The following is a 144,179-nucleotide window of genomic DNA, read 5'->3' on the forward strand; positions in this document are numbered from 1 at the left end:
TAGTGCATGCCTGAAACATTTTAATGAAAAACTTTTCCAGAACAATCTGGACTATGTATCTGGATTACAAACAAGTTTACACACACACACACACACACACACACACACACACACACACACACACACACACACACAAGCACACACAAAATAGTCATGATGTTTTGATAGGGCTTGTAGACAACTGGCACAACTAGGGTGGGCAGTTTTTTTTTTTTTGCTGTTCTCAAATTGTGCAATAAACAAGTTAATATTCTTAAGAGGCGATTATCTGTTTGCATGGTTAATGGCCCTTTCAACTGCCGCTTGATGAGAATTAATGAGAGGATTTCTCTCCTGATACGCTCCAAGAGGGGAGCAGACTCCATCTTAACTAGTCTGTGTTTATTTATTTATTTACTGCTCCCAGTGACATCTGCTGGTGGTCGGCCCGACATCGGACCACACATGCAAAGCGCAGAACCAAGTGACGCTGCGTGCTCCGGGGTCACCGCCATTTCCCACAGGGAGGCAAAAAAAGGAACGTCAACACCTTCCGCTTTCCTGAGTCTGCCGATAAAAAAGAGCTCAAAACAAAATAAAGCACACAAAACTGCAGGTTAATGGGAAAGAAGGGGAGTGTCTGTGGGGGGGGGAGAGAGAGAGAGAGAGAGATGTAATGATGTAATGCTGTATTCTTTCCCTCCTGGTGGTACAGGGAAGTGATCGCAGCACTGTCGCTTTGAAGAGCTGGCTACAGTACATGTGCATCTGTCAAGCAATTTACACAAGAAGCAAGTGGGGCCTCCTTGTCTTTTATTGCATGGGTGGGGGATTTGGGGGGGGGAGGGGGGCCCCCCACTTTGATCTCCCAACTTTGGAATTTCCAATCAGCCATGCCACATTGGACTTTTCAGCAGACCGCCCAGCCCTTTGGGAGTGCTCAGCAACACACATGCTCTTCTCTATCACACTCACCCGCCGTCCCCTAGCTGGTCACAAGGAGGCGCTGCCACAGCAGGACCTCCTGGCCTTACCTGCAGTGGGACGGCTCCGGCTGTAAACCTGACCCAGCGATCTGCAGGCTGCAGGGCACATACGGAGCTCCTTTGGAGACTGAGCCACTCGGGAATGTTTCCTGCACAGTGACCGGGGGTAACAGGGTGCTGGGTCTGCAGGCCAGCTCTCAGAACAGCCACTGTGCGCTTTTTTCCACTCAAATACTGCAATAAACCATTCGCCAGCTCCTGGGAGCTGATTCTTCCCCTGCATGGTTAATGAACCTTTCAATGTGCCCTTGATGATGAACTGATAAAGGGATTTCCATTTTGATGCATGCAAGAACGGGACATAATGTTTTGAAGGTTGTATTTTGTTTTATTTTTCCCCCAATAAAATCTATTGGCTCTCTACCAGATTTTAGCCTATGATGAGATTATGCATGGAAGATCATACTGTACAGAGGACAGCATGTCCAAGCTGAAGAGACTTATTTCAGTGTCTAAAGAAGGATTCAAAGACCATATGGTCCAGAGAGAGCCACAGCTCAGATAAGCTCAAAGCAACAGGTATGTAATGTTTCCTCTTGTATTTTTTGTAGGATTTTGAAACTGAGCTGGTACATTACAGCAAAGTCCGACATATTTAATATAAATATAAATATTTAACATTTAGAAATGATATAGCTGAAGTCTTTAAGCTAAATCATCCACAGTAGCTTTCTAATGATTCTAGTTCTAATGATGTGCCCATCATTTTTCCCAAATATAATGTCTTGTGACATCACAATAAGCATTCATTTTGACTCACAATACATGAAAGATAAATGTCACAATACCATGATATGAGTCTTACTCATTCACTGTGCAAGCAGCAGCTATTTTCAGTGTCCGCCTATGAGCCGGCACCTGCAGCGGCCGTCTACAGGTAGACATCGCTTTATTTTAGGCAGACAGCTTCAAGCGTTGGAGGGGAGAGACAGAGAGAACAGAGGGTCTTCTGTGAGTAAACCAATGTTGGCGACACGTGAGATGGTTTGACAGACGAGTAAACAACAATTTCCATTCGCACTCCAGTCCGGCGTTCTGACGAAAGCTGGCTGCGATGCCGGTATTAATCTCTTTGAAGGTTTCAACCGTAATAATTAGGCAGCCTGACAGCATTGTATTTGTTTTGTTCATAAATGACTCTTAACAAATTATGCCACTTAAACCAGATGGCGATGGCTGTCAGGTAGACGGCATGAGAAGGGAAGCCTTGGATTAGCACTACACAGTGTTATGAATGAGGGGCAATCAATCGGGCCAAACCTCTCAGATTTAATTGCTGTTGAGGGTATTGATCCATCCATCTCTCTCTCTCTCTCTCTCTCTCTTTCTCTCTCTCTCTCTCTCTCTCTCTCTCTGAAGGATCCCGTCAACATGGCTTTTGTGTGACTTAAACTCTTCTCTCTGTTAATTTTGTGTTCGTTCTCAAAGAGGCTTCGCACAGGCTTTGCGTTGGGTCACGACCCGGAATTCACAAAGGAAAGGTCGTTTTTAATTCTAGACTTTAAATGCTAGATATCACGCCTGCTCATCTCTCAGCTGGAAGCTGGAAGTGAAACCACGAGACAAATGCTGAAGCTAATGACTTAGGTACACCTGCACATGCATATGCTCATGTTTATGCGCACACACACGCATTTGTGTGCAGGTGCACACGCGCGTGCACCCAAACACACACACACACACACACGTGTGCAGACACGCAGGCAGGTGTAGGCACACCTACACAAATGCTCACTTACACTGACACACACAATTACCGCTCATTGCTGTAAAAAAGAAAAAATCTGTTTTTTCACTGCTATTTATTACTGATCTCAGAAGGTCATTGCCGGTTATCCCACAATCTGTTGGCGGGCTTTGGGAAGATGGATGCTTCTCCCATTTGCACCCTATTTTTAAAGGTCTTCTCATGCGTAAAAAAGACAAAAAAGATTCACAGATGGCTGAGCATGAGTGTGAACGCCGCAAAGTTCAACATTTCGAATGTGGCCGTGAATCTGAATGAGGCCAGAGTGGGCGCACAGAGCCGTGGCGATACTCTGCATGCGGGACGCTTCCGTATGACCCTGCAGCTGCAAAAACTCCAAAAACTCACCTGCACATGCGGGCTGCTGGTAAGATGGAAGCATATCAAGTTACCATGGAGAAGGTCACACCAATCAACCAATGAGAGCGTCTTGCCTTTCGTTATAGTTATAATACTGCATGTTATGCTACTGTTCAAAAGTATAATGCCATTTTATTTTTAATATTTATTTATTTTAATATTATTAACACAACACTTCTTTTATATGTCCAGCAGAGCCCTTCAAAGAGTGTTCTCAGAGCTTACAGGTTACTTATTATTCATTGCATAAATTCATCTGGATGTTTCTGAGGCTTTTCAGACCGAGCGCCTTGCTCAAGGGTATATCAAGTAACAGCAGTGCCTGAAAGAATGGGCCTGGACATGCTGTGTCAATGCCTACAACAACAACCTTAGGCAATGACCATATCTAAGTCTCTCGGTCTCTTCACAGCATACAGACTATAACACACGTCTGCCCAGTCAGTGCAGCTAAAAAATGGCACAACCAGAGTGCTTAAAGAGAGCTATTTATTGGCATGCCGAACTAAAAAAGGTTCTCTGTGCTTGTGACTGCCAAAACATTGATAGAGTTCTGAAAGTGAACAGGGTGTTTGGGTGCAGGGTTTCCAACAGCAACGTCGGCATCCCAGGGAGCGGTCTAAACTTTGCCCCCTGTGTTTTGGTCCCTGTCCAGTCCCGGCACAAGTTTTACCAAACCTAGACACAGCGTGGCACTCCAACAATGCCGCCACCTATCCTTGCCAAATGCTCGCTCTTTGTGGGCGGGGTTAGACTGCGCTATCAGTTGATGACTGGATTCAACCAATTAGAGCACTTTGTCCGTCAGCAAGCGGGCACTCCGATTGGCTGGAGGAGAGTGAGTTGATGCGATGCAGCGGTAACCTGGCCGCCCGTTGGGGGGTTAATGAAGCCTCGCTCTCCCGCCGCTCCTCACCCCCTCCCCGCCTGTTTACGCGGCTCCAGCCTGCTCACCATCTGCGCCCAGCCCACCCTGTCTCCACAGACCCGTATGAGCCGGTGACATATGGCCCGGGCGAGCTAACAGACTCCTCTCACCTCCCCTGGCAGCACAGACTGCTTCCAAGCCCGGCCATCTTGCGGTGTTGAAGATTTCTTCCCTCTTCCCCCGACACCTCCGACAGCAAGCGCCATGACGAACCAGCACACCCCCACCGGACGCGACACCAGTCAATCACAGATCTCTGTTACCCACAATCCATCACTTTCTCCATCGCTGTTCAGGCGAGTTTGGGTTTTGTTTTTCCATTTTATTTTTTTTTTCTTTTGAGTGTCTGAAATGATTCAGCCCAGATTTGACCCCACACCCTTGTGGTGACGCATTGAGTGGTTAGTGTTGCTGTAACTGGGCTCGGGTTCAGCAGTAGGAGGAAATGCCTCAGGTTTTACTCAGAAATGTCATCTGTCTGATTTTTTTGGTCCATATTTCTGACTGCCCTGCCACCTGTTAAGTGCATTAGTTATAACTCTATCTGAGGTTTCTATCTGAGGTAAAAAAATTCTTTCAATGTCTCACCTAAAAGTAACTGAACCGTAACAACAAGTGATTCAAATAATAGTTCAAGGACATATTTTCTTGTTTTTTGCTTAACACAAAAGAAAATTTATGTATTTATGTATATCTTACAAATTACATTTTATATTAAGCACAATAAAAGAAAATGTGTCCCAGAACTATTACTTTAATTTATTACTTTAGCACACTGTAATGCTATTTACATAATGTGTATCCTTGGAGCAGAAAGTAAACACTAACACATTTAGTCATTAACTGGAAAGAAAAGGGACCCAAAATGTCCATATTTGCTCAGACTCCCATGAGAGAGGTGTATTTACATACAGAGGCAGATAAGGATCTGTAACAGTGAGCAGATCGATGTTCTTTAATTACAAGCTCCTGAAGTTCCTTATCTTCCCCAGGTTTGCTTTGCGTCTGGAGGCTGCCTTCTTCATTAATTCTGTCTCACGACCAGAACGCTTCTCCAGCGACTGTTTGTACCAAAAGGCAGACAAAATGGCAGATGACTTTTAAAAGTAAGTAAAGCACACCCACAAGCAATATTTTCATTGGTTATCAAAACCAGACGGCAAGCAGCAGCACTTTGCTTTTCAGATTTCTGATGAGCTTAACCACGGATGTTTTCTTTTGCCTGCTGTTCAGTCATTTCCTGTTTCATGTTTCATGTGTTAATGGTCTCCCATCATTTGACATTTTGTTCACAAATGTGCTCTGTGAAGTTTTGGGTTTAGTGAGTCGACCCACACTGTAGCCTGTGGCTAAAAGGCATCCCAAAACATTTAATGAATATTTTTATTCACACACTGACCCTGATAAATAACAAAGTGATGATGAAATGAAGGGCCAAAGAAGGGAGGCAGTTTTGTACATAAGTAGAAAATGGCTGTTCTCTCAGCCATCAGAAAACAGCTGAGCTGTGAATGTGAACTAGCTTCTATCTGCCTGCTGTTCCATTTATCCATGTTTCCTGTATAACTTTAAACACTTCTGTCTTTTGATACCATTTGTTATCAAGCGTGGGCTTGCTTGTAACCAAATGTAGTTAATTCATGAGTGTACCTGCCCTGGGTCTGGCCATGACGGGTAGCTTGCGGCTAACCTGGGCGTGATGGATCACATGACACATTCATGAGCATTGAAACACTCACTGTCCCTGTTAAATAAGCACAGGAAAGGAGAGGAAAACAAAGACGAAGCAGAGAGGTCTGTGAGGGTGGAGGGAAGGTGCTTTGTCCTCAACTCGCTGTTTTTAAGCCGTCAGAAAGAGCTGAGCTGTGAAGGTGAACCTCCAGTGAGGCGTGGAATTCTGATGGAGATCCAGGGTCAGGCTCACTCACAGCCGCATCCGAGAGCTCTACATGCTAAGCGGAAACACAGCCAGCCACTGATAGCTCTGCATCTGTGTGTGTGTGTGTGTGTGTGTGTGCATACGTGTGTGCATGCGTGCGAACGTGCAGGCGTGCGTGTGTGTGTGTGTCTGTGTGTGTATGGGCGTGAGAGAAAGAGAGAGAAAGTGTGCACACGCGTGTGTGTGTGTGTGTGTGTGTGTGTGTATGTATTCGCATACATTCCAGTGTGTGTCTGTGCTAATTTGCTTTGAAATTATGTTAAGTCACTTCTGCACACTTAATGAATTACCTAATGGACTTCTGCAGTTCTTTAAATTGTAGATCTCCTTCGATCACTGTAGTGATTATGAAATTATTACTCATATATTTTCTCTATTAAATATTTCATATACTGTTGGTATTTTTTCTTAGGTTTGTTATAGGAGCACACACGTGCACACACACACATGCATGACACATTTCTTAGCTGTATTTATTTATTTGTTTATTTTATTTATTTTTATTATGCAGACATTAACATTTTATTACTATTATTGTTTTTTATCATCAGCTGTTCATCTAAGCCATCCATGTTCCTCTAAGCTGCTGGAAGCCAAAGGGTGCCGGGAACATCTTTTCTCTGTCTCGTTGAATGTGTGAACGAAGAGAAATGTTTGAAAGGAATGTTCGTATTTTAAATTGTATTGAGACACTCCCTTTGAGGAAAAAAGGGCCTCATTGTTCATCACTGTCGGTGCCAAACAGTTTTACAAGTGGAACAAACCAGCTTCGCATGTGAATAACTCAAGATGAATGAGAACAGTACCAGGAAGAGGCAGGTATAGTCACCTTAATGCCTGACAAACCACAGCACATTAGTCTCAGGCATACTGCTTCCTGATGACAACTTCCCACAATGCAAAGGGGCAACACTAGAGGCACCCACTGAATCTGAGGACCATGACATCTCTGTCCCTCTCACACCTCTTTACCTAACCTATCCCTTCATATCTTTCTTTCTCCAGCTCGCCTTTTCCAGAATCAGCCTTTCAATATATGTGCGCTGTAGCATGGTGGAAATTATTCACGTGCATGTGTGTGTGTGTGTGTGTGTGTGTGTGTCTGCCTGTTTGTGTGTCTGCCTATGTGTGTGCGCCTGTGTGTGTGTCTGTATGTGTGTGTGTGTGTGTGTGTGCCTGCCTGTGTGTGTATGTGTGTGCGTGTGTGAGTGTGTGTGTGTGTGTGTATCCAGTACTGATTTTGACTCAGCATCTTCATTACATTATTAACTGCTGGAGGGAATGTTTGTGGAAATGCTCTAGCAATCAGGATTATGTTAATGAAATCTGCACAATGGCAAGCATTCAGCATTTAGCAAAGGGAAAGAAGTCATAATGCTAAATAATTAATCCCAATTATTTTTCTGTGCCTAGTATTTCCCATTGATTTTTCTTCATTAGCCTCAGAATGGCAAGGAAAAAAGCCCTGGTTTTAAGTATTTGACATTAATGCAATATGCAAGATGAAGAATATTAAGAATATTAATATTAATTTGAATGTGATTTACTGTAGTTTATTTCTTCAGCATTGTTTTACTGTTTCATTTTTCCATCTTAAATATGAACTAGTACCAGGGCAGTTCTTGTTTTCTCTAAAGATCAGTCAGGGCTCTCTTAATAGTACGGTAATGTAGTACACGGAATTACTCACTCTGTCGTCCAGGTTACCGGGAACAGAAACGACTGACGATGGAAATTCAGTGCAAACCAGGGTCACTTTCAGTTCCAGGAATCCCTGCCTGGTGTCTCTGCACACAGTGCAGTGTGCAGTCTGTCCACACAGCACACCACAGTCATGGATTTGACCTTTTTCTCCTCTGTAAGAACCAGTGCAGCACAATCCAAGAGGCATTGCAACCAGAGGAAAGAGAATAAGTGTTCCTTGCTTTACGGCCAGAAACCAGGTTGGATCATTATTCTCTTTTCCACAGAAAAGCTGGAACCAGAGTAGCTCATTATACCTCTTTCCCACTATAGATCTAGGACCTGGCTGGCTCTCCATTACAGAAAAATTCACTCCAATGAAAGTTTACCTTCACAGTCTAGCTCTTAATGATGGCTTTAAAAAAGTAAGATGGAAAAATAATTTTCTGTATCCAGCCACTTCAACCTTTGCGCCATGAATTGATGTACTATGTGTAAGTGAAAGAGATTGAGTAATAACATATCAGTGCAGCTGTATTCAAATCAGTTCAGTGCCTGTAAATGATTCAAGAGCAGAGGTTTTTAGCCAAATGAATCTTTAACCATGTCCTTGTTCAACACAGACACAAATTTATGAGTGAAGCAACAGACAGCCACCTGTCAGCTTTCTGTTCACACGTAAACAAAGATAAATAAAATAACAATTTAGACAGAATGTCTTAACGCAGAATAAATCAAGTTTTTTTTTTCTCTCTTATTGTCATATTATAAAAACATGGACAATTTGACTGGATCTTCCAGCTGAGTAAAACGCATGTCACTGCTGGGAAAATCACACCTAAGAACCACAATGATCAGGAGAAATGTTTCACCAGGAACTGGAACAGCAACGACGCCTAGTTCAGGACTTCTGGCCTGAAACCTGCGGGGTGATTAAAGAGGACCTGTATGTGACAGGATATGAGGAGTGAGCTGGGGCTGCCTGGTTTGATGAGGCACGCTCTGCATCCCCACAAGGTCGCCTTTAATCGGCACAAATTTCCAACGCAATTACAGCAGGGGAAAAAAGAGACAAACTGGTGCTCTTCTCGCCAGTGAAGAACCCGAGGTGACGAGCGCACCCCAGGAAGAAGGGGGATGATTAAAGCGCTCTATTATACTCTGCAGAAGGGCGTAGCGGCGGATGGCGATTAGCATGCGAGCAGAGGGAGGAAGGGCTGTGTTTCTGTCTGATGGAAACAGGTGTGCAGGGCCTGAACCCCAAACACAAACGCTTGGGAGGGAAACGGCCTGTCCAGGAGCATACAGGCACATAGGCCAACCACAGGCCACACTCCATCCATACACACACACACACACACACACACACACACACACACACACACACACACACACCTTAGTAAGGCTTTCTATTTCTTCCTATTTATTTCTAAAACACTGTGCACCTTGTGCCTTAGAATCAGAACATTCCCACAATTCCGTGCTGACATGTTACCAAAGGCCAACATATTTTAGGACTTTCTTTTTATTTTCACTTGGCACCACCCACAGACAGGGTGACTGACAGGCCTTCATTTTCACACACTGCCCATCTATGTGTGGGGTTAAGCTCCGCCCAGGCCGCTGAGCGCGGGTCAGACCCTCCCGACCGCCGTGCGCTCGTTTCCGATTCGCTCCCCGCCTCTCTTTGCTTTCTCTGTTGCTACTTTGTTTTGCTTCAATTAGGCCGCCGCTCCAGAAAAACGCAATCTTAAACATCTCCACACACAGACCCCTGGGGGGGGGGGCTGTGACGGACAGCTCCCCCCCCAGAATCCCGATTCCTTATTGACGCAGATGATGTCCTCCTCGGAGTAGAGGGAGCAGATTAGCTGGAGATGGCAGAGGCCGAGGAGGATCACACACACAGACAGCCCGGGTAGCCCAGGCCTTTGAGTGGCAACTACGAGGGAGAGGGAGACAGGGGAGGTGTGAGTTGAAAAAGAAAAATTACATTAAATTTCAAATCCGACCAGAATAGTCACACACGCAACACGCTCATTGTCACTGAGGAATTTGACACCCACTCACCAGCCTGCAATATACAAACTTTACTGGATTTTTTTTTTTGTCGTTGTTCATATTGTTTCCTTTTTACTTTCCATATCTTTAATTCATTGTGTTTGTGTCTGGGTTGTGTGAGTGTGTGTATGTGTCTGTGTTGTGCGTGTGTGTGTGTGTGTGTGTATGTGTGTGTCTGTGTCTGTGTGTGTGTGTGTGTGTGTGTGTGTGTGTGTGTGTGTTTGTGTGTGTGTGTGTGTCTGGGTTGTGTGTGTGTGTGTGTGTGTGTGTGTGTGTATGTGTGTGTGTCTGTGTTGTGTGTGTGTGTGTGTGTGTGTGTGTGTGTGTGTGTGTGTGCATGCTTTTGTGTGTGTTGTAGCGGGTGTTACAAGTACAGAAAACAAGAAAACAGAGAATCGGAGGGAAAGTGCTGGAAAGACGAAAGCAATTATAAAATGATTGTCGATCTTCCTCAGCCATAATTGAATCTAAACATGCTGACAAAAGGAGGAAAAAACAGCCACTAATCAAGCCTAGGAATTTTAAAAAAAGAAAAATAAAGAATAAAGGTTGTGTTTCCATGGAGACTGGCCACATTCAACAAGTAGGCATGGAAATACTTCTGTGTTGCGCTGCCATTTTAACAGGGGAAAGAACCTTAAAATGGAACAGGAAAAAATGTCTTATGTCAATATGTAAAGGACAATATGTTTGTTTTTAAACTAGAATTTAATAAGATTTAATGAGAACATTCAAGAATGCATTGTGTTGTCAACAGTGTGTTCAAAATGACAACCCTATACTATTCAAATATTTTCAATATAATATTTATAAAAGCAAAAAAAAAACATTCAAGAAAAGAACAAAGCATCACTGCTGAATTCTGGTGCAAGCGCCAAGATGAAATCTCTCTACAATTTGCAATTTTCTCTCTACAAATTACAGTCAATACGTCATTTTGATTGAATGCAGACAGACAAAAACAGGATTTTACTGAAAAACGAAATGTCTAATTATGCAATGAAATGCAATGAAACTGTTTGAGAAGCATCAAAAGTGAATTTACCCATGTGGGAAAATTGAACATTTAAAGTTATATTGAACTGAATTGAATCGCACTGAACTAAACTGAACTGCACTGAGACATCAAAGCTGATGCCTCAGTAAATTAGTTTTGCTAAGAAGCAGAAAGAAAAATCATAAATGCTACCCTAAAACTTGTGCAGAGGTGGATTTAAAGGCAGGGGACCTGTCTTTTCTCAGTGGACCCTTGGAAAATGGAAAACCAGTTTGGCCCTGTCTGCTGCTCAAAATCAAAGTTATCCATAAGCTCACAGGGCATGTGACTGTGTGTATATGTGAGTATGTGTGGATACACATGTGTGTGCGTGTATGTGTGCATACATAATGCTTGCGTGTATGCAGGTGTGCCTGCTTTCATGTGTACATGTGTGAATGCGTGTGTGTGTGCATGGGGGTGTGTATATGTGTGTTTGTGTGGGGGGGGGGGGGTGTATATGTGTGTGTGTGTGGTTGTGTGTGCATGTGTGTATGTGGGGGGATGGGGGTGTGTTTATGTGTGCGTGTGTTTGTGTGTGGTTGTGTGTGCATGTGTGTGTGTGTGTATGGGGATGGGGTGTGTATATGTGTGCGTGTGTTTGTGTGTGGTTGTGTGTGCATGTGTGTGTGTGGAGATGGGGGTGTGTATATGTGTGCGTGTGTTTGTGTGTGGTTGTGTGAGTGTGTGTGTGTGTGTGGGGGGGGGGGGGGATGGGGGTGTGTTTATGTGTGCGTGTGTTTGTGTGTGGTTGTGTGTGCATGTGTGTGTGTGTGTATGGGGATGGGGTGTGTATATGTGTGCGTGTGTTTGTGTGTGGTTGTGTGTGCATGTGTGTGTGTGGGGATGGGGGTGTGTATATGTGTGCGTGTGTTTGTGTGTGGTTGTGTGAGTGTGCGTGTGTGTGTGTGTGTGGGGATGGGGGTGTGTATATGTGTGCGTGTGTTTGTGTGTGGTTGTGTGAGTGTGTGTGTGTGTGTGTGTGTGTGTGTGTGGGGATGGGGAGGAGCATGTGTTCACGTGTGTCTGCATGTCTGCCCTTGGCAGACAGGAACACAGATGCTGACATAGACACTCAACAGTGTCCATGGCCATCTTGTCACTTGTCCTCCACTTGATTGACACCGCTGTCGTTGTGCGTGCCTTTGATGCTTCCAGTCACAGTGCACAGTGACAAAAAGATAGTGGTTCATCTATTTATAAAAATTCTGTTTATTTGCCCTTAAGTTCACTATTTAAGGTCTGAGAGTGTGGGCTGTGGCTGGGAGAGTCCCATCCTTCAGTTTCCAAGGCGAGAGTTTGGGGTCTTCCCCAATCCAATGAAGGCTTCAGCTTCCTACTCAATGATGCAGGGTGGTCCGATGATGCGGGATGAAAGCTGTTTGTGGGAATCTTTGCATAGCTTGGGGGTTAGGCGATGTTTGCACTTGCTACCCTGAAAGCATGAGAGAGAGAGAGAGAGAGAGAGAGAGAGACAAAGAGCAGCAGTGGAGAGTGTGAGGCAGAAGGGGTGGAGGATGGCAGGGCAATTAAGCGCAGTATACAGTGGCTTTACAAGAGCAACTGATGCTACATGTGACTCCATTTAAAACATCTGGACGCCATACGTCTTAAGAACACAGCCGAGGAGCCGAGGCGAGGAAGGAGCGATAATCAGAGCGACGGAGCGGGAGGAACAGCAGGTAGTATTTTCTTGAGGGAGCGTCGCGGCTCCGCTCCGCCGGCGGACGTCTTAATAACGTCACAGGGTGTTAATTGTTTTATTCGTGTCAGCAAGATTGTCTCCGCTCGTTGGGCCCCTTCCAGAACAGCTACCATCAGCCAAATTGGCTGCTGCAGAGAGTGAGGGATATATATTCTTATTAAAAAGGAGAAGAAGGAGGAAAAAAAGCAGGGGACTGCAAGTCCATTCCATTTCGGAAATGTGCTGAACGCAGCGAAATGTTACAGCCTTCCTCGGTCATGCCCGTCTGGAGGATGAGGACGTTTCCCTGCAGTGGGCCAGCACAGCTGAGGGGGCCTTCAGAGGGAGAGAGAGACATTCTGGGGAGTAGCTGAACCGGAAAACCAGACGCGTGCTCCCAGCCTTCCCCATAAAATGCCGCACGGATGTACCTGCCGGCGTGATCTGGCGGCGGGGACCAGGAAGACAGGGTGCCGGAGCCAAATGAAAAGGGGGATTAAGGGGAAAATTGGTCATTATGGCTGCGTCTCACGGAGAAGGGACGGCAAAGTCATTCTGCGCTGGGACCCTTTCGAGGGAGGTGAACAGGACGTGGCTTCGTCCCCTGCCAGGGAAGCGAAGGAACAGTAAATCTTCCTGAAATTTCAGCAGAATGGTGCTGTCCTCGGTGTCAGTCCTTGTAGGGTTCCCAGCGCTGCTAAATCAATGTTTTGGGGCATAATGTTGTACGTCTGATCTTAAATCCTCTTGATGGGCCGGTGACATTCTACAATAGGCCAACTTTAGCCCATCTAGTCACTGTAGAGTTCAGCAAAACTACAGAATTGCAAACATACAAAATTGCATAACTGCAGATTGCCTTCAAGAGAGACCTAAAGGCTGCTGTATATTCAGCCGATACCCCATGTTGTCATGATGCACTGCCTGGGAAGGGCCCTGATAGCACTGAAATACACTCAAATCGCTTTAAAATTTCAAATTTGCCCACCTCCTACCACCTCCACCAGCCAAAAAGCAGTTGATTTTGTCCAGATGAAGGCCTACCCCTCTCCAGTCCAGGAAAAAAAAAAGAGAAAGTGGTTTTGTAATCCGTGCCTATGGTGATCACAGTTTGTAAGTCTCACATGGGTTCTGCTGGAGAATTGAATTTTTTTTTTTTTTCTTAAGAAGCTCTTAAGAAACAGAGCAAACACCAAGCACACAGAACAATCCACCGGCTGCTCGAATCCCACAGCTCACGCCCGTCTGGGAGGGTCTGTGGGCTAGCTGCTGAGCCGACTGCTCACATGGGGAATTTCAGTGCCATGATGCTACAGCGGTTGTGTAGGAGACACTACAGGTTACAATGGCATTCTATAGTTTAACCCTCCTGTTAGTGTGAAGACACTAAAATTTCATGAAACAAGCTCAAAATGCATTCCGAATTTTACATTATCAGCTCTCGTTAGGGTGGCGGTGTAGCATAGCGGTTAAGGAGCAGAACTCGTAACCGACAGGTTGCTGGTTCAATCCCCGCTAGGACACTGCTGCTGTACCCTTGGGCAGGGTACTTAATCCATAATTGCCTCAGTAAATATCCAGCTGTATAAATGGATAACATTGTAAAGAACTGTAACCTATGTAAGTTGGTTAAAAGTGTCTGCCGAATTAATAAATGTAAATGTCTTTACTAAAGCCAGCAAAATATGTGATAAAAACATGATTAGGTAGAAGCCTCTGTGTTCCAACTCAAATGACAGAGGAAAATACAGCCAATCTATGGAGGTAGGGAGAATATGAGGCCACAGTAATTAGGACATATCTTTGATTACATGTGATAGTGTAAAACCTGAATTGTTTTAAAAATATTCTACTATTTGCCATGATTGGGTAGAACCTCCAGCAGGTGAAGGTCATGCCATAAATGAGTTGTTCTGAATTGATTAAGTCTAATTGAGCTATTAATTGAATCTCCACCATCTGCTCTTAGTTAATAATTATTTGTCACAGACTTCTGGGAAGTTGGAAGTTTGTTTTACCAGTTATGAAGAAGGACCATTATCTTGATATCGAAGAAAAAAATAGGTAGGTAATTTGTTTTCCAATATAAACTTCTATCATGTCTGTTCTTTTCAAATACCTTGATCAAACATGTTATTTTTCTTTTTTTTTTTTTTGGGGGGGGGGGGGGGGGTATGATTTTAAATAATTATCTCTGATTGAGCAGTTAACTGCATGCTTACCCGGATGTGAAGCCACTCCACGTCAACCTGTTCTTAGTCACCTGTTTTGAGTTATACGTGGATAGAGGGTTTTGTGCTGCAACACATGTGAAGGCTTTTCTGTAAGTTTTATGTACTCACTTGGGCTGCTTAAACAAATTATCAGTGCAGAGGGCCATTTAGCGTTTTCATCCAAAGAAAGAACTTGTTAAACAGGAGTAGATCAACTAACTGACTACCCACTTAAGCTTGATGCAGACAAATGTCCCAAATTTGTTCAATGCACACACATATGGTAACTAAAATGACCCAATTTTATCTTTCTGTCACCTTCTTTAGGACCTCTGCCTCTCTCTCCTGCCGTGTAGGTTATTAGCAGTACATTGGTTATGATTGCTGGCATGTGTCTTGCTGGCACGGCCCACTGCATTGTATCAGAGACATGAACTGAAGTGGCCATTATCCGTAATTAGTCCTGTGGTAAAGGGCGGTGGTAGACAGCCGAATTAAAAATGATGGTACCGACCCTGGCTGCGCGCAACCTTTGTTTATTTACGGAACTCCTCAGAAGACTGTGAGGGAAAGCGCGGCGCGGTCACTGCGCCACGGCGAAGCCAGCGCTGTTTTCCCGGTGTTTAAAGATGACGCCGGGCCTCCGCCTTGGGCGCATGAGGCCGGCTCATTACGGTACCTGCAGGTAGCCCACCGTGCGAACGCGCCACGCATCATTACACAGTCTCAGTTCTCTGTGCGCGTTACTCCTCCCCCCGTGACTTCCGTTACTGTAAAGGTAGTAGACGCTAATTGCACTGAACGGACAGTCTCTGTTTGGGCTATTTCATATGATACTGTAACATTATGTGGTGCTTGTCTTTGATGTTGGATAACTATAATACCAGGACAGGGATCGGTGTGGGGCGGGAGCGTTGAGGCACTGGGAATTGTGTAGATTCAAAGAAGTATGGTAGAGCAGGGGTGTCCAAACCTCTCCTGGAGGGCCACTTGTCTTGCATGTTTTAGATCTCTCCCTGCTCCAACACAGCTGATTCAAATGATCAATTCGTTACGAACTCCTGATGCTACTGAATAACAAACTGATCATTTGAATCAGCTGTGTTGGAGCAGGGAGAGATCTAAAACATGCAAGACAAGTGGCCCTCCAGGAGAGGTTTGGACACCCCTGTGGTACAGTGATTATTGGGGGAAAAAATCTATTCAACCATAACCGTCTCAACCGTTTCAAGGGTCTTTCTCTTTCACAAACGTAATAAAAAGCGCATCTTAAAGGCATTCTTAAAGGCTTTTTTAATGTTTACTGATATTATAGTCGGGATACTAAAGAGTATAATGGAATATGTTGGAGTAAAACTACCAGTAATGTAAAGCATAACTTATAACATGATATGTACAGTAGCAGTGGAGAGACGCAAAATGCTTGTCACCGTGTCGTTCCCTTTCTCGCCAGAGGAGGGCGTTCAGGTTCCCCCTCGGTGAAGTTGCCGTTAAAGAGACGGGCGTGATATTGTACCCACTCAACCGCCTGCTGCACTTCTGTGTTATTTGGAACTACGAGACGGTGAGAGACAAGTGGAGGAGAAAGAGCACCGCATTTCTTCTACCAGAGTTATTTCCTTAAGAACGCTGTAGTACCGAGCGAATCTCTTGTTCTTTCTGGTCGTCTGACTAGTTTCATCTCCGCTGACAGTGGAATGCAAACTCCCAGTCAAGATACTGTGGGCTCGTTTAAAGCGTTTGGAACACCTTTATGCAGAGGAGGTTCCGTTAATTGACGCTATCATCTATTAAAATTTATTGAGGGGGGAAAAAAATAAGAAAAAAAAAGAAAGAAAAGGGGCACCTACGCAGTATGGCATTATGGATGGATGGAATAAAACCGGAACGTTCCGTGCTGGTTCTCTAAACTTTCTCATGATTGTTATTTTGGATTTACATTAGTTGTTCGTTTCGGGAAATATCTGGGGTGTTTGGCGTTCTTCATTCAAATTATACCTATAAAAATAACGGTAGCCCTTCTTTCATGGAAATTATTCGAATGGATCCTGGTGAGAAATCGGGATTTTCCCCCCGCACTTCATTAAGACAAGTGAGGCATGATACACGGCTGGACTGAGGGATTTAACGGCGGATACGCGGTTGCAGGAGTCGCGCAGCGGCGGGCAGGTGTGCTTCGGGGTTCGGCGGCTGCGCGAGGTGCTCGGTAGAGGAACAGAACGGAGAGCACGAGTCATGCGGGCTCGGGAGGCACGCGCTAGAATGCTCTAAACCTGTGGACCCGAGCCGACAAGTACGCGGATATGGGTACGTTATGTTATGTATGAATTGCAGCTGTATGTATGCATGCACTCTTTTTGTTATATGAAAACCTAGGCGGGTAGAGTTTGAGATTGTGCCAGAGTTATTGGGTAAATGCTCAGTTTGATCTCACCGGGAAAAATGCATTACTCAACTTGTTGTTGCAGTGATCCATCAGATCGTTTGTAAGCAGGCTTCTTCATTTGCTTATTTAATTGTTATTTTTACTTTATAATTACTGTAGTGTATTGCATATATCTGTAGGTGCGAGTCCTCCGTATCCGTCGGACTGCATAATGAGTTGGGTTGTGTGTGTTTTTTTCCATCTTGGTGGTTATGCAGTAAAGGCAGTATTTGGGAAAAAAAAATCATGCACATTACTGATACCGACATGCAGAGCCAATTTTGCTTTCAGTTATTGAAAGCGCAGCTGGCGTTTAATGTCCAAACACCTCCGTCGGCAAGCGCAGTCTGGCGTTATCGGTGACATTTTGGGTCGCAGTCCGCTCTTCTTTGAATGGCATGCAGAACAGAATGGAGCGGAACCATTGACTGGGACAGGAATGCTAATCAGGGTTAATGCTGGAAGCTGGGCAACTTTTCCAAGTGTGGCCTTGCATAATTATCCATCGGATGGGGGTCTGTTGGGGTGTCGCGAAATGGGAAAATGTGCTGGCGAGAAACAGGCGCGCGCGCACGCTCGCACGCAGACACACGCGCGCGCATGCACACAATCTTTGCTGTTTTACATGCTGTTAATTTTGACGTATCTGCTCACAGCAATTGCCCCCGTTTAGGTGTCTTTTAGTCAGAGAATTAGAGGCCAGTGACAAGCATTTCGATGCGACTTGGCAACTCTGCGAGGTTTGATGAGTGAATTTAGGAACAAGAAGTGGTGTGTGTGTGTGTGTGTGTGTGTGTGTGTGTGGTTGCGTGCGCTCGTGTGTGTGTGTGTGTGTGTTTTCCCCTAGCATATACAGTTAGTTCGTAGGTGTAACCATTTCAAATGTTAAGTGAGCTTGTGGGTGTGGGATGTGTCTGTGTGAAATGTATATGCATCTTTGGCGTTGCATCTGTTCGCCCACAATAATAGTAAAATCTATATTGACAATTTCGCATACACAAATTACGTAACAAAGTAGTGTTCATTTCAGATGTGGCGATTAATCGCAGTGTTACACGGCGTATCGATTTATTCGACTGAAAAGCCTATCATTGTGATTTAAAAATTGCAGAGGACTTCAGCTCGAATGGACCGCACGTTCTAGAATGCTGGCATCGTTATAATGCGAAAGCTGTCTGCTATAGGGCTTTAGGTCACCAGCCGAATTAATGAGAGCTGATAACAAAAGCAAAATTGGTGTTTGCACAGTCGACCCCTTCATTTTTTTTATAGTAGGCTACTTGTTTCAGACGTTGCCTGCAGCGTGTGGTGCGCAATTACTGTGTGAGGGGAAAGGTTTGCAACAGTTATCGGAAATGTTTGCTACTACTGTAGGTTTGATATTCTACCTGGATTATGTATCACTCACTTCTACGGTGCACTGAATTATGTGCGAATTCTGTGACGCATGGTTTTGACAAGGATCCTGCCTTTAAATCATTGTTCTTTAAGAGTCTAGGTCCGTGGCATTCCCACTGAACCGCCGCTTACGCTAAAAGATAGGGTGCAGTATTGCCCACGAAGATATTACTGTAATTGATTAGCCTATACGCTAACCCGTAGTGGAGAGCGCATTTTACAGATATGTGACCGTCCTTACTGCACTACATTCGTAGCTGGAGGTTCTGTCGAGATTTATCGCTTTTGAAAAGATTAAGCATGTGTGCGTGACTCTGCGGCAGTGTGAGGTGTTCTGGATTTTGCGGAAAAAATGACAGACAGCCAAGCAATAAGAGGACGCATTTCGATGTATGAGGGACCCCCCCCCCCGATTCACACGCGCGCACACACACACACTTGTCCGTGTCGTAAGCCATGTGTTGCTTTAAACAAGATTTCTCCCCATTTACTTTATGATTTGTCCCACTAACATTTAAAGCCACCATTTGGGCAGCTGAACATAACTGTGATTATGCAAGCAGATTGATATCCCGACAAGAGTAAAAAAAACTCAGATCAGTAAGGTTAAATATGATTTGCAAAAGCATATATGATAAGGAGAATTCCAGTTCAACTTATAAACCAATTAAAATGCATCACTTGATGATGTTGATGGTGAAAAAAAAAATGAATGACAGTATTAGGTGAATCTATCTGTTTTCCTTTCTGTCTCTGTCTGTCCATCTGTCAAAAACCAAAACAGTTCAAAATAAGTCATGCAGCCCAGTGAATTCAGGAAATCAGCCATTTCAGGACAGCACTGAGCCGGTACAATTAGTCCATATAAATTAGTTATCCCTGATGGAACCCGGGAAAGCTGTATAGTGCAATAAATTAGCAAAAGGCCTTTCATGGCAAATTGTCCAGCATCCCTCTTGGGGGAGTTTATTTGCAGCACTGTGCGACGGTAGATTGAACCCGAGGTCAGGATATCAGTGGCGTGGAAGTGGCAGAAAGCAAAAGGCAAACCATGGAATGCAGCTTCTGTTACGGGGAAACTCTCCCAGAGAGCAGAGCTCAGGAAACTTTAGCACAGTGAATCTGATCAGCTGTATGAAGGTGTGTCACCCCACTCAGCATCTGGAAAAGTTAAATATGGCCCAGGAGCAAAGTGCAACCACGTATTCTTAAAAAAAATGGGGATATATATATATATATATATATATATATATATATATATATATATATATATATATATATAATATCAAAGCTATATGTGAACTGAAGTGCTGTTATTATATTGCAGCAACCCAGAGGCCAATGAAAAGGCTAAAAATGGAATTATATTTCACTGGACAGTCAGCTGGGTGCCGGGAAGGTGATACTGCTGCTATCGAGCCTTATTGAGTATGTTAAATCCAGCATTACTCTGCAGCAGGTAGCATGTCTGAGCTTCTGTTACACTAGCACTACACAGCGTCAGCCTTACTCATCCATTCAGTTGCAGGTGGAGTGTCACATTTAACCGCGCGGCGGATTGGAGGCGGAGTTCAAACTGCAAACGGCAGGTCTGTGCACTCGTTAGAATCTGAGTCATAGCCAGGGCCATTTCAGACGCACTCCACACGGCGGGTCTGAGGCACGGAGCACGTACAGGGAGTCTTCTTTACAAATGCGGACTCTCCTCTTGGTAAATGCATTCAAATGCCAGGTTGCTAGGAGAACGTCACAGAATGGACTATGGTATGAGACTAAAGAAATCGACCTGGCCATTCACTTTCACTGTGTTTGAGAGGGCAGGTTGGTCTTCAACACTCTGATGGTGTCTGCTTCTACAAAAAAAATCCAGGTACGCCCTTCTACCAATTAATAACCCTCCTTTTGAAAGAAAACACTGTCTACTGTTAGTGTGAAAATTACCTTTAATTGATTTCCACCTTTGCCCTCTTGTTCTGCTGACAGAATTCATCTTGAAATAGTTTTTGTAATCCACATTTTTAATCCCTTTTATAAAATTAAAACCTCTACTCATAGACGGCACTGTATAATGTTAATATGGCCTCCTTTGATTTATACTCATTTATTTTTTGCTATGCATATCCCAGCATCCTATTCACATTTTTACTGCTTTCACACAATGGCCAAATGCAGATAGGTCTGGGTCAGCTATTACATCTAGATCCTTTCATAGTGTGAATGTGTCTCTTTTATGATAGGTTAAGTTATATATAATGGTGTCTGCTGGCTTTTACCATTCCCATCAATCCACTGCACAATGAACTGGTTATGAGGTAGGTAGAGAGTTAAAACTATGAATCACATGAATTTGTTTCAATTCAGGCATGGCGTGGTTATGGCCCGTGTCCCTCTGGCATAGATTCTGTGGCACTAGCCTTGCTTGGAAAGTCCTTCAGCTATGTCGTCACACAGTGATGGAAATAAATGCTTTGATTTTATGTGTTTTCCCATTTATGCTGCCCTGTTTTGGAGTCACGCATTGTGTGTTAGGGTCGCCTCTGCACCTGCGCAGGAGTTGTGAAGTGAGATGACTGTAACCCTCCGAAACACCCCGTCACAGCCAATGGCTCTGTGTTTTGCACTGCAAGTCACCCAGCACACGAGAGTGAAGCGGGCGCCAATTGGAGGATAGGCACTGTTCCAGTAATGACGTCAGAGCAAATCACAGATGCCTGGTGATCTCAGGCTGCCTGGGATGGGTGAAACGGGGAAGCCCTAGCTGAACACCTGTCCCCTGGCAGAACTAAGCCAATTCATTTGGCTACTGCTGGCAGAAAAAACAGCCAGTTGCGGGTCCATAGCTGCAGGGCTCAGCCTGCAGTCAAGATGATAGCATTACTGATTGAACCACTCAGAAGCCTCCAATTAATACCTTCTAAGAAGAGGAGGCTGTACTGAAACATCATTCTCAGTGTGGATATTGGCAGTTGTTATTTATCACCCATCTGAAATTGGCATTGGCCCAGATGTTTGTCCATTGGTTCACTCCTCATAATTGCTGACTGAATTAAACATAATTACTATTATTGTTGTTGTTGTTACACAGGTGTTGCATTTTATGTTACATTTCCCAACACTACAGTAGAATAAAATTATGCCTTTCCACAGTATGTTTCATTGCAGGTATGGATAAATTCGTAGAAACTCAAAAAAGTCTTACAAAAAAGACTGGAAAAAACATTTGCTAAAACTGTCCAGACTGGGGGGAGGAAGCAGGTAGGTTTAGAGTGAATTAAAGCCTTGTTATTGGTTCCAGTTCAGATAATATGAAATAATCCACGGTTTGGGGGGGATTAAACGAACAAGATAACCCGCCTCTTGTGCGCAGAGGAGTCACGGAGGGCTTGATATGGGATTAGAAGTTCTTTCAGGTAAAGCTGGAGGAAGATTGTCTAACACCTTCTAAGTCTAGACTCTGGAGTAATATGATGCAATCAATCTGGTACTTCAGCAGCATCCAGTAAAGTGACACTCAGTATGGTCCAATCTTTTTTATTTATTTTTTTATGTACCTGCTATACCTGTCTGCGGTTGTTGTGGCGCTGTTAGGTCATCATTTTGGCTCCCTGACATTGGCATTGTAATAGCCCCATTTTGATAAAAAGAGATGTTGGAATCGATTTTCCAGAGCTGTTCCTGAGAGCGTGGAGGGACTGCATTTTGGCTGAAGTTCACACGCGGGAAACACCTGTCCTCTGACAAGGCGTCGCCCGGGGGTTCTCCCGGCTATCTGTAACACGCGTCTGCTCTTACTCTGCTGGCGGTAACAGAGCCACATGTGTGAAGTGTTGGCGTTGGTGCGTGATCTCCGTCCTCCCTTGGCTTCGTGCTAGAGGTGTCGTCAGAGCCCCAACAGCCCTTCCAGAAAGCTCATACATCACATTATTGGCATTTAGTAGAGGCTCTTATCCAGAGCGACTTACATCGGTGACAGTTTTTATGTTATTTATTTTACTGTGTTATCCATTTCTTGAGGTGGATATTTTACTGAGGCAATTGTGGGTTAAGTAACTTGCCCAAGGTCACAGCAGCAATGCCCCAGGGAATCGAACTGGCAACCTTTTGGTTACCAGTCGTGCTCCTCAACGACTGTGCTACACTGCCGCCACCACTGTGCTCATCACAGTGCCCAGGACATGCTTTATGCTGTCCAGCTCAGTACAGTGTGTCTTTCAGGCGAGCTCTCCAGCAGCTAGGCGTCGCATGCGCGGTAAGCCCTGTGACATTTCGCATGGAAACCATTCAAGTGTAGCCAAGTGTGAAAGGCCTTGAATTGAAACTTCTACAGAGAGATTCAGAGTTTGTTTGGGGGAGGAGGGAGGGAAAGAGATGGAGGCTGTATCTCCTGTTCTGTTTTTTTTTTTTTTTGTTTGGATTGGCTTGGTTTGGACGTGACCCTTGTAGAGTATGTGTTGGGGGGGGCAAGGGTGATGTAGAAGCAGGCGCTCTCCACAGCTCCCCATCTCTGCACCATCACAGCCCTTCGCCCCCTCACAGAGGCTTTCCACAGCAGCACAACACCCCCCCCCCCCCCCCCCACCCCACCTCATCCGTCTCCACAGGCACCCAGGCTATGCAAAAAAATGCACAGCACTGCAGTCTAAGCTCAAAAATTTGCGAAAAAGGACTGCATTTTGATTGGAGATTAAGAGAACTACGTGCCATGTCTAAGAGTTGGGGAGTGGTGGGGGGCTGGCAGGGGTGGGGGGGGGGACAGTCTCACGTGCCCACGCTATTCTGGGATTGAATGCAATGCCGTTGCAGCACTGAGTGAGGGATGCTGGGTCTCTTTCAAAGCAGAACCTGGTGACACCTAAAATGAAGGGAGGCAGAGAGAGAGAGGGAGAGGAAGAGACTGATATCTCATGCTCGCCTCTCCCTGCAGGCTTAAACTGAACGCTCCTTTTACCTCCATCAGATCTCTTAGCAGTGCTTGATGCCTCCTATGCATGAATCACTTGTTTATTGCTTTAGTGTATTTTTTATTGTGAAAATGTGGTTGTTTTGTGTCAGGAAGAAATCCCAGTTGTGGGTAAGTCTTTACTGTTGTTACTGTATTGCAGTATTCATCATCGAGCATCTCACTGCCTCTGCCTCGTAGACCTTATTATTTTTTCTGAAAGATTCATCTTAATGTCCCGAGCCAGTGGACCCATTTCAGAACTTAAGTGTGCCCGTACCAGACTTTATTTCCAGATGGGAATAGTTAAGTGTCACAGTTAAACTCCATTAGATAAATACCCTAAACTACCCTAAACTCATGTTTACACTTAAGGTTGTTTTACTGAAATATTTACACATACTTCCAAAGAGGAACAGAACTTTTTAAACCCAAAAAAGTCAAGATACCCATTTGGGAATTTTTGCGTGCAGTTCACAAATTTTCCATTTTAGCAGTAGGCCTAAAATGTAAAATGTCCTGTCCAATTCTGATATTTTTCATGCCTTTTGAAATGGCCGCAACACCCAAGCAAGGAGCTGTCTTTTTATAGTATGTCAATCCTGAAAGGACCGTACCTTTTTCTTATTGTTATCCATTATTATTATCTTTGAGATCATTGTAGCTGTGGGATAGTGTTTGTTTGCAGTAGTTCTTGTTTTTATAATTTGTTGTTATTGTATGGGGTAATGACATGTGTTACATTTTACTGGATAATAGTTCAGATTGTAACCACCTGATTCAAAGGTGCAAGGAGTCTGCAAACCACCCCGCCCACACAGAGCATCCTCTGTTCTCTAAGTGTCATTACAGTTTGCAGTTCCTTACATCCAGAACACACGAGCCGTAACAAACAGCCAGGAGTCTGTAAACATGGGGTGTCTCTCAACTCAAAGGGTCTCGGCGATGCTTTAAAGGAGGCACATCCCTCCGGATGCTTTTGAAAGTGAAGCGTGAAAGAGCTGTGCCGTGAAATGAGGTGTCGTGTGATCCGTCATGTGGGGATTCACTAAAACGAAGAGGAAGCCTCAGAGCCACCGGCCAGCATCCGCTGCACAGGACTCTTCACTGTCGTTTGGGAAAGAGTGGCTTCAGAGTGAGAGTTAGGAAAGAGAGAAGGTTCTGGCTCAGTGCTCATGCGTTTTGATATCTGACACATCAGGAAAGATGAGTGCAGGAAGAGGCTTGCTGGCAGTACCTCAGATTCATCAGAGAAAGAAAAGGCTGCTGAATTTGTGCCAGTGAGACAGGTTGCTTCCTGTCAGCTGTGTCATACCAATATTTCCATAAGATGGGGAGGCAAAAAAGGGAAAACTTTGAATGAAAAAAGAAAGGCTTTTCAGAAGTCTTGAGGACGCTTAATTTACCCCCAAATTGCTGTGAGCATCCCACGGATCCTTCCATCTGCAAACAGCGAAAGATAAACAAGGAAAAAATAATAATAAAATAAAATCACACGCACCCATATGGGGATGGCATATGCTTGGCACCAGACAAAATAGCACGTTAGGTAACATATGCCGTGTATTGCTGTGCCTCTACACTTGGTCAAAGAATTAATTGTGACAAAACAATACCACAGATTAAAGAAGTAAAGGTAGGAGTCGTGTTTTGCTTGCGGCTGATTTAAGCCAAAGGGCTCCTCAAAGATAATTTATTCTGTTCTCGCTCTTTCCCTCTCTCTGTCTCCCCCCCCCCTTCCTCTCCATCTCTCTCATACCCTTTCACTCTCTCAGAACTGCAGTCCTCAGTTCAACACCCCCCCAAAAAAACGGGATCAAATACTATATCCTTCGTCTTTGTTGCTGGTGATTGAGGAGCAGAAAGTAAGAGTGCCTGGGAGAAGCAAAGCACAAGGGGCGGGGGCGGGGGGGGGGGGGGGGGGGGGGGGAATTCAGCTGTTTCTATGGATTTATGTAGATGATCTGAAATGCATGCCTTCAAACTCCATGACTGCCTGTGTGTGAGTGCAGTGATTTTCCACTGTTTTGTGGAGGAGGAGTTACATGCCGGAGAAAATAACTCAGCTTCTCCTTAGCAGAAGGACACGATCCGAAACTCATTAAAAACATTTTTACATATTGTCTGGAAATGCCAGGTTTGCTTCATTATGTGGTCTGTCTCAATTACATGACCCAGAAGCCCATTCATGTGAACCTTAATTAGAAAGTCTCATTGCTGGTCACAGAAACTTGAAGGATACCAGTAATTACAGGACAAAATAGCAAAATATAAACAGCAGAAGTTTTTGAAAGTGGTCTTATAATTTGCCCAGTGTTGTCATGAAAATGGTGTCAAAAGTGTATATATATAATTTTTTTGAAATCTGTTTTTGTTTTGTTTTATTTTTTCCATGGCTTGTTTCAGCCATATAATTGAAGTGTATTGAAATTGTGATTAGTTTTTCTACAGAGCTGACTTGTTTATTTCCTTGGGGTTTCGTGGAGCCGAGTTTCTCTATTCCTGCTCGGAAAGCTGGCGGTGAGTCAGTCAGAAGCCGTGAGTGCTCGTTCCTGGTTGAACGTGAAGCGCGAGATTGGAACCGATACGCCCCGGGATTTGCCCGTGTAAACATTGTCTTCTGAATTTTAATTTGAAGCGTGATCCTCACTCTGTGGGTCCTCTTTTATGAAGTGAATATCAACCCATCCTGTAGCACGGTGCTCAGTCAGACTCTGAGTTTGGCTGATGGGGTATGGTTGAGGAAACCTCAAAACAAGAGATTCACTTCCAATGAACGTAGAGGGTATGCCCCAAATACACCCCCAAAAACATTGATTTCTCTTTGAATTCAGCTAGTTTTTTAATGCCTTCTCTCCTTTGTAGCCCTATTTTGGAATAACCAGTTGGATATGTCACTTGAATCATGGCAGTAACCACTGTATTCATGCGCGAGTGTGAGGCTATAGTGAATACAATGGTCCATTTCACTAACATGTCAAAGGGGACTGTTTTTCACACTGTAAGTTGCCCAGCCCACCACAGTGAGCTTGGCGCCAATTAGAGTATGGGCCTGGCTTCACTGGCGTTATCCAAGCAACCTGCAGCTGGCTGAGGAGTCATACGGTGCCTGAGAGTGGTGAGATGAGCAGCCCCTGCCAACATATCCACCCCTATCCCCGGCAGGATGAAGCCAGTTTGTTCAGCCACTGTGAGGTCTTAGCTGGGTGATGACATGGCAAGGGCCGGCCTGCACGTGCTCAAAGCTGCTCCAGAGTAACTCTTCCAGTTTTGACTGTGAGCTCACTCGACAAATGCATATAAGTTAAAGTAAAAATGAAGTATTTTCAGTCTTCTATGATTCTTTGTCTGCAAAAAACACACAGAAATCCATAACCCTGCAGAGAGTAACAGATAAATCATGGATGCTGGTACTTTTCCTGCCCAGAAGTCTGAGTGAATGTGGATTTCTGTGCAATGACTCATTGCAGCACACACATGCTATTGAGAAGGAGAACTCCTGGAAGCCAAAGAAGTTGGCTTCCGAAAGCGAGTATTCAAATAATTAAACTCTGCATGGAAGGGTATCGAAAGTATAGCACCATGTCTTCACTGGCAATGGGAGACAGACTTCCTGAAACCCGATCTGAGAAAATCACAATGCTTTGCTGTGGGCAGGAAATCTATTTGATTGGTTCACACAGCACACAGTATCTCCGCCTCACACTCCCATCATTCATTGTGTTGGGTCAGCAAGGATAGCAGCTGGATCTGAGTAGCAAAGACCCACCTCTTCAGACTGCATCCTGCTTCTCTATCTAACCATTGTGGCAATTAAATCTTGCCTTTTTTTGCACAGCACTTCAGTGGTAGTGTAGTCTATACATTGATGCTAGCTGCTGTTGAGGTTTTGCTTATTGTAGCACTTGGTGTGTATTTTCAGATTGGCACCAGTTATTAGAGCACTTTGTGACGCATTGACATTTAGTGACATCTGCTCTGTTGTCCCCTGTATGAGCTTTTGCTCATATGGCCTGATTATATGTGCTTATGAATGTCTGCTGTGTAAGTCGCTCCAGATGAGGGCTTTTGCTAAGCGAGTCGACGCTGTTCATCAGCGCGTCAGTGATGACACGCGGCAGCCCTGCCTGTGGAGGGGGTGATGGAGACTCCGGTGAGGCTCATTCTCTTTTACACCCCATTACTCACTCAGCAGACACCCTTATGCTGAGCGACTTATGCACACTCTGTTTGGACAGGTGGCTATATTACTAAAGCATTTTGGGGTTGATTAAGGGCACACCCGGAGTGCCCCACCTCGCAGTCAAACCCTCAGCTTTTGGGTTACGAGCCCTGACCCTGACCCAGTGTCACAGTGCTGCCTGTTCTCCCATCACTGTGACTGAGATATAAACTGTAACTGAGGGACTGTTCTCCCATCACTGTGACTGAGGTGCTGCTTTCCAGTCACTGTGACTGAGATGCTGTCCTCCCATCACTGTGAGATGCAGTTTTGAGGTGCAGTTTTGGCCCTGAGTCTCTGACATTCCTCCCTCCCCCGTCTCTCCCCGTGTGTCTGCAGGCTCCATCATGCAAGGCCGGAGGCTGCTGGTGCCGCTGCTGGTGCAGGCCTGCCTCCTGGCCGCCCCCTGCTGGGGGGAGCGTCCCTGTCCGCGGAGCTGCCGCTGCGACGGGAAGATCGTGTACTGCGAGTCCAACGCCTTCCGCGACGTGCCCAAGAACCTGTCCGGTGGCTGCCAGGGGCTGTCGCTGCGCTACAACAGTCTGGCAGGCCTCCGGGCGGGGCAGTTCGTGGGCCTCAACCAGCTCATCTGGCTCTACCTGGACCACAACTACATCAGTGTGGTGGACGCCCAGGCCTTCAGGGGCATCCGCAGGCTGAAGGAGCTGATCCTGAGCTCCAACAAGATCACGCAGCTCCACAACACCACCTTCCACCCCGTGCCCAACCTGCGAAACCTGGACCTGTCCTACAACAAGCTGCAGGCGCTGCAGCCGGGGCAGTTCCAGGGCCTGCGCAAGCTGCTCAGCCTCCACATCCGCTCCAACTCGCTGAAGACCGTCCCCGTGCGGCTCTTCCAGGACTGCCGCAACCTGGAGTTCCTGGACCTGGGCTACAACCGGCTGCGGAGCATCACCCGCAACGCCTTCCAGGGCCTGCTGAGGCTGACCGAGCTGCACCTGGAGCACAACCAGTTCTCCAAGATCAACTTCTCCCACTTCCCGCGCCTCCTCAACCTGCGGGCGCTCTACCTGCAGTGGAACCGCATCCGCTCCATGAGCCAGGGCCTCACCTGGACCTGGACGTCCCTGCAGAAGCTGGACCTGTCCGGGAACGACCTGCAGGTGGTGGACGCCACCGTCTACCAGAGCCTGCCCAACCTGCAGACCCTCAACCTGGACTCCAACAAGCTGAGCAACGTCTCGCAGGAGGCCGTGTCGGCCTGGATCTCCCTCACCACCATCAGCCTGGCGGGAAACGTGTGGGACTGCGGCTCTAGCATCTGCCCCCTGGTGGCCTGGCTGAGGAACTTCAGGGGGAACAAGGAGACCACCATGATCTGCGCCGCGCCCAAAGAGGCCCAGGGCGAGAAGGTGACAGACGCCGTGGAAACGTCCGGCGTCTGCAGGGCCACGCCCCCGCCCTCCGTCGCCACGGCGGCCACCACGCCCGCCGTCCCGCCCGGCCCGGGCCACTTACCCGCCCCCACGTCGTCACGGGTGGCGGAGGACCCCTCCCCCCCCAGGGGGCCCCCCCAGCCCCACGCCCTCCCGGGCGGCCCCACCGGCGCCCGAGCAGGAGTTTGAGCACGTCTCCTTCCACAAGATCATCGCGGGCAGCGTGGCGCTCTTCCTGTCGGTGGCCATGATCCTGCTGGTGATCTACGTGTCGTGGAAACGCTACCCCAGCAGCATGCGGCAGCTGCAGGAGGGCTCGGCGGCCAGGACGCGCACGCGGCGGAAAAAGGCGCGGGAGACGGAGCGCACCCTCAGCTCCCCCCTGCAGGAGTACTATGTGGACTACAAACCCACAAACTCTGAGACCATGGACATGCTGGTGAATGGGACGGGGCCTTGCACCTACACCATCTCAGGCTCCAGAGAATGCGAGGTATGACCCAACACCCTCCTAAAAACCATTTCCACTGCGGGGAGCCAGAGGTAAATGTCTTCGGTGTTTGATTTTTTTTTTGGGAAATAAAAAAATAGTGAACTTTCCGCCCATCTACCCCCCACCCCCTTCCCCCCTCTCCATCTTCCAGCTTTATCTGTTGGCAGGGAAGGAAAGATTGATGTCCATTGCAGTGGAACTTGAGCATGAATTTTTTGCAGGCTGAGTCAACCTCTGCACCAATACCACTAAGCACTACAGAGTCAAAAACGGAGTTCACACACAATAGTTATGATATTGTTAGTCTACACGCTTTTTTGCATTTCAGTAGCTGCCTTGCAATAAGTGTTACTGACATTTGACCAAGTTACAGTGCACTGAGAGTCAGATTTCCTGTCCTGCAGTTCTATGCCAGAGGCTCTGTTTGTGGTGCCCGGCGATATGTTTAAATGAGTTTACACAGCATTTATTTTTGGAAGATAATTTAAAAAAACAATATTTGGATGTTTTTGTGGTTTTTTGCATACTTTTTATTTTTTAAATGTCTGCGCATTTTTGAGATTCTGAGAACTAGTGGGCTTTTGTGTCACGTTCTTGCCATTTGTCATGCAGTGGATCACAGTAGATCACAGATCCCAGGAAGGTCAAATCGGTCCTTTTCCCAGGGTTTCTGTGCAGGTTATTCAGGACAGTGAGAGAGGATCAGAGGTCTGAGGATTTCTGCTGTAAGCTAACTGGGGGTTCTGAGTTTCTGTGTGCCGGGATGAACACATGAACACATCAGAGTGCTGTAATGGAGATGCTAGCCTTCCACACACATTGCCTCAGAGAAGAGGAGGCTTATCGTTTTTTTGGAAAAGATACAACCTAAAAAACCCACAGATTCATAAGACAGATTTTCCCTGGCTAGAGAAAGCTGAAGGACACATAAGAAATCTCTCAATACATCTGTACACTTCCTCTAGGATATATACATTGAAGCTATGGTAAAGGTCAGCTGTAACAGAAAGCTTTAATGTTAGGCCAAGGAGCAGGGATATTGTACGTGAATATGTATAGAGTTATTTGGAAACAGAACCAGGTGTATTGAGTTGTGTAGGTACATAGTACCCACAAGCAAAATCACTCTTCTCTAAAGCCTGGTCTAGAATTAGGGCCAGGTTAAGTTGCCCTGAATCAGCATGTTAGGGGAGGACAGCCCAGGAACCGTTTTGGGCCTCTCTACTGTTCTCTGCTGCAGTGTCAACGCAGTCCGCCTCCATTGTGAAGCTGGTTTCTCAGACGTCACCTCGGCTGCTGTGATTGGTCTTTGCCGTGCGCTGATGTCGTTCTCGCTTTTGTGTCTGTAATGTGTGCACTATTTGGTGTGTGTCTTCTTTTATGGTGCAATCAATAGTGGAGGTAATTCATCCTTGAATTCATCCTTTTGTAGCTTCAAAGGATCCCCTTAGAGTCGACGGAGATGCGATCCTCAAAGGTGTTTTTTTTTTTCTAACAAGATGCATTGTCGATTTCATTAGATTTGACGCAATTGCTCTCATTCGTTGTGTTTGCACGAACCGCACTGTGTGGTAACCCGCCCTGGCAACGCCGAGGTGCAGCGTTTGCAGCTGAAGCAGCTGAAGAGAAAAACTGAGATGGAGATTTTGGGAAGCGTTATCGTTACGGCTCTGTGACAGGAAAATGGGTGCGAGCAGCAGGAAATGCGTGTGAGACTGATGGTGTTGGTGTGTGAGTGGCCACGCCCATTAGGGTGTCATTGGTTGGGACTTCCAGGAAGTGTCACCGAGACCGTGCCTTCTTTAACTCTGGGTCCTGCCGTGGGACCTGCTAGCACTGTGCTGTTTCGCCCGCTCCTAACAGGGCCGTAAGATTGGCCTGGCTGGGATCTGTGCTGTTTTTATTTGCTGCAGGGTGATACAGAGCTAGGATGTAAGTCTGTATCTTCCTCTGCCCTTTACTCCCCAGTCTCTTTCTGTACAGATCTGTATCTGCATGTATGCGTGTGTGTGTGCATATGTGTGTGCGTGTGTGTGTGCGTGCATGCGTATGTGTGTGTGTGTATGTGAGTGTGTGTGCGCGTGTGTGAGTGTGTGCGTGTGTGTGTGTGTGTGTGTGTGTGTGTGTGTGTGTGTGCGCGTGTGCGTGCATGTGTGCGTGTGAGTGTGTGTGCGTGCGTGTGTGTGTGCATGTGTGTGCGTGTGCACGTGTGTGTGCGTGTGTGTGCGTGTGTGTGTGTGTGTGCGCGTGTGTGTGTGTGTGCATGTGTGTGTGTGCGCGTGTGTGTGTGTGCGTGCGTGCCTGCGTGTGTGCGTGCCTGTGTGCGTGCGTGCGTGCGTGAGTGTGTGTGCGTGTGTGTGTGCGCATGTGTTTGTTTGTGCGCCGCATGCTCAACTCCTGTCTGCTCTCTTGTGACAAACACAGCGCCCCGGCAGGTGACGGCAGGTGAGCGGGGGTTGGGGGGGGGGGGGGGGGGGCGCTGGAGCCTGAGGCCTCGCTGGGAAGCCCTCTCCGCCTGACAGGGGACAGCAGCCCAGTGCTGATCGCAGCCGAGATCTGAGGATCCGAGAGAAGGCAGACTGAGTGCGCTCCGAGAGGACGCAGACTGAGCGCGCTCTCATCTGCTCTGTGTTTCCGTGATGGGGTCAGACGCGAGTCAGAGACAGAGACAGAGGCGAGAAGCACAGCGAGGAACGGCGACTATGACCTATGATCAGACTGCTCTGAAATCCCCTGAACTCGAACTACCCATCAGTCACTCCAAGCAGTCTCTACGGTGGACTGACTCACTCAGCGTCTGGGTGAACTAGCACTGAAACCGATGAGAAGTTTTCAGGTGAACTGATTTAATTTGAAACCAAACTGGATTAAAAACATAGATTTAAGGGAAAAAGTAAGTGCAGTGGCGGGGAGGGGGTGGCGTTGAGTTGATAAGCACACGCTCTTTTTCATGCTGCACTCTTGTGCTCACTTGTAATTTTTTCCGCGCATGTTTCAGCGTGTCTGCTGAGGGGCTGTTTTTGGGGAGGAGGGGGCTTGTGAATTATGAATTACCCGTATGGCTACACTTCTCTTCTCTTCGAGGTGTTGTTTCAAAGACGGCTCTCTTTTCATTTCCTTTTTCATTTTTTACTTCAAAGGCTTATTACACCGAGTTAATCACCTTGCTTTGGGAGCCCACACCCCGGTCCCTGCGCCTGTGCCGTGTCAATCGGGATCGCTTTTGGCTTCTGCCCCCGGCTGCTTTTTCCAGCCACTGGGCTACAGAAAACGAGTCCCTCGCCTGATTAATTAACTCCATTCTTCCCTCTTTTCTCCGGTGCTCTTTGTCGGCTGGCCGGGCTGTGTTATGCAGCCCTGCTCTTCATTTTCACATTTTCCGAATTGCAGATGATTGTTAAAATGTGCAGCGTGCTTTCGGCAGAGCAGCTTTCTTCTGTGAACTCGCCCCTGCAGCCGCCCCCACTCCCCCCCCCCCCGTCTGGCCCCAGCGCTTAGCGTTTGAGCTTCAGGTCGGACACACATGCGCTGTTTATGCAGGGAAATTGCAAAAGCTCTCATACTGGCCAAACCAACCATGGGTATGGCCTGAATTGGCCTCAGAATTGATTGGTCTGCAAAGCCAGTGAAGGTTGTGTAAAGAACAGCGTCCCCATGCAGCACTTGAGTCCCTGTGAGAAAGCAAAAGAAAACGGTTCAAATGACATGCCACCGTGGAGGCAGAAATATGTGACACAGGTGTCAGCTTACACATGTGTGCTAGTGCAGCAGGTGTATCCACAGCCAAGGGGGGTCATCCGTTGAGGAGTTGTGGCAGCCCCACCCTCTCTGGTTTTCCTGTTAGTTTTCATTTGTCTTTGCAACTTGCTATTCCTTTTCTGACTTCTGGAATCCCTAGCAAGCAGTGAGCAAAATTTTTCCATGCTCTAGATAGCTAACCGTTACCATTTTTGCATTTAATTTAATGATAAGCAGCCGGCTAGCTAGCTGTTCAGCCATGTTTCACTACTTATGGTGTGAGATTAGCCAGCAATGTTACATAAATTGAAATGATTGTAAATCCTCAGATTTTGCTTCTTGGTTGGCAAGGTAGATATACAGCTAGCTAGCAACATAAAACAAAGTGCAATGAGTTTTACCTATTTTGTAGCTACTATCATATGCAAACCAGCCGTGGACATAGACTGGGGCTACAACAGGTCAAACGTGACTGTTGACATTGGCTCCCTTTTCAATTGAAAAGAATCTTCTCATTTAACTGACGGAGAAAAACAAACTGCACTATGGGGTGATTCTTCATTTCATCAAGAAAAGAACAAAGGGTGCATTTTGTTTACAAGGTGCTGCTTTGGTGAATGCTGCTGCTTCAGAATTGACTAAAGAATAACGTTGATCGTATAAGAGCAACCGGAGGGTGAAATCTGATGTGATGTGAAACTGATTGGCATGCTGGGTAGCCATGAGGTGTGATGTTGTGGTTTGCTATTCATCTAGATCATCATTTCCATGAGTAGTCCGTGTTGCCATGGTTTCTCTACTGTGATATTTCAAGTTACGATAAGCCATGAACGTGTGACACCTTTTTCTCACTTATGCTAGATACCATAGCTATTAGCATTATGTTTTTATAGATATGGGTATGTTCTGAGGGCAAGGGGGAGGCAAATAATGGAACTGAAGGGTTGGGACTTGACCCCACTGCATACTTATTTCTTTCTACATTATACCTGATCTCCTTTAAAACCTCCTACACACCTCTCTCACACACAGAGAGACCACCTGACTCGACTAAAACACTCTTGACTCACATTTGCATCCTTGAAGCTCTTCTAAACTGTGTCTACAGCCCGATCCACAGACACGTGCGGCGTTTTGCCTTGACCGTCCTTGTTTTCCGTTTGAGGAGAGAGCGTCCTTGTTCACATACCCCAGGGCCTCTTCTTCTGCTCAGATGCTTTAGTTCAGGGGTTGCGCGATCTCACGTTTGCCAAGAGAGCAAATCAGGGGCGCGTATCACTAAATATTTTACCTTGTAAAATGACACTGTCTTCTTTCATCGTAACGAGGAGCTGAGGCTGGTGAAGCAGAGGCGAACAGATTGTAGAAGCGTCTCCTTTCTTCCTCATGCTCATGTACCCTTTGAATCAGTCTGTAATGCTTGTTCTTATATGTCTGACTGTAAAAAATGGGTCAGTGCAGTCTAGTCACAAAAACACAACACCTTAAAGTCGAAAAATGTCGGCCGAGCCTTACAGTTAGCCGCCTCGCTTGCAAAGATCCGCCAGAGTCTTTATTTCCAGAAGAGCAGGCATGCTCCAGAAATCCACTACCGTACAGACATCATTAATCTGTCATCAATTCATGCCCACTGACCGTACATCCACAGCTTCGCAGGCATTATTAATCCATCACCAATTCATCCACCACTAATCAGCAATCCGCTGCATCACATCACATAAAAGGACTTTGCCTGATAGAATCATCTCCCCCTTTTTTAATCAAGTTAGATTGTTTTTGTTTGGCCAGAGTTAAAAAAAAAAAAATGATGATCCAGGCCATAATCAAAATGGGACTAACCTGATCTGACGAGCAAATTGGGGTTACGATTTTAACCTCTGAGCTGATGAAAATGGCCCAATCCTCTTGCTGGGCGCCTTTGAGGCTGTGAGATTAAGGATGCATCCACAGTCTGGCTCATCACACCCAAACGCCTCCAGGATAAATTTGCTGAGGTGAAATTGAAAGGCAGAATATATAGTTCAAACAAAAATAGGAACTGCAGTCTGACGCAAAACAGGAAGGTGAAACGAAAGAAAAACTGCAAGAAAGCGAGTGCAGTATTCATGTAGACATTTCCTACCCTTGGTAACTGATTCTGGACCAGACCCAAACATGCACACTAAATTGTCAGGATTAAAAATATAAAAAAATAGAGCGTGGTCAGGCTGATCTTAGATCTGTTGTGAGGGGCAGGATGTGCCTGGAGCTACAGCACAGGAATGGTGAAGCTGTGTTGGTTTTGTGAATGACTGAAACTCGCACAGCGCCATGTGGGACCTTGTCCAGGCGGCAGTAAAAATGGCCGTTTGGTTTGGGGCTACCCCACAGGATTCCCTTGCAGAGGTGCGACGTTTGCAGACACCTGTGCACCTGTACGGGGTGTAATAATGAGCAGCAGAGAGGCTCCTGGGAGTAAAGGAGAGAGCATCCAAAGGCCAGCGGCAGACAAGCTTACACATACAGGCATCAGTTTTCTCGCTGTTGAAGCTGGCCACGTGGCTGTTGTTGAGCTGAAGCAATTAGCTGCACGTGTGCTGAAACATTAGTCTCATTATGGGAATAAGTTCTGGCACATACGCAGATGAACCCAGGTACATACCAGGGATTCCGCTAGGATTTTTTCTTGCCGGCCCGGTGTCTGGAAGGAATTTAGCTTACCCGACAAATTTGAAACTTACCGGTCACGTAACAGTCTATGTTACAAACGCAAATATAATACACACCTAGGTTGGCGAAAGAATGACAACGACCTCAAATCAGTTTGACTATTTAATGAACAGTAACGATTAAGCAAAGTGAACAGTAATGATTGAGCAAAATCTCAACATTGCGAAACATCTGTAACCTGTAACATCTGTAGCCTGTTAAAAAAAGGCTAGGCCTACATGGCATCAAATGTAGCCTATGTGTCCAATATGTCTTTGCAGCTTGCAATGCGCATAAGCCGCATCACTCTCTCCTCCTCCAGACGACTTCGCAGCACCGTCTTGATTCAATTCTGCAGAAAGAAGCACACAGGCAGTATCACGCAATAAAAGGATTTTTGGGGAAATAAAGTACTGCAGGCTGTTAATAGGCTGTTTCGCTGTCATAACACAAATGTTATAGCTATGTTTTGTATGAGCGTTATTACTGGACATTTTGACTGGCAAGTTTTTAATTTACCAGTTTTTTATAAATGTTACCAGGCAAAAACCGGTAATAACTGGCTAACAGAAACCCTGGTACAAATATGAAAGACGTTACAGGTATATATTACTGTAGGTGGTACACGCATGCTTTTTGAGAGAATGTTTAAAATCTTAATAAACCAGCCAAGTTACACATGTTGCAGGATGTGAACTCATACAGAATCAAGGAAGCATGTTCTGACAAAATATGTAGATTTTGATGCTTTCATGTACACAGCTGGATGCACTTAATAAATGCTGAAATGCATACAGAATTACATTTTTGTCAATTTGTGACATGTTTCAATATCTAACAGATATGTAGACATGACTACATTTATGAATACATTCACTTTATACATGCTGTTTTTTCAGTTTATTTTGCTACTTTTCCAAAAGGATTAATGGTGGAAGTTATAAATAAATAAGAATGAACAACAATTAAAAAAATATGAATGAACAACAATTAAAAAATCATGTTGTTTACAATCTCAAAGCATCGGATCGCAGCTCGGAATGTGTGCCGTGCAGCGGCACAGTGAGACTGGGCTCTGTTTGCCTGGCAAAGCACACCTGCTTCACATGCCAATGTAAAGGCGAGGGGGGGGGGGGGGGGGGGGTAGCGAGGGGGGGTCTCACCACTGCGCTCGCCGGACACGTTGCTCTGGAACGTGCGCTGCGGAGCGCGTGGGAGCCGCGCACGTGAGGCAGGTAAACGCTCCGTCCGCTCGGAGCTTCCCGAGTGCCGCGGCTCAGCGGACGAGTGCCGGCAGAGTGGCTGTTATTAAAGCGCGGCTCTCGGCTGCCGAGGGCAGAGTGCCAAGGAGGCATGTGACGCCCTCCAGATCTCCTGCGCGCTACGTGAGGTGGGTGGGGGGGGTGCGGGGGGGGGGGGGGGGGGGTCGCTTAGCCAGAACGGCTGTTGAAGAGCGAAGACGCTTGTGTTCACGACCTGTGCTCCGTACACGCAAGAACCGCAGAACAACGTTAAAGTCATAATCTGAGCCACTTGGTTTCTGGGAGAGAAAACAACCTCTGCTTTCTGATACTGGTTTGACACAATGAGACTTGGCGGTTCAGTATCGCATAAAGGTGACAGTTTGTTGTAATGGGGATTATAATCGATTTGTTTTCTTGAAACCCAAAACGTGTAATAAACTCCAGGAGGTGTTTTGCTTGAACATTATCCCCGTGATCCTATTAATACATCTCCGAATCGCAGTTTAGCATTTTAAGCATACGAGGATTATGAACACAACCAAGTACAGGGAAAGTGTTTGTGCGTAGCTAAATTTATCAGACACATGAACGCTTGGAATGATTTCAGCTGGAAAAAAAAGTGATTTTTACGTGCCAACCTGGAGGAGGGTATTTGTTGCTCCAGTGGGACGCCCAAAATAAAATAAATTAAACTGGTGAGCAACTGTTGATTGGGAGGCACATGCTGGGCTGAATATGGCTGTGTGTGTGTATGTGTGTGTGTGTGTGTGTGTGTGTGTGTGTGTGTGCGGCAGTGAACCACTCACACGCAAGTGGCAACAGAACAACGCCGAACTAAAAAGAGCAGAAATGGCTTAAGTGCCTGTCTGAGGAAAGCAAGGTGTTTTTAGCCTTAGCGGAAAGGGTTTAAATGCCTGACACTGAGGGAATTTTCAGTCAGGGATGAAACAAGCAGCATCACTTATCCCATGCAGCTCACAAGTAGCTGTTGGATGGAGGCTTAATTTAACTCCAGTCATTTTTAATACATGCCATTACCTGACCCGCCGCCCCCACACACACGCGCACGCACAAGCGCACACGCACACACACACACACACCCTATTCTCCCCTATCCTACACTACCCCTCCATCAGCCTCGCACACAGTGGCAGAGCTGGCAATATCCTTCACAGCCCTTTTTGCAGTTGCAGCGTGATCTGTGCAATTTTATTCGATTTGCAGGAGCTGCCTACAGAGTCTGAAGGAGTCTCAGTGCTCGCAGTCGTCGGATATCCACACTGGTTCAGTGGTGACTCGTACTGCAGGCGGTGGCTCGTATCGAGCAGAACACCTCTCCTCTGTCATGCCGCTGTGGCATGGGGGCCGTGCGGGTCCTGTTGTCAGCTCGACGGAAATGTATGAGCTGGTCGTTATGTTCTGTGGTAGCCGCCCGGGGGAGGGGAGGGGGGGGGGGGGGTTACTGACAGAACGGATGACTCCCATGCCAACCTGCAAGGCGCTGTCTCCCCGGTTTAGTGGTAATCAGGGTTTTTAATGTCGGCGCAGCGCGTCGTAACTCATCGGGATTACCGTGAAGCGCACGGAAGGCCACTCCGCCATCTCCCGGTGATGAATTACAGCCCTCGGGATTCTCTGTGTCAATCACCAGGAAACACTGTCGTGAGCTTTTTTCTCTCTCTCTCCCTACCTCTCTCTCTCTCTCCCTCTCCCACTCTCTCTCTCTCTCTCCCTCTCTCTCCCTCTCTCCCTCTCTCTCTCTCTCTCCCTCTCTCCCTCCCTCTCTCTCTCCCTCTCTCTCCCATATACCCCTCACCACCGCACTGCTGCTGCTCCCGGTAAATATTCATCGCAGCTCCTCCAGCGCGCCGGTCTGCAGGTTTTCCAAAAAGCTGAAGAGCTGCACATTTTTATTAAAAATTAATTAATTAAAACAGGTCTGAGTGCTCGGCCTCTCCTGTTTAAGTGCTCGCTGCGAAAGCGCTCGTGACGCCTGGTACGGGGGGGCAGCCATCGCCAAGCTGCTCTGTGCCGCCATTTTTTAATTCCTCGATGAATCGATAATGAATTCAGTTATGCAAACCTTTTAAATCGGTTGTCTGAAACAAAAAAGGCCAAATTTGGATTGTCTTCTGAAGCTCCGAAGGTCATACCTGACTAACAGCACTGCTCCTGGTGTGAGGTTTGAGAATGGGACTCTGATAACAGCTCTCGCACGGAGTGGGGCTATCGAGCTGGCGCCCTAGAGCAGGGGGGCATGGGGCATGTCAGTATTTTCAGTGGGGGATGACCTCAGATACACGGCCTGCCGAGGTTCATGCCAATTCAGTTCCCAACCATGATGTAGATGCACCCAACCAGACGGCGCCCGACTGAGACTTATTAAGCAACCGAGAGTTATTTAAAAACACGACAGAGGACAGTCTGCAAGTCGGGAAAAACCCGGAAGGGAAATAATTATGTCTGGAGTAAGTAATTAGTCTTGAACTAACATCTACTTTAGGCTGATTATTGTACGCAGCATTCAGCTTTGATTTATGCTGAGATTCGCCCGATAGCTTGAGCGCGTCACAACTGTAAAGCAGCAGTTTGGCCAGACGATTGGATTGTGGACTCAGGTGCCGGACGTAACAGGTGCTGAAACACAAATCCGCCTGTGCTTCGCCCTCTCTGCAGGCGTGCCAGTGCTCCCTGCGGTCGCTCGGCCCGTGCGACAGCCGCTGGAGTCTGCGGTCCTGCGGGGGGTTGGACCCCCACTGGGAGCATGATGAATCTGATTGGCTCGCTGTTACCTGGCGATGAGCTCTTTCTCAGTCCGCAGGGATTGTGCGCGGGGCCCTCTCCCGAGGCCGGGGGCAGCTTGCTGTAGCAGGCGCGTACGAGTCGCCTGTGAGTGAAATTTAATTCATTTCATCACCCATTCATCAAATCTGGCCCCTCCCGTAATGGAGCTGGCATTCACCAACAGTTAAATGAATTGAGGTTTAAGTCTTGAAATAAGATGATTATTTTTTTTTTTTACCCAAATGTCGTCTGAGTTAATTGTTTTTAATACATTTTGTGGCACATCCCATGCAACGCTGAGCTTTTTAAAAAAAAAAAAACATTAGGATTAAGCCACCAATGGCTTACTAATACCATTTAATTATAAAAATGTTTTAGATCATGTGAAAAAATGCTCACGGTTGTAAAATTCTCGCTTCTGTGGTGGATTGGTTCTTGTGTGCGAGGCATGCCGTCCAGTGTGAGGCCGTGCAGAGTTACCTGGTGGCCCGGCCGCCATGCTGTGCTGAGGGCTGTAGCCATGCTGGGAGCTGCAGGAGGAGCAGGGGAAAATGATGGCACAGAGATCTTGATACAGGGAGCTGGAAATCTGAAATCTGTCCAACAAAAACATGGGGGGGGGTGCCAGAGGGGCTCACAGGAGCGTGAGAGGAAGGACTAATTAATCTGGTCCTTCTTAATTAGCCTCTCTGCCCCTGTGCACTTTCCCATTCTCTCAGGCTCCTGCTTTCCCACCCTCTCCCCCCATCCCTCTTGGTTTCTCACCCTCTCCCCTTCTCTCTTTCTCTCCCTCCCTCTCCCTGTCTCTCTCTCTCCCTCTATCCTGATCTCTCTCTCTCCCCTTCCCTGTCCCCCTCTCCAGCTGTGTCTTTCCCTCCCTCCATCTCTCTTTCCTTCTCTCTCTCCCTCCTGCTCTCTGTCTCATCCTCTCCCTCTCTCCCTTTCTCTCCTTCTCACTCTCTCCCACCTTTTCTCCCTCTCTCCCTCTGCCCCCTCTCTCTCTCCCTCTCTCTGTCCCTCTCCCTCCCTCCCTCTCTCCCTCTCTCTGTCCCTCTCTCCCTCCCTCCCTCTCTCCCTCTCTCTCCCTCCCTCTCTCCCTCTCTCTGTCCCTCTCTCCCTCCCTCCCTCTCTCCCTCTCTCTCCTTCCCTCCCTCTCTCCCTCTCTCTGTCCCTCTCTCCTTCCCTCCCTCTCTCCCTCTCCCTCCCTCTCTCTGTCCCCCCTCCCTCTCCCCCTCTTTCTCCCTCTGTCCTTCTCTCTCTCTCTGTCTCTCTCTCCCCCCCCCCGTCTCTCTCTCTCTCCCCCTCTCTGCATTTCGTGGCAGAGTCCCGGCTCTGGCAGTGTGCTGGGGTGTGATAAACAGGCTTTTGGGCTTGGGGGGAAGGTGGGGATGGTGGAGGGGTGTGCCGTGGTGTCCCGCTGAGCTCTGCTGACTGTGGGAGACAAAGGCACAGCTGCGAACGCAGATCCCCACGCAGGGGCGAGGGGCGCGGGGGCGCAGGGGGGAGGCTTTGTTTCGGCTGGGCTGGCAGCCCCACACAGCACCGCTCCCCTGTCTCCGACGCCTTGTGCTAATGTCAATTACAATAGCCGTAATGACCTCAGAACATGCTTTATCTCGGGATTATGTAACAGCCGTTTGAAACAGGCCTGTCTGACTGCACATGGTGCATCTGTGTGTGTCTGTGTGTGTGTGTGTTTGTGTGTATCTGTGTGTGTGTGTCTGTATGTGTGTGTTTGTGTGTGTGTCTGCAGGTGTGTATGCATACCTGCGTGTGTGTGTGTTTTCAGGTGTGTGTGTGCATGTGTGTACGTTCGTGTGTGCATGTGTGTGTGTGTGTGCTCATATGTGTGTGAGTATGTGCACGTGTGTGAATACATGCTTGTCCATACATATGTTTTTGTATGCATGTTTTTGTGTATGTATATGTGTGTGTGAGAGACAGTGTGTGTGTGTTTGTGTGCGTGCATGTACATGTGTGCGTGCGTGTGTGTGGGCGTGTGTGTGTGTGTGTGGCTGGCTGAATGGCAGGGTGCAGTGAATCTCTCCCTGGCTCATTGAGCTGATCCGCTGGCAGATCAGAGGAGCGTGATGCCAGGGGGCGAAACACAGTGGCCTTGTGCCGAAATACAGTGTCTGAGAGAGTCTGAGAGAGGCCCGCCAGTGTGAGACAGGAGAGATGGAGAGAGGTGTGTCACTGTGTAGAGGAGAGGGAGAGAGGTGTGTCACTGTGAGAGAGGTGTGTCACTGTGAGAGAGGTGTGTCACTGTGAACGAGGTGTGTCACTGTGCAGAGGAGAGGGAGAGAGGTGTGTCACTGTGTAGAGGAGAGGGAGAGAGGTGTGTCACTGAGAGAGGTGTGTCACTGTGCAGAGAAGAGGGAGAGAGGTGTGTCAATGTGAGAGAGGTGTGTCACTGTGCAGAGGAGAGGGAGAGAGGTGTGTCACTGTGAGAGAGGTGTGTCACTGTGCAGAGAAGAGGGAGAGAGGTGTGTCACTGTGAGAGAAGTGTGTCACTGTGCAGAGAAGAGGGAGAGAGGGGTGTCACTGTGCAGAGAAGAGGGAGAGAGGTGTGTCACTGTGCAGAGAAGAGGGAGAGAGGTGTGTCACTGTGAGAGAGGTGTGTCACTGTGCAGAGAAGAGAGAGAGAGGTGTGTCAATGTGAGAGAGGTGTGTCACTGCAGAGGAGAGGGAGAGAGGTGTGTCACTGTGAGAGAGGTGTGTCACTGTGAGAGAGGTGTGTCACTGTGAGAGAGGTGTATCACTGCAGAGGAGAGGGAGAGAGGTGTGTCACTGTGAGAGAGGTGTGTCACTGCAGAGGAGAGGGAGAGAGGTGTGTTACTGTGAGAGAGGTGTGTCACTGTGACAGAGTTGTGTCACTGTGAGAGAGGTGTGTCACTGTGTGGAAGGATTCCACTGGGAGCTGAGTATGGCACATGACAGCGGTGACTGTCCCCGATAAAAAAATAAATGAACAAAACGAATAAAAAAGTAATTAAATCCATAAAGGCATCCCAGCTTCCCCGCTGCATCGTTTTTGTGAGAGACAATGCTGCATGTTCAGCTCTTTAGAGTCAGGGTGATTTACTCTTCTTAAATAAAGCAGAGTATAATTGCCTGCCTTATGGTGTGTCAGGAAATGATGCAGGGTAAGGGAGTGTTTCAGCAGCGCTGTGTGTGTGTGTGTGCACATGTGTGTTTTCGAGGTAACCCCCTTCCCCTCATAATCTACTGTAGATGTCAAATAAAAACTAACAAAAATCTGATAACAATAATGAGATTAATTGTAACTCATTGACCTATCTGCCACTGGCTCCAGTTGAGATTGTGATTTTTTTCCCTGAAAGATTTTTAACTCTGAAAACAGGTTGTGCTTCTGCAGTGATGACTCTGGTTCCCTCTCTGACCACAGCAGAGGTGTGGATTGTCATCTTCATAGTTTTACTTCCAGGTCAGAGGTCACTCTTGGGTAGAGAAGGTTTGGGAATGGGAATCATAGTCAACCATTACATAGCAGTAACAATTACAGTTACTGAAAGTCCAATGCCCTTCTTAGCTGACTTTGCTGGTTTGCTGTGGATTCAGATCACCATAGAAACAGTCTGTGTGAGACGATGTCTGAGCAAACTGCGGGTCGTAAGTCAGCGCAGTGCGTTTTCCAGACAGGAACTGTTCGATTCAAGGTAAACACTGTGAGCAGGTGAGCAAGCCGTATTGACTGTGTGTGTCCACACACGGCAGACACTACTGGCCGGGAGGCATTCTCAGGCGCTGTCTCACCACTCCTGTAGGGGGCAGAAGGTGCTGGTAGCCAAGAGAATTTTTCTCTGGGGGGATTTCCAGTATCTTGAGACCGGAGACAGTTCCCTGCCCAGAGCTGGCACGACAGTGAGAGACTGCTTCCCTGTTGGAGAGGCAATTAATGTTTTAGTCACACTTTGGAGCGCGGTGCCGCGGGCGAGATGGGTCTCTGGGCCGTAAATCCTGGAGAGGCTGGCTGCGGAGGTGCGGTGCTGCGGAGCCGCGGTGCTTTGGTGCTGCGGTGGCCGCGTCCCGCCCCCGCCTGTCTCCTGCCGGCCGCGGGAGCCGCCGCTTTGTGGCTCAGACCCTCTGTCTACCGCTCCAGAGGATGAGTCATCACCACACTGCAGCACGATTAATGAGGCGGCTCTCCGAGCAGGGCGGCGAGGACCGGCGAGAACCCGGCTCTGCCAGCTACAACCCCATCCCCCCCCCGCCCCGAATCACCCCCGAACCACCCCATGCTCCGTCTGTCTGTCACTGTGGCATGAGCTTTGTTAATGTGGCCATAGACATGTGCAACATTGTCAAAGCCAAATGTATATATACATACTACATTATTAACAAACTGCTATTTCTATGAATAAATAAATATATAAATAAATCACTTGTAAAACACATTTACAGGATAGGGAATGCCCACTGTCCCTCAGTTTATGGCACTGGGATTATTATATAAGTATTTTTTTTCCTATAGAAAGTATTTTTCTGTGAGTATTTGTTCCTCTAGAACATGTTTCTCTTTCTCTCTCTCCCTCTCCCTCTCTCTCTCTCTGTCTCTCTCCCTCTCTCTCCCTGTCTCTCTCTCTCTCTCTCTCTGTCTCTCTCCCTCTCTCTCCCTGTCTCTCTCTCTCTCTCTCCCTCTCCCTCTTTCTCTCTCTGTCTCTCTCTCTCTCTCTCTCTCTGTCTCTCTCCCTCTCTCTCTCTGTCTCTCTCTCTCTCTCTCCCTCTCCCTCTTTCTCTCTCTGTCTCTCTCTCTCTCTCTCTCTCTCTGTCTCTCTCCCTCTTTCTCTCTCTGTCTCTCTCCCTCTCTCTCTCTCTGTCTCTCTCCCTCTCTCTCCCTGTCACTGTATGTCTCTCCTCATCGCCTCTCTCGTTCTCTGCCCCCTCTCTTTCTGTCTCAGGTGATTTCTCTGCCTCTCCTCTTCTCTCATGTTCCCACTCTTTCTCCCTCCTACTTTCAGAAGGCCTTTATCAGTGTCTTCCCTGAGCTTCCAGTTTTTGAAAATGTAATTTTTGTTTTCTTTGGTTGTATTCTGAAGTTCTTTCTTACTTCCTTCTGGAAAAAAAAAATACTCTTTTTAAAATAAATGTTAAATAAAGAGCTTTTAAAAGTCAAGTCTGTATCTCCCTGTTCTTATCTCCCTGTCACCTTTCCTTTGTCTGCCACTCGTTATCTCTCCGTACTCTCCTGCCCTATCCTCCTGTCTTCTGTGCGCTGTCAGACTCAAGCTCAAACTTCTCATTCTGCATGCCGAGAGAGCTTCTGTTGCTGAAGCACTCACGCAGGTACGATGAAAGAGGACTGAATTAAGCATAAAAATACCCCTTCCTCACCCTACCCTTTAAATCAGGATTGCGGACACGTTTGGAGTCCTGTAATTAACAGACAGTACAAATGTTATTGTTGTAGTGCGTTTAGCTTCTGCCCTCTCTCAGACTGCGGAAGGCAGGCTGCCAACTCTATGATGCTAACCTCTTCATCAAAAACGGTTATTTTCTCTGAAACCACTTTATGCGGAAACAGGGTTTAGGGAAGTAATGGTCCCTGATGAGGAGGTGTTTGGGGGGGGCGGGAAGGATGAGATCAGGCCTCTGTGTCAGCCCCATCTCCGGCAGGGATCGCGGAGCCTGTTGTGTCAGGCCCGTGTGGTCTGGTTTGTAGCGGCCCGTTTCGGTAGCTGTGCTGGCTGAGTATGTGTGTGCTGAATGTTGCTTTGGATGGTAGGCTCCACTCAACCCCCGGTGGAGCTGCACTGCTGTTTGGTTTATTTTCCTCAAGCCAGTGATCCATGTAGGTAGTTTTGTTGTTGGGGTCATTTTTTTTGAAATATTGTGGGTGTAAATCTTTCCTATGTGCTGTGCGCACAGTGGTGGCTCAGGGCTAGCTCTCCCATGGGGTCTTATCTGGGTAGAGCAGGTTGGTCCTCAGTGCCTTGTGCTGGTACCAGTTTGGGTCAGTCTGGTCTAGATGAATGAATTGGAGTTCTCTTTTTTTGTAGTGAGCTGGGGGGGGGGGGGGGTGTCCCAGTTCAAACGCGTGCTCTGTTTCTCTCTTCAACTCTCTTTCGTTTTCTTCTTGTTTTTCTTCTTCTTTCTCCCCCCTTACTCCCGCCCTCTCACCGTCCACATCTCTCCGGTGTTCTACTTGTTATTTCTCTCTGTCATCGCATCACCTTAAAGCTCGGTTCAGCTCGGCTCATTCCCCTGCTACAGTGTATGCTGGTGAGGCGGTGGCCGTGGCGGGGGGGGGACAGGGGAGCGTCAGTCTGGTCCGTTCCCCGGCCCTGCGGTGCGGTTCCTTTTGCAGGCCTCAGACACCCCGCTGTGTTAAAGGCAGTGTGGGAAAGGCAGGACTTCAGAGGTTCTGATCCAGTACAGAGACAGCAGGAACAGCCAGGGGAGGCAGCGTGACCGAGTGGATCAAAGTACACAGTGGCCTTACCTGAACAGTAGCGTTATGCTGTCCCAGGGAGGCCGTGTGAGGCCAGATTCCTCTCCTCTCCTCTAAAAGGCTTTTTATGTTTGTTTGTGTTGTTTTTTTGTTATTTTCTCTGTACCTTTTGGCATTTTCTTTCTTTTTTCTTTTTTTTTTAATTGTTTTCATTTTTCTTGGCTAGCTAATGTTGTTTTATTGTGTTTGTTTTTGTGGAGTTAGGGGTTGGGGTGTGTGTGTGTGTGTGTGTGTGTGTGTGTGTGTGTGTGTGTGTGTGTGTGTGTGTGTGTGCGTGGAGGGGGGCGGTTTGAATGTGTGAACAGTGCACAGAGCTGTAGGATTTCACACTGCATGCAGCACGGGCGTTTTGCGAGCCGACACAGCTGTTTGAACCTGAGTGACTAATCAAACGCTGCCCTTATTAAGACTCAGGTTTCTCTCAATCAAACAGCGATTCATTTGCAGTAATGAAGTTGCGAGTGGTGCAGGGAGTCGCACACTGCCTCATAAAGGGAGGTGCCATCCTGAGTCGTACAACTCCAGAAACAATTTGCCGGGTTCCCTGAACTCTGAGGCCTAATGAACAGGTCGTTCGAATGGCCCATTTCTGTAGGGGAACTGAGCCTGTTCATTTGCTATTTTTATCTGTTGCACCTGCTCTGTACCGTAAAAGTCGTACAGAACATTACTTGTACTTAACAGACTATGATGAATAAGTAATGGTTTTCTGGCATTAATTAGCGTTGCTGGTACATTGTTTAATGTGTTGTTTATTCAGGCTCTCAGAAGCTGCACATTTCTGTTGAAACTTGCATAGCTCACATTTCATGCGTTTAAGCAACTGTACATTCACTGAAGCAGCACAGTTTAAACATGTGGTCACGTGCCATAGCAGTTTTGCCTCACTTGGGAATCAAACCGGCAACCACTGTGTCACAAACCACTGTGTCTTTACCATTGTGTTACAGAGACTATATCCCTACCGCTGACCTTTCTGACCGAAGCATCCACATGGCTCCCTCTTGGCTTTGCCCTCCACACCTCGCCGCACCCCTTGGTACAGCCAGACTCTTCTGCAAAGTTTTCCTCTTTATGGGGGAAGCCGAATGTCTCCAAATGTGAGGTCTAAGCAGTGTGTTGTTGCAGGCTTGAATGCGACAGGAGTCTTTAATGGCTGCAGCGTGACTGGGACCTTGTTTCTCTGTGTCACAGTTTTGTAGATTAAGGAAACTGACTTGTAACCAGAAAAATAAAACGCCATTTCAAATCCCAGGTGGGGTGCAGCCGCTGCACCCTCCAGCAGGTAATTAACCCGAACTCGTACCGCGTCAGTGAAATATTCCGCTATTTCTGGCAGTCGGCTCGCATCAGGGTGTCTGCGAGTCAGAGAGGAGAGCGTGGAGCTGGAGAGTGACGTGGTGCCGGGGCTGGGGCGGCCGCGGCCCCACAATGCACCGCTGCATTATCACGCTTCTTTATCCGGGCGCACAGCGAGCGCTGCAGCTCTTAGGCGGGAGCTCTGCCCGCCGCTCCTGCCCGTTTCCCCCCCGATTTGCTTCCTGTCTCACAGTCACAAGTGTCTCCCTAATTTTCCATGCTCCTCTGAGGCCTGACAGCCTGGAGGCCTAGCAGTGCCAAATCCAGGCACGTCACAAGCATCCTGTCTCAGATTCCCAGCCTAACGCCCATCCACTCTCTGAATCTGGATCACACCCATCCACTCTCTGACTCTGAATCACTTCAGTCTACTCTCTGACTCTGAATCACACCCATCCACTCTCTGACTCTGAATCGCACCCATCTACTCTCTGACTCTGAATCACTCCAGTCTACTCTCTGACTCTGAATCACACCCATACACTCTCTGACTCTGAATCACTCCAGTCTACTCTCTGACTCTGAATCACACCCATCCACTCTCTGACTCTGAATCACACCCATACACTCTCTGACTCTGAATCACTCCAGTCTACTCTCTGACTCTGAATCACACCCATCCACTCTCTGACTCTGAATCACATCCATTCTTTCATTAGCTGTAAAAATCACACACGTTCTTTCTCTGGTTCAAAGCATCACATCCATTCTCTCTCCGGATCTGGACATCATGTCCATTTTCTGTCTGACTCTTAAAGTTACATCCATTCCCTACAAAAAAACCCCACATCCAGTCTGTCTCTGGCTCTAAACATCATATACGTATGACCTCACTCCTTCTCCGAATGTTACTTCCATCCTCTGACTCTGAATGGCAGAGAAGGATTTTCTGGACGGCATCTGTGGTCAGATTAGTTTTGTTTTTCTTGTTATTCAGTGTAAATACACAAAGCACACATCTCCGGGAGAGAACATGGTGTTTCTTGCGCGCTGGTCTGCCATGATTCATTGTAATACACTGCTCTATCTGCAGCTGCGATTGAGCACTCTAGTAATATCTCCTGGAACAGAAAGACCCAGAGGAAATATGCAGAGCAATAATCAACACTCTTTTTTTTCTCCCCCCGACTGCGCTGGGGAGAACATAACGAGACACGAAGCAGCACAGCAGTGACGGGGGGTGTGGGGGGGTGTCTGGCTGCGTTAGTCAGAGGCCTCTCCCTCCAACACACCTCACCTGGCGGAGATCAGCCGCCCCGCGAGGACAACCCGGAGACAGCCGTGCCGGCCGGTGAGGTCTTTGTCAGTTGCCATGGTTACGGAGTCGCATCACGTTGGAGGAGGAGGCCGTGGGACAAGCGGGACGAGCGGGCGTGGGGGGGGGGCGGGGGGAGCGTACTCCCCCTCACTCAGTGGCATGTTTCCGCAACTCTTTTTACGAGCGTTTTTATTACCGGATTCATCTTGCCTTAATCAGACGGAGGCCTTGATTGCCTAATGATGGTTATCTGACGAAAAAACCTGCTCCCAATCAGCACAGGCCTGCCCTCCAGCCCCCGTTTTTTCCACCTCCACCGAATCAAAATAATCAAGTGATTACCGTGCACCCCCACTCCGCCACCCCACGCCCCCCAGGGGCACGCTTTGGGGAGGAGAAACAAAAAGGCCAGTGAGGACAAGCGGCCAGCGCTCGAGAGAAGCAAGAGCCATTTCAACACAGCCGAAGTGTGCACAGAAATCGTCCCAGAGTACCCAGGCTGGGTACAAAGTGGCCAATCAGCAGCTCCAACAGGTCCGAAGTGGCCAATCAGCAGCTTCTCTTCAGCCTCAGCCTGGTTTGCCTGGTCCCTCCAGCGTAATAGTGGCCTTCAGCTGAAGAGCTCGGCAGGAGCTGAGATTTGGGAGAATTCCCCTTTATTGGGGGATTTGGGAGCTCTGAGAGCCTTTATCTCGAGATCAAACTAACTGAACATTTGTGAGCAGATTTCCGTAATATGATTTAAATCTGACTAGCCCATTCTGCTGGGACAAGCACTCAGAAATATAATAGCATTAGGCCCAGCTCTGCCCAGCACAAGTCATTGTGCTGTTTACTTTATTCACTAAAGGGATTCTCTCTCCCAGTACTTAAATTCTGGAGTAATTACAGGGTAATAATTTATTGTTTGTGTAATTTCATTTGTTGTTTGGGATCCCCAGCATGCTTTGCTGTGGGATTATGACATCACATCCTGGAAGAGCAGGAGAAATCCATGCCCAGATGAGGAAGCAGTTTGTGTGCTGTTGCTAACGGGTTTGGCTGTGTGCTGTTTTGGTTTGTTTCATCTGAATTCTGCAGTAAGGGTCAGTGGCACTAGACAGGGTAATTACCTCACAGCGGGAGGGGAGAGAAATGGGCACAGTTTGAGAGGCGCACTCTGGTCTGCCCCCTAGTGTCTGGATCAAGTAGCCGCATGCTTACTGCTGACTGCCTCGTACTCTGCCAGCAAGTGGGAGCCTTTCAAGTGATCCCGTTAAATCACATGGGAGCCATGCTGCACATCTGAAACACACACACAGACACACACACACACACACACACACGCACACACTTCTCTCGCACACACACACACACACACACACAAATACACACGCATACATGAATACACACACACACACAATCATTTTTTATTCTTTATTCTTTTATCGTTTTTCAATTATGATTTTCTACTGCGTTTTTTTTCTTATCTGAAGTCCACAGGAGTGGGAAATAAGGAGCAGGCGTGCGGAGGCCCTAGATCTCAGAGCACAGAGCCTCTCTCGCAGGACGGATGCGTTATTGATGAAACGGCTGCAAACGCACACATCCCTGATATACGCAACCTCAGCAGTCCCGGGACCTCCTGAAGGGACCGCACCCGTCTGTGAGCCGGGGGGAAACGACTGCCCAGGAGGGGGCGAGGGACAGGTTCGGAAAGCCGATTAAGAGGTGGAGCCAGGTGGGCGCGAGCAGGCTGTGAGGGGTCGGCGAATCTCCCTCATTGCCCTGAGTCGGGCAGGTGTGGGATGTGCAGAGAATGAAGCGGCGTTAGAGCAAACGGTGCCAGCGGGCCAGAGGAGGAAGCTACAGCTGGGAGCTACAGCACTAACCGAGGACTGCAGAGGACTGTGAGTGGACTGCTGGGGGTGGGGGGGGGGGGGTTGAAGAGACTGTGGATTCCCATAATATGTACTGTATGGGACATTGCCGACCGGGCCTGGATGCACACAAGTGTTTGCTCCTGGTCTCTGGCAGGCTGACATCACAAATATGCTTAGCCGACAGTCTTATCCAGAGCACCTCACACAGTTCACATATAATCCTTTCATGCAGCTGGATATTGTACTGAAGCAGGCCAGGTTTAGCACCTTGCTCACAGGTACAACAGCAGCTCCCCACCAAGGAGCTGAACTAGCAGACTCTGGGTTCCAGAACCCTCCGCTGCGTCGCACTGTCGGCCCCTGTCCCGTCAGGCTCCAGATGAATCATGGGGGAAATTCTATCCCCTTGCAGCACTGTTTTAATACTCTGGGTGCCTACTGGAACCCCAATCTACCTCTGCATATTTGAGGTTTATTATTCCGTGACGTCCGAGAAAACTTCAAACCCAGGGGCTGGAGACATTAGGAGGTATGGGACTCGCAGGCCTACAGTAGCACTTAAAGTCTCACACATCAGGCACGCTGGGCAGTCAGTCTAGAGGTTGTGTTTTTTTATTTTTGACCTTACCCATCAGAAGGCTGTCGGCCGTTGGCTTTGATGACGTGTTTTTGGCCTTTCAGAAGGTAAGGTCCATCTGCTGGTCTGACTATAACTGAAGGATTCGAGGGTGATGCTTGTTATGGACCAGGACAGTGCTGGAGTCCTGCTATTGGCCTCCTCTCCCCACCTGTAAAATAATGACACCACCACAGCGTATCACATTATCCCACACACACCTCGCAGTCAGGTGTGCTATCTTGTCACCACAGGATCCAGTTAAAACGATCCCTCAGTATTTTTTTCTCTCTCTTCCTCCATCCTTGCCTTTTTATCATTTCTGAAGCGTCTCCCTGTTCTCCACAGCAGATTTTTTCCTTCTTTTTTAATCCAATTGCGTCCTGCACCACATCCCCCCCCGCTGAGTCAACCGCCGGGGCTTCCCCTCAGCACCGCGGCTTTGGAGAGCCGTAATTCTCCTGCCCACCGTGCCTGACTGGAGGAGGCTCACTAAGCCCCCTCTCCGCAGCGAAAGGGGCGCTGGTAAGCCGGGCGGGTGGGACGGCAAGCCCCCGCGGGCACCCAGCACCCTCGCGAAGCCGTTTGAGATGCAGCACCACGTCCCGTCCCGGCTAAGCTGAGCAAATCCCCCTATATTTCCGTGAAAATAGCCTGCTGGAAATTAGAGTGGCGAATCCTCAAAAAAAAAAGAAGAAGGCAAAGAAGAACAAAACAGATGAGGAGGAAAGAAGGTAGGAAGGAACACACCAGGAGAGCTGACGGAGGGGAAAAAAAGCCCAAATTATTTACTTATTTTTCTATGTATACCTCCAGCGACATTACTGTAATTTTTTTATCTGCATTTAAAGACCGAGGCATGGCCGTGAGCGACCCCCAGGAGGGCCCGTGACGGTTGAAACGGTGCATTTATCGCCCCATGCGGAGATAAAGTGGGCGTTTGTCTCCTGATCGAGCGCCCCTCCGTCTCCTGTCCGGCCCGGCCGATCTTTCGCGCGTGTGTAAAATCGACGCATTGATCTGCGTTTGGCTGGAGTGAGTTTGACTCTGATGCAGTTTTCAGCTGAGGCCTTGGGAGGGTGGCGCTGGTGACATCCGGCACACACAGGAACACGCAGCATCTGTGTTTCCAAACATCACCCAAACGCCTGCCGCTAACGCCTGCCGCTAACGCCCCCGCAGCGGTCAGCCTTCAGAGCCAGACAGAAAATGGACATCGTGCTCAGATCCAGAGAGAGACTGCATTGGACTGTCATCGCCAGAGTGAGCAGGGATGTGATGTTCTGAACCAGAGAAAGAATGGGTGTCATGTAGAATCTGTGTTTCCAAACCCGAGCTTTGGCCGCTAACACCCAGGCAGCGGTGATCTCTCCCGGGTGAACTCACCACGCACAAAGGCAGGAAACTGCAGAGGAAAGTGTGCTATCCCATACTGAAATGAGATAGTCTGTAATATACTGATAAATATGTTGGAAATATGATGAAAATATATTAATACAGATCAGAAATATACTGCAATATACCAAAATGGCTGGAGTTAAAAATGTACATTTTCTAAAATATATTCTAAATATATAATTTTTTGGGATTGGACAGAAATGGGTCTAAATAAATGTGAATTCCACTCATTGCCTTGGAGAGGGTTGTGAGCAAAGCATGATACGAAAAAAATAAACAATTGCTCGCTTTTTAGATTTTTATTATTTTTCCTAGAAACAAAGGTGTAAATTTGTCATGTGCGGTCTTCCAGAAGGATCCGGGGCATTGAGAGTGGGAACATCGGGTCGCGGGGGCAGAGCGAGGGAGAGAATATCAGACCAGAAAGCGAAACCACTGAAGCAGAAGCTCAGCTGGGCACCACAGACTCACTCACGGTTGTCTTGGCGATGCTCCCTGACTCGGGCAGATCCTTGGACCCCGTCTCTTCCCGGATCTGCTGAGAGCCCTTTAACAGGGAGGGCGTGGCCTCTGATTGGTTTGATTTGTGTTCTGGGAAATTGGGTCAAGGACAAGAGGCCGATTGGTTGTCCTCCAGTGGTCGATTGGAAGCTCTCGTCCCTGAAGATGGCTAATTAGCCATGCTTGATGTAGGCGCGGGAAGGGGGAAGAGTTTTGGAAAGCAGAGAGGCAGTGTCTGTTACAGGCCCGGCTGTGGGGCTGTTTTGGCAGACCAACTGCCACCAGATGCCTTGTTGCAGATTGATTGATTGTGTAGTTGGTTGGGAGGCTGGCTGGCTAGCCTAACTGGTTGTTTGATTGATTGATTGATTGATTGACTGATCGGTTGATTGATTTAGGGATCTTTTTTTGGGAGGGGGGGGGTCAAGTGACAAATTGACGAATGCCTGCCGCTAGCCCTCTTCTCTATGGTTAATTCTAACGTCTGGCAGCACCTCTTTTCAACATGGTCGATTCTAACGTCTGGCAGTAGCTCTTTTCTACATGGTCAATTCTAACGTCTGGCAGTAGCTCTTTTCTCTGTGGTTAATTCTAGCGCCTGGCAGTAGCCCTTTTCTACATGGTCGATTCTAACACTTGGCACTGGACCATTTTGTATAAGGGGGATACCCCTCAGCTCCACTAGTGACTCATGTTAAACTGTAGTACCTGCCAGGCCAGTTTGTTCGGTGCTGTTGGCCTTCTCCTCAGTCTCCAGAAGCCTGCAAAGCTACTGTAGGCCGCTGCCCGCGCGGCAGAGGTCGATAAACACAGCGGCGTGGTAATACGAGCCCTCGGCGCTGGCTGCTGCTGTGTGATTGGCCCACGCTGTGTCTACCCCATCAACATCAAGCCGCCTGATTGGAGGGGGCAGTTCCCCCACGTGGGCGTGTCTATCGGACGGCTCTCTCCGGATCCGTGATCCAGCAAAGAGCAGAAGAAGCTGTCCCTGGGCCAATGGGAAGATGCACGCTTCTGTGTGCCCTCTGAGTGCTCCAATCAGATGCTTCTGGGTTTTTATTTGTACTGATTTGCAGTCACCCGAATGTGTCTCGCAAACTGTAGCAGACTTTGGAGACCTAGGGAAATGGCCCTTTTTGATGTCTAGCGGCCAAAATCTGTGTTATTGGCTGGACATTGTGAATCCCAGTCTGTTTGCTTTAGCCTTGATCTGATACATGAAACAGCGCCACTTGCTTTCAGTCAGACATCTCATGCCAGTTTTCGCAATGTTTAATCTCCGCGGCAGAGGTCTGGGGCGCCTGTCTGCGTTGCAAGAGTGGAGAAGTGCGATGTGCATTCTGTAGGCACAATATCGGGAATTTCAGTGATTAAATTACGAAGCACAAAGAGCGGCACTCCTGTACCAAAGAGGCAAACACTACGACTGTGCTTTCAATAATACTTATGTCTGAAAAGCCCCTGAAAAGCAACGCGTGAAATTATTTTTCTGTAGCTTCCAAGGCCCCATTGAAGTCTACCCCTCACCTCTTTCCATAGTGATAGTTTTAAAGATGAGTTTCGTGAATAATTTATCTTGCCTGTGAAATGCAGATCCCTTTGGGAGAGACGACGTAAAGCAATTTGATTTCATTTCATCCAAAGGGCCTTATTTAACGAGTGGGTATGTTTATACTTCTATCCTCCTGGGAAGCTGGATAATGCTTCTGAAAAGGACGAGCGTGGATGAGAAAAGCTGCCTTCAACACAGGCACCCCCCCCCCCCCCCCCCCCGCCCCCACACACACACACACACAGATACATACGAGCCCCATCTCCCGCCTGCGCCAACTCCGCCAGCAAAGTGGGAAAGATTATGCAAGTAATCAGCTGTAAGCTCCTATAAGGGTGCGTGCAGACGTGAGCATCTGTCCATGGTGCTTTTGTCCTTCGAGTACGCACTTCAGACCAGTTTGATTGACAAAAGTGGCAGATAAATCTCAAGATAAGAAAACTGCACCAGTGGATCACTGTTTCATTAGATCCTGTTCCCGAGTTGCTGTAGATCGGTGTATTGGTAAACATCAAGCCAAAGAGAATTAGATGCTGTTTTTATTGGTCTAAAAACCTGTTGTATTTTTTTTTTCCTTTTTTTGAGAGAGGAGGGGATGCCAGGATGCCAGGATTCCTTCTTCCTCCTCTTTTTTGGGTCAGTGTTAATGCGGGTGCATGAATAGGGTGCTTGGAATAAGGTGCTTCAGTGAACAATTCCATGACTTTTCTATTCATCTTGAATACCTGCCTGCCATACCTGCTACCTCAGTAACATGTGCATGGAGCTGTTGACAAAATGAAAAATCTAATACATACAATGATGTATAATGATGGATTTAATGATGTTGTATCATTACATTACATTACATTCATTTGGCAGATGCTCTGATCCAGAGCTACTTCCAGCACAAAAGAACAGAATTTTATCCATTCATGTTGAATGAGCAACAGGCCAGGCTAACAACACTCCCAGACCAGAGAGTGTGAGCATAACACTATTCAAGCCCTACCACAAGTTAACTTGTGCAGTCTGACTAGACTATATCATGCTATCATTATTGGCTTATGATCAATCTTTGATCCACTCCAGGTGTATAGGTGGCCTTGGAGCTGAGGAGATTATCATCCCTTTTACACTGCAGCAGTGTGAGAATACCTCACCGGGGTGTTTTGCATTTAGGCTGAGTTTTCTGAACCTGGCTCTGCTGCGGTTTCCCTGAGACCAATGCATGGTGCTACCAACCCCCACTGGTCACAGGGTGGGAAAAGCAGGTGACGAAGTAACATTAGGGACCCCTCTGCCGACGTGACAGCTTCCTCCTTCTCTCTCTGTCACTCTCGAAAGTGCTCGGTCTCTCTCCGGAATCCCCTCTGTGGCCGACAGTGAAATCGCTAATTGGTCCGGTGCGTCATGGTGCTTCATGCAGTCGGTGCTAAAACAGGACTGCAGCCTTTCAGAGGCCACGGTTGGTGTCTCGCTCCGTTATGTTAGTGATGCAATAATACGTAACCGACCAGTGCACCAGTGGCAGCCCCCATTTAGGAAATGAATTATGTTGACAACAGAAGCCATTTCAAAGAGTTTCTCTCAGCAGAACAAGAGGATCTATGTGAGAATCAGTTACATGTGAATTACACACTAGGAGTATTAGGAGGTACTTGTTTTCCACTTAAGGAATGCATGGGATTGCTCCCCAGGGCTCATAGTGGAGGCAGAGACCCTTAGAGTAATCAACACCAGGCCTGACACAGCGCTACAATAGATACACTCTGGACTATAAGCAAAATGGCAAGGCTAAATGGCCTGTTCTCCCGATTACAGTTGATATGTTATTCTCTGTTTTTTCTATAGACACAGCTATCCCTTAATCTTTCCCACTAGATTACCGCCGATGAGATTAGGCAGAGGAGTGACTGACACCTGCACTGAACACAGTAAAGACGTAAAGCACATAACTGTGAGGAGAGAAAAAAATGCCCGCTTTGCCAGGCTGAGTCCCATTTCCGGGGGGGGGGGGGGGGGGGTGTCAGCCAGGACTGAGCGAGCTGTCAGAGTGTCCGCCTCAGTGGCTGATGGGAAGCATTAGGAGCCTGAAACTGAGGAGAAAAATGGAAAAGGGAAATGAATAAATAAGCAAAGGTTTGGAGATTTAGTGGCAGGTGCTGACAAGAGAACATAATGAAAGGGCCTGTCTCTCCATACAGCTCCGGCTGGCCTTGGAATGGACAAGCTGTCTGCGTTTGGGAGTAATTCAGAAACTTTCCCAGCAGAGATGAGCTGAGTCATAACATAACATCCCCCCACCCCTGCCTGCGCTCTGTCTCTCTCTGTCTCTCTCGCTCTCTCTGTCTTTCTTCTCTCTATCTCTCCCTCTCTCTCCCACTCAAAGTACCAGAGCTGATGTTAAAATGATGAGGGTTAAAGGATGTAAGTTTTGAGATTGTGGGGAGAAAGCAATTCTCTCCTCCTAGCTGTAAAATGTCTTTTTTTTTCCAGTCAACAATTATATACTGTGTAGACCTAGCTACTGTATAAACCCTTTTCAAAAATGGGCATGAGAGTTTTACATGCAATTCTCCCCTCGCCCTCTCCCTCTCCCTCTCTCTCTCTCTTACACAAACACACACACACACACACACACAGTGTGTTGTATGTAGGATTAAGTAGCATACATTAAGAAACGTACCAGTAGAAGCTAAGATTTCCAGCTATTGTTGCCTGGTGCGGTTCAGGCTGCCAGTGTTAGTTGGCGGCACTTCTTCCAGCCTCTGCTGTAGTTTAACACAACAGGACACAGATTTGGAAATGGGGGAACAATTTGCTGCACATTACCATGCAGAGTCATCCAACCGTATTTCCCAGCAGAGCTCTGAGGGGCGCGATCGTCTGTACGCGAACGGCAACAATTAAAATGTGAGTGAAATCCCAGACCGTCGAAGTTCTGAAACAGCGTCTCCGAAATGCAATTTTTGGTGTGCCAAATTGCATTTACAAAAGCGGTCCCAGCATACCTGCACCAGCTGTGCGTGGACGAGAATAAAAGCAAATTTAATGTAAACCGCGTTTGATACTTCTGAAGATTGGATGAGGGGTCGGGAACGGTGTGCTGGGATCTGTCTGTTTTGTTTTGTTTGTTTTTTGTTTTTTTTTTCGTTTTAATCAAATTACCGCCTCCTGGTTCTGATGTCAAAGAGTAAAAACGCTAGAGCGTGTTTGGCTTCCCGAGTAGCATTCAAACGCGTAAACCTTTTAGAGCGACAATAACGACTTTACCTTCATTTAGTCTCCCGTTTAGCCCTGGAACATTTGTCGTGCTCTTTTCAGCGCACACGCTAAGAGCGCTAAAAGCCTTCATTAAGCGTTTAATCACTTCGTTCCCCCTAAAAAAAATGAAATAAACGCATAAATAAATAATGAAATTATAAAACCATTCCTTAATAGCTAGTAAATCTTTCAGTGCGACTAATTAGGTACAGTATACCCTAGTTTTGGATGCATTACAGAGTTTGACGCACAATTAAAAGCCACACACATTTTATCTGTCTGTTTTCAAATGAGGTAGCTATCGAGGGCGTTGAAAGGATTCGTTTGTTTGTTTGTTAGAGTGTTATTAATCCATTTCAGTTCTTTGTGTCAGCTTTTTGAGTAGACCTGCTTGTCATGTGTGGAAGTATTTTCCTCTTTTACAGAATGTTAGCATTGTATTTTTCTGGACGTCATTTATTCTTTCCTATTTTTTTTCTTCTCTGCAACAAAGAAAATGATGGAATTGAGACCACAAGATGTGGATTTCAGAGTCAATACGACCAGTCACTAAAATCCAAATTGCTTTATGATGATTATCCAAGACAATCTGACAATGTGCACAGTATCTGAGATAAAACCCGTCATGTGAATTGCTGGTGGGAGGGGGTGTGTGTGTGTGTGTGTGTGTGTGTGTGTGTGTGGGGGGGGGGGGGGGGGGGGGTTATTCATGTTTAAATTCAGAGAGGGACTTGGAGTTTATGCTGGTCATGCTCTCTGGCCAGCACGTTTGTCTTCTCTGACGCACGCAACCCCTCATATTTAATTCAGATCCCACGAATAATCAGTGACCAGAACTGTTAGGATGTTGTGCATTGTTTGCCGGATTGGAACTCTTCAGACCACCTTGACCTTTGGCCCCTGTCTCTTGGCTTTTAATTGGAATGCAGAGAATATGTTTCTCCTGCTTTTTTGTGCTGTGTTGATTTGATTTTGTCCTGGGAGATTGATGGAGGGAGGGACAGGGTCATCCTGGGGCTCTCACAGAGGTGACCAACATTGTTGATTCTACACACCATGTGACCATGGCAGGCTAGAGATATATTCTTCTTCCTTTTTGATATATGACCCCGGTGATCTTAACTCATTGTCCATTCAAGCCAAGTCACCTTGTAGAAAATCTTTGGGGGGATTAATATATTAATTAATAAAAAACGCAGTACCTAGTGGGAGGAAACCAGTAACCATGGTAACATTTTTAGAATAGAACAGTGTCCTTTCATTTATTAATTATGAACTCTCCGTTATGGTCGATAATTAATAAATCTGCTGCTCTCGTTAATGTAGGCCGTAATTAAAGGACTCTGTGTACTGTACACTTCAATTAGGGGTGTGCAAATCCTGACAGATCACATATTCACAATTCCAGATTGTTTGTGAAAAAGTTAAAGGGTTATGTCCAAGAGTGTTGGACATGCCAGAGTCCACTGCAGTTTTCTTGGGTCTGGTCCTTGATGACATTTTCAAGGAATGAAGGACGTTGTTAATAAGCAATTAGATCTGTTCCTTAATAAATGACACTCTTTAAATTAATGTTTGGTTAAGTATCAATTAAGGATTCATTAATGCTCTATTTAACTAACATCATTGTGAAATTAATAGTTTTAAAGTTTCCAGAGGTCAGTATGAAGTAGAGAGGAGTTGTATTATATTAGTTATCTAAATGGAAAACCATGTTGGGCCAGTGGTCTCTGTCACTTTTAAAACTGACATGCCAATGTTACCAGAAAGCCAAGTGTGTGAAATCCCTGAGGAACTCATGAAAGGGTTAGCACTTTGATATATTTCACACTACCCAAACCAATGAAAGCCATAATGAATTTTTATTTTGTTCCAGAACATTGGGCCTTGGGGTGGGCAATCGGTAAGATCCCTCTCTGTGAAACAGAGGGCATTTTTAGCAGGCCCTTGGTCCCTCACAAACAATGCCAAATGGTCACGAGACGCATCGCATGGTGCCAGGATTTGTGTGTAATCTACAGCCCGTCAGCTTAAAAAATGGTTTTAGGAGGCCACAGATGTGCCACAGAGGTTGTTTTGTTATTCTCTGATGGAAGGAATAAAACGGAGATTAGAGAGAGGCTCAGGCCACCATCACATTTAACACCGTGTTTGTGGCGGCTGAGGGTTGTGTAATTATGGGGAGGGGTAAAGGTCTGGACATGGCATCGCTGTGATTACAGATATGCACTCTCTGTACAGTGTGTGTACGCTGTCTGCTGGGAACAGACTGGGGACGGCAGTGTGGTGTGGTGGTAGGGAGCAGAGTTCATAGCCACAAGGTTGCTGTTTCAGTTCCCTGCCTGGACACCCTGTTGTTGTACCCATGAACAAGGTACTTAACCCACAACTGCAAATATCCAGCTGTATAAATGGATAACATTGTAAAAAAAAAAAACTGAAATCGATGTAAATCGCCCTGGATAAGAGCGTCTGCTAAATGCCAGCAATGTAAAACAAAAAAAGCACTGCAATGTACAGTATGTGTGGCCTTTTCTGTGTGTGAGTGTGTGTGGCTAAGTATCTGTAGATATGTATGTGTGACGTGTATATTTGTATGTAAATGGATAATGTAAATGGATAATGGATAAATGTATATTTGTACGTAAACGGATAAAAGTGGAAGCTACCGTACGTAAGTCGCCCTGGATGAGAGCCTCTGTTAAATGACAGTAATGTAATGTGTAAAGTGTAGGCCTGAGCAGCAGGTGTCAGAAATGGGTGGAGCAGCACTCAGTATGATTCAGGAAGTTAGAGTCGCACTCACTCCAGAATCAATCCTGTTCTTCTCATAGTGCTGCCTCTTTTTCCTATTGTAGGGGCCCAGGTTGGCTCTGTGAGGAGATGAAACCCAGGGAGGTTGTTTGGTTGTGCGTACCAAGCATTCACAGACTTGCCTCTCTAAGGTCATTTTTCTTGATGTGTGCTTTGTACATCCAAAGGAACAATTTCTCCCGGGATGATTTTCAAATACAAATATTGATTTTTTTTTTTTTTTCTTATATATTTGTTTATTCATTCGTATGTGTGTGGCCACAATGAATGTCAAGGACAAATTGCTAAAAGATAATTGCAGAGTGAACCGATGATACTATTTTTTTTTTTCTTTTTTGGAGAATAGCCCAAACTGCCCTTTGAAATGTTAGACAGTGCCTCTCCCGTTTGGCCTGCCTGATGTGGAGGCCACTCCTCACCACAGAGGAGGAAAATGGATGCTGGCTGTAGAGGAGATTAAAGCAGACTGGGGGCTGTGTCTCTCCTCAGACGGTCTGCATAGCGCTAACGCTCATTCCTACAGGAGACCGCACCGCCGGGAAACAGCAAAGTCCCTTAGAACTTCCAAACCCATTCATCACTCCTCTGGCCCGTTACTATCGCAGGTACAACTGCTTTTCTGAACAGAGCGGTGGTGCAAAAACATGCTGGAAGATGGTCCCTGTTTCTGTGTGTGTGTGAGTGTGTGTGTGCGTACACGTGCGGGCATGCGTGTGTGCGTGTGTGTGTGTGCTTATTTATCTGACATTACGGCAAATTTAACTTCATTGAATTAAATGTATTTTTCAAAATTCCTAAGTACAATTCCTCCATCTATGGCTTATAATATCACTGTCTCTCCTCTGGTGATGGTCTGCTCAATATCAGCCCATTCAAGAGAACTGTTGAAGTCATCTCTGAATACTGATTTACCTGGTACAACAACTTTTAATCGATCAATAGATTAATCAAAAAATGCAAACAGATACAACATGGCATGGAATGAAAATGACAGGAGAAGTGATAGAATTGCCAAAATCACAGAGTCAAAGCGATTTATGGTACTGAAAAACAGATAGCAAGCCCTGCAAACACAGCGTGGCTCAGGGTAATACTCAGCGTTGCACAGCGGGCACTCTGTTCTACGCAGAAAACGGGAGCAGAATAAAAGCCTGCTGTTAGCACGCGCTACTAATCAAGCACACTAAGAGTGGGAAGCCTCTGGTCAGTCCTCAGCGGTCAAGCAGAGATAGCGTCAGGGATCATATCTGCTTCGATTTCTGGGCATCAGAGAATTAAGCCTGTCGCGGGAGAGCTGCTCGGCGTTGCCGCGGAGACCCCGTGCAGTCCGAGGGCTTCGATTTTCAGAGTTCGCAGCGGACACGGCCCTCGCCAGCCGCAGAGAAAATATCAGAGACAATCGAGGAGCGCGGGGAAGGGGAACCGTGGCAGTGAACTTCACAAGAGTGCCGGGGTCCGCCTTCAGGAGGAGGACCAGTCTCTTTGCGCGGGCGGTCGAGCATGTAAATAACACATCGGAGCAGGACTGAGTGAAGCGGATCTGAGAACCGGCACGGCAAAAATCATCCCTGCAATGGAAGCCGTAGTTACGGGTTTGGCCATGGGGGCCACCGCTGAAAACACAAGATGTTATAGCGAATCCGTAGCGTGGTGCAGTTAAAGTTTCACCACATTTTGGTGTTTGGTTCACTGATTAGGGCACTGAGCTTTTACCCAGAAGGGTACAGGCTGAAATAGCAAGCAGAGCACAGCTTTTGTGCCTGCTTATAAGTGGATATAAAATATGTAAAAATCTCTGCTATAAAAGCCACACACTGCAAGAGGGTGTCTGATAAAGCACATAAAAAATATTGATGACATTTTATATTCTTCATTCAGATTTTTGAATTTGTTTTTGCTGTTGATTCAATTACTGTTTGATTGATGGCCCGAATAGATCAATTGCTAGTCTAAAGATCGTACTGTTTTAAGAGTGTCACATCTAAAAGTGATTGGCAGGATCCTGCGCCTAAGCTGTCTAGTACCTGTCGGGTTAGAGGACGTGCCGGGCACTCTGGGTATTGTCATTGCTCATCACCTTGAGTGAACTTGTATAGACAAAATGTTGAGAGAGCCGTTTCGCGTAGTTTTGTCACATATCTGGTAGCCTGCCAGTGACGCAGGAGAGAAGAGACAGGACTGATGCGGAAGCGTGATGTCACACACAAGGAAAGCACGCCCATACTGTAAGTGTACACACACATACACTATCACACATACATATCACAGATACTAAGACACACACACACACACACAGAAACACACACACACACACCCTCTCTCACATGGATGCCGGAGATTAAATTACCAAGCGTCCTGAAACTATAAGCGACAAATGAAGCATCTGGCTGAAGCAGCCTGGGGGTGCAGTCTACCCTGGAATACTAATGCAGAGCCACCACACGGATCTGCTGCACAGAGAGGGAGAGAGAGGCTCCCACACACACACGCATATATACACACACACACACATACGCACACACACGCGCACACACACATACACTCACACACATACACTCACACACACACACACACTCACACACACACACACACTCACACAAACACTCACATGCACGCACACACGCGCACACACGCGCGCACACACTCACACACACACGCACACACACACTCACATGCACGCACACACGCGCACACACATACACTCACACACATACACTCACACACACACACACACTCACACACACACACACACACACACACACACACACACACACACACACACACACGCACACAGGAGCCACATCACATCCCCCTCACCTCACCATGCCGACGCATGGCACATCTGTCATACAGACATCTGTCCCTGTTTGTTCCAGAGTCTGCAGCTTAAAAAAAAAAAAAAAAAGTTATAAAAGAAAACCTCTGAACGGCAGAGTTTTAATGACCTATCTGAGAGTTTGATTTGTTTTGTGATGCCCGGCTGAAATGTGCTGGCCGTCCATTTCTGAAAGGGCCGTATTTGAAAAGTTTGGAGCCGGCAAACGTCGGCCGTGCGGGGACTGCGGCGAAGCCGCTGACCTTTTAAGCTGACAGCTGTGTAATGCGATTCTCTGCACGCCGGCCTCCCAGACTCGCAGCCGAAGTGCTGTTTGCCTTTTCTAACTCTCCTCCCCGTCTTCCATCCGGGCCGCTTGCTAACGCTACGCAATCAGTCTGAGTTAAGTGAGCTGCGATTTCCTTTTCCCCACCCGCGCCGACGCGGTCCAGCATCCCCGGTCGCCAAGCCTGTGCTGATTGCCACCACTCGGTTTCTGCTGGTGCAGCGATTGCTGATGTCGTTCCTCCCCCACCTTTAGCGGTGCTATGGTCTCCTCCCGAGGGTTCTGCCTGAAACGCGTTCTCCACACCCTGCCCCTCAAACCTGCAGCATCGTAAGGAACAGGAGGGGCTCATACATCCATGCCATATTGCAGGACTCCTCCGAAATCGTCTGAAATTAGGGGGAGTATCGCTCACTGTCTCCAGCGGGGATCTGTGGCCCTGAAGCACCCGGGCCCCGCCCTCCACCGCTCCTGCGATCCATGCATCACCGTGATGCACGGTGTCATAAGTCACCACGGCAACGTGGCAGCGAACAAATTGGCCTGTCCTGACGGCCCGGCTCGTCTGCCTGCGAGCCGGCCGAACGGCTGACTTTCACAAGAGCGCCGCTACGTCCCCTCTCAGCTCGCAGTGTGGCGCAATTAATCAACCTGTTGGTCAGACGGACACCCCGCCCCCACCTCGGGTTTGGAGGCGCTGACTGAGACCGGCTTCACCCAGGGACCGAGCTCGTTCAGTATGCGGCAGGCTACTGCCGCGATTTATCGATTTCACCTTTGAATGAGTTTGCTGCTCAACCCCCAGGTGAAACTCTGAATTACAGGGAAGGCCAAATCTGCTCTGCTGACGCATGGAAGTGCCGGCTCAGTCACATCCCATCATTTTACCCAGAACAAGAATCACAACCCATCAGTTTACCCAGAACTAGGGTCGTATCACGTCAGCTCATCCAGAACTAGAGTCACGACACATCCGTTCACCCAGAATTAATCACATCCCACCAATTTACCCAGAACTAGAGTCATAATGTGTGAGTATATCCAGAACAAGAGTCACATCCCATGAACTGACCCAGAACAAGAGTCACATCCCATCAATGTACCCAGACGAAGAGTGTAATCCTGGAAATTTACCCAGAATAAGAACATTCTCCAGGGAATTTTTCCCACAATTAAAATCACAGCCCATAACGGATATATAAAAAAAACAACAATTCCTAACAATTGTCGTCATAACTCACATTTACACATAAAGACATGTTAGCAGCTACAGAGGTAAATATAAATATCTCTGCTGCTGCACACTGATATGTGATGGTCTGCTCAGAGCAGATCCTCCGTGTTTCCCACACGCGCGGATCCTGATGAGATGGCGAACTCCGATAAACCCAAAAGACGAAACTGTCAGAAGTGAGGGCTGAATTATGTAGTGGCACTTTATTATATTGCAGAGACGGACGTGATGTGAATAGCGAGAGCTGTCTCCTCCCTGAATACTCACTTTGATAAAGTAAGAAAATTGCCCTTTTGTGGAAATTAGTGGAAATTGAGGAAATTGCCCTGTGCTGTGCCGAGATATTAAGTGAGCTTTTTAAATACTTGTGATTTTTAGAGAAACCCATTGCTTTTCAATTGCTTTCTCCTGTTAGTCACTTTTCCATAATTGTCACATAAACAATGTTTGTTTTTCTCATTCCAGACCATTGCAGCACTGGAGATTTATGAGTTCTCACACAGTAAAAGATAATCATTTCAGCCAGGTGCTTTGCTGCGCATCTTGCATTCTACGCTGTTAATGCTTGGCTAGCTTATTCTATGGATGGAAATATACCATTGACGTTCGGTATTTATACTCAGTAAAATGTGTCAAGTGTGATATATCCGTCCCATTTCCGGATGAGTTTAAATGTCATGAACCATTTACTATATCTCGTTTGTATCACCAAATAACCATTAATCACTTTCCTATTTCCTTTTCTGTGCTGAGTGAATGAACATGGCATGCGGTATAAAGCAATGGGCTCCTCTCCTCCGTGTAAGCAGATAGAGTTGGCAGCTTGTGAAATCGGAAAAGGCCCCAATAGATTCATGAGCAGAGACCTGTCCACCTCAACAACAAGGCGGCAACAACAATCCAACCAATATGAGTGACAGCAAGCGGTGAATCCACTGGTATCACTAATGACTGGGAACAAGCTAACCAACATGAGAGATGTCTGAGAGTAAAGTAACCAACACAAGTAAAGTCTGGGTGTTACCCAAACAGCATGAGTAATGAGAGTCAACTAACCGATATGAGTAATGTTTAGATATAAACTAACTGACATGACAAATATCTGGGAGTGAATCCACTGGTATGCGTCATGTCTGGGAGTTAACTAACCGATGTGACTAATGTCTGTGAGTAAATGCACTGGTATGAGTAATGTCTGGAAATAAACCCACACTCTTCAGTCAAGAATGGGCTCTGATTGAGAGCGGTGTTGATGGTCCAGACAGGGAATGAATACATTGCAGGGTTACACTGTTGCAATCCCCCGTGTAGTTTCATAATTAAATATAACCCATAAGATAAATAAATGAATACACCTGGCCCTCGTCCCCTTGCATTGCTGTGATTACCAATCAGTTAGTGGCGTTTAATGAAGGAAATGATATGTAGCTGGTAGAGCTGTCCAGGTGAGGTCAAAGCACTGTCTGCAGCAGGGAGGTTCAGAATGAACGGGGGCTGGGGGGGGAAGGTGCAGACTGCCACAGGTACCCCTCACTGTGAAGGACAGACGACGCACTGTCTGAGGTGTCCCGCAGTGTGGAGGCCAGCTCCTGGCAAGCTGCTAGCGTGGCATGATTTATAGGTGACACCAGAAAGGGGCCGCAGTTCAGATTCTCCTCCCTGCTCTGCCGTGTAGGACATTCAGTGATGCACCTGTCTGTTTCCAATTACTCCTCTCTGGAGTCAATAACAGCAGGCATGTTACATGTCAGAAAATGATTATGGTGCTGGACCTCAGAGAGTCCAAGCTCTGTGATGCTGTACCTTTCGTTGAGTACACAGTATCACTGGGGAAATAGCAGGTACCTGAGAAGAGAAGTCATGTGACATGTTTGGTGGTGTAGGTTTTGGCAGCTGTATTTCCATTGAAGGTGAAGGTCTTCTGTTCAAGGGAATTCTTTGGATGGTTGTTATCACCACAATCTCAGCTCTGTCTCCCACAGGTCAGCAATGACTGAGATTTTATCTCAGGAGGATGGTTCCTGTTTGTTTCACAATGTCAAGATGAGGGTTGACTTTGAGGGGTGAGTTTTTCCCTCCTAGAATACCACTTCAGTTAGACACCATAGCCATCAGACAATCGGTCAGTCAGTGTTAACATAGTCAGTGGCTGTTAGTCAGCCAAAGTGTCAGCATAGTCAGTCAGTGTTAACATAGCGAGTGTTAGTGGGGCGGCAGTGTAGCATGTACTGAACTGTAGCCTATGTAGTGAGTCGGTCAGTAGGTGTTATCAAAGTCAGTCAGTCAGTCGGTGTTAGCAGAGCCACTCTGTGTGCAAAGCCAGCACCATGTGTCAGTTTCTGCTGAGATAAACCGCCTTCATCCTGTTGTCACAGTTCATCTTAAGCATAATGGACAGCACCCAGATTCAGAAACTCCCTGTGAGACAGGCATCTGGCGTCATCGTGGTCTGATGGCCTCGGGTCCCGGCGTGTCTGATGCTGGCTCTTGCCCCTGCCTCTCCTCCATTCATCACGCCCTGTCACCGACCGACTCCGGGACGGCTAATGTGCCATCAGCCCAGAGGTCCTGACTCCTTCAGCTTATTAATGATCTCATTGATGGCATTGATCTTATCAACATTTTGGTGTAGTTAACCCCGGTGTCCCAGCTGCCCGTTGCAACGTATCCGCCTAATCGCCCAATGCCGTTCGCTGCCCCGTAATCCCCTGCTTCCCCTATAATTCTCTTGTTATTAAATCTCTTGAATCCACTGTCGCTATTGGGCTGTATAATCTGTACTTCCTCCTGTTATCTGGCAGTGACAGTTATACAGTGCTATGGCTAAAGTTCTGCTTTACAGCCACTGTAATTTCCTGCTTCCCCAACAGAACTAACTCCTTAATCCTCTGCATCCCCCACTGTTCTGAAAGTATCATTTCCTGCATCCGCTGCAGTATTCCGGCTCTGTGATCTCCTGAACCTCCTACAATACTGTAGCTGTGGTGCGCTATATTATCTCCTGCGTACCTCACACTTCCTGTGCTGCTTCACTGCTGTTCTCCTACAGCACTGTGCCTCTGCACTGCTGTGCCCCCACATCTCTGTTCTCCTACAGCACTGTGCCTCTGCACTGCTGTGCCCCCACATCTCTGTTCTCCTACAGCACTGTGCCTCTGCACTGCTGTGCCCCCACATCTCTGTTCTCCTACAGCACTGTGCCTCTGCACTGCTGTGCCCCCACATCTCTGTTCTCCTACAGCACTGTGCCTCTGCACTGCTGTGCCCCCACATCTCTGTTCTCCTACAGCACTGTGCCTCTGCACTGCTGTGCCCCCACATCTCTGTTCTCCTACGCCCAGTCTCCCCTGTTCTCTCAGGAAAATGACAAGCCTTCACGTCTGAATTCACCGGTTAAGTAAAATACGAGTGAAAAATAAATAAATCAATATACACACCGTATATGAAATTAAGAATTTGTGTGTCAAACGGTCAGCGTTCTGGGACATTAGGTTGCTTTGCAGAGGGCTTTTTAACAGTCCCGTTTCATTTTTCTGCCTTCTCGAGAGCAGGGGCTTTTTCTCTAAGTATCAGCAGTGAGCATGATTAAGTTTTATGTTTAGATAAGGAAAACTGCACACAGTGAAATGTAAGCTCTCTAGAGAACAAAATGCCTGTTTAGACTTCACACGGTGTCATGTGCAGCTTAGCAACCTTTTAAAAGTGCAAGAAAGGGATAAAAATTCTGGCTTCGTTCAGCACCTCCAGAGACGCCTGGGTGCTGCCAGAGTGTTTTACAACATTAGCATGTCTTTGCTAATGACATGACCCCCATCGTCAGTTGGTAACAGTTTAGATGTTCTTGGGTTATGTGCGTGGAATTGCAAGATAATTCACCATTCCACAGTGGATCCACCCCCCCCCCCCCCCCATTACTATTTTAAAGCAGCTCCATCCTTGAGGTGGTGGGACCATGGAGGGTAAAGGCCTGCACCCCCACCCTCCTCCCACCCCACACCCTTTTCCACCATCACATCAGCACTTCAAAGCATCATAAACCCAGTAATTGGTGGAGCTGTCATGTGCTGTCAATCTGTGAGACAAACCAATCAGAGGGCTTTGCTGTCCATAGCAACCCATGACGATTCATTCAAATCAATCAGTCATGGATGTAAAAAGTCACGACAGCACATGGTAGCTACTCTCATTCTGGGGTTCATGAAGAATCTTCCCATGATTCCCTTTTCTATGCCTCTGTCACTCTCTCTTTCTCTCTCTGTCTCCCTCTATCCCATCTTTCCTTCCCTTCTCTCTCTCTCTCTCTCTCTCTCTCTCATTCAAAATTCATATTCAGATTTTCTTTGATAATTATGAAATACAATCCATAATTATAGCCAAGTAAGCATGTTGCACTACAAAATGAAGAAAGAAAGAAATGATACATAAATAGCTCTCTGCCTCTAACTCTCTCCTTCTCTCTGTCTCTCCGTCCCCCTCTGGCCCTGTGCTTCCCTCTCCCTTTCTCTCTGTCTCTCAGTGGGAATTGGTCTCTGATCAGCTGTAAACATGAACACTCTGTAAGAAAGGTTCTCACTCAAAGCTTTGATAATGGCATGTGACTGAAGGCCTCGCTGTTCTCTGTCCCTCAGTGACAAGCCTGCGGCCATGAAATCAATGTGGGGGGAGGAGAAAGTGCACTCCCCGAGGGTGCGTTTTGGGGTGGGGGGGGCAGGGATGGGGTATGGGGGTGCGGATGTGTTTTATTTAATGAACAATAATAAAACTCGGCCCTGTCTCTCCTAGGTGGCCCTGAACTTACACCCACCTGAGATGATCCTGAGAACGCCATCGCTAATATTGACTTGCTTAATAGATGGCCTTTAGGTGCAGTCACCTGTATAATTCTAGCCTCAGGGCACAATAGCCCCTCTCACATATGTATGTATGTGCACAGCTACACATCTGCCTAGCCAGGACCAAGAAGAAACTTTACAAAAAATGTGTTCCTGTGTCACCCCACTAGTTTTCCTGGGCCTATGATAATATTACTGCTCTGATATGAAATATGAATGTGAATGATGTGGTCTGTACCTTGTATAAGTTCAGATGTGTCTCTCTTAAATGGTATGCTAATAACAAGCATAATCTGGAACAGCAATTCATTTTCAGTCTGATAAAAGGGATAACATTTATGATACTTCAGAATACGACTGAGAATAATAACAGCTTCCTTGACAACGTCGCAATGTCTAAATAAGACCAAAAAGGATGCCCGCATTTCATTCAGCATGTTCAAGAATTTACCTGTGGGCTGTACATGTATACACAGTGTGTAGACAGACAGACAGACAGATATACAGGGATACCTTAGGGACATATACGGATACATTTATTCATTTGCTGGCTGCTGCTGTCCTTTCTCTTTTTTCTAATTTTGTTAGCAAACAAGCGAAAGCACATGTCAAGTGCAGCTCATCCGCATTTGTACAGGAAATTAAGTCGACCCATAAGGCTTTGCTCATAAACACAGGAGACGTAATCTGTATGAAGCTCCCGTTGAATCCCGGCATGCTCAATTTGCAATGCTCAGCCTGTTCGAATTGCAATCTAACGAGAGTGATTGGACCTATTTACCCGTAATGCGTTTCTTTTGTTGCCGCACACGCTATACAGTATATGCAAGTGTGTTGCTGTGCATTGAGTCGTAAAAGAGGGAAAATCTCTTTAAAATGTACTTTTTTATTTTTAGGCCGCACTTTAAGAGGTTGTTGTCTTTAGTTTACTAGCTCCCACCTCATTTTAATCAGGGTTTTTATAGATGATGACGCATGTTCATTTTATGAGTTTGTCTCAGACATGGCCCGTTTCTTGTGTAAGATGAGACGTGTCTCTTAAAAACCTGCCACTTCCTATTACGCTAATAACAATTGTAATCTTGAATAGCAATTTATTTTCAGTCTGATAAAAGAGGGAACGTTTCTGTGTGTATTTGTTTTGTGTGCTCTTGTGAGATAGTGTGTGTACGCGTGCGTGCGTTTTTGTGTGTGTGTGTATGTTTGTGTGTGTGTTATATTGTTTCTCTGGCTTTTCAGAGAGTGGTCTTTGTTCCAACTGGTGCTGGCGGCAGAGATCAGAGGCTTATCTGTCCAAAAAGGCAACCTCGTCCAAACAATCCTACCCATGAACGTGACATCCATCAAGCCTGTCTCTTCAGAATTAGGGATGTTGGTGTGTTTGGGGTCAGGGTTTTGGTTAGGAGTGAGATTGGCAGTCACTGCCAGTGAAGAAAAATATTCCTTGGAAAAAAAATGAAAAAACATATTGAAGTCTGTGTTACTCAAGGGTACTGACACAGCACAATGTATTTTGATGCATTTTGGCATGCCGTATTTGTATAAGTTCAGGTGGATTGGTTTGAGCCCAGCAGATCTTCATAAATCAAGATGATAGGGCGCGTATTTAACATGCGTATATGCTTCCATCTTTAATTTTGCCTTGACAGAAATGTTTGGCTCTTTACCATGTGCATGTCTCTAGTCATTTCATGCAGATATTTAGTCATCCACCGGTGGGCCGCACCTCTCAATGGTGTGATCCCAGCCTGTCAATCGGTGTGTCAATCAATCATTCGATCAATGCTGCTTGGCCATGCCTCAGCTGCTTTGCCCACAGAATTACCAGAAAGTGCATTACGGAAAATGAGAGCATCGATTATCCGAAGACTTCATCTGATTAGCAAGTCCTTGAATAGATGTCGGAGATTCGTTCCTCTTGACATGCACACACACACACGCGCACACACACACACATGCACACACACACACAACACACACACACAGAGGCACACACACAACATACAGACACACACACATAAAAACAAATTTCTACGATGTTTCTGGCCTTAGGACTGAAGATGTGGCGGTGAATAGCAGATCCACACCATTTTCCAGTTAACAGGTTTTCTCCCTGCTGGCGCGGTGAATCTGGTTGAATAAAAGCCAGAGGTCCATTCACAGGAGGGCTGGAGATGGAGTTCGGTAAGCCCTGCTTTGGAGAGGTGCTTAGCCTCTTTGCTCCACCACCTCCAGCTCAAACCCTGCCTCATAATTGGGACGGGGAAAGTGTCAGACAGGCCTGCGTTAGTTTCAGCTTTGAGAGGACCAGAAGACACACCTTTGGCTCCATTAGAGAGTGTAACACATGGAAGAACACTGAAAGTTTGTTCTGACCTCTGCTGCTGTTGGTAAGTCAGATTCAGCCTTCATTCCTCCCCTTTGTGCTGATTCAGTTTCATTTCATAACATTGTGAATCTTTGGCGCTGTTGCACTTAGCATTGATGGCTACTCTCAAGATAGTTTTGTAAAAAAAAAAAAAATAAAAAAATACCCAGTTTTGCTTCAGATAAGTTGCATGATCATGAAAAGCTTTTGCCATGTGTGATTTATTCAACGGATTTTTAAAACATGGCTGTTTGGGATGAAATTTTAAGATGCTGTGAAGCAGAGAAAACACTGATGAGACTCTTTCTTTCCTCATTTCCTGTCCAGCCGTTAACCTGTCTGATAAGCAATCGTCTCCGACATCAAATTTCTTTTTTAATTTTCTCCTCTTCCTAATTGGACATAATTGGACAGCAAAATAAATAAATAAATAAATAGAGCCAGGTATGCCTGACAGGGTAAATTTGCAGCAGGTACTAACAGCAGGTCTTTCAAGCCTCCTGCTAACTGGGTCGGCCATTTATATCCAGGAAAAAAAAAGAAAGAAAGACGAGCAAAAACTAATCAAAGAAAGGGAGAGAAGGGTGGAAGTTCCTGAAGAACGAGGTGATTTTAAGCATGGTAGCCCGGCCGTCACTGCCGTGTCAGGTAGATGAATACTTTTCATAAGTAGGTCATTAGAAATGAATGAAATGATCCAACTTGACTTCGAAGGTGCACTTGTCAGACTCATGAAGGCTGCTCCTTCCGGAACTTTCTCTCCACTTTCCTTCTTGGGGGCCAGATGTGATTGGTTTCTGGTGACAGACTTAAAACAAAAAATACTCCGGTTTTCCAACAAAAAAAGACCGTAGAACATCTGTGAGCTCAATTTGAAGAATCATTCTTTATTTTATTTTTTTTTAAAAGCCCTGCTTTTTCAACCTCCGCAGCTAAGAGTATGAGTGTCTGAAAATAAAACGAGGAAATAATACCAGGCTGTAATGAGTTTCTCCAAATTTGTGTCATCGACGGCCGTCCCCTCTCCCAGCGTTGCTCTTTGTCCGGGAAAGATAACGATATCCCCCCTCCCATCTCTCTGTGCCCCCTCGCGCTGTTTACAAGAGCCGGCCCCCGAAGCCCCGGCCCTGCTCTGCCGCCCGCCACGTTATCTCGCCTGTCAGGAGGAGAGGCAGTGGATAAGCAGGGCGGCCCGGCTGTCCAAGGGAAGAGAAGACCTGCCGACTCACGCCGCTCGCTAAAGCCACTTCAAAGGCTTGACCAATTGCCTGCATTATCTCGGAAGAGAAAGAGGCGCTCTCATTGGCGGCCGGAGGGGATTTTGAAGCGGGATCTCGCTCTTTTGATAGCGGAAAAAACACGCGATGCTATCCTCTTAGCCACCCGGCCCCGCGGCTCTCAGATGGCCCTCAGAAGATTGCCAGGGCTTTGTCTGCCGGAGATCTTCTCGGCCGATGCGGCCGCGGGAATGAACTTCTCTCAAATCCGCGGAGTGCATCACCCGCGGAGGGGTCCGTCTCTCTGCTGTGTCTCAGAGACTCTCTGAAGTCCTAATCGGCCCAGACGAAGTCTCTGCGGACTTCTATTCCACAGACGAGCACGCATAATTAAAGCAGGGCAGAGAAATGACATGTAAACAGCCAGCCCAATGGAGCGAGAGAGATCACTTCCTTTTCCTGTGGGTGGAAGACGACCAGTGTGACAGCTCCAAACAAAACATGTGCCACCACAGTCATGTGGAGTGGAAATGTGAATCAGTTAGCAGGAAACTGCAGGTTTGAATCCAGTTTGGGGCAGTCAGTCAGGTTGTGTTCGGTTTGAGCTGTTTCAGTAAACATCCAGCCCCTTACAGAGACGACAGGTAAGAATGTCACCCATGCACTCAGAGGGGCTTTTATGGACAGCTCATGTAGTGAAAGCTTCCACACTGGTTGCCTTGAGCTTGACATTTTGTCTCTTTTTCAAAGGTGGCCTTGAGGAGGTAGCATTGGCAAGATAGTGCAGCCGGACACCCGCAACGTTGGCGGGTTTGTGATTGGCGGTTTGGAATATTCAAGCAAGGCAACACTCCTCCTTCTCACTCCCACTCTCTTCCCATAATGCAAAGCACCACACCCACCCACACTCTCTTATATTATAATTTACATATTCATATTACATACTGCTCGCATATATGGCATTACTACACACACAAACATACTGGGCAGATGATTATTGAATTGTTGCATGGTTTTTATAGATAAAATGTAGCTGCCAGGAACAAATCCCTTTTGCACATGAGTCTTTATTATCGGTACAGTGCAGAGTTTGCAGATCTCTAGAACACACAAAGCCCCCCATCCCCAGCCCCCAGCCCACAATCCCCTCACGGATTTGCAAGGGTGTCCTGTGTGGGCAATTACCACACATAAGTTGGTGATACTTTGCCACAGCACGGTATTAGAGTGTGAGGTGCAGTCAGGGCCAGGGACACAGGACGCAGCGGTCACGGCGAGTCTGTGTGTGTAACAGGAATCTGGATTCTCTCCCCCCCGCCTAGGCCCAGTCGGTCATCAGAGCTGCTCCCCTCCCCCTGCAATGTTATCTTAATTCATTACATAACATTAGCCCCCCCACGCGAACGCAATCGCTCTGTCCTCCAGCACCGTCGGCTCATTTGCATATAATTATCTCAATCACAATTTGAGAATTATTGATTTACATAAATTACAATACTCAGGAGGAGCCGTGTAAGTATCTCTTTCTCTCATGTTGTCTCTCTCTCTCACTGTCCCTCCCTCTCTCTCTCTCTCTCTCTCTCTCTCTCTTTCTCTCTCTCTCTCAGCCTCTCTCTTTCATTCCTTCTCTTTCTTTCTATCTTTCCACTCTTTATTCTACCCTCCTCTCCCTCTCTCTTCTATCTTTCTTTTTTCTCTCTCCCTCTTTTTTATCTCTCTCTCTTTATCCTGTTTTCTCTCACTGTCTATATCCTTGTTCTCTCTCTCTCTCTCTCTCTCTCTCTCTCTCTCTCTCTCTCTCTCTCCCTCACTTGCCAGCATACTGAGAAAATTCACACATGATTGACAGGTCTGTTCCTCCAGTTATGTTGAAGTCTTGCAGATTATTTGTGTAGAGCTGCGGTGTGCATTGTTGAACTAATGGCTTTTAAGATGTCAGAGCCGTATATGCAGGGGTGGGGTAAACCCTGCAAACTCCCTCTGCGGGTTTGCACTCAGAATCGCTTGCTGTGTTCTGCACAGTGATTGACAGGTGACACACGGAGGCCAGTGGGGCTTCTCTGGAAAGCATGATTTATTAGCAGTCATAAAGAACGCGGGGTAAAACATTGCACTGACATCAAGACACACACACACACGCACGCACACACACACACACATATGCACACACACACAGGCATCTTACTGAAATAAAACCTAAGAATGTAAGGGAGTGAGGCATTCACATCTGTGTGTGTGTGTATGTGTGTGTGTGCGCCTGTCTGAGACAGAGAGAGAGAGATAAATACAGACAGTGGGGGTGGAACATCAGTCTAACTCTGCACAACAGCCAGTCAGGCTATTTTTGTATACGTTAAAAAAAAAAAAAACCCTCATCTCATGTCTTTTTTTCCTTGTGTAAATTCCCTGGCCATTAGAGATTAGACTAATCTGGGTTTGGATGGGTTTTTGTGTCCCTGACATTTGTTTAATTTCCATCTAAAATCGAGGCCGTCGCATTCTTAGCCAGCGAGGGCTGCACACGTGGACGCTATGACATATAGCAGCATAAATAATTGTCTGTCTCATATGCAGCTGCGTTTTGCGCCAGCAATCTTTTAATCCACCAATAAATCTCTGCATTTGGGCTTTATCAGCCTTCCAATCCCCCGAGAGGCGAGATCGTATTGTCTAAAGCTGCAGGGACTGAATTCTGCGCCTGCATCGGGGGGGGGGGGGATCTCTGTTGCTGTGGGACATGTTTTTTCGCTGGAGTTTTGCTTGAGGGAGTTGTCGTCGCAGTCAGTGTCATCGGAGGGAAAGATTTTGGTTTTAATCACGTCTGTCTGACATGTAAGAAGTCACTTTCTACCAAACAGAACTCCATTGGAGCTGATGCTTTGGTGTCGTGGTGTATTTCGGGCACAGCGCAGATCCTGCGCCTCTTCTTCTGTGGTGCTCGCGTGGCGAAGGCGGAGGTGCGTGGCACAGCCCCACAGGAAGAAAGGGAACGCTGCCTTTCTTCTCCTGCGCTTCGATACGCTATAGGACGCCTCCGCCGGGGAGCCCGCGCTCACGCGCTGCTAATTCAAAAAGCGTTGCTCTCCGTGTGCGCTCCAGCGCGGTGTGGGGCTGCTGGCTTCAGTCGCGCGGCCGGTCTGAAGCCTATCTGGGGTCAAGCGGGTGGGACATGGCGGGGGCGTAGTGTAGCAGGCTAACACCCCTCATTATTGTGTCAGGCAGTGTAATGGTTTTTTGGGGAGCAGGGCATTGGAAGTTAGGGGTTCGGCCATCACTGTCACCAGACTCAAAGTCCCATGGTAAAGGCTGTGGGCTGCGCAGGGGATGTCTGTGAGCAGAGCTCAGGGAGTCTGCTGGGAGCTCTGGACTGCTGGAAACAGCAGAGGGGTCCCGCTGCATCACAAACACCTACGAGCCTTTTTCTCAGCAGAACGGCAGGGAAGACGCCGAGCCGCGATCAAACCTGCAGGGAATCTCCGAGATGCGAAATTAATGAGTCGTCGAAACGGCAGTGTCGCATATGGAATCATAATCAGGTTTTCAGAGATCGGGCAATTACCACTCGCTCGAGTGATTGTCTGAGACCGCCAGCGTGCCCCCCCCGGGCACCGTTTGAAGTTGTGAGGGGGGGGTCACAGGTCAGACTAATTGAGTGATGTTGAAGGAGGCTTGAGCAAATGGTCGAGATCCGGGAGTTCTGGAAAGAGACGTGGTCTCAAAGAATGAGGATCGTTAGCAGCAGTCTGTCAATCAGAATGCCTGTGCATGTTGTCCTGGTCGGTGGGTTTTTGATGTCCCCCATCTGCAAACAGGGGGGCGGGGTATGGGTTCACCGTGGCAACAGAACACCTTGGTAACAGACATGGCCGCCAGGGTCACTGATGTTGAAGGTCGTTTTGAATCGCTGGTCAGCTTAACACCTGGCCTGGATGGTGATTTAGGATTACTGCAGTTCGTAGGGGATTGTAAGGAGACTCACAGCAGCACTACGGGGGGGCAATAATGCACTTCACAAAGCAAAGGCTTGGGTGGAACACGTGTGTGTGTGTGTGTGCGTGCGTGCGTGCGTGTGTGTGTGTGTGTTTGTATGCTTGTGTGTGTGTGCACGTGTGTGTGTGTGCACGTGTGTGTGTGCGTGCATTTGTGTGTGCGTGTGTGTGTGCACGTGTGTGTGTTTGTATGCTTGTGTGTGTGTGCACGTGTGTGTGTGTGCACGTGTGTGCGTGTGTGTGTGTGTGTGTGTGTGTGTGTGTGTGTGTGTGTGTGTGTGTGTGTGTGTGTGTGTGCACGTGTGTGCATGTGTGTGTGTTTGTGAGTGTGTGTGTGTGTGTTTATAGTACCTATAATGATGGAGGCTGAGGCCTTCCTGCAGTGCTATATGACACCTGTGGGGACACTCAAACGGCTGCACTCCACTCATGCCCACTGAGGCAGCAGAGTGGTACAAGGCTCCACAAGGCTGGAGATACAGTTCTCATCTGTGCTAATCTGATCCATCTGTACAAAGTTATGCAGGTTACCCTGGATAAGCATGGCTTACAAATAATAATTGCAATTAGGGGCATAAATCATGATAATAATTTGTAGTGCTACTTGTAGTACATTGTTGTTACAGCTGTTAGATATTCAGCAGGTCCATGTGTGTTGTTTTGATTAGACTGCTGGAATCTGAGGGCAGGTTGAAGGTTTGACTCCTGGACGGGATTTTGTCTGTACTCCTTTGAGTGAGGTGGTTCCAGCTCCGCTGTCAGCTCTGTGAACACGCACAATTAGCGCCGGCTTGCAGGAGGAGCTCAGAGCGAACACGTTAGCGCTGTAATCAGCTGAGGATGAGGGCAGCCGCTATGCAAATAAACAACGCTTTCACTGGCAGACCCCGCAGGCTCCGCTTCGCCGCTGCGGCGGTTTGTTTGCGGAGGCCTGATGGAGTGTTTACAGCCTCTTTCTGTACTTTATTTCCCCTGATATCAGCACTGTAAATGCTTTACTTTTCCCAGCTGCAAAGCTCTGTGTTTCCAGAATCCCTCGCCTTCCTCGGAGTGTGAGTGAGACACGGACAGCTTGCTCAGACGCCCGGGTGTCTGCACACAGTTCAGATTCGGGGAAGGTGTAGCAAAGGAAGCTCTTATTCCTACTATAAGATTTAGGATAATTCAAAGCTTTAATTTGTGCATATAAGATGGATTGAAGGTCCTTTTGCAAGCCGATGCATTCTTCTGTGTTTTTTCCTTCACTAACAAAGTGATCTGCAGATTGCTTTTTGGTGCATATCTTGTCTGTCACCATGATTAACACTTTTTTGTTTTTATTTTCATATGACACACACACACATACACGCGCGTGCACACACACACACACACACATGCGCGCACACACACACACACGCACACGCAGTGTGAGAGAGAGCCCTGATGGGGGTGGCAGGGGTTGGCTGCGGCTGGTGGGAGGCCTGTGCTGTGCCAGCTGGGTTGCCGTGGAGACAGCAGATGGCAGGCCCCCTGGCAACCAGTGAGACTGCGCAGGGCTGCGCAGAGATGCGCAGAGCATCAGCGTTCACCCCCGCAGCTCTGTAGGGCAGCTGCAGCAGGGCGAGGTGGTGTCACGGTTACAGCGCTGGGCTCTGACCCTGCAGCAGGCCGTGAGCTCAGGTCCCAATCCCTGAGTGTGACCCTCCTGCCGCACCCCTGAGCGCGGCCCTGCGCTCCCTCGGAGGGGTTTGTGGCGCCTCGGTTTGGATCGGAGAGGTGTGAGCTGCTGGTGCTGCAGGAGGGCCTGGACAGGGCCAGCCCATAAGCAGATGCTGCTTCCTGTCCCTCTCAGGGGCAGCGGGCCAGGCCTCCCTGCTCTGCACTGCTGCAGGGTTGATGAATGAAGGGAACTGGGTCCCGCTGCAGCAGAGAGCGCGCACCCGGAGACGCCTCAGAGAGAGCGCGCGCCCGGAGACGCCTCAGAGAGAGCGCGCGCCCGGAGACGCCTCAGAGAGAGCGCGCGCCCGGAGACGCCTCAGAGAGAGCGCGCGCCCGGAGACGCCTCAGAGAGAGCGCGCGCCCGGAGACGCCTCAGAGAGAGCGCGCGCCCGGAGACGCCTCAGAGAGCGCGCACCCGGAGACGCCTCAGAGAGAGCGCGCACCCGGAGACGCCTCAGAGAGAGCGCGCACCCGGAGACGCCTCAGAGAGCGCGCACCCGGAGACGCCTCAGAGAGCGCGCACCCGGAGACGCCTCAGAGAGAGCGCGCACCCGGAGACGCCTCAGAGAGAGCGCGCACCCGGAGACGCCTCAGAGAGAGCGCGCACCCGGAGACGCCTCAGAGAGCGCGCCCGGAGACGCCTCAGAGAGCGCGCACCCGGAGACGCCTCAGAGAGAGCGCGCACCCGGAGACGCCTCAGAGAGAGCGCGCGCCCAGAGACGCCTCAGAGAGAGCGCGCGCCCGGAGACGCCTCAGATCCCTGAAGTCATGAACACAGCAAGGTACATACTGTATCTACAAGGTACTCACAGAAAGGTAGCAGCAGAACCTCACTGGATCATCACTTTTTCATTAGCCCAGATTACACACATCTGACATCACATGCTCGCTATGCATTATGGGACATGTAGTCTCACACATGTAGTCTCATGGCACAGATTGGCATTACTCACCAGGCACCTTGAACACAGGTTCACTCATTTAAGCAAGGGGAGCCGAGTGAGATACACAGCATGCATTTCAGTGTGCAGCATCAATCTGTAGTGTGGTCAGTGGCCTGCAGGGGGAGACCTAGAGGTGGGTGCTAATTCATCACTGTGTTGATTTGATTCAGCTGAAGTCAGCTTCTTTTCCATGGTGACTGCATGACAGATCAATATGCTTATCTTTTGGGTGCTCTGACATCAGGTGGTAATATAAAAATTCATTGTTGAAAAGTCATTTTCAAAATTTAACAGGTTGAGCAGCACAATTGGTTGCTTTTTACCTTTGAAACAGTCATTAACTCCCCTACAAAGGAGTAGTTTCCTTAGACTGTCTACCCTGAGGAAAAAATATGCATAGATCCTTTGTCAACTGGATGAGTTGAGAACTGCACAGTAAATAAGCTGAGCTGATCCGCATCCTATTAAGATCTTTATATGTCTTCAGGTTCAATTTGCAACCTGAATGAATCTAGGAATAAAAATTGCCACTGATGCAAAGTCAAATAACACCTTATGCAATAATAGATTTCAATAGCCCGTTCCAATTACCATGCAGGGACTGGCTATGAATGTGTTACACATGTTTACATACACCGTGTGTGTGTGTGTGTGTGTGTGTGTGTGTGTGTGGGTGAGTGTGTGTGGGTGTGGGTGAGTGTGTGTGTGGGTGTGTGTGTGTGTGTGTGTGCGCACATTGGGACAAAAGCAAATATATATATTCTCTACCATGAAGGAATGAAACTTAGCAGAGTTGTGACACATTTTGGTCTAGATTCGAGCTGATACACAGTAGAAAATTTTACTCCACACATCTACAGAAATCTCAGGAAACAGTATCTTGTCGTACATCTTGTCTTAAATTTGCATCCCACTAATCCAATTAAATCTCATTTTAGTCTTAGCTTTCCAAGTGCCCAGAGGAGGTGCAGAAGATTGTGGACCAGTATTTCACATCATCCCAATCCTATGGATTTTTTTTTCCTGACAGTCCATTCCTAGTCACTGAAGCACTGAATGTCTGAGTGATTAAAGGATTATCCCTGGACCATTTCTCACTCTCTAATCTCCCAGATAACGTCTCCGTTTCGCTTGACCGTCTGGTCGCCTTCCGCACACATTACCCACAATGCCTCTGTACCGCCCATCATCAGAAAATCCACGGCCACGATCAGGACTGATCAGAATCTCTTTCGCCTTCTGGCCCATGCCAAGCACGAACTTGTCCTCCTCATAGTGTAAATCTAACTTCTTTGACAAGAGCCTATTTATACCATTGGAAAATAGATAACAAGTTTAGAAACTGTTTACAAATCATTGCGCTATAAATGTATTTCACATACAGTATGTTCTAATGTGTTGTTTCCAATCACTATTTCAATTATCATATTATCACAATATCTATTTCTGTCATTGATATTTACAGCATTTGGCAGTTCAGTCACGGCCACAAAAGTGGTTGCTTTACCAGTAGCCAAAGTGGAATGCTTATTGCTTGGTTACTGCCTGCTCGCTGTCTGTTTATGGACAGATTAAAAGTACACTAGGGTCATAAGCAGTGACACATTCACTAAGTATTTTCTAACACTTTAAACAGGCCCTTAATATAGTGCAGCCAATTTGTGGTGCTGACCCCAGGTTCCTCTGGGCAAAAGACACAACTTTATCATGCTATTCTCACAGCTGCAGTTTCCTAATTGCTCCCGAGTCAGTGTATGTGTAAGAAAAGAAAAACTGAACCTGGACAATAAATACAGAAAGCAGCGCAAATAAATGAGTGTTTTTTTCATGGGTGCTGTTTCCAAGGTGATGTACTTTCCTTGCAGTCTCTATGCCTTGCCTGTTCTGCTGCAGCCATTTGTAATGCTGGAGTTTTTTCCTGGAGCAGTGGAGTTAGCGTGGCCTTCCCCAGGGGTGCAGCTGCGAGGTCTCACCTTGCATTGGAACTTAGAGCCGTTCAAATGTCCTCTGCCCCCATCCACCCCCACCTGCTCTCTGACACGGTTAAAGCTGGTTTGGTGTTACCGTAGCTCCCTGGGTTTGCACAGCGTCGGGTTCAGTCTGAGCCGACCCCTCCGGCCCCGTTGTTTCTCCCGAGAACACACTGCGGTAGCATAGCTTTCTCTGTGGAGAAATAAGTCCCTCTCCAATTTCTAAAGACAGTCAGCCTGACATCATCCCCTCTGGATGAGAAGGTTCAGGGGCTCCACTGTTCTGTGGGAACTTTGTGACATATTTTTCATTATCTGCCCCTTGAGGACGCGGCCACCCAACCGCGTGACAACACGGTCTGCCAGCCTGGAGAAGGAAGTGCACTTTTCTGATTATGTACCAGCAGTTTATTTTTCCCCTTTTTATACCCAAGTTAGGGTCTTCGCTGTTTCTTCAGTCTTCGATGTGGACAGTGGCAGATATTTTTATTCAATCTGCATTCATCTGTGTAGTTCTCTTAGCTCAATTTGCTGCTGACAGCCAGGAGCTTGTTAGCGGCCTTGCTGAAAAGAGAGGTACTGATTTGCAAATTATCTCTAACTTTCTCTCTGATTTAATGTGAACTTGGACACCTATGATGACGTTCTAGGGGTGGATACTGTAACGGACTGCCAACAGAACAGCACCATTCACTGACAAAGGCAGTGTGCTGAAATGCATGAATATTTCAACTTTTACTGTCTCTCACGTGTGCGTGTGTGCGTGTGCACGTGTTTTGGTGTATCTTTATAAGCGAGCGTGGATCCTTTATGAATGGAGTCACAGTTAACTTGTTTTGATCAGTGCACCTGTGTCAGGAACGCCGAGGCTTAGATACGAGCTCAATCCATTTCTATTGAAAATCTTGAGCAGCTCTCCACACTGCTTCCTCTGAAGGGAGAAGCACTCAGCACAGGTGGAAAACAGATCGATCCACATCCTCAGAGGAACCAGACCAGGGCCTCTCCTCTAACAACAGCAGTTAGTTTGCAAACAGGTAAAAAATGGGGGTCACAGGGAAGGCTGTTTTCTCCATCTTCTCCATGGTGCTAGGCACAGGGCTGTTTTTATTTTTGATCTGTATTTATGTGCTTGTGCATGGATGTGTGTGTATGTGTGGGTCCTGTATGTCTGTGTGTGTGTGTGTGTGCGTGCGTGCGTGCGTGTGTGTGTGTGTAACAGGCTCTGTGAGTGTGAGTGCTCTCCGGCAGCTCTTGTCCTGGTGTGTGTGTGTGTGTGTGTGTGTGTGTGTGTGTGTGTGTGTGTGTGTGTGTGTGTGTGTGTGTAACAGGCTCTGTGAGTGTGAGTGCTCTCCGGCAGCCTCTTGTCCTGGTGTTTGTGTGTGTGTGTGTGTGTGTGTAACAGGCTCTGTGAGTGTGAGTGCTCTCCGGCAGCCTCTTGTCCTGGTGTTTGTGTGTGTGTGTGTGTGTGTGTGTGTGTAACAGGCTCTGTGAGTGCTCTCCGGCAGCCTCTTGTCCTGGTGTTTGTGTTCGGCTCCCCACAGCTGACTCTCTGTTGTGTCTCTGAAAAGCATTGCTGTTTATTTAAAGCCCTCTGGAGTCGTGCACCAGCAGATAATCACTGTTTCACTGGTGTGGTTCAGAATGCAGCTGTGCAGCACCTCGTGGGTTAGTGTTTCTGTCACAGTCTTTAACGTGACTGGGCGGCCCTGGAGCTGCTCTCCTATGTCTGGTCCATAGATACACTACATCTCACAAACTGTCCCTTCCAGGGGAATTATAGCGTACATATACTGTTCCTCGATATACAGTGTTCATATAGGGTCCCCTCAGTAGTGTTAACGTGTGTACAATTCATGATAGACCTTTTTCTGTTGGAAGAAACAGTATATTTCCATCATTTCAATCCAAATAGCGGACCGGAGCCAATCAACAGCTCAGGTGAACTTTAGTGACCTGTGATGAACTGGACTGAACTAATCTGGGTGCCCAAACAAGGCTTTGACAGCACTGACTGCAGTCCTGCTCTCAGATATCTGTGACACTCATTCACTTGGCTGGCCACAGTCATCTCCATAACTTCATAATATTCTAAGCACCTACCAGTCTTAAAATAACCCCCCCCCACCCCTACTGTACCCCTTTCCTACTGCATCCTCACCGCCTCTGTAGAGCATCGTCTGGCAGCGACTGACTGAGACGTGCCTGTACATTCCGCTCTGCTGTGGGCTGTCATCACTATGGAAACAGAGGTGAGGATCGCGAGGATGCTGGTGACACGGCAGGGACATTCCTGAGCTCAGGGACCAGCCTGCGTCTCCTGCAGCGTAGATAACGTATACGTGCCCCAGACAGTCCGCTCGGTGAGCATCACGGCGAAAATCCTGCGTCCGCCCTCTCTGAAGCCACAAGTGCTCTGATCTGGTGTCTCTTGTTGTGAGCATTCTTGAAGGGGCGTAGTCTGAAACAGATCTTCCATAGTCGGCATCAGAATGCAGATGGTACCGGAACCACAGCCTCCTGATACCAAGCGGAACCTCCTAGACAGAGGACGGAAGGAGAGCATGAGCTGAATATCTTGCAACAATGGAATATCTGTGTGCAGGGTGGCCACAAATAGACTAACCATGACCCAAGCCAGCCACCCGCTGATGAAATTTTGGCTGCGAGGGGCTGGAAACGAGACAGGCCTGCTGATTGTGTGTGACTCAGTGATCTCCTTCACTGCAGCTCACAGAGGGGTTTTGCCAAAGTGCTGTCTGGGTTTGACACACCAGCAACAAAGGGAAAAATAATAACCTGATGCTGCAATATGCAGCCTCTCAGTCTTCATTCCTCTCAGCCCATTGGCCAAGCCAGACGCAATATAGCGTCTTTCCTGCAAGGTTGCCATGCAACACTTCAAAAGCCTATGAGGTAGAAAAGAAGGAAGGGGGAGGCTGGAAACAGTGCCTTTCACAGAGGCACACTCAACAGGTCAGATACACAGAGAGAGGCATGTGTTTGATGGTGATGATGATGATGATGATGATGATCATGATGATGATGATGATAATTATTATTATTATTACTATTATTATTATTGAGCTGATCCTCGGGGACTTGTAATGAAGGCAGTGGAATTTTGCCCTTTCTGTAATTAATTTCTACTGTTGGATTTAAACTGGTAGCCTTTGCTGGCTCTGGTGCTGAGAATTCAAATCTAGGTCCCCTCAGGGCTTCAAACACATGACCTGCTGGTGTAGGGTTGAGGGCTCTGTCCACAGCACCACCTGCTGCTCTGTCGCAGAGAGACTTGGGGGGGGGGGGGGGGGAGGGGGCTGTTCGCTCTGTGCCTCTGTGTGCTGGCCTCTGATTGGGAGACGTGTGTGGTGTACTGGAATGAAAGCACTCAAGCAGAGTTTGGAAGAGCCAGTATATCACAGGCCAGTTAGAGCGCTGGAGACTTCTGCCCTGACCCTGTGGTCAGCTCAGCTCTCAGCAGGCCAGTCTGAAATGGACAGGGAGAGAGAATGTGTGCATGTCTGTGAGGAGGCATAACAGTGTGTGTGTGTGTGTGTGTGTGTGTGTGTGTGTGTGTGTATCTTTTTCTGTGTGGTGTAGTGTAGTGTAGATCTTTGTCTTTGTGTGCGTGTGTGTGTGTATGTATTTGTTAGGTGGGGTTTCTGTGTCTATGTGCATAGAAGACTGGATGCATTTTCATTCGTTCAGAAGTTTGCATCCAAAGCCAGTTCAGAGTGTCCCTTCGTTTCCCCTCTGTTGGGCCGCTCACACGCCTCTGCCTGTGAGTGTGAGGTGTGTGTGCGCGCCCCCGCTGGCCCCCGCTGGCCCCCGGTCCCACACTTTATCACTCTCCAACTGCTCTTTCAACTTATTTCTCTCAGGATATTTGTTTGACTCCTGTGAGTTTGTCTATAAATGTTCGGTGTGAATGTGCTTCGGAGAGACCTTTCTTTATTTCTCTCCTTTTTTTCCAGGCTCCTGTATCTGTGCCCTGCATGAAAGTGTACTCTTTTTTTATAATCCAATCGATGAGCTCAGTACGTATAAGAAGCAGCCCTAAAACGGCAATCCTTCACAATAATCACCGGGACACAGTAACCATAACAACCGAGAGGAATGAAGGGCAGCTTGGCACATTGTGTTATTGGATTAAAGGAAATCTTTCAATACTGTATTTTATTTCACATTTACTTTGGTACGATTCACTGTTCCTTACATGAGTGAAGCAGGAAAACCAGGAATCAGACATTACTGTTTTATTATTATTATTTTTACTATTATTATCATTATTATTATTATTATTATTAATATTAGTAGTAGTAGTAGCAGTAGTAGTAGTTTTAGTAGTGGTATTAGAAGAACTAGTGATTGTAATAATAGTGTTATCAAGGAATCAACAGACATGTTAAAATGGAAGTTCTGAGAATGTGCTAGGTGTGATATCAGAAAATGCACCCTGTCCAGGTTTCTTTTTGCTGTATGTCTCTGGTCTGGTCCACCTTACAGAAGAACAAGCCATAGTGAATTGGGGGCCAGAGCATCTCCTTCATGTTTTTTCACACTTTTCACTCTTACCTGTTTGCCTTTATTCCTCCTCCGTCTCAAAGCTGTTATAAAATCAGAGCAGCACATCAGTTTAATGGAGCGGCTGGTTCCACACCGTGATTGGCCTGCGCTTCACCATGAGGCCGCGCCCCGCCCCTGTCTCACCAGTCGAATACAGATCCGTCCCCGCTATTCCTGAGCCTTTACCCTGGGGGTTGTCAGACCGCCCGGCGGTTATCAAAACTGACAGGGTGTGTGGCGGGTCCCAGGCTGGCTCCTGACCGCCGGCCCGGTCTGTGACGCTCCGTTTAGAGGTGACACGCCGGTCTGCTCTCGGATCAGAGCAGGATCAGAGCGGGATCAGAGCAGCGCGTGAGATATTTACCAATCCGGGTCTCTCACTGCGTCTCTCTGGGCTGGAGCTGGCACACAGGCGAGATTCGGGAAAAGGGGTCACAGCCCTCTGAGGCCAGCCTGTCGGTGCTGTGTTAAATCACAGCTCAACCGTGAGCGCCGTGGCGGAGCGATCCAAAGAGAAAACAGACAAATTAGTTATAATAACAGTTAACTATATTTATTTTTCATATAGCGCACTCACAAATTAAAACATGCTGGATCAGTTGTACCATTTAAACATATGCAGACACACATTTGCACAGGTGAGCACACACACACACACACACACACACACACACACACACATGCACAAACACATTCAAGTATATAGAGGTAAACAGGATTAATCCTTCGCTAGCCACTTTCATGGTGAGCAAAATGAGCTGTGAGCAAATTCAGGGTCAGGGGTGATGGGAAATGTTGGCCCCGCCTCCCACACCCACACCTAGAGCGTCTGCTGGCAGAAAACAGAACCTGCGTGAATCCGCTTCACACGTCCGCCTTTGGCATCGACAGCCGATAACTCCCCCCATTGGCCTGTTAGCTTTATGCTTCTGCAGACAGAAAGGTCTGTCTGTTTCCCCGGGATACGCGTCACAAGGAGGCACAGTGTATCTGTCGCTCGTAGAGGGAGTACACAGTGACTTTGCCTCGCGCAGTATCTCCGCCCTGCCCTGTATCTCCGCCCCGCCCCGCCCCATATCTCCGCCCCGCCCCATATCTCTGCCCCACCCCTTATCTCCGCCCCGCCCCGTATCTCCGCCTGCCCCGTATCTCCGCCCCGCCCCATATCTCCACCCCGCCCCGTATCTCTGCCCCACCCCTCATCTCCACCCCGCCCCGTATCTCTGCCCCACCCCTCATCTCCGCCCCGCCCCGTATCTCTGCCCCACCCCTCATCTCCACCCCGCCCCGTATCTCTGCCCCACCCCTCATCTCCGCCCCGTCCCGTAACTCCACCCCGCCCGGTATCTCCACCCTGCCCCTTATCTCCACCCCGCTCTGTATCTCCGCCCCGCCCCGTATCTCCACCCCGCCCCTTATCTCCCCCCCACTCTGTATCTCCGCCCCGCCCCTTATCTCCACCCCGCCCGGTTTCTCTGTAGTGGCTCATCCCGTGTTATGGCTAATTAGGTGTGCTGTTGTTCTCATAATGCCGCATTAGAGGGGGTTTAATCTCCTGTAAGAGGTAAGAGAGACGCGGCTTCACTTTCACCCGTACTGAGGCTTTACTGTGAAAACAGCACTGCATTCGCGAAGAACGCCTTTTCAAAGCAGGATTGAACTGTGTGTGTGTGTGTGTGTGTGTGTGTGTGTGTGTGTCTGTGTGTGTGTATGTGTGTGTGTATGTGTGGGGGTATGTGTGCGTGTGTGTCTGTGTGTGTGTGTGTGTGTGTGTGTGTGTGTGTGTGTATGTGTGTGTGTATGTGTGGGGGTATGTGTGCGTGTGTGTGTGTGTGTGTGTGTGTGTGTGTGTGTGTGTGTGTGTGTGTGTGTGTGTGCGTGTGTGTCTTTAAAGCCCATTGACTTACTTAGCTTAGATTTGTACACATTAGCTGTATAAGCAGCTGGATATTTTAGGAGATTTGAACCCACAACCTTCTGGCGTCACATTCACTGGGAGTTAGCAGAAGTTTTTTTTTTTTTTACATTAAAAACTGAGGAAAAGGCAAAACGGGTGAAGGCTTATATTCTGTTGCATTCATTTTGGTTTGCTTTTAAAACTGCTGTAATTCTTTCCCATTTCATAATCCACACATCCAAATCAAGTAATATAAAGCACATTAGGAACAGGGCAGATATGGAGAGAAGAGAGAGGCGACAGCTAGTCAATGCGATCGATTCCCTGTGAGCATATTTAGACTGCAGAGTCTGACTGGAGCTGAAGACTCCAAGAGAGGACAGGATTTGCCTATGCATGGAGCCCATTGTAATTAATAAAGGGATGAGAGGGAAGGGAAGATGTGGTGTTACGTGATGGACCGGATGCTGCGTGTCTCTCGGGAGTCAAGTGGCTCTTTGGGAAGGGAAACGAAATGCTGATAAAGGTATCAGAGGAAATTATCTGCTACACTGTTCAAAAAATCAGCTCAGAGAAAGTCTATGCACAAATTTGTCTCTGTGTCTCATTCTCCCCCCTCTCTCTCACTCTCTCCCTCAGTCTCATTCATTTTTTTCATAGCTTTTAGTCTCTCAGACTCATTAAGTCAGCGCTGTAACAGCAGCTAATTAGCTGAGGGAGGACAAAGACTTTGTATTAATTTACAGGATGGTATATTAACACATATTCACCAAATATTGGTGCTGTGTCCTCCGGAGCAGCGATTTCTATAGGCAGAAGCAGTGTGTGTGTGGCAGTAACAGAGGAAGTATGTCACTCTGTTGTGGCAAAGGAGCCACGTTGTGGTAAAGCTTAGTAGTAATGTTTCCTCCTTGTATTTCACAGAAGGTACTCATTTGTGCACCTCACGGGCTATAAATGATTGAAGTTATGCGCTATCGTCCCTTTGCAAGGAATAGGACCAAAAGCGTTACTGTTATCAGTCAGCAGGAGCAAACGCATTACCTTGCACCGAATGCAAGACAGTAGGACCAAATGCATGATTGTGATTGAACTGGCATTTTTCTGCTCAGCTGGTCATTATTTTTTTGTTATTGTTTCTATTGTGTACGTGGTGCTTCACTAGCCCGGCGTTAGTTGGTCACAGAAAGGTTATGTCAGCAGGCCCAGCCTTCACAGCACACACCCTGACGCACAGTCAGGCACTCTGACGTGCACTCCTCCTCCTCCTCTCTGTTCAAAAGCGTTTGAGCCTGAGGCGGAGAGAGAGCGTTCCAGTGACAGAGGACGCTCAGAGAGGAGCGCTTCTCGAAAATGCCCGGGAGAGCGTGGCGGCGTCCCTCCTGACATTTGAAGACAGAGATGAAAAATACATGAGTCAGTTTGGAGTCTCTTTGCAGGGCTCTTCTCTCTGGAGTCAGATCAACTCTGTGTATCTCTGTCATCTGGCTGTGTGAGAATTGCATAATACTTTCATGAGTGTTACAAAGAACATTCATAAACAGTAATGTCCACTGGCACAGACTTTTATGAAGTATACTTTCCCCCGTGTGGTAAAAGACTTTCCAAGCCAGTAGTTATGCAGGAGTAGCAGTCCTTATGCAGTTAGGTACATTTCAGAGCACCCACCAAGGAAAGAGTTATCAGTAATGGGGGAGTGAGCCTTGTTAAAGCCCATAGTGGGTGGAGCTACCAAGTACAGTCAATCACTGAACTGATTGAACCAATCAAAAGGTTCTGTACTCCACAGGAGAGTATGACGATTGGTTTGAATCAGTGATTCACCCATGGCACACCGTTACACCAACGGTAGCTCCACACCTCCGAGTGTTGCCAGCTCTTCTGTCATCGCCGTAGTGATCTGCGCCGAGTTGTTGCCGTCCCGCAGAATGTTGTTTGTGCTCTCTCGCTGTGCTTTTTTTGGGCAGGTCTGACGGTCTGACGCGAACGTTTGAATCGGCGCCAGCGGGGTTTGTTTTGCTCCAGAAAGTCAGCAGGGGTGTTTCCCACAATCCACTCTGTTCTCACAGCCGCTGAGCAAATGCAGCGAGAGCACAGTGCCACCTGTGAGTGAGCTTGCCACAGACCTTTTTTAGGGCGGTGTTCAAGAGACACAGTCACGACACGCTCAGATCCAAGACACTACATTTTTATTAGTTTCTTACACATCTCCCCTTTGAAGCTGTGAAACTGAAGAAGTATTGATATAAACTTGCATTTGATGAGGAGGATTTACAAACTGAATATCGCCTTTCATTTTATTCAGATAATGTTGCAAGATACCAGCAGGATGTCCAGATGCATATTTAATTATGTGTATTGATCAGCCATGCTGTGTCATTCATAATCTTTTTCTTTTTTATTTATGAAAATGTACTCATCCATCACAGTCATTTCAGCTGTTCACAAATATTTGTGACTTTAAATGTATCACTCAACCTCTTTAGCTGTTACCAGATATGTGCATAATATTGTTTAATAAGTTTATATGTGTATATTGGTGGTGGCAGTGTAGCATAGTGGTTATGGAGTAGGACTTTGTAGAACGTTGCCGGTTTGATTCCTAGCTGGGGCAATGGTTGCTGTACCCTTGGGCAAGGTACTTCACCCGCAATTGCCTCAGTAAATATCCAGCTATATAAATGGATAGCATAAAAATTATAACCTATGTAAGTTGCTCTGGATAAGAGCGTCTGCTAAATGCAAATAATGTAAATGTAATGTTGTAAACTTATCCCTATCGTACGAAGCAAACACAAACCTTAAAGTAAAAGTGTAATGTCAAAGCTGAATAAAAAAAAAACATGAAGACATTATTACATAGAAGTAATAAAACATATTATCATTGCAGAGAAATGAAATTGGCAGTTTATTTTTAGGTTTATATTTTTTGTTTGTATCCACTGAATTAATGAATAAATAGACCACTGCATCATGGGTCCTTAAAGGCATGCTAACATCGAAAAATGACCTGTCACTTACATACTGTATAATAACCTGCTGTAGTGTCATTTTCTCTGGCTGCATTCAAGGACTCAGACAGCTAGCTCACACCTTGCACAAAGACAAGAAACATGTGAACACACCAGCATGAAAAAAATGAGAGGGACACAGATTTATGGGATGTGCCATAATGATGGCTGATGCTTTTGCCTGCTAAAAATTGATTGGAAGATTTAGTTGATGATGGCTGTCAAAATGGCACAGAGACAAAGCCACTGAGATGTTGAAGGGAGCTGATTTTTCTTCAGGACAGTGACAGCCTCATAGACAGTGTTTTTTTTTTTCGTTTTTCTTCTACTCTCTGCTGCATGTGATTTTTATAGAAATACTTTTCTCAGACCCTAGAGAAGTCCTTGAATCTTAGCGGTGATTCCAAGGTTGAATGGAGGCAGCTGTGGTTTATGGTCTTATTCTTGATCTTGATTGTCCTGGTCTTTGTGTTGGTCGTGACTTAGACAGCCTTGGTTTTGGTCTTGAATTGAAAGTGGAACATGTTGGACAGGCATGGCGTTAATTTTCAGCCTAGAATAAGACTGTGAGAGCTGGTGTCTTGCTCTTCTAGCATATTGTGAAAGCATAGGTCCTTTATTTTCAGAATCGCCCCTCACCCACCCTTTCTCTCATCCTATGGTTAGAGTAATTTCATAGAGAGCTATTTGAAATATTGTTGCTCTGTAACATGGACAGCCACCCAGAGTGACTTAATGCAATATTTATCAGGGATTTGAAGACTGAGGCGATTTTAATTATTGTTCACTGAAGAGGCATCTCCGCACATTTATATGGGGCATTGGTCATGCCCGTCAAAGTCTAGTGTGTGTGTGTGTGTGTGTGTGTGCGCGTGTGCATGTGTGCGTGTGTATGCTTGTGTGCGCACGTGTGTGTGTGTGTGTGCGTGCTTGTGTGTGTGTGCATGTGTCTGTGTGTGCTTGTGGGCATGTGTGTGCGTGTGTACATTTGTGTGTGCTTGTGTGCGTGTGTGTGTGTGTGTGTGTGCATGTGTGCGTGTGTACGTTTGTGTGTGCGCACCTGTCTTTGTGTGTGCTTGTGTGAGTGTGTGTGTGTGTGCGTGTATGTGAGTGTGTGTGTGCGTGTGTGTGTGTGTGTGTGTGTGTGTGCGTGTATGTGAGTGTGTGTGTGTGTGTGTGTGTGCGTGTGTGTGCGTGGTTACATGTGTGTGTACATGTGTGTCTGTGTGTGTGCGTGTGAGTGTGTGTGTGTCTGTGTATGCTTGTGTGCGTGTGAGTGTGTGTGTATGCGTGTATGTGTGAGTGTGTGTGTCTGTGTGTGCCTGTGTGCGTGTGTGTGTGTGTTTACATCTGCAGGTGCATCTGTGTGTCTTAGCTGTGCCACTGTGTGTGTGCATCTGTATATAGATGTGAATTCATAAAGTCAGACTGGGAGGCAAACAGCCCATTCCTGTTTAATATTGCTCCATCCAGAAGCTGGTTGCCAATCACACACAACCAGCATATCAGCCCGTGTTGAGAGGCCAGAGCATAATTAGGTATTTTACTGTGCTGAAATAAGTGCTGTAGTTGGAAGGAGGGGAGTGCCCTTCTCCTTCTTTTCCACCTGCAGTTTGCCCGTCCATCCACGTGTACGAGCACGACAATGTAGTGAGCTCTACTTCCATTCATGTGATTCTCAGCCTCGGTTTCTTGATTTCATTTGGTCCATACAAGCCAATCTATGCACATGCAGAACCTTACCATGCCTAAGCACACAGCACGTTCACCATCTGCAAACGTGTCTTTTTTTTTTTTTTTTTTTTTTCGCTTCCATCTTTGAAAATCTAGCCTCCTGGTTAATTATTTCTGTGGATGAAAGCATACTCCCCTTCATTAATTTTGCTCTCCGCAATCTATCATAATTGCTGCCAAGTAAGTTGTTGTTATCACTTTAATTTAGATTAGTGGCTGGGGCTTTTATTGAAGAGAACACCCGAGCCCGTGCATGCAATCAACTAAACACGGCGCTCCACGCCACGCTGCCCGGCTCCGCCCTACTGTTCTTCAAATCCAATTAAACGCAGAGCGGTAAGGAGGCAGCGTTACAGCGGATAATCACCCCCACATCCTCTCCAATCAGAGACCTGTGTAGAGCCTGTCCGTGCGGCTGTCCAGGGTTCGAAAGCCACACCCCCGCTGTCTTTGACAGAGGTGTCCGTCTGCTCTGATGAGACAGAGGTGCTGTGCACCGGGTGGAAATGTGAGTTCCTTTGGAATCGGGAGCTGCGAATTCCCACACTCCCTCACTGAAAGCCGTCTCTTTCCTGCTGCAGTGAAAATTAAATTCGGGCCAGTCAATCTTATTAGAGCTGCTGTTTTTCAGTCTCACACACCGGTTATGAGCTGTGAGGCCGTGACCCAACCCCTCAATGCAAATCAGATTCAGAGCACAAAGAGTGTGGTAGATAGATAGATAGATAGATAGATGATGGACAGATGGACAAATGGACAGATAGAGAGAAGACTGCATTCCTGATGGAAAGATTGAATGATTTATTTTTTTTAAAAAATGGTTTGGGTTTACTTTAATAAGGGCTAGTACTCTCTTGCAGTGAATGTTCCTCGGCACTCCTCTTTGTTCTGAACCAGCCACATGGAGGAGAGACAGAGACACAAACACGTTACATAACCAGGCATTGCGATTCTCTGCCATACCGACATGAAGAGTGCTGTCACCGTGTGTAGGAGAAGGCAGCTCATCTGGGTGGCCCCTGCATTCACCGTGGTCACAGTTTACCCACAATGCACCGCGACCCCTTGAGCCCCAGCTCTTAGTCATGTCTCAAAAGCAGCCCACTCACTTCCAACTTACCTGATTAAATCTGAATGGTTTCCACAGCTGCCAAGCCAAAACTGTTTTTTTTTTTTTTTTGTTTTTTTTTTTTCTCAGAAAATTCATCATTCAATTGCACTTCTGATGCTGTTTTCAGATGGTGCGTGTGGGAGTTGACCATTAAAGCAAAGCACCCTGGGAAGATGAAACGGAGACTGATAGAGGCAGCGTGTGGACCCTCTGTTAGCGGTTCTCTGCAGGACCGTTGAGCTGTGCACAGTGCCCGCGCGCTTGATCATCCTGCAAAACAAATCCAATCTGTTGTGTTCGCAGCTTGGACTCAAAGTTTGTCAAGAAGTATGCAGATCTGACTTGATTTGTGGGTAGAGATTGATTCAGCATTTTCTGCGTTGTCACAATATTGCTACCAGAGTGGCTGCAACATCTCTCTTTACTGATCAAAGCTTTTTTCCATTTGCTTATTTTGTGGTCTCTTTATGACATTATCACGACAAATGGACCCAGTGCAAACATTGGGTGTTTGCTCCATTAACATTTTTAGAACATTTCCAAACAATATTGATTAGTTTTAATAAATTATACTGCATCTTCATTATTGTGATTCTGAGTATTGGCATAAGAGTTTTGAGATTCCCTCCCCAAAAATAGAAAATGCCTGTCAGGCTGTATAAAATTAAACAACATAGCTATTCATTCAAGAACCAACATGAGAGAGTTCCTTGTTTATTCATCAGGTACAGAGAAAATCAAGGGAAAGCTTTTGGTGGGACATACCAAACACCCAAGAACCTGAAGAACACCCATTTAGAGGGGTGTATAAATGCCTGCTATCGATCACACCCTTTCCCAGGGTTTGTCTTTGTCAGTGTTTGACCCAGTGTGACCTTTGAGCCAAAGATACACACGCATCCTGGCTGTGTCTCTGAGCCGTGATCCCGTGTCCCGGCCTGGACTTCAGATGTGCTCCTTCTCTGTAATTTAGCAGACCAGAGAAAATCAATAGGTCCTGACACCAGAGCCCGCTGGAGAGTCTCGGGGCCCGGGAGCGATCTGGTTTAGGGGTCGATACGCTGACGTCCTGGTTTGTAATGGAATATTTTTCAGAAGATTGAAGGCCTCTCTCAGCTCTCCTCTGGAGAAGGAGTTCGCAGCACTCATCTTTCAGGCCGCTGTAAATGCCAGCAACTCGGTGCGCGTTTCGGGCATCTGACTAATCCCTCTCCAGGAGCTTCTCTCGTAAGCACTTGCGCGTGGAGAGCGGGCCTAAGACCCGTTCCTCCGTTTCGGCCCACTCTCTAGGTTTCTCTTTTTTCAGTTTTCAGGGCGCACAGGACTCTGTGTCTGGGAGAACAGCGGACGTGTTGTGTGTTTTTTTTGTCGAGTCCCGGATAGCGTTAGCTCAGAGGTTGAGAAGGAGGATGTTGCTGCAGTGCAGTCGGGTGAAATATATTTAGATTTGCTGATGTTGTGCGTTCCTCATCAGTAGCGTTTGTCTTGTAGACCGTGCAGATCCGGGGCCCTGGAATAGCTCGAATTGCTAGGCAACAAGAGCTGTATTTCTCTTAAACATTTTTTATCAGGATGTATCAGTGTTACTGTAACTCTGCCAGGCAACAGAAGCTGTGATTCTCCTTAAGCTTTTATATCAGTGGTGATGTATTGTAACGCAGCACCACGGCAGTTATTCTCATGGTCACTGATCTTGCAATCGGGATTATTGTTCTGAATGCATCATGCCTTATGTCGATTTGTAAAAAGGACAGGCAGTGTTCAGTGAAGTATTTTATGAACTTGAAATTCTCCAGGATAATATCCTTCATAAAGGTTTTCCAACATGTTTTTTTTTTCAAGACGAGATCCTAAAATCCATACTCCGTATTAACTCCATATGTAAATCATATTTAATTTTAATTAAGTAAACACGAAATGATACAGAAAATCCGCCGTAGCTACTTCTTGAGTCGCGGAGTGTCCGCCAGCTGCTGAGTGCACACGCGGTAATAAGAATAGCAAACAGTTCGTGCTTAATGGAATAAAGGCCGCTTTAACAGAGTGGGAAAGCAATGCTTCACTGGGGCCGCAGTGGTTGCCTCCACTTTAAGGGAAGAGATGTATCCCAAAATGTAGGATGTAAAAATATGAAGAAGCAGAAATATGAAGAAGCATGGGCTCAAATATCCTGAGTTTATCTTTATTTTAGCATGTATGGCATACATTAATCATACATTGCAGCAATAACTGGCATATATTTTACTGGGGGATGTTTTTTTCATGTATTAAGAATACAATCCTATACTTCATACTATAAAGTAATATATAATCATATTTTACTCCCCACAAACACTCAGATATTTGAAGGTGAATGTGTTTGTGGGGAGACAGGACTTTACTCTGTGCTCTGAGTTTGTTGTTTTGACTGAGAAAGTGTCTGTGGACATAACCAGCTGGAAAAGCTGTTTGGGTTACCATTGTCAGATCTCTGATTGTGGCCTGAGTCAGGTCTGCTAAGTGCCCCTGCTGTAACACCTTCCTGGGTGTTTCGGTTAGATGGGACAGTGTGTAGTCAGCCAAAGCTCAGAGCCACAGCAGAATACGGATGCAGTTTGCATTTTTTTCCCCTGTCCTCCCGAGGGCGGTGGAGGTCACTCTCCTCAGGCTGAGAAAGAAAAATAAAAATTGTAATTCATATCATCAACGTATCCCACTGACACCAGCCCCATAGACAAAGACAGGGGACGAGGCAGGATGGGGGGGCGGGGGGGCCGGGGGACCAGGGGAGATGGGGCAGGGCAGGAGGGAGGTGGCAGTGGGACTCCATTCCTGGTTTCCTGTATGTGTGTTCATTATGTCTTTCATTCCATACGAGTCCTAAATTCGTGATGATTGTTATTGCGTTGGAACATGCTTTCACCCAGGAACCTTGAAGTTAATCAGCACAAATGAGAGCAGGGATGCTGAAGGCTGAGGCAGGATGTGTGCGGCTGAGCTCCGCTGTTTGTTCGGTGGGTTGGTGTACAGGGGGGGGGGGGGGGGGGGGGGACCAAAAAAAGAACAGTGCAAACGCAGACGCAGTTTGAAAGTGGCGAGACGCCCCAGCAGTGAGACAGAGAGTTACAGGGTCCTCTGCTGTAATGAGAACACTGCACAGAGGGCACCCACGCACACACACACACATGCACGCACACACACACACACACACACACACACACACACGCACACACACGCACACACACACACGCACACGCACACACACACACACACACGTACACACACACACACACACACACACACACACACACACACAGACACAGAGAAAGCTGTGTCGCTCTAACTGGGTAAAAAGCTGCTGCAGAATTGGTCCCCTGCACAGAAATGTAACTGAAAATGTCCCTGAAAAGTGATATTCTCTGTGTGCTCATCACAGCACCAACACAGCAACAGGCGGGGGCAGGAGCGAAAACAGAGGGGGTGGGGTGGGCAGGAGGAAAGGGGGGGGCAGGAACAGAGGGACGGAGAGGGGCAGGGGGCAGGATGCAAGGGGAGGGAAAGGGGAGGGGGAGGGGGAGGAAGAGGGGCGGGGGGGAGGAAGAGGGCAGGGAGGGAGGAAGAGGGCAGGGGGCAGGAGATGGGGGAGGGAGGGGTGGGCATGAGCAGGGGATGCCAGGTACTGAGAAGCAAAATTCAATTAACTTTTTTTTTTTTAATGAATTATTGATTTTCATTGAAATTCAGAATTCATTATTAATACTCAATTCATTTTTTTTCTCTTTCTCTCCAACAGACATCTATGGTTTTGTTGTTCTGGAGGTCAACAGCAGAAACAGCAGGATCTCCAACATCTAAATCATTTATCTCTCTCTCCCTCTCTCTCTCCCCTGCCCTACCCTTCCCTCTCTCTCTCTCTCTCTCTCTCCCGCTCTCACTCCAGGTGCCTCCTCAGGTGAGTGCTCTGACGTTCTACAGGTATGAGCAGCCCATAGCAGACTACTGCCAGGCTCATCAGTCGCTGCACCTCAACATGGGGCTGGAGGGGTCCGCCCAGGGCCTGGAAGGACTGCAGAACCCCGGGCCCCGGGACCGGGCCATCGTGCAGACCGTGGCCATCCCCACAGGACCCGCCCCCACTCGCACCCTCCCTCGGACCATGCCCACAGCCACGGGGGAGGGGCCCAGCTCCACCTTCCCACCCCCTGAGCGCTCCATGCTCACTTTTGGACGCTAGCACCTGGCTGGCTCGAATCCTGGCCAATCGGCAACGAGGACAGGACGAGGGGGAGGAGCCTGGCGGACGGAGCCGGCTGAGCGAGTTTCCTTCGGCCGATGCCCAGGTCGGTACGTGGGGAAGACCGCAGCCGCAGTGATATAGCTTCTCAAAGGGACACAGATGAACAGAAAGGTAGCATAACCCCGCAGGTGGTGAGGTTTTCTTCTCCAAAAACGCCATTTAGGAAAAAAAAGAGAAGGTCTGTTTCCAGAAGCCAGCGTTTATTTTTTCATCTTTCCTTTTTTATTTTAACCCGATGCCTGATGAGGTCGGTGGAATTCACCTCCCTGGGAAACATGATGAAAGTGACACGATCCAGCTCTCGGGAGGTGTGGTAAACTATTTCCCGCTTGCAGGGTTTGGAGCGCTGGAGGATTTTTGGGGGCCTGGAGGGTGGTGTTCTGTGGTGATCGGGCAGGTGTTTCACACGCCGGGTGATGGATGGGGGGGGGGGGGGGCGAAGCAGCAAATGGAACAGAGAGGAAAATGGAGGAGCAGGAACCCGGGAGGGAGTGAGAGATGAGTGCAGCTGGGGGGGGGGGGGGGGGGGGGGGGGCTCTTGCTGTTATTATAGATGAGGCTGCCAGGTCTTAAACACCCTCAACTCTGTATCAGAATCCGATCAGAAAGGGCGCTCTGTCCAGACGGAGTCAACGCTTTGTGAGATGCATACTTACCTGCTAATTTGTTTTTCTTTTTTATGAATCTATTTCTGGTCAACTCATGGGGAGTCCTGTTAATGTGAAAATGTCTTACCAAAGACCCAGGTGTTTTTTTAAACGTGCGTTATGGTTTTATCTCTCCTTCTCTGTTTTTTTTTCATAATTTATATTTTCTAACAATATTCTCGATGTTGTCAGATGTCATACAGTATATGCATCCATACAGCTGTGTGCGCCAGTGAGGTGGAGGATTTCAATGACTCCATATGAGTCATTGTATTAATCTTCGTAAGGCCACAGAGTATGCTGTGTGACCACAGGGAAGATAAAACCCCAGATGGCTCTTTTTGTGAACTGCTTTACTGGTGCCCGAGGCTTTCAGAATGATCCCGGTGACCACGTGTCCTTTTGTCTGCTTGTGTGTGGTTTTTTAATGTATTTTTTATGTAAGTCTTTGAGGGGTACTCAAAGTGTGCACAAAAGCCCTGAAAACAGCACGGACCCCTGTGAGCAGGTAGCGATTCTGACGAGACACGTCTCAGTGGCTGACAGGATCAAGGAAGGAACAGAGATATAGACACTTCAGAGAGCAAACTGGAGTTCACACCACATGAGCGCTGAGGGCTAAAGTTGATGTGTCTCTGATTTCTTTGGTGGAAAAGTGTTCAAATTCACAAAGTCTTGCCTTCAAAAACAACACAAGCATTGACACAGTGTCGAGGAGAATCGCCTGGTCTCACAGTATCGGTCAGCCTCTTATAGTGAACGCAGTTCTGTGTTAGCAGGTAAAATGAATTCCACAGCTATTTGCAAGCTAATGTGCTTTCTGGTGGTGCGTCTCCCAGCGGTCTCTGTAATCTTGTGCCATCTCCTCCAGTGATCGTCTTTTAGCTGATGGTAACGCACACAGAGTGTTAATGTGATTGATTGATTGATTGATTGATTGATTGACTGATTGATGGTGTACACATGCCGCGTACCTGGTTGCTTGCCCGCGGTCGGCTGCCCTCACAAACAACTGCGTTTTAGCACTCACTGGTTTTTCCTGTCCCGGATGGCTCACTCCTCCTAATACGGCTGCTTGCTGTTGAACCACCCAAGGAACCAAAACCAACCCCCTGCACCTACACCCTCATCACCCAGGCAGGACTGGACGTGGCCTGTCCTCAGAGACAGAGGATCTCTGTCATGGTCGTTTCTACCCCCTAACTGGACCTGGAAGGGTTTGGAGGTCAGGGGTCAGTTTATCAAACTGTGAACACCTTTCTGTGGAGGCTCTGTGGTTGGGATGGGGACACTGAAATGGTGGAGGTTCCTGGGTCAGCCTGCAGAGTGCTGTTTTAATGGGTTAAAATTGTGGACATTGAAAATCACCTGCTGGAAATGGACTTCAGCCCCTACACTAGGGCCGGACTTCATGGCAGCTGCACCCCCTATCTCTGCCTCTGCTCCCCCTCCTGCTTTTTAGATGCCCCCATCACATGTAATAGACATGTAATACACATGTAATATACATGTAATACAGGCTTTTCTGAAATGAACCAGGAATGATTCTGACCGGACATGTTCATGTTGTAAATAGAGAATAAATACAAAATGTCTTTGCTTCTTCTGATACACACGTTTGTGACCAAGAAGAGGAGCCTTATCTTAAACCCAGGTGAGCCCAAGTGGAGAAGTGCATTGTGGGAGATATGGTGATAACTCACAGTAATAGCTTGCTGGTTTAACGGTAAATATTTTTGTATCTGTTTTCTCTGTATCTGTTGTTTCTTTTTCTAAATTTCATGATTTCTATAGATATGTGTGTAAAGGTATATACTCTTTAATGCACAAGGGTTTGTCCTGCCATTGAGACGTATCTTATCACCTGAAAGTTAGGAAAGCAAGTTCAACCAAATGAATGCTCGAGTCCCGTCGAGTGACAATTCATCAAAACTGAGGCTGGAATTTTATCAAACAGCAGTGCATTCTGTCCTTAAATTTGACTAAGGAAGTTGAGCAAGTGTGACCCTTTTGACATGGATATCGGGAGTTTGGCAATTAATGGATTTAAAAATAAGTATTGTGTGTCAAAGAAAAAGGGGACACCTGCTTATCCTCATCAGTCAGAGTGAGGGTCAAAATGCAGGGTGGTTAGACAGAGTGTCAGCCTTACCATTTCTTACCTTTACCTTTTTTTAGGCATGAGAATTTTTGCCATTTGAGAATTTAAGCATTGATCCTTCTCTTTATGAAATTATTATTGTTGTCAAGTTTTACCTTCATTTCAGAATTCTGTGTTTGTTGGTTTCCTGAGTTTCCCTTGCAAAAACAGAGACTGTAAAATTTGGATTGTTAAATTGGGCAGAAAATGTTATTCAACATAATTTCAGAACAAAATTTCAGAAATCTTTTTTCGGGCATAATTTCCCCAGATACCAGATAATTAGTCATTATCACACATTATGAGATATAAAAACTGAAGTTTGATTTAATTTGAGATTAGATTAAATTAAATTAATTAAATTCTTTTTGTTGTTACTTTTTTGGTGAAATGGCACAAAGGGCAAAAATAGGAAAAAAAGGACAAAACAGACTTTTCGTCTTTTTCACACTGATAAGGCACTGAATACCGAAGGTCTGTGTTTGTTCTTTGTAAACTATTTACTGAAAAGTAAAAAAAAAAAAACTTCCAAATTAAATCTAAGTTCTTTTCTTCTCAGCCTGGTTCCTTTCCCACAGTATACTTTTTTAAAAATTGTAATTGTATTGCTTTAAAGTGGATTTACTCAACACACATTATGGTATTTGTGCAACGTGGAGAGCTAAGCGAGGAAGGTTAAATTTCTCTGCCAGCTTTGTTACTTTCATTGATATTTAAATTGTTCAGTGGTGGTAATGAACAGAGGCTCGGGTGAGCAGAGGAGACCGGGAAATTAGCATGAGAATGGCAGGTTTGTTCTTTGTGTAAAAACCGTGCGGTACACGGTAACGATACGCAACATAATCCCAGCACTGCCTCTGATGTCTTTCTTTTTTACAGCCTTTTTGTCTTCGTTTGGTGTGTCGTGTTGCTTGTGTTGATGTGTGTTGGGGAACCCGGCATCCATGCCTTGACTTTTGCAACAAATAAAAGGGATAGACAGGCAACAAGGTCAAATGTCAGAGTGTCAAGGTCAAATGTCAAAGAAGGGTAAAGGTACCTGAGCATAGGGTGGTGGGTGCTGGAAGGAGAAAGGGGCTTGCTTTTACCTTTGAGTGCTCTGTAGAACGCCACACAGACAGCCTGAGGGAATAGCTGTGCCTCACAATCCATCACATACTGATAAGAGATAATCCCTCTGATAATCATTCATTATCCGGGCCTCACAACACCCTGCCATAGGTACTCCATACTACCTGCATCAGCCTTTTCCATACACCTCTATTTTACAGGTTCTGAGGGCATTCACCCTTCAGGTGCTCAGCCACACCCTTCTGTATTCGGGTCCCTAGTCACTGTCTCCCGAAAGAGCTCCCCCGCTTAGTGTTCAGCTCGAGACTGCCTGGGTGTACAAGAATCCGAGCTGTGTTCTTTGCACAGGGAGTGTGTCACAGGCAGACAGTCGTGATGAGAGAGACGGAGAGAGAGAGACAGAGAAAGACAATGCGGACTACAGACCTGGGCGTGAAACACACAGAAATCAATCAGGACCCATCAGGTCCTTTTGAGCTCCATCCAGGGGTGGTTAACGTCTCCTCTGAGCTGCTCGTCTGAGTCATGCTGGGCGTGTTTCTCACTCGGCGGGCGGGACGTGCGGCTCTCATCTTGATCGTGGCCTTCGGCGCTGCTGGGGGTCTGCTTTGTGTGCGTTTTGTAAAAGGGAGCTCAGAATGAAATGAGTTTGGCGCGTCTCTCCCCCGCTCCCGCCCACACCACCCCCAACCACACCACCAGAGCACTGCGCTCTTGATAAAAAGCTGGATCTGCACCGCGCCGGGTCTCTGAGCAGCTGAGCGCATGCTGTTTCCTGATGAGGCTTTGCAGCCGGGGTGCGTGTCTTTCACCGGGAGGTTGTGGGTTTTAACACAGCGGCGGGCCCGCAAGTTCCGTGTGCCTCGCCGTCAGGCTACATCCCGCTGCTCTCGCCTGCCGTGACCTTAGCAGAGTGAAGCCCACAGCTTACTGTGCGGAGCTCAGGGTGGAATGAACAGCCAAACTGATTGGCTCCTGTATTCTCTGTGCTTTAGCTTGGCCACGTGTTCGTCTGCGTCGTTTCACATGCTGACGCTGTGCCCCACACACCGCGGTGGAGTTCCTTCCTGAGGAGATGGCAAACACTCATGACGCTAAGGGAACTTTCCAAAAACGGTGCAGTCTCCGCAGGCCAGACACCCATCTCCACAAGTCCCTCCCGAAAACAGCGCAGCCTCTGCTGACGGAAGCCCGTCTCCACAGGCACCTTCCAATGCTAGCTTTTTATTTCCTCCATCACCTGAGCAATAGACGCTTCATAAACCCTCCGCTCTGAGTGATGGCTCTCTGATACACGTTATCCCACCAGCGGTCGGGGGAGATCTGTTTTCTCCTTTAACATTGTTTCCGTGGAGCGAGGCCTTTTATTTTTTAATTTATTTTTAACATCGCTTTCCGAGGCGTTTACGCTGCCGACAGCCAGAGGCACTCTGGAGACCGAGTGTGCAGTAAAAGCCTGGGGCCTATGGCTGCTGTTACAGTAAATTGTGTCAGAGAAGATATATTTTCCCAAGGATCTGAGATTGTGTTTACTCCATCAGCCCGTTAGAGACACTGAGGAAGGGCCACTTCTTTCACATCATAGAGTTGTGCAGTGTTTTGGGTTTTTTTTTCTTGAAAAATATGCAGTATGTGAGTACAGTATGGGGAAATATACAATCTGTATATTGAAATGATGAAATATATTTGCTCTTTTTTATTTAAATATTTTGCCCATGATGCTGGTACATTTCCAAATGAAATATACTTGCTGAAGAGTACAGGCGATACTGGTTCAGCACATTACTTTGATGTGATTGGTCAAGTACCCTGCTGAATGTGATGTCACAATCAGAAGTATGCCTCAAACCATGGCGACCCAGCTGACTCTGGGTATTCCAGACACTTTGTGGTAAAGTCACAAAGCAAACTACATCTAAAAGTATAACCCTCTGTGGATCACGAGGTATTGCTCTAACAGGATATCTCCCTCCAGCATCCCCCAGACCAAACAGTACCTGTTCACATATAAAACATGAAATTTTGAGAATTGGCAAGCAGAACTTTTAAAAGATGGCATCCACCATCTATTTAATGAGCATTTACCATGACAAGCAGAGAAAATCTTTCACAGCTACTTCTTTCTTACAGTAATGTACATAGTGAAGGCTGTATTTTTATTTTAACACCTCATACACGTATGCAGACACCAGAGCCCTACCTTAGTATAAAGCTATACTATTTATAGCAATAAGGCTATGTGAGAATATGAGCCAGACAAGAAAGGATCTGAAGAATGATGTGATTTAACCTTTTATTCTTCATCACAGAGACACAGAGGCAGCTTTTTTAAAACATTATATGCAGGTAGAGTGTGGCATCAGTGCAGGGGACCTGTGTGACCTTGGAGGGCGATCTTGTCTGCCGGTCTGTGAGGTAGTTGTGGTCATTTTGGTCTTCATGTTCCTGTCACCCACAAACAGCATGTCGAAAACAAAAGGAATAAAATTTGGCGTAAAACCCGAGGAGGAAAACAGTGCTATCGTGTGTTGTCATCTTCATTAAGATTCAGGGACACGTGACCTCTTCGGTCACTTCCTGTGTTTCTTCCATATTTTCGTTTATCGCGGGCGAAAGAGGCTCAGTTTAGCGGGATGTAAATACTGGACAGTTTTATTTCCTTGTTTGTTTGCTGTTGTTTCCGTTTCGTTTCCTGTAAATGAGACTGAAAGTGACTTTGTGGCTCCTGGTTCTACGCGAAAACATGGCTCTTCTTTAAGTATGTTATTGTCAAAGATGTTTTGTAAAATTTTGATGATGAAAATCGAAAATAAAGAAATTAAACACGCTTGTTGTCACGTTCCCTTAAATCCCAGGGCTGAAAAAGTTTTGCAGTTTTACTGAGTTTTACAAAGAAATTATAACTCCTGGCCAGACTACCTGCAACACCATGAGGAAATCCAGCAGGCATTTTCTCAATCCTTGAGAAATTGGTTCTGCTTGTTTGCTGCGCTTGAGAGCCACTTCACAGCTGCCTCTTTAACATTTAAGAGATGTTGTGGTTACATAATTTTTTTTCTGGTATTCACATGTCTGTAGTTCTTCAATTAATGAGAGGGTGTTTTTTTTTTTTGCTGGCCCGTTGGCGGACGAGGACCTGCCAACGTGGATGAGATCTCTCCGACGGAGCTGTCAGATCACATTTAGGCGTCACCACCTCAGTGCGGTCACTAAATCAGACAGCGAATTTCCGCTCTTTAACCATGGCAGGCAGGCCTCCGCTGGGACAGCTGTATTTCTCTCAGTAAAAGTTAAGATTCCGGTCGGGGATCTTAAAGAGCAGGGAAGGAGAAGGCAGTGGAAGCCATGGGTCATAAACAGAGAGGCCTGACTGGTGTCTCCATGGAGCAGGGTTGTGTCATTGGACAGTGCTCTGGCCCTGTAACTACTGGCCATTTAATGGGTTGTAACTCTGTCTTTTTTTTAATGCCCCCCCCCCCCCCCACTACCACCACCAACTCCCCCATAAACTTTTTAAACCAGGGAAGAGAGCAGATTCACACACAAAGGCATGATCATTAATGTCAAATTCATGTTCTCTTCATAAAAAATGGCTGATGGGTTGCATTTATATAGCGCCTTTCAAAGTGCAGAGTGATTTACAGCAAAGACCGGGGAGGGGTGTCACCGTAACCAGTGTGTAGGACTCTCTTGAGTGATGCAAGGTAGTCATCTTGCATCAGAATTCTCACCACACAGTATGTGAGGTGGAGAAGGATGGATTAATTTTAGCCGTTAAATTAAATTGTGAGATTATAAAATGGCCAAATTGAAATAGCCTGCCTGGGAATTTGGCCAGGGCATGGAGAAAGCCCCCTCTCTAGTGCAATCAGTGCCACGGAATCTTTAATGGCTGCACTGAGTCAGCACCTCCATTTTACTTCTTATTCAAAAGATAAGAGTCTCCTACAACTCCATGTCCCCATCAATGTACTGGGGCATTTGTCTTCCTGTGTGTTGGAGATGGAAGATCGCCCCCTAGTGGCTCGCTAACACTCCCAGAGGTAGCCTGGTTTCCCCAGGAGGTCTCCCATCCAAGTACCAACCAAGCCTGGCCTCATTCTGCATTAGCCATCTGGTGCAAGAAAGTTGTGCTCAATGATCCAAATATATAAATGCTCGAATGCTCCATATATATAAATACCATGCAAAAATGAGAATTAATGAGAGATGTGCGACGGGACTGCACAGTGGATGCATCCATAACTGAGTGCTTAAACAAGCATGTATGTGTACAGGGAGCACTCAGTTACCATCCATATGATCCATATTTCTGTTTCAAGGTAAAGAGAAAGGCCGCATGGCTTTATTTCAGGAGTAAGAGACGGGTGAAGGATTTATCAGACGGGGGGGTTGTGTCTCTTGTCCTTCACCCCTCTGTGTTAGTGCAGTGCCTCTCGGGGGGTGGGGGGGGGGGGGGGGGGGTCAGAATTTCAGGGCATCTTAGAAGAGGCAGAATCTCTCTGATTTCCCCAGGGGCCACGCCTCCCCTGATCAGCTCGCTGGGGGGGGGGGGGGGGGGGGTACAGGGGTAAAGCAGGAAAGCGGCGCCAATCCCACACGGGGGTGTTATTTTTAAACCCGTCCGGACTCTTTGGTGGGGAAAGTCCTTCCTGCGAGAAACACGGACACAAGGTGGAATATCATATTATAGATGCTTACTCTCTCTCAGTGCCTTTTTTTTCTTTTTTGATGCGGAGGGGTGGCGGGGGAGGGGGGGTGGGGGCGGCAGGAGCGTCCTTTGAGAGCTCTTCGGGGTAAGTAAAAGAGGGCGTTGAGATCGTAGCGTAACAGTCTCCCACTGTGTAAAATAATGGATGGCAGAGAAGCGAACAGTAAAAAGCCAACAGTGAAAAGGGATGATGAATTTGAAGACACAGAGAGAGCAAATTGAAAAGTAATTGCTTATTTCTTTTGTTATTTATTTCCTCCTGCTGTACACTTCACCAAATGTTGCTCACACATTTCTGCTAGGATGTTTTCTGACTTTAAAAAATACATCATTTTTTTGTTATCGTTATTTTTCATTAGTTTAATTGTATTATTTTTAAAAGCACTGTAATTACTGCTAATGGTCTCCTGCTCTCAGCCAATGAGGGCCACGGAGGGCACAGGGAAAATGCTCTTCTGTCACCAAAATGGAGATAATTTCATCAAGATGTGCTGACTTCCACAGCACAAGGCCTTCCCTGCCCCTGGGAGTCCCACAGCAGGGAGGGAAACAGACAGAGGCCCAGTGGAGGGGGGATGACGGTGCCAGACGCGATGGGGTGCTGATACCCCCCGAATCCTGCTGCGCCCGCATATTCTGGAAAGCCAGAGGGAGACCGCAGGGACACCCATGCCGGGGGGTGGGAGGGGCCCGGAAACAGAAGAGGAAAGCATCCATTGGCTGGGGCTGAATCAATGTCACGAGAGACAGCTGGCAGCGCGTCGTCAGATTGTGCTGACTGCAGGAAACCACGCAGCCTCTGATAGCGTGCTATTCAGCCTGAGCCGCTCGGTACAGCTTGTTACAGGCAGCTGGTATTTAACTAGGGTGGAACAATTTGACAAGGAAAGGGAGGCACTGAACTGGTTCAGCTCCTATTGGTGCATGAGGTGGGTAAAGGTGTAAAAGTGCACCTTTCCCACAAAAAGCCCAAAACAAGTGATTCATGAGCGGACCCTTTACAGGGAGGACCGAGAGGAAAAGAAAGAGAACAAATTATGTGAACTTTTTCTGTCGTGCCTGATGATGCAGGCCTTTTCAGCCAATCGCTGCTGAGCTGAGAAGTATAGCTTATAGAATGGAGAATTCATCTTGGATTTATCCTGATATTAGCAGACTCAGACGTATGGTCATAACCTGTCCAAATCATGAGACAGTCTTTGGCTAAAGCTGGTTGTGGACGTGTGGTAAAGCACAAAACCACACGTTGTGATGTCTTTCCCCGCTGAGTGACAGCATCTCTGAGCTTTCCCAAACAGAAATCTCTCTGTGCTTTTGCTCTTCCCGTGTGGAAGCTGTTCCCAAGCTGTCTTCAAGCTGTCGCCTTTAGACTCCCTCAGCACTTAGTGGGGCGGGAGGCTAAGAGGGTGAAAGACAACTTGTGAGGCTCATTTTTTCAAAACTTGAATCACTTCACACAACCTGCTCCCCAACCGGCGGAGCCTGGCTTTGGGCCTGCAAAGGGGAGATAATGATGTCATACATGCCTACGTGGACTTGAGTCGAGTGCACGTGTAAGACACGCATGTAAAATTAATAATTTCTGACATCTTTGATATCTAGCGGGAAATAAGGTGTTGACTGGTCACCAGCTGTTGAAGTGCACAGGTGTAAGAACCAATGACGTTGTTCCCAGTTTCTCTCAGTAGCTCTCAAGAGCACTCATCGTATCATGGATGGCAAATATTCAAAGGAGCAGAAAGCTGTTTTCTTTAAAATAAAATGAGCAGGGAAGAGGAAATCATCTGAAAGATTAAGCCAGAGCCAGCACCAGACACACGCTAGTGGAGTGAATGGGGCCTCTTTGTGCTGCCTTTTCAATTCTGTGTCGTTCTGCTCGGAAAGCTCTTATTGATGTAAGACTCTCAGCTCAGAAGGAGATGTGCTGTGAAATGTTATGATGAACTCTACACCAACCTACTGCACTTTTCATGTTTTAAACAGCTAATTTGAATGTCTGCTCATAAACATCTACAAAATGAACAAAACAAAGCATCTGCCATGACAGCATTCAGCAAGCATATCATTTCAAGCAAAAAGCTATGGCAGTACAGTGGGCCTAACTGTATGTAATGTATGTAATGTAACTGTATTTTTTTTCTCTGTAATTCTTCTTCCTTTTCTCCTGTTATTTTCCTGCCCATTTGTTGTTATTTTGGTCATGGATATTCAGCATTAGAGGACAAAACTGACAAAACTACTGAAAATACAGTATAAACCCCATGACAGCATTACGCAGTGCATGCCCATGAACTGGCAAACATTAAGCTTGAGTACAAACCAGCTGACCCTGACAGAAACTGTACAAATCAAAGACAAACCATCCAAACCAATCAGCAGTTTGAGACGCAGAAAACTGTGGGATTACTGAAATTACATTGCCAATCTCCTTGCTCCATTACCCCAGGACAGACTGGGGTAAGGAGAGCTGGGATCACAGAAGACCACACACTTATACAATGGTTGTAACAGTTTTGTAGACACCCTAATGCTGCTACCGAGGATCTATCTTACTCAATATTTATCTTGCTAGTACAGTTGAGTATCGCAGCAATGTCACACAACCTTCTGCATAAATTCCCAGTGGAACACCGGAAATATCAATGTTCCCTGTTATTGTTTTATATATGCAAATCATATATATCAATACATATTTCAACTGAATCCCCAAATACATTCACAATCATTCAGGTTTTATTTACACTTGACATTTGCATTCTAGAAGTCTAATTATCAAGCATGTTTCTTTTATAACAAATGAAGAATGTGTATCGGTATGATTGATAAATACCACACCAGTTTGTTGCGTTGCTTTTTGAGTTTATTTTCACTCAGTCAGCCCCTTTGTGTGTTTGCAGCGGAAATAGATCTGAGTCATTCAGGCATTACCGAACCATTTAGCACTACATGACACAATACTGAATCTTTGCACTATACTTTATATGTGGAATACATATTTAAATATATAAAAGGGTATACATTATTAAAATATTGTGAATGTTTGATTTAATCATTATTTATCTTGAGCTGGAAGCCGCTCTGGATAAGAACCTTTACTAAATGAATGTAGTATAATGTAAACTTATTTTTATTCATTTCAAGTATCTGTCTTTATGGTGAAATTTTCGGTTTTGCGTTGGGTTTCCAGGGAGCGGGGACCGCCGATATGCGTAAATGGGTCAGTCGTGCTCATTCAGCGGTGAAACGGTTAATGACGATCCTCCGCGTTTCACGGGAATTTTGCTCTCGAGGGAGTGAGGAGAGGGAGGAATACAGATGCGCAGGCTGACCTGTGAAAGCGCAAAAACATGCCAGAATGTGATTAAATACGAAATCAAAAGTAAGTGACGAAAATATTATTAAAATAAAATTAAAATGGCATACATAAAAAATGATGTTACTCATGACCCCTTCAACATACAAAGTACTTATGTAGGTGTACACTGTGGGATATATTTTTTCAACAGGCCTATATGTAATCATGCTACGTATTCCACCACGCATGTATGTTCATGAGTTTGCACATATGAAAATAGTTACAATTGAAACATTTTTCCTTTATGAAGAATACAGTAAAAATTATGTGCATTTTAGTGTTTATATTTTTGTACGGACAAAAATATAAGCACTAAAACATATTAAAAAATTAAAAAAAAAAAAAAAACACTGAGTTTACTGAGCTCATGTCCTGGCTTTTTAACGAGGATGGCTCAGCATCGTGTCTGCGCTGCCAGGCTCACCATACATATCTCACTCTGCAGGACAGCCGACGCGTAGCCGGATCTTACCGAGTCAATCAATGCCGACAGCCCGTCTAACCCAAACTACATGGGACCTATTCTTCGGGGTGGTGCCCGCTCCCACTCTTACTCGCGGTTCGAGAGAGAGAGAGAGGGAGAGAGAGAGACAGAGAGAGACAGAGAGAGAGAGAGAGACGAAGTTTGATTTCAAATGCACAGCCGAGGCCGATCCGACCGAACTCCTGACACCCGCTGTCTCCACTGAAACCAAGGGCACAGCTTGCGGTTGTGTTTCTGTAAAGACATCGATTTGTTGTCTCGGAGGTGGCCTCCCACAGTGAATATCGCCACAGGTAAAAGAGGAGAGGAGCTTACAGAAGATAAACAACATTCAGTATAATAACAGCAACTTCACTGCATAAGTTCATATTCTCACATTGTAATGATGTCTCCAATGATGTCTGCAATGATTGAATACCTCTTCACCTGCACGCCCTGTTTCAAGTGTTAATTTCCAGCTAAATTAAATTTCCCAAATGAAGGAGCCCCAAATATCAATCGTAAATTCGGATGTTAATGGAGTTTCGAAAATGCACAGGATTATATAATCATCTCAGGGATATTCTCTACTGATACTACCTGCTTCAATTAATAATTACAGAATGCAGCCAGTTGATGAGCAGTTCACGTTCACCATAGCCCATAATCTACTCTTGTTAAAGCAAGCGCTGCTAACTCATTGTCATACATTTCACTTAGACAGGCTCATGATTCGGAGTAAATATTTTGTTTTTAGCTTACATGATCTGTAATAAGTTTAATAAATCGCAGTCTTTGGATCAATCTAACACTAATAAGAAAAGAAAGTCCTTTGCGCACAGCACTATGCGAGTGCTTTGTAGGCTACCTTTCCCGATGTAATTGCAGGATCAGTATCTAATTACCAGCTCTAATCAGGCAGTAAAATTACTGTTCTCCCGCTTATCACCTGAAGTGCCGGAGTCACAACACTTTCCGAGCTACTGTATACTCAATTAGAGTCGAGTTAATTTCCTTCACTTAGATAAACATGAACTGCTACTTCTGACATTTCCGCCAAGACAAAAATAGTACAAAAGTACGAAAAGAATATACCGCGGCAAATCGTTTTGGGGCAACTTTAAAGTTTTATTTGTTTGGAGCTGGTTCCAGTACATCACCATTCTCTGCTGCCTGCGAATTTGGCTGTTGTGGTAATGCAGTCAGATCTGATCTAATCCGATATTGTATGCATGCAGTGCAATACTGAATATGCACCGGGTGTTGATATCAGTGATGACGGCCGACCAGGTACATCCATTGATTCTGATAGCATGAAAAAATGCTTGGCAGGAAACCACCATACGCGCTGCTATAGGCATGACACTAATGTGTTGGTTGGAATGACTGACGCCCTGCAGCAAAAAAATAAACTATAAAAAAAAAACTCGCTGTCGTAGTGATGTGTAGCTGACGTCAGTCTCAAACCTCTTAAACGATCAAATGGTTCTTTAGAACGTGAACGTTAGACCGTTTCCGTAGGCAGACAATGAACCAACTTCCATGAGGAGATTTTAACGGTGAGCATCTCGGTGCTGGACCGGTTTCCATGGTAGCCTTCCGCCCCCGCATGCACCACCCGCCTCACGTATGAGTCGGAGGCACTCAAAGTTCACAGATAGTAGGAGGTGAGTTTAGCCAGCTCTTTCAGCTCTCATTTATTCTCAGATTACTGTATTGTTGTGGTGCCATCGAGGCAAAAGAAACATAAATACACCATACTTCACTGATGGTTTGGAGTTGCTGCTGTTGCTGTTGTTACTGTTGTTGACAGCAAGTCGACCTACAAAACAATATTTACAAGATCAGTGCTGGCTGATGATTACATCTTATATTACTTACATCTTACATTATTTATTTGTTCACGTTTTAGTTTAATTCCAAAAAAATAACCAGCAGCCCCAAGCTCTTGCAATTTCAATGGATATTTTCAACTTTCTTTCAGTTTCTATGAATATTTCTTTTCCTTGTTGGAAGATCAATTTGTGTCTCCCTTCATTACCTATTGAAAATCAATATTCAATCTTAGACCTTAAAACTGGATGCATGACATGTGATGTTTGCAATTTTTGGGAAAGTGGTCATTTTCACACACAAAGCCTTCCTGGGGATCTACCGTTATAGAAGCCAGAAGGGTCTGTGTGGGCTACGAAGAGAGCCTGACAAATAAGGCTGGTATTCTATGCATGCTTGAATGCATTCATTAGGGGATGTGCAAAGGATGAGCTGCTGTTGTTTTAGCTGTTCTTTTCTGTCAGTGTGTTTTAAGGGAAACGTTGTTCTAATTGAAAATCAGGTTAGAGTCTCAGCAAAATAATTGCTGTAAGTTTAAAATGCTTGTGAAGCCAGAGGACGGTAGTGTTGTCTGGTAGCAGGTTCCACTGCAGTTACACCCATGGGCAGGCCTCTTAAACCTGAATCCTGCCAATATCCAGCTGGATGCAGCAAACTCCTGATAGCTGCACAACGTAAATGCTCAGACCTGATGCAGTTAAGCAGAGTATACACATATGAGGAGCAGGTAAAGTCAGAGGGATTGCAATGGAGTCATCTGCTTGCTGCATAATAAAACAGGGATTGCAATCATTTTATATGCAGTTACAGAAGGTCCGATATGAAAATAACATGTGAAATGTTATGGAAAGATCTGACAATAAACCAGGAAAAGAGTGATTGCAGTGAAGCAGATTATTGAAGCAGATTATTATTATTATTATTATTAGTAGTAGTAGTAGTATTATGGGATTTATTGTGTGCTCTTCCATGGTGTATAGCCCTGGTCTTCAGCTACTTGATCTGGAGAAATGTATGCAGAGGATTACCATAAGGATTTTGTGATGTAGCATGTGTGTCTTCACAATCACTGGGGACCGTGACAGAGCCCTTTGAGTTTCTTTCAGTCTGACTGGATCTGCCTGCGTTTAAGGCCAGGCTCATGTGCCCTGAGATAACAGACAAATTAAGGGCCAGAGTGGTCCCTGGACCACCTCCTGAAGATACCCCTTAAACCCTCAAGCCCTGATTGGTGGAGGCTGAAAAGACAGGTCCCCGGTGTTAAGGGCCGAGCTGGAGGCATTGAGGAGAGGTGGCTTACAATCAGCCGTGATGGAAGCCCCCCAACGAGGGGGAAACCGGAGGTTATTTCACGCTAAGGAAGCACAGAAACAATATCCCAGAATCCACCACAAGTGACCGTGTCACACCAGCCTCCACAGCAGGTAATTCTGGCACCTCTTTGACATGCTGGTCTGCTGCACACAGCCACACAGAAACCGAAGCAAAATGAGGCACAGCTGAATCACCCCGTTTAGAAACACAGAGCAGAGGAAAAATGAATCAATACATTTCAGTGAAAATAAAACACCTGACTTCATGAATTAAAAAATTATCGAGGGCTATCTTGATTTTTGTTATTAATTCAGTGTTGTTGAGTGTGGTTTCAATGAGCAGTGTTATTGAGCGTGACAACTGACACCATAATTACATTCCCAACTGGTTAATTATTAGGCATTTACCAGTGATGTGTTCATGTGTTGCTGACCGGACATGTATTGCATCTGCATTGAGCTACCAAATCATGGTAGAGTCAATGGGTAAACTGCATTTTTATGAACTGATATTTGCTCAGATGACCATCTCTGAAAATGCAGTTTCCTAACATCCTGCGAGACATTCGCAGTGGTCACACCATTCACTAGTGATAGCATGGGTATTGACACTTGACTGGTGATGATTTAAAGGTACATTCCAAAGTACATCTTTCTCTCTCTCCATGGAATGAATGCTCTGTGACATCATCATGACATCACACAGCAAGAGCCATTGCTCAGGGCTTGAGGGTTAAAGGATGAATCACTAAGGATGAATCGCTTCCCTGGGTTAAGTGCAAGGGACCCTCTCAGAGGGGCTGATGGGAGATGAAGTCCAGGGGTAGTCTACACGTAGCCAATAATCACTAAGCATGAACTCCCACTCCCATCAGCACATCTGTAAAAACCTTAAGTAGTGCATTTCCCCACAAACCCAACCCCAGGGGTTTCTTGAGGAGCATAATTTGGGCCACCGGGTGTTTTTAAAGTTTAAACAGTCTGGCTTTCTGACAGTTTCCTGCCACATACTCGCCTGGATCATCACTCACAGGGAGGCGTTGACTGGCAAGCGGGGAGTCAGAGATATCTGATAAATCCCTTAGTGGCCAGGAGTTTGTGTGCAGACCTTTGATCTGTTTGCAGATTTAAGGCATTTCAGCCTGTGCTTTTAAATGCAATCTGTGTGGCGCTGCTGGAAGGCACAGGGTTCGTAACCCAGAGGCTGCTGCTTTAATTCTCAGGTGAGGCACTGCCCGTGGGTAAGGTATTTACCATGAGCTGACTTCAGAAATATCCAGCAGGAAACAATGGATGGTTTGTGAAAATATATGATGTGTAGCTTGCACTGGGTGAGAGAGTCTGTTAAGAAAATGCCATGTAAAATGGGCATTAACTAGAGACCTGATTGATTGATCTGTTCCTTAATTATGTACAACAGGAACATCGTGTCCAATTACCACATTGATGAAATAAACGCAAATACGTTTACCTTAAATTAATTATTGAACATCAAGCCCAAGCCATTGTGTGGGAGGATAAAATGAGGTATTTAGACTTCCCTGTGATCTCTCCATCCTCCAGCCAGGCCCTGAGCCAGTCCAGCCATCATGCGTTTTACAGAAACACAGAATTTAAAACTAGTGTTGTGGTTATGATTTTTTACATAATAGGTGTAGTTCTTGGTGCAGTTGTGGTTTCCTATGTGTGGCTGTAGTTGTTCTGTACTAGTCCTGTATAATTCCTGTAGAGAGCTCTGAAATGTTCATATTTCCCTGACTGGATTGAATTTGTTTAGTTTATCTGCCGCCAAACTCATGGAGTTTTGTAACGGAGTGAAGAGGAACTCTTCTTGCTTAAATGCATTTATCCTGGTGAAGGAAAGAAATGCACTGTGGTCCAATCAGATCTGAGGCCGGGCTGGGTGAATCCATTAGCTGAGCTGAATGCGGACTCATTATTCCTGCAAGGGCACAGTTCTGGAGGCCATTAGTCTGGGAGCTCGAGTCTGGGTTTGGGAGAGACATGAAGGACGCTGATGGATAATTCACGCAAATGAACAGGTAAGGAGTTATCGGGCCAGGGGGCTGCGCACACCCGCAGACGCGGGCCTGTTTCTCTTTACCAATTCAGAGCTGGATGTTGGTGCAGAGACCATTAAGGGCTTTGAGTGCAGTCTTTTTGATGGTCTGCTCTGTCTAACTCGCTGTAAATGGTGTGCATCGCTTAACCCCCGGGATGGTGGTATCCAGTTTGTGCGAGTCGGCGTACTTTGATTTCCCAGTTTTTCCCCCTTTAATGCCGCTCCACAACAGAATGTCTCAAAATGGCGTTTTCAAGAGGAGAGATACGATTGCTTTAATCATAATGCATTGTAGACCACCCAGCAGAGATCAGCACAGAAATGATGGCCAGACAGACAGATAGGCAGGCAGGCAGGCTGTCAGGGCCCCCGCCCCCTAGCTGTTGTTTTTGTTTTTCCCTGTCCATGTGCTTTTTGTTTTTCCTTGTGTTCTAGCCCTGCCCCGCTCTCCGCCCTGTCTCCATCCACCTGAATGTCTCCACCTGCCTGCCTGCACACCTGCTTCCCTTCACCTTATCAGCCCAGCCCTATATCTACCCTGCTTGTCTCTGTGTTGTTTGCCAGATCGTTTCAGTGTTTCTGCCTGTCTCGTTTCACACCTGTTTCCCTGCTTGGATTTTGTTGGTTTTTGCCTCGCCTGTTCCTCGACATCGTTTTTGCCTGCCCTCCTGTCCTGATTGCCTGATCTGCCTGCCTTCACGGTTTGACCCTGCCTGTTTCTGTTTTGTTCCTTGTGTTGCCCTTGGACTGTCTACCTGGTATTTTGACCCTGCCTGTTTTGGACTGCCTGCTTGTTTGACGATTCTGTTATTAAACGCCAAAAGACCACACCTTTTGGGTCAGACATTTGGAGTAAGTCAATCATAAGCAGAGAGCAGTGCAGGTTTGGCCTCTGCTCCATTAATTGAGATATGGTTATGTTCTCTAAGTGAAAGTGCTCATAAACCACCTGCTTACCTGTTTCCGTTTTGATCAGTGGCTTATTGTGTGTTGTGCACCCCATGCCTGAGCCACCGGGCACATGCATGCGCAGGTCTGTGTGTGCTGAATGAGAGGGCAGAGAGGGGTTTGGTTCTGCCTCAGCGAGTGATCAGATTGGTTCTGGGAGAGGGTGAGTGGAGAGCCTGTAGGAGCAGTTTCTGATTCTGACTCAGAAAAGGGAGAGCAATTGGGTAGAGCAGCCGTATGGTGAGAGAGAGGCTTCCAGGAAGCAAGCCTGCAGGCAGGTGCTGTGTGTCACCTCAGTCCGCTCTGACAGAATTGCACCATTGCTGCTTTTGGAGATGAATGTTGTTTTCTGCACTTGCGTTGCATCTTGCCTGAAGACTCATACGAACCCTTAACAGATCTGCATTTGAAATGGGGGTCAGACGTGAAGACAGTGACATCATAATGGGGTCCAGGAAAAAGAACAAAGGGACCAAGTCTTCGATTATTATTATTATTTTTAATATTCCCTCATCTAATTTGTACCAGTGTAATGACCAATGTTCCCCTTGCTCCTCTGTCGGTCTCAGCCAATCATTGTGGATTACAGAACTGTCCATACAGCTTGCGGGAACATCTTTCTCAGAATACTTACTTGCAATTTCTCAGAGAGCACTTGAGCGTTCCATTTCAGACCTGCGTGTTAATGTGTCAATTTATTGAAGTCCTAGCCCCTCTTGAATGAGCTCTTATCTGACTTAATCATGCATATATGGAGAGAGAGGGACGAAGAGACAGAGAGACAGGGACAGGGACAGGAGTAAGGTGAGGCATTTATGTATTATAACCACGTCCTCAGCTGGAATGATGGGCCACGGTAATGGAGGTGTTAAGTACCTGTTCCGTGGAAAAGCCCTTAAGCTCCAGGAAGGAGGCCGGGTGATGAAACAAGGACAGAGGGTTATCACCTCAGCTGTGAGTTTGGCCAAACTGTAATGTACCGCACTCCCCACAGCTCACTCACAGTCCTCACGGTCATCTGTGCTGTATGAGCTGTGAGTTTGGCCGAAAGGTAACGCTGTGTGTCACTCAGAGCACCTCACTCACACTCCTGTACGTCTGTAATGTAGGAGCTATGAGTTTGGCCAAAAGGTAACGCCATACATTACTCACAGTAACCCACCTGTGCTCCTTTACATCTGCGCAGTGACAACATCAGGCCTGCTTAGTCATTAGGTGGGCACAGCTCGTGCAGTAATGACTTACTAATGCAGACAGTGTGTGTTTATATAATTAACTGACAATTACAAGTTTGCGGTTTATATAATTACATGAGATCAGAGACTTCAGCAGGATTCAACAACTTCCAACACTGACCCTTAACTTTTATGTGAAAATACTGTTTTACAGATGAGTACGCTTTAGCTTTAGATTGTCATGTTGCTGTGCTACAGATGTAAGGCCGTGTAAATTTGCAACCCAAAGACTGGTCAGCACAAAACATCCTGCCAAAGAAAGACTGGCAGAAAAAAGGGCTATATGCTTCCTGTTCACACCTGTCCAGAGTGACTTGCATCACTTACATGCTGCCTGTTTTTCTGTCAACATTTTTGACAGAAATTCAATTTAGGCACTTTTGCCAAGGGTACAGGCTAAGTGTTCTGTCCAGGGTTCGAGACTGTGCTTTGTTTTGTACAGCTCAGTACACTGGGAATGGCTCCATGCTGCCGAAAATGCTCAAGAGCACTGCGTGTATCCATGCGTGTCAGGTGCTTCACCGGAAAATATGAAAATATGAAAATATGAAAATATGGCCGCCCCATGTCATGCATCCATGCTTAAACAGGCTGCTCACTTTCAACCTGGTTTCTAAGAAAATACCAAGGAGCCACAGTCCCAAATCGCTAAACTCGCTGAAAACAAAACGCTTCTGTTCCATTTTTTAAAACACGGCACAATTTTGTTTCCGCTAAAAGACGCCTGGCGGTAGGGATTAGAAAATAAAAGCAGAGCGACAGGATAAGGTTTTTTGGGGTTTTTTTCAGCTTGTCTAATTTGCATCAATACAATAAATTATGCTTTTTTTGTACCACACTGCAGTGGTAGCAGTGAACAAATTGTTTGCTCTGGAATACACAAAGGATGACTCAAATCTGAATTCCGCATTCCGCAAAACCGCATGCAAATAAACGCTCATGGTGGACAAGAGAATTTAACTTGCCTGTGAAGAGACCAATTACCGCTCTCATTTGGGATTATTCTACCCAGAATGCACAGGGATTGCTTATTCATCTCCTGCATATATGTGTTGATCAACCGGAAGCATTGTCCTCTAGTTACAGCTGAGTTCCACTTGTTTATTGCAGACGGAGTTTAATTGCATTCACATGGCTTTGGTGCTGCAGCACTTGGTACTGCTGAAATTGTGATAGGCCGGCCTGACAGAACAGCATCGTCTCTGTGGAGTGGGTGTGATGGCTGTGTACTCAGGTGTGCGGTGCCTGTTTGCATATTCAGGTGTCTGATGTGTGTTTGTACAGAGAGGTGCAGAAATGCTGACTTTGTCTCAATAAAACACGTATGAAAAGAGGGCCAATTAAACAGGCAAATGCCATAAAATGGTCTTTGGGTCTGACAGAGTGATGGATGAGGGAGCCGGGTGTATGGGACTGTGGACTGAGCGGAGTAAGGCCCGACCTGAAGTTGCTAGGCGATAAATTCATGAGTAATAAATCAAGGCATATGCGGAACAATTACTGTGTTTTGGTGAAGAGGAAGTCAGAGAGAGGGGAAGGGGTGGGGCAGGGAGAGAGGGGGCACCTCTCGAGCGAAACAAGGAGCTGTCACTGACATGAAAGAAGGGGGGATTGCATTTAGAGGATCCTATTCTTTTCCTGTCTGCAGATGAGTGCTTCAAAGAGAGGGAGAGAGGCCGGGAGAGCAAGAGCGAGGGGGAGAAAGTGAGGGGTCTGGACAGAGATTCACTTTCTAAGGCACTGGGATAAATGTTCCAACGCCAAGGGGAAATATTATTCAAAAGTATAGCTACCCATTTCTCACACATGATTGATGCAGGGAAGATGTCCGTCATGCCAAGAGAGCAGCCCGTAGCTCCGGCAGCACCTCGGAGCATGCATACACGACACAGACAGAGGGACAGAGAGAGAGACACAGCTCTGTGCTAAGGACTGGGAGCTTCTGATGACTCCAGTTGCATGAACATGTTAGTAGCTTTCATTATAGTGTTTGTTGATTGTCAATTTGAAGTTTTCTTTTTCCCAGAAATGTCTTGTTTTGTAGTTGACACTTTAAAATGCTGGAGACTGCCGAGCTCAGAAAAGCATGAGGGGGAAAGCAAAAAATTCAGAGTACCAGAGGGGGAGGGAGAGGAAGAAAGCAGGATGAAGAGAGGAAAAGACAGAACAGAAGCAAGAGAGAGATGGAGAGAGAGACCGAGATATGAAGAAGGTTGCCAGGACTATGGCGGAACATGGGCTTCTGAGACACAAAAAGCGGTAGATGTGAAAAATAAAAAAAATGGCTGTGTAATCAGTTCGTTTGCTTTCATTGTTGCATTCTAAGCACACACGTGTTTGTTGCAGTTTGCAAAATCATTTTTCATGGGGTATTGCAAGGCGGAATGAGTGGGCGAACCCGTGCCCCTGCCTTAAACAAGCTGTAACCTGCTGAGTCCTCGCCTGGACCCAGCGGGTGCGCTCACAGCTATCAACACTCCAGCTGGATCACCGTCAGTTCCTCTGCACGATGATGTCATAGACTGCACAGCGCTAGGGCAGCGGCTTCAGACTGGCATGGGAAGGCAGCGGCCAGCAGCCAATCACTGCCCTGAAAGGATTTATGGTGTTTGCAAAGTGGAAAAGCCACACGTTAGGAACTCTAATGGTGTTGACTGGTTTTCTTCTTGGCATGTATTGCTCCATTTCCCTGCAGCCTGTACCAAAGGAAGGGACAGCAGCATCTGTAGAAAGGCCCTGAAATCGCCATGGGTCTCAGCAGCAGAATCTGCACCGCAGCACAGAGGCTTTGAAAGTGTTTTGCGTTTGCTCTGAGTCACTCACTGCATGGCCGGCTGACAGGCAAATGTCCCAAAATTATTTTTATTTCATACTTACTCAACGTGTGCATGAACCATGGACAGAACCCATCTCACCTGGACCTCACAACCAATCCCGTCTGGGGCCCAGAATCGTGGACAGAGCCCATTTCATCTGGATCTCAGAACCATGGACAGCATTTCTTTCTGGTAGTGCTCAGAACCATGGACGGCTCCCACAGACACAATCATGGGCACCAGAAAGCAGTGGGCCATCAGTCAGGAATCAAGGGCTCCCTGTAAAGATGCATGCTCAGCTTGGTGGAGAGATCCAGAGGGGTGTGGGTTCACATCATCATCAGGAGAAATGTTTGGACAGTCTGTACTTACCCTCACCTGTGAACGACCGCCAAGCATCCCTTGGATAACCCAATTTCAAACAGTACCATAAAGTGGGCATGAAGACCAGAAATTAAATTCACACTCCCAGAGCTCTCCTGTCTACAGCCTTTCAGCATATATGAGTCATGTACATTTATATGTATATTTAGTCATTTCACCAGCACACTTATACAGCACAATGTACAAGGCAAATGTACAGAAATGCACATAATAAGGCCACACAGAAAATGTCAGACTACATCCGGCCATATGCAAATACTTCACAGTGCAATGCAAGGACATTATTGAATGATTGACGGGCAAAGTCAGGTAACGTCAGAGAAAGGCTTTCAGCTTTTCATTTTAGAGTGGATCATTTGCACGTGTGCATACACATACATTAACACATATACATATAAATGATTTGTGTTGCATGCAAAAGACTGGTAATGCTTGGTAGCCACTGATGCACATTATAGATTATATAGTGCCTATCTGTCGAAACAGCAGTGGATACGGAGAGACCTGGTGGGAGGGGGAGCAGTACTCATGCTGGGGTGATCTGGCTGAGGGAGAAACACTGTACTTGGCAGTAGATGACGCTTGAGTACCGTACGCCTGTAGCCGGGTTCGGACTGATCCAGAGTGGCACTGACGAGACTGGATGACAGTTTTGTGTAGGCCTGTACTGATCTGGGATCAGGCGAGCAGCAATGTGTGCGGCAGAAGCAGTGCACGTTGTTGGTGTTGTTATGGCATATTGCATATGTTTTTTAATGTTTACTTTTTTTTCTTCTATACCTCTTAAGCTGTTTCTCTTCTGTCTTCCCTCTCTCTCCCTCTTTCTCTCTCTCTCTCTTTCGCTCTCCCTCTGTCTCTCTCTCTGTCTGTCTCTCTCTCTCTCTCTCCCTCTCTCTGTCTCTCTCTCTCTCTCCGTCTGTCTCTCTCTGTCTCTCTCTCTCTCCCTCTCTCCCTCTCTCTCTCTCTCTCTCTCTCTCTCTCTCTCTCTCTCTCTCTCTCTCTCTCTCTCTGTTTGTCTCCCTCTCTCCCCCCTCTCTCTCCCTCTCTCTCTCTCTCTCTCTCCCTCTCTCTCTCTCTCTCTCTCCCTCTCTCTCTCTCTCTCTCTCTCTCTCTCTCTCTCTCTCTCTCTCTCTCTCTCTCTCTCTTTCTCTCTCTCTCCCTCTCTCTCTCTCTTTCTCTTTCTCTGTTGCCTCCTCCTTCACTCCAAACATGGCTGCAGCTGAAACCACAGAGCATGGAGCCAGAAACAGGCCCATCAATCCTCGTCTGTCACATTGATTCCCTCTTCCCTGACAGAGGACAATTTATGACTGGCAAGAAATGCAGAAATACAGCCTCTCTCTCTCTCTCTCTCTCGCTCTCTCTCTCTCTCTCTCTCTCTCTCTCTCTCACTCTCTCTCTCTATTTCTCACTCACTCTCTCTCTCTCTGTCCCTCAACCCCAAATACATCATGAGCACTGTAATCAGAGGAATAGAGGGAAACAACATGAAGGGTCCAATTTATCATTTTTCCCTCCTTCTCTCTGGCCTTTTCAATCTCAAATAAACAATAGCGAAGAATGCTGAATCAGAATCCACGATAGCTATCTAAACAAGCCACATCAGGGCCCGCTGTCCTCAAACCCCCCCCCCCCCCCCAGCATTGATCCGACAGACTTTAGAAAAAGCCCATGCCACAGGTGGAGAACAAGATTTCGCTCCAACCAAAACTTGCAATTAACACTGGGATCTCTTCCCCTGAAATCACACAGTGATTCAAAAATACTTCAAAGCTCTCCACCTGGTACCTGTTCTTTCAAGATGTTTTGAAAAGAAAAAAAAAAATAATGGAAAAAAAATGAAATAAAAGGCCCATAGATTATTATTTTTGGAGAGCATCCCTTTGAACTATTTTTGAGTAACTGAATCGTTTCTCCTTTGCAGATTAAATGGGATTGCATGGCTGATCTGAGCTGCATTGTGTCCACATAGTGCCTGTTCAAGATTCGTATAAACAACATTGCTGCTCACTCGCTCACCACTGAAATTATCTCTGACTCTTGGAGATGCTTTCATTCTTATTTGCCCGATCCTCAATGCTAAATCTGACTGTAACTCAGGCTTAGCCAACGCAGATAAATCCCGTTGGTTCAAAAATGTACATTGTGTCCCTAATGCCTGTGTAATTACATTGTTTCACATTTTAAGCACTCTGTAATGACTGTGTAAGTACATATGGTTACACAACGCTTAAGCTGCTTATGTAATTACACGTGCGACAAGATGTGCAACAAGTCTTTGCTGGATTGAAAACATCGGCAGCCATGTTCCCTAATCCACAGAGCGGAGGGGAGGGGCTTCTCCATGGGAAGTATTCAGAAAAAGTATCTTTGTGTCCGTAGAAGTTTGGTCAGTAAAACAATGAAGAAATGACCGCAGTGGGGGTAGACAGGTGTTTGATGTCAAAGTAGACAGTTTTATTCTGCTCAGGGAACTGTACATGGCAGCAGGTGGACTTTTGAGTAAGGTACCTAATTTACCTCATACTAAATACCCTTCTGTACTAATGGATAATCCAAAAAAACATGAAGATAATAATAATGCAAGCAGATTCATGTCTGCCAGCATAGAATTTCTAACAGGATGACAGGCTAGAAATGATGATATCAGCACAGATATTCTATATACTGACCAGATATTCTGCTCTATGCTATTCATATTCTTTCTCTCGCATTGTTGAGGCTATAAAGAGCTCTGATTTGCTGGCTCATCACAAACATTCCTGAAGTGGTATGGCATAAAACAGAGCACCCATAGCTGGCAAAGCAACACAGCACTAGAACCTTCTGTCACTGACCGAAACTTCCTAGAAAGAATGCAGGAGATGAATATCTGGTCATAATGTATACTGGTGCCAGTGCGTGTGACATCAGGGAGATGGTCCTGTTCCTATTGAGAAACGGGGCAGGGGGTGAGCCCAGCAGGGCACCACTCAGAGGGTGTTTGTTATTTTTCACTTTGTGCTGTTCTCACACACTGTCTTTCCTGCGGCTGCGGTCTCTCTCTCTCTCTGCCGTTTTCTCCAGCCCATCGGAGCCGCGGGATCACCCGCGAACAGCTGGCAAGAGAACACAGACCCCGCTTGACGTCCGCGGAGCCCCCCCCCCCCCACACACACACACACACACCGAGACGTGCGGGTCACCACTTCCATTAACCCAAACACCAGAGCGCCTTCCTTTTAATCTGACTGAGGGGGCTGTCGGGTGCATGCTGTCTCAGCAAACAGGAAACGGCCCATCTCCCCAACCCTCCGCGTGCGGGTCTGGCTACCAGCTGCCCAAGGCAGATGATCTCAAAAGCCTGGTATCGTACTCGATCCAGTACGAGGTGACTGGAACAGACACACAACATGCTAGCTGAGATCACACCCAGCCTCTGCATTTCACACCCTGCCTAATTAAAAGGCTTTAAGTACAGGCTGTACAGATCGTCATTCTCCATGAATGGGTTATCAGGAGTCACAACCGGTAGCTTGTTCGCTGTGTAGCGAAGCTAGCTTTTGCTGTTGATTCATGTTGTCTGCTGTAGATACTCATCAGCTGCAAGTGTGTTAGGAAGCGTGAAGTCTGAGGGCTGAAAAATTTGAATCAATACAGAACAAAGTAAAACAAAGTAATTTCTCATATGTTATTGTTGAATTGCTCCTGCTTTGAGAAGTTGCTAGGTTGCTGGCTAGCAGCTGACATTGCTGATTTTGCTTAGGTGAAAGGTATAATTTTTGGGAAAAAAAGGGAGAGTACCATGAGGGGTTTATGATAACATGCTGTGACGGTACTTTCATGGTTGATGTTACTCAGTGAATTGTTCCACAGTGAGGGAACAAATGCTGAGACATCCGACAACAGCAGAAATCATTTGCAGGTCAGAACACAGAGGGAGACAGAGGATACAACACATTTCAGCAGCAGCAGCAGCAGGCCGTATGCTAATTACTTTAGCTTTCACACCTACGCCTGTCTGCTGGCTGCTAAAGTGCTATTCCGTGTTCCGTTTGAGAGTGCAAACGGGATAAAAGCTTGGGATGGAGGCTGGGGCGTGTTCCCCCCCCCCCGATCCAGACTCCCCTCCTCTCGTCTTCTGGCCTCCCAGGTGGATTATTTCCACAGGTGGGGGGTGAACTCCAAGGACCTGGTGGGTTTCTCACTCTGCAGCCTGCAGAGACGATAGCCAAGCAGCCATTAAATGGGCATTAGAGTGCATCCCTCTGTCTTTTTCCTTTCCCTCTCCTCTGTCGTCTGCTCTTTTTTTGTAGCGGTGGAGTTTTACCAGGTTACAGAGAGTCAGCTACACTGTGCTGTGTAGTTGAATAAAGGATGCACAGCATAAACTGCCGAACATGGCTTCGCTCCTCAGGAATGCTGTTCCTACTTCCACCAAACCAGGCTAATACGTGAACGTGAAATTCGTTGCGCTAGCAAATTTACTAAATGAAGGACTTGTCATTAGTATGGCACAGTTACTCTTATATAAATGTACTCCCATTTCATGGTCTTTGTTTATAATTGGTCATGGCAGCGCTAAGGCTACAGTGGTAGAGTTTCTTTTCTTCAGTGACCACTTGTTTACACACAAAGCAGATGGTCTTTATCAGACAGACTGTCAGAGTAAATGCTTGGCTCTTTGAACCAAACTTTAGTGGCATGCAGGCATTTTTTTCTTAATGCATTGCAGAGCTATTCTGTTGTCAAGTATATACATTGGATTGATTTTAATAACTTTAATGTACTTGAAGTGTGCACTGTGTAACTGTATTATCTAGGAAAATACAAGTATCGGATCGGGACTCGGTATCGGCAGATACTCAATATTAAATGACTCGGGTCGGGATCGGGGGCAAAAGAAAAACTTGATCGGGACATCCCTAGTTGCAACATTATATTGCATTATATTACAAACACATTGCTGAGATTGCAAGTGCATACCCGGTTCAATACATAACTGTAACACAATATCCCTTGTTTTTGTAGAACCGTGTCTTCATATAACGAGGCTGAGAGATGAGGCTGCTGTCTCTGTACAGACACACCCAGAGCTGATGAGCAGCCAGCTATTAGATTAGCAGTTAAATGCTTGAGTAATGCAAGCTATCATCGTGTGAATGAACAGGAATATATTATTTGATTTATCAGTCAATCAGTCAATCAAATTTTACTTGTTGCAGAGCATATTTACAATCAAGATTGTCATAAAGTTACGTTTATCATAGTGGATTTTCCAGGGAGAGTCAAACAATAAGAAAACACATGGCCATTGGGGAAAAAAAAACTGTTGGTTGAGAGACTCCTGAAAAATCAGGAGTCTCTGTAGTGTTATTTCAATTGATCGATCCACCGTCTTGAAAATCTTCTAGGGTTATATTTAGATGCAGCAGATAATAAACCGCTCTTACACTGTACAGCAGCAGTCTCCACCTGATCAGGGGCTGACACAGTCAGGTTAATTTAACCAGGCTGCCATGACGATGTTGGGTGATGTCCTTTTTACTCTTCATTTTAATGGCCTGCCAGTCAGGATGAGGGGGTGTCTCGGTTACTGCCCAAGCAGCCGAATAAAAACATCCCGCTGCACACTGGTACGCATCGCTAAGTAACAGTATCCACGCTTCCATCAAGTTAAGCGTCTCGATAAACTTTCACGCACACGCCTCAGGGAGCTTTGTCTCTGGCTCTTCGTGAACTAGGGCGCAGTGGCATGAATGGCATTACCCTGCTGCACGTGGAGCAGAGAGCGCCTCCTACTGGAGAACTGCGTGAAACACAAGGCTCTGCAAAGACCTCGTTTTCAGTCTTATCCTATTCACAATAAGCAGGAGAGACGGAGACATGTCGCTGAGCGGCTGTGACCTTCACACAGGAAAATAATTCAACATTTTTTGAGAGACTTTCTATAAAGGAATATATATATATACACACACACACGCATGCAGACATAATATGATTTATAATTAAGGGGGCAGCCAGTGAAGTGGATCAATTGCAGCATTACCCACAGAGCCTTGTTTAAACAATAGCAGAAAATATAAATGGCAAGAAGGCAAATATGCAGCGTAGCCCCGCACGGCATTGAGAATAGCTCCTCTCTATCAGCGAGGCCGCGGTATTCATTAAAGGGAAAAGCTGAGTAAGGGCCTGGATCCGTGGCCGCCTGCCAGTGGCCTAAATGCTAATTGCGGGCGCGCAGTGAAGCCTGAGCTCCGAGTAAACAATGATAAGAGCGCAGGCGTCAGACTCGCGAGGCCGAGTTCGGCTTCTGCCGAGCGAGGTCACGGCCTCAGAAGCCCCCTGCTTCAGCTGTCCCACAATGCCTTGCGGCCCCCCAGCCCAGCTGTGCGCCATATGCCACCCCTCCGTGCCGGTGTAATCCCTGCGGGTGAGGCACTGGCTGGTGGTGGGGGGTGAAGTGGCGTGACATTTACATTTCCAGCCGGTGGCTGATGGCTCGTCGCCGCAAGCTTCTTGTTCTGGACAGAGATCCGTGTGGACATGATGTGACGGCACACCGCCAGGGTCTGTATCTCGCAACGACCTCCAAACCCCTGCAAATCATTCCCGTTTCATGGATAGGCATGACATCATTGCCGTCATGATACTGCCCCCCCACTGCCCTTTGACCCCTGAGTGTGGAATACAACAAGGTGACATTTGCCAATGTGTATGGTAATTGGGTGCTGGAGAATTGTGGCTGGAAGGGGCTAGCATGAGAGGGTCACAGTCACCTATGGGAGTACTCAGCCTGTTAAGAATGAAATCACTGTCAGGCTGCATCCCTGAATCTGACACCTTTCGCTGGCATTAATGCGGGGAGAGGGAAAGAGAGGGGAAGAGGAGGGGAGGAGGAGATGGAGGAGTGAGAATAACACAGAGAGTGGAGGGGAGTGAAACCAAGAGGAGAGAGGGAGGAAAAGACAGAGTGAGAAGAACGGGAGAGATTTGCATATGCATGTGTGTATGTGTCTAGGAAGGATGTGCATGCATGCATAGATTCTCACTTTGACAATATAAAGGCTTGTCTAGCTTCTGGCATACCTGTTAGAATGTCTGTGTTTTAAATGGAGAGAGAGAGAGAGAGAGCTTGTGTCCGTTGTTGCATTGGGGTCGTGGTCCAAACAGCCAGGGGAGGAGAGGGCAGCAGCTGTATTCAAACACGCGTGTGCGTACATCTCCTCAACTGTCGGCCGTTGCCGTGGTGATCGGCTCGGCTATCCCTGAGATTTCAGCAGATGGCAGGATAGCGTGTGGGAGGAAAATGCATAATCAATGTCCGAACTCTCTGGGTTTTTTTTTTGTTTTTGTTTTTTTTTTTTGTTTTTTTTTACTTTCTCCGGCTCACCTCTGAGAATCCAACGTTAAGTTAAAATCAATACAGTAGTCTGTGCCACATTAGAATGCAGGTCCCCCATTCATTCGACAACAACAGGCTACTTAGCAAAGGTCAGCCGACAATTAGACACTGAGAGCGATAAGAGGAAAAGAGAGGCTCTTCGATATCAGCGTAGACCAGCGTCAGTCCAGCGTCAGTTTCATCCGCCAGCTCGGGATGAGCCGTAAAATTCCTTCCAGCTTCAGAGATTTGCGTTATTTATTGCACGCCGCACGCCGTCGTTTGTCTAAAGTTGTCACGCGCCGTTATCTTCCGGAGTGCCTCTCATGTGTTCTCACACATCCTCAGATAAGCCAGGCCTCTTGCCATTGTCATTCGTGACAAGTTTAGTTTCGCCCACCTCGCCCTCCCCTGCATCTTGTAAACTCTTCCTGAATGCCAAATAAACACACAAATCAAGCACCTTCAAAAAGTTTTCACAAAGGCAGGGGTGTAAAAATGGCTCCTCCTCCTGCACTACATTTCCCAGAATTCCCTTTGGGGGTGAGATTACTGCATCCGGATCACATGGGTAACCAAAAATGGTCAGGTGTTCTTGCCTCATCTACCTGTTAATAAGGAATTGCCTTAAACTAGAGTACATGGGTGGAGCAATTCTGCATGAACCAAACATGCTCAACAAAGTGTGGAAGTTGTGTTCAGAGTATAAATGATGTTGGGAAATTTGATATGGGGCACCCTAAGCCGGCAAAAGGCAATGGTATTAACTGTACTTATATTCTAGGAGGAAGGCACCAGACATACACTGTAATGTCAGCATCTAAGGAAGACTGAATGCTTGTATTAGAAATGCTTTTCCTCTTGCAAAGACTACTAACATAGACTGTTGTTGTCTTTGTATCGAGAGAACAATATTTACTTTCTAATCAGAAACGCTTTTCTCTCTTGACATTTCAAAACAGATTCCTCAAAGGTATGACTGCATTTACATACTGTGAGATGTACAGGTATAGCAAAACAATTTTTTAATAATTCAAATGTGAGGGGTACTGAACTAAGCATAGCTACATTGTTGCTGTTGATGATCATCATCTTCTTCTTCTTCTTCTTATTATTATTATTATTAATATTATTATTATTGTTTTTGTTGTTGTTGTTGTTGCTGTTGACGGACTGATAGGGTGGGTATGGCTGTGGTGTGCTTAGTGTTACTCTTTATATCAGACTGGTATTAGCTGGTATTAGTAAGGACAGGGTAATAAGTTCTGAGGGCATAAATTGCATCAAGAGCACTGATCCCCGGAGGGAGGAGTCAGTATTATGTTTGTGGATTGGGCTTCAAATCTCACCCCTGTTTATTATTTAATGTTTATTATTATTTGATGTTCTGAATTATGTCTTTACTCCGACTGCTACCTGAGGCCCCACTCATTAAAACCACTCCTGGAATATGCAGTGTGTATCAGAGGCCCACTGTACGCTGTTATTAGTTGTTGGAGCAATTCATTAGTTTGTCAGAGTGGCGAGACTGAACCAGATTAATTCATGAGCAACGCAGAACGTAGCTGGAACAGCTGCATTGTGTCAAACAGAATATTTCAAGCATCCTATATTATTTATTTGTGTAAGGGCTCAGGCAAGGACTCAGTCGCAGACCAAGAGAGCTTCAGGTTCCAGGCGGGTTTATTAATGACGGCAGGCAAGTTGCGCAACAAAAGCAGGCAGGGTCGAAAACCGGAAGGCAGTCCGTGGACAAAAGCAGGGTTGGTAACAGAAGCAGGCAGGGTCAGGAACCGGGCAGGCAAACGATCAGGCAACGGGACAAAACGGCAGGCAAAAAACAAAGACGAAGGGCAGGCAGAGTCAAACACGGAGAAATCAGACATCCAAAAAACTGCGGGAACGAAACAGGTACGAAACACACTGCAACGAACTGGCAAACAAGACAGGAACAAGCAGGGTAGAAATAAGGCTGGGCTGATGAGGAGATGGGATGCAGGTGAGCAGGCAGGCAGGTGAAGGTAATGGGACAATCAGGTGGGCGGGGACCAGGCGGGGAGCGGGGCGGGGCTGGAACACAAGGAAAAACAAAAAGCACATGGACAGGGAAAAACAAAAACACCACAGCTAGGGGGGCGGAGCCCTGACAGTACCCCCCCCCCTACGGACGCCCCCAGGCGTCACAGCGGGTTCGCCAGGGTGCTGACGATGGAAGTCTCGGATGAGGGCGGGGTCCAAGATGTCCCTGGCAGGGACCCAGCACCTCTCTTCAGGACCGTAGCCCTCCCAGTCAACCAGGTACTGGAGTCCGCGCCCCCGTCGCCGAACCTTAAGCAGGCGGCGCACGGTGTACGCCTCCGATCCGTCGATCAGGCGAGGTGGCGGGGGCGCCCGGGGTGCAGGACAGAGCGGGCTGCGGAAGACGGGCTTGATCCTGGAGACGTGGAAGGTGGGATGTATGCGGCGGAGCAAGAGCGGCAGCTTCAACCGGACCGCTGTGGGACTGATCACCTTAGCAATGGGGAACGGTCCGATGAAGCGAGGGGTGAGCTTGCGGGAGTCCGTTCTGAGGGGAAGGTCTCTGGTGGAGAGCCACACTCGTTGACCCTGGCGATAACGAGGTGCTTTGGAGCGGCGGCGGTCAGCGAAGCGCTTAGCCTGGGCTGAGGCTCGCAGCAGGGCGAGCCGTGCACGCCTCCAGGTGCGGCGACATCGCTGGATGAACGCAGCTGCCGAGGGGACGCCGACCTCCTCCTCCTGGGCAGGAAACAGAGGGGGCTGGTAGCCCAGGCAACACTGGAAAGGGGACAGCCCCGACGAAGAAGACGGCAGGGAATTGACAGCGTACTCCACCCATGGCAGGTGCTGGCTCCACGCCGACGGCTCCTGGGAGGTCAGACATCGCAGCACCGTCTCTAGTTGCTGGTTCGCCCGCTCGGTCTGGCCGTTGGACTGGGGGTGGAACCCCGACGATAAGCTGACTGAAGCGCCCAGCAATCTGCAAAATGCCCTCCAGAAGTGAGAGGTGAACTGGGGGCCCCGGTCAGACACCACGTCGGAGGGCAGGCCGTGCAGCCGGAAAACGTGATGAATAAGCAGCTGCGCTGTTTCTTTGGCAGAGGGAAGCTTAGGTAACGGAATGAAGTGGACAGACTTGGAAAAACGGTCGATGACGGTGAGAATGGTGGTGTTACCGTCTGACGGGGGCAAGCCAGTGACGAAGTCCAACGCGATGTGGGACCAGGGTCGTCGGGGAACCGGCAGGGGTTGCAGCAGACCGGCGGGCGGCTGGTTGGACGTCTTATTCCGGGCGCAGACAGAGCAGGCGGAAACGAAGCTGGAGATGTCCTCCCTCATGGTGGGTGATGCGGACCAGCGGGGCCCCGGTGATGGCATGGGCCTCCAGAGGCGAGTGCAGCGGGACCCGGGGCAGTTGCAGCTGGGCCGCCAGGTTGGCATCGATGAAGCTCCCATCGGCCCCCGAGTCGATCAGGACGGAGACCGGGTGAGGCTGATCCCCGACGAGCAACGTGGCAGAAAACAGAGGACGGACTTCAGAGGACTGGCTTAAGGGGGTGATGCTCACCTGTAGTCCCCTTGCTACAGGTGAGCGCTGGCTTTTTGCTGGGCAGGTTGCCACGAAATGCCCAGGTTGACCGCAGTACAGGCACGCCCCGGCGCTGATCCTCCTCTGACGCTCAGCCGGGGACAGGCGAGTCAGGCGAGTGCGGTCGACTTGCATTGGCTCCGGGAAAACAGGCGGCGGTGTAGCAGGGCTATGCGTTGCTGGTGTGGGTAGGGGCTCACGGGAGGGACTCCGCAGTTCGCTGGCTCCTCTCTCCCGGTGCCGCTGTGACAGGCGCTGGTCAACGCGGATAGCCAGATCCACCAAGGCGTCAAAGCTGACCGGCAACTCCCGAGTGGCCAGCTCATCCTTGATGGTCTCCGAAAGGCCGTGGAGAAAGGTGTCATACTGCGCCTCCGTGTTCCACCCACTGGAGGCAGCGAGGGTGCGGAAATCGATTGCATAATCAGACACCGACTGGCGCCCCTGGCGGATCAGGAGCATCTCCCTCGCGGCTTCACGACCGTGTTTGGAGCGGTCGAAGACCCTCCTCATCTCCTCGGCGAAGGTGGCGAAGGAGTGGCAGAAAGGGGCGTCGGCATCCCAAACCGCAGTGCCCCACTCCCTGGCACGTCCCGTCAACAGGGTAATAACGTAGGCGATCCTCGCCCGGTCCGTGGGAAACGTGGAGGGTTGGAGTTCGAAAACCAGGGAGCACTGGGAGAGGAACGACCGACAGGTTCTGGGATTCCCCGCGTAACATTCGGGAGGCGGCAATCGGGGTTCCCGGCTCGGGAGAGCTGGCGGGGCAGACGGGGGAGCTGCCACAGGCGGTGCGGGGCGGTTCTCCTGGCTCAGCTGCTGCAGTTGCAGCAGCTGGGACGTGACGCCGGCAAGGTTGGTGGCGAAACTCTCAAAGGACCGGCCTATGGCTTCCAGCTGGCTTTGATGGTCCCCCAGTAATGCGCCTTGCAGCTCCAGCGCAGTCTTCAGCTGGGGTAGGTCTGCTGAGTCCATCGTGGCCAGTTCGTACTGTAAGGGCTCAGGCAAGGACTCAGTCGCAGACCAAGAGAGCTTCAGGTTCCAGGCGGGTTTATTAATGACGGCAGGCAAGTTGCGCAACAAAAGCAGGCAGGGTCGAAAACCGGAAGGCAGTCCGTGGACAAAAGCAGGGTTGGTAACAGAAGCAGGCAGGGTCAGGAACCGGGCAGGCAAACGATCAGGCAACGGGACAAAACGGCAGGCAAAAAACAAAGACGAAGGGCAGGCAGAGTCAAACACGGAGAAATCAGACATCCAAAAAACTGCGGGAACGAAACAGGTACGAAACACACTGCAACGAACTGGCAAACAAGACAGGAACAAGCAGGGTAGAAATAAGGCTGGGCTGATGAGGAGATGGGATGCAGGTGAGCAGGCAGGCAGGTGAAGGTAATGGGACAATCAGGTGGGCGGGGACCAGGCGGGGAGCGGGGCGGGGCTGGAACACAAGGAAAAACAAAAAGCACATGGACAGGGAAAAACAAAAACACCACAGCTAGGGGGGCGGAGCCCTGACAATTTGCTTGGCAGAGACCATTACTCAAGGTGTGAGATCCTTACCTTTCATCCATTCACATAGCAGGTTATTAGCTGGAGTTACGCAGGTAAAGAGCCACTGTAAAGCACACCTGGGATTTCACCTTGCTGAATTCACACAGTATCACACTCATGTTGTTTTAAACAGTATGATTGACATGAGTCCATTATTTAGTGGTTATTCAGGACGGACTGGAAACGGCCATTAGCCTGGGGAAAATTCAGTGGTTACATCAGCACTGAAACCACATGCTGTTTCCTGTTGGTCTGATGCCGCAAAAAGCAGCATATTAGTTATCGCTGCCGTGTCAGACTGTATTTAAGCTGCATCCAATGCATGATCCATGAGAGCCTTCATTCTAGCCTGGAACTGAGCCTGGAATTTTTAGTAAATGTCACAAGTAGGGCACTATAGTGATTAGAATGGAATCCTTATGAAATCAGTAAATGATTTCAAATTGACTTGAATCAAATCCTACCGCTGTGGCACAATTATGTTTTAAATATTGTACAAAGCACACACAAACACAAACACAAACACACACACACACACACACACACACACACGCACGCACACACACACACACACACACACGGTCATTCACTCACAAGAACCAGTCATCAATTCTTATCATGTCCAACCAAACACTTTCGCTGAGTTTTTATACCAGATTAGAACTACACACAGGCTGCTTTTTGACTTACTTGCATAGCTAATCTGATGTGGGACTGTCATACAAGCCACCCTCTTCCCAGGCAGAAAAGGGCGGGGGTCACATCCACCAAGACACAGTGTGCTCCTGGGACATCTGGGTTACATCAGAGAGCACATTCCAGCATGCTCCAATCCTGTACTCCTCTTTTAAAAGCCTCCTTTGAAACTCCAATTTATTGAAGCTCTGAATACGAACCTTTGTGCATTTTGCTTTTGTGAAGAGTCTGAATTTACTCTAGGGAGTGGCAGAGGTACTTTAATATGTTCAAATGTTAAGATAAACAAACCTAAAGAAGAGTGCAAAAAAGAAAGTGAGCAAGTAAGTAGACAGTTTTCTGGATGAGAAGTTAGAGAGTACCCCTTTGATGAAAGTTTAATACCCACTGCAGGCCTCAATTGATAAAAGTCATATTTTTCTAAAAGGTGGATCAATTTTTTCATTCTTTCCTTCAAAGGGGGGGGGGGTCTTAGATGCACACCGTCTCCCAGCATCTCGTCAATATTTCAGTGGCGTGTTCTGACCGGATAGAAAAGACCTGCATTCAGAACTTGGCCGCTTCCCCAGAAAATGTTTCTGTGCAAAGCTGAGTCAACCAATTTTGAGGACACCGTTTTCTAAGCTACCAAGAGTGTCCCATATCATTTGGGATGACCCCAGTCCCTTTGTTTAGATTAAACTCTGATTGTTAGCATCCATTCCCAACCTCTCTGACACCTGATGGCAATAATACAAGAGTTTTTTGCAGATGGTGTCTTTTCAAAGGTTTTCAAACACTCTGAAACAAATTAAAATTAATCCACCTTAAGATAAGTCTGATATTAATATAAATGTTTGCTCAACAAATATCTTGCACAAACATGAAATAGTAATTATAAACAAATATAAACAAACACTGCATGCATTTCAGAATAAAAGTTATGTAGGACTTTCTCTCAACAGATCACAACAAAAACATACCTTCAAACCAACACCAATACAATCTCCTCAATCATACATCAGCGCAATGCTCCATCTCTGAGAAGATGGGTTCGTGGATATCTCCTAACTTCAACTCACCAGGGTTAAGACAGTGCTTGATTCTTGAAGCTGCAGTGACCCATGATTGACTGACTCATTCACCTAATGCGGCTATGGTTCACAAGTGTACCCAATAAAATGAAATAAAATGCATGGTGAGGGTAAGAACTTCATTTCAACACGGCCATACTGCCACTTGCTCTCAGCGAACTTCTTTCCCACATTGAAACTCACTGCTAAGCCCTATTTAACATCCCCATTGTGGGATCAGAAAGGCCTCACAAACACATAAAAGCAATGGAGATGCCAGGAAGTGCAGAGGACTGTGGTCCGACGCTCTGTCACTCTGCACATAGTTCTTGCTGCCAGACGCACAAAGAAAGCCCAGCCAGGACGTTTAAAATGCATCATATTTCACAGGGGAAGACCATTTCCTGCGCCGTAGTCCGGCGGAGCAGAGCGCAAGTCATCCTCGGTTTTAAACGCTATCCGAGGAGCCACTCAGGCAGAGCAGGTGCCCTGGAAGCAGCTGTTTCAGAAGAGTGAAAAAGGTCATTATGACCCGCTATTATTCACCGCCAAGTGTTCCAGTAACGTCCTGCTCTCAGAGACCAGCACGCGGGAAAGACAAATGGACCGCGCACATAAAATAAATGGCCCATTGAAAAAACCTTCCAGGGACGACATTTACCAGAAATGTGAATGAAGGCCATTAAAAAAAAAGCAAGATGCCCGTCTGGGAAAGGGGTGGGGCCAGAGTCAGAGTCTATGTTACAAACTGTACTGAGCAACAGTAGCGCTGACACGGCTCCAAAAAAAACCTTTTCACTGCGGGACTTCCAGGCAAAGAGAGCTGCTCGTGGGACAGGCATGGTGCAGAGGCTTCACATGCCGCCGTGGGAATATGCTCAAGCAGAAGAGAGACATCATTCTGAGCATCTCTCGATGGAAAGCCAACGTCAGCGCGTGGTGCCGAGGTAGTAAGACATCATCTGTGCTTTCCAGTTTAAGAACATAACTAACAAGTGCTGCCTGCCCCCGAGGGACTTTTTAAGAACATAGCTATCTAAAGTTGCTGGCCCCCAAGGGACAGTTTAAGAACATAGCTAACCAATGTTGCTGGCCCACAAGAGACAGTTTAAGAACATAGCTAACTAATGTTGCTGGCCCACAAGGGACAGTTTAAGAGTATAGTTTAAGAACATAGCTAACTAATGTTGCTGGCCCCACTGGACCAGTTTAAGAACATAGCTAACAATTGCTGTTGGTCTTCGAGTGATAGTTTTAGGATGTAACTGTCATGAATATAGCTGCTGCTTCCTGGGATGGCCACCAGATGGCCACATAACTTTCTGTGTTCTCTATCTCTCATTTAGTTAATGTCTTTCACCTGTGTTGATTAGTTATTGGTCACACCTGTGTTGTCTGTTGTTTAAGCCCTGTCCTTTGTTCATGTATTCGCTCAGTCTTGAGTTGCCATGCCAAGCCAAGCCTGTGTTGTATCTCTCAAGTCTCAAGTAAAGGTAACTTTATTTTCTTTGAACTAAACCTCTTGAGCCATCTCTGCATTTAGGTTTACCCTGCTCCTTGTCACAATAGCTAACTAATCCTGCTCGCCCCTGAGGGCCACTTTAAAAATATGTCTAACTAATGTTGCTGGAGAATGAGGACTGGTGAAAATTCGGTACAATGCAAACTCGAAATGCAATCTCGTCCTGCAAACTACCATCCCCAAAATAGCTAATAGCTAAAAACTAAAAACACAAGGCAACACATCTAATGGTATTTCTGCTGAGTTATCAGATCCATTCAGGGAATGTAAAGCATGCTACTTAAAAAGGCTGAGACAGGTTTGGAGTATGTTTATTCCACTGGGGGGAAAAAAAAAACAGCAACATCCTATTCTCTGATAAAGTTCATGTAACTTTATTTTGCTAATTCACTTGATCACAGAGCAAAAGATATTTTTGGTGGGCTATATTTTTTGCAGTAAGGAGATTGGGGTTTATCATCGTGAGTTACTTTTCCTTGTAGTGGTTTGATGAAATATTCAGTGTGAGAGTATGCATATAATGACCTGCTTTCCTTCCTATTACATGGTATGTCCCCGTCCTCTAAACCGCATTCTAAAGCCGTAATTACATGCACAATGAAACCAGGACCTGTTTTTATGTGTTGAGTCCTCTCTAAAATAAGTCATTATTTCTTGTTCCTTCTCTCCGATGGAATTCCTGGAGGAAAATGCAAGATGTTCAAGAGAGTTTAGTTTCCCTTGACTCCCTCTGCACGGCATATAACTACTGATTGAGCTCCAGGAACTCTCTTTAGCCAATAAGATCTGAAAGTTATAGGACATAATTTATCGAGTCGAGACCACTGGGAATGTCTGTTCTTTCCTTTAAAATTGTTATTTGAGGGAAAAGTATATCATCAGAGTATCATAGATGTAACAGATGGCGATATTTTTTCTAGTATTGAACCCAAAATTCATGCTCCCTGTTTGATATGTTGTTGTAACTTTAGAGTAAACACTGTCATTGCTCCACACACTGTTACTCCATGCTGATGCACCAATGCACTACTAATGTGCTGTTACTATACGGTAAGGCAACATTACTCACTAATGTCATTTAACAGTAACACATCATTAGAGCACACTAATGCTGTACATTGATGCAACATTAGTTACACTAGTGTGGGCTGTTACTCAGTGCGTTGTTACTCCACACTGACGCGCCATTAGCATTGCTCCACGCCGATGACCACTCCTGCACCATTACTCGACGCTAATACTCCACACTAATACTCCACACTAATACTCCACACTAATGCGTCGCTAAGCTACACTAATGCACCATTACTCCACACCAGTGTGTATCAATCCTACTTTTGGAGCCCCCCTGTCCTACATATCTTCTATCTATCCTTACTCCAAACACACCTGATTGAAATTAGATTAAATCAGGTCTGCTCAGCTAGTCAGAAATGCCACTGATGAGTTCGGTCAGGTAGGTAGAGCAGGGAAAGATGGAAAACGTGCGGAACAAGGGGGCCCCAGGAGCAGGATTGAGAATCAGTGCTCCACACTAATGCATTGTGAAGTTATGCTAATGCACCACTGGTTCACACTAATGCATCACTAGGTTACAGTATAACACCATTACTTCACACTTACATTAATGCACCGTTGCTCCACCCTGAAGTGACTCCACATCCCTGTGTGACCATTAGGCTGGGGCGTCACTGTGTGAACATTAGGCTGGGGCATTACTGAGTGACTATTAGGCTGGGGCATTACTGAGTGAACATTAGGCTGGGGCGTCACTGTGTGAACATTAGGCTGGGGCGTCACTGTGTGACCATTAGGCTGGGGCATTACTGAGTGAACGTTAGGCTGGGGCATTACTGAGTGAACGTTAGGCTGGGGCATTACTGAGTGACCGTTAGGCTGGGGCATTACTGAGTGAACGTTAGGCTGGGGCATTACTGAGTGAACGTTAGGCTGGGGCATTACTGTGTGAACGTTAGACTGGGGCATTACTGGAGAGGTAAATGCTACCGTCCCTCCGCCTCAGCCTTGTGCCTCATTGCTGCCCCTCTCAGGGGCGTTTCAGCAGAGCTGACGGGGCGAGTAGGACGCCTCTGCTCTCCCCGTGCTGACAGGACCGCTCTGCGTCTCGGACATCCTGGGGCACAGCGAAAGCTGGCAGACGGGCAGAGAGGAAAAAAACAACTGCAAGGTGGGAGGCGTCGCCCAGAGGGCGCGCTCACCAGCACACGCTTCCTGTCAGAACGCTGCACGCCCACAGAGTGAGGAAGGGAGAGGGAGCAGGCCGGGGGACGAGACTGTGCCGGACACCGTGAGAGGGCCCGGGGAAGGCTGCGCATTCACCACAGTCCTGCAGGGTTACAAACCTGCCAGTGAAACTCAGAGAATTCCAACACAGGCATGAAGTAGGAGCATGTAAGAACTCTTATTTCAAATGAGGCAGAAAGCAAATAGGCAAAAAAAAAAGATGCTGTTCTCTCTCACAGTGAAGGGTACATCTGTGCCTTATGAAGCCGGTGAGATTCCTTTCACTTGCAGGGAGTTTCCCACGGGGAGTGTGCATCGAGCTGGTGGGGTAAGGAGCCCAGCAGCTGAGAGATGAGTGGCGTTCGCCGAACGCTCGCAGGGAGGGCATCAGAAAAGCGGGAGATTGATGTGTGGAGCGGCACATAATGTCCCCGCAGATTGCCAGTGAAAAGCGGGCTGCATCAAACTTGCTGAACAGGCTTTTTCCTCCTAAACGAGCTCGGCCGGCTTGGGCAAGACGAAGCCTCTCGTATAAACTATGAAAAACATGTTTACTTAGAAAGCTGTTCATCAGAAGAAGCCACTGATGTTGCTGGTTCTGAAAAAGTAACTCTGCATTCATTATGAAGCTAAAGACGCAACACATAAGTGTCCACTTTGGTTATGCGAGATTTAATCTGTGACGGTCTTAGATCAACAATTACAAAGCCCTGAGTTCAAAAAGAAAATAACCGCTAATTCTGTCTTCTTGGTAGTGGCAATAGTGTAGTGCTTCTACAGTGCTGTTGAAACCATCAGAAAGTTTGATTAATTCACTCATTTTGACTCACTCCTGACAAAAATGTAATATGCAATTAGAATGCACATCAAGGATGTATATGCATATAATACCTTGAATAGTGTAGTTGTGTCATGATTGATGTGGCCATTAATTTTGTCCAAAGGAGTACCCTACGCCTCTCTCCAAAGAGGCTGTGATGACTAAAATATTACTCAGGGACATGCTTTGTTTTTATTGGTATTGATTGAGTAAAAGCATGAATCTTTAAATGTGCCTTATCAAATGTGCTATATTCTCTGACACTGTGTGGCATTAAATAAATAACCCCTAAGAGTCTCAGTCCAAAAGAATAGTCTTGGTCCAAAAGAGTAGTCTCAGCCTCTTACTGCACATTAGCTAGGGGTCCAGAGAGCAGTGTGGTTTATTTGACTTTCACAACTTATTAGACCTTTTTAAACAGTTCATACATTCATAACATTCATGTTAAATAAAGGGATTTTTTTAACTGGCACTGACAGCCTTCAAAGCCCACTTCAAAGTTCATTGGCTAGTTGCCCACTCCTCTACCCCCCTTAACTCTACAAAAAAGTAGAATTTGTTCATGAGCTTAAAAATGTACGAGAACACTCAAAATTTCAGTCTGGTAATAAGTCATGAGGGAAGCTCATCTCTACTCTTAATGAATCTTCTTGCTCTTGTGTTGAAAGCTTTACATCAATAGCAATCTGACCAGGTAATTGTCCTTTACTTTAATTCATTTTTTAGTGGGAGAGTGGGGGGGGGCTGCTATCACTTCAGTGTTAAAAGCGTCTCTTAGAGTTTAGAAAGCTGGCCTGGCACAGATTCTGAGTAAATTAGCTGAGACGGTAGAAGCCCTTTCCCAGCATGCACTGGGGCTGAAACATAACCTTGAGAAAAGCGCTGCTCTGTGGGCATCCGCCTGCTCTCTCTGAGTGGTCATCCCCACCCCCAGAGCACTCATTTAAAGACAGGAGAGTCACCTTTCCTTCCTGTTACCTGATAATGAAACATTTTAGTCTCTTAGAAGGCCTGGGGGGGTTGCCTTAACCCTCCCCAGGCCAATGTTTTCATGAATGTCTTCAACTCGCTTTTACCTGTGAATTCTGCGACAGGTAGAAACTATTTAAGAAAATAACTTGACTGTTTATGAAAGTTTGATATGACATTGAAAAGTCACATTTTACTCATTTCCCTCCTCCTCCTCTTCTTCCTCTTCTTCTTACTATTATTATTAGTAGTAGCAGTAGTGGCAGTAGTACTATTATTTGGGTTATTTCCAGACACCCTTATTCTGATGTGTAGCCTTATACCTTGCAGAGGTAGAGACCTTGAGAGAGCAGTTCTGATCCACTTCTAAGTGATTCCACAAAAGAGGTGAAAAAATCAATATCTTTCCTGCTGTGTCGTCTGCAGGTCGCAAGAATAACACTCCGTCGATAGATCAGATAACTCAGACACAATCCCATCTATCCCAGCAGATGGTATTTAGCGTGCAAAGGGTTCCAGAAAGTTCTGCTGATATGTGATGAATAGTCTGGCTCCAAAGTGCAGTGTGTGGGTTCAGCTGGCCGGTTTACCTGATCAGCACTTCCTCTGGGGACTGTACAGGTGGCTGTAACTAATGATGGTCAGAAATGGCTTCTTTGATCTCCTGTTTCAGGCGATGCCATCATAAATGAGCTGGTCCTGCCCAAGCCTCTAATGACCATGTATGTCTCATAAAGTGATCCCAGCTAATGTCAAATGACAAATCCTTCCACAGTAACCTCTGTTTCAGGGTCGTAGATTTCTTTACAGTGTGCGTGTGCGTGTGTGTGTGTGTGTGCATACAGGTCAGTATGTAACATTTGTTTTTGTCTGTAGACATTCATAAATGAATTTTCTACAGCTTCCTCGGGGCAGTCGGTCATTGAGCTACCATGTGCCGTGCTTCTCCAGCATTGTCTCTTTCTGCAGGAATTCTCTACACCCAGGACTGCAGTCAGCAGCTATTAGGCCTGAAGGCCTGAAGGTCACCTGCAGCCTCCAGTTCTAATTCACAGCCGTGTAATGTGGTGGTAAAGAGCAGCACTCTTAACCCAAGGTTGCTGGTTCACTTCCCAGGTGGCCACCGCTCCAGCACCCAAGTGGGCAAGGTGCTTAACCCCAACTGCCTTGGTGAATATCCGTCTGTATAAATGGGTAAGATGTGAAAAACAGTGGCCACGTTCAGGCTGCTCGGTGCTCAGAATAAGATCTCCTGCTGGGCTAATTTTAATGCCTTCACTTGTCAGCTCGACTTCCTGTCTGTCCCACACTACTTCCTGGAGAGTGACCTTGTCCCTGAGGTGACCTCATCAGTGACGCTGGCTTCTGTCCCTCTCCAAGAAGGCAGCAGGAGCCTTGATGAAGCACACACAGGTGATTAGCACACATCAGTGATTAGTGTGGGTTGGATGATGGCGGGGTTGTCCAAAGGGACTCAGAGTGGCATAGATGTGGGTCATTGCTAGCCCCTCCCCCCAGTTGCTTCTGCTTACCTAATGCCTCGCTGTCCAGGAGCAGGTCCAAACGCTCACACCCAGACCCTCCCGCCCGAGCTCACAGCTCTCAGCTCTGCCAGGCTTCAGCTGGAAGCAGCCAGAAGTGTGAAATTAAACTTGGCCTCCGAGCGAAGCCATCACTCACCGCCTTTATGGAGCAATGAAATCCTGCTCTGCATGCTGGGATATGGGAAGACAATGCACTTGCCGAGTGGTGTAAAGGACCGGGATGCAGTACAGATAGAGCCGCTATGGTTTGTTGTGATGCAGTGTGGTCTGAGACTTTATGATATAATCACCACACAAACAGGACTGTGTGTGCCAGTTTCATGAGTGTTGGGCAGGCCTGTAAATAAAGGTTACCAGTTATTTTAGAGCAGCCTACCAAGTATGGTGTCCAGAATTTGTTCCAAGTATGATAAATTTACGAAACATTGCTAAAACTTGTGATGGTCCTGGGCAGTGCAGGTAGACAGAGATGACAGAACACTAAGAATGTGAAATGAAGATATTGAAAAATCCTGGATGAAAAAAAGATGTACACATGCAGACTAATTAAAGCGGTTGCTGTTTCGCTGTGAGCGCAGATCAGCTGTGGTGTTCTCTCTCTGGTTTGCAAGCCGTGCTCACGGGCCTTGCACAGCGTGCACCTCCACCCGAGGCGTTCCGCGTACCCCCCGAAAAACATGCTGAGCGAAACAGTCACCATGCAGAGCCTCCACAGGCACGGAGAGATGTAGGAGGCAAATGCACTCATACACACACTCACACACTCACATACGCGCACACACATACGCGCACCCACACAC

The 144,179-nt window shown here is 47.0% G+C and overlaps 1 pseudogene; it reads left to right on the top strand.

The window, feature by feature from the left end:
- Positions 1-16,234: 16,234 nt before the first annotated feature.
- On the top strand, positions 16,235-99,423 carry LOC118778087 (annotated as a pseudogene).
- Positions 99,424-144,179: the final 44,756 nt, after the last annotated feature.

This window comes from Megalops cyprinoides, chromosome 5 (genome assembly GCF_013368585.1).
Source record: "Megalops cyprinoides isolate fMegCyp1 chromosome 5, fMegCyp1.pri, whole genome shotgun sequence".
In the NCBI taxonomy this organism is placed as follows: domain Eukaryota; kingdom Metazoa; phylum Chordata; class Actinopteri; order Elopiformes; family Megalopidae; genus Megalops; species Megalops cyprinoides.